The 144,179-nt window shown below is 44.3% G+C and overlaps 1 protein-coding gene across 2 annotated transcripts; it reads left to right on the forward strand.

The window, feature by feature from the left end:
• Nucleotides 1-28,301: 28,301 nt before the first annotated feature.
• Nucleotides 28,302-78,485, forward strand: KDR (kinase insert domain receptor). 2 transcript variants are annotated; one of them, XR_014011729.1, is made up of 31 exons: nucleotides 28,302-28,650; nucleotides 35,935-36,025; nucleotides 36,565-36,761; nucleotides 37,964-38,106; nucleotides 38,540-38,708; nucleotides 41,193-41,347; nucleotides 42,324-42,498; nucleotides 43,644-43,755; nucleotides 44,436-44,599; nucleotides 46,705-46,861; nucleotides 50,368-50,491; nucleotides 51,775-51,883; nucleotides 53,488-53,832; nucleotides 54,176-54,322; nucleotides 55,687-55,818; nucleotides 58,370-58,476; nucleotides 58,917-59,052; nucleotides 61,016-61,120; nucleotides 62,856-62,969; nucleotides 65,641-65,729; nucleotides 67,003-67,147; nucleotides 67,570-67,670; nucleotides 69,097-69,219; nucleotides 69,338-69,449; nucleotides 70,738-70,837; nucleotides 71,686-71,791; nucleotides 71,907-72,058; nucleotides 75,908-76,007; nucleotides 76,089-76,177; nucleotides 76,975-77,943; nucleotides 77,981-78,485. XR_014011729.1 is itself a non-coding variant. In XM_081208680.1 (30 exons), exons 1-30 carry the CDS (start codon nucleotides 28,578-28,580, stop codon nucleotides 77,186-77,188), a joined length of 4,086 nt encoding a protein of 1,361 aa, XP_081064806.1. In that variant the 5' UTR covers nucleotides 28,302-28,577; the 3' UTR covers nucleotides 77,189-78,485. The 2 variants fall into 2 exon arrangements, 1 of the variants encoding a protein (XP_081064806.1); XM_081208680.1 differs by having other exon boundaries at nucleotides 76,975-78,485.
• The last annotated feature ends 65,694 nt before the right edge of the window (nucleotides 78,486-144,179 follow it).

Here is a 144,179-nt window from a genome sequence, read left to right on the forward strand (position 1 = left end):
CATAATTCAAAACCTTTAATGTAGTGGTGTGGATATGTTTTAAGCCCAAGGGATACATTCCATTCTGGGCAGCCTCCCAAGGGCCACATTGTGGCTGGGGCCAGGGGCAACAGTGGCTGGATCAGCAAGTGTAAATTTCACCTTTGTACAGTGGGCTAGTTGCGTACCCAGATGCAGCAACCCTTTCCCTGGGAGCCAGGCCATTAAGGGTGACATGACGAGACAAGACAACATTCTTTGGGATTAAAATTGGCCACAACTTTAATGATCTCAGAAATAGGTGAACCTTGTCTATATGGGGGAACAGAAAACTGCCTGTTTTCCCATTGTCCTTACGGATATTTCTCCACTTCCGATGCACAGACACTCTTGGAAGCAGGAAGGTTATCTGCCTGAAACCTTGGGAGTGTTGCTTGCCAGTTCTGTGGTTAACCCCAAAATAGCTATTAGGGTAAATTAGGAAGAAGTGGCTGTGGAAGGGGTTGAAAATATCTACTCATCATCTAATAGTTTGCCACTGAATGTCATGATTCTTATAAGGAATAACCAAAGATTATCTAACAGTGTTGCTGCTTCCAGCATTTTATTATCTTTTCATGCAGGTCTGACTAATGGATACGCATTTCTTTTCTACAAATGGCCCCTTTGGAGGTAAACAGCAGCTGTGGTGTATTTTTGGCAGGAAAATGGCATGGGGGAGGAGAGAGTTAATCTTCTTGTCATGCATTGTAGTCCTGATCTGGATTAGGGCTGTGAGTTGTTGTTGTTGTTGTTGTTGTTTAGGTGCCAAGCATACTTTTCGTAGTGACCCTTAAAATTGATTATGGAGATGGAAATTGTTCCTTTCTCAGAAACAAGATGCTGTGAAGGAAAGCAATTACTCAGCATTCTGATTCCATGTACAGTGGTACCTTGGGTTAAGTACTTAATTCGTTCTGGAGGTCCGTTCTTAACCTGAAACTGTTCTTAACCTGAAGCACCACTTTAGCCAATGGGGCCTCCTGATGATGCTGCTGCGCCACTGGAGCGCGATTTCTGGAGTAAACCCCATGGAACTCAATAGTGGTTGAGTTTTGCTTGGGCTTTGAGATTTGCTTTTGGCCATACTAGTCATCCACTCACCCCAGAAAATAGGATTCCCCCCCCCCCGCCCTTTGCCTTGAAGACTTTGGCTTGCTTGCTTCAGCTTCCAGATAACTACATACAGTGGTACCTTGGGTTAAGTACTTAATTCGTTCCGGAGGTCTGTTCTTAACCTGAAACTGTTCTTAACCTGAAGCACCACTTTATCTAATGAGGCCTCCTGCTACCGCCACACGATTTCTGTTCTCATCCTGAAGCAAAGTTATTAAGCCGAGGTACTATATCTGGGTTAGCAGAGTCTGTAACCTGAAGCGTATGTAACCCGAGGTACCACTGTATATGTTCCTGGGTGTGCAACAAGAAGCTGTAGGTGTGTTAGGCAGAGCCAGTAAGGTGCAACGGATAGTGGGTTGCATCAAGGAGAACCCAAGTTCAGATCCTTGTTTACTTGCACGCTGTCAGCCTTAAACAATCTCACAGCAATATATCAGGGGGGGGGGGGGAATGAGTTCATGCATATTGCCACGATCAACTCTGAAGATGCTTGGGATGTATATCTTGGTGGTTGGAAAACTTCTTGTTGTGGTAGGCATTCACATTCTTTCTGCATCCTAGAAGTCTTCACAATATCAAAAGATGTGAGTGTAAATAAACAGTGTCCTGATTTCTGGTCCCAGAATAATGGAGTTTTGCATAATGGAAGGCCAGCTCTAGTGTGAACAAGAGCAGTTGGAAATGGAGGTTACACCATATGGCAGGAAGCCATTTATCTGGCTTTGTTGCTGGTGGGAGTGAAAACTTGACAGGACAATGCTATCTGCAGGGCTCACAGACAGCCAGTTCCTGCTCATCTCCCTCATGTGAGGACTTTCATTGATCTTACCGTGACAACTAACGTGGATAAGGTGAACGAGCTTTGTTCCTTTAATTATAAAGGTTCAGTAATTGGCTGTCCTGGTCAGATCTGTTTCACTGCAGACTGGAAGCCAGGGGATTTCATGGTATAATAACGAAATGCAGAAAAACCACCAGTGTCAAATTAAAAGAGAGAAAACAACTTTGTGTATGTTCTGCTAGATGCCCCCTTTCTGTAATCTCCATTCAAAGCAAGGTGTTTGAGTGAATTTTCTGAAGATGTTTAAGCATGAGACATAGCCAGCCTTCCCAAACACTCAGCTCACTTTGAAGCATCTTTCTCTTCAGCCCCACTGAGATGATCAACAGCATTTACTTCCATGTAAGAATGATTAAGATTGCACACATAATCTTTGCAGTGTAAGCAATGTTGACAGTGATCTTCACTCCCACCAACCTGGTGTGATAAATGCTGTTGCCTATTTGTTGTGGGAAATCCACATGTCCTACAGAACTTCTTGAGGGTACGTTCATATGTGGTGGACCTGTAAAAGGGTAAAAGAGTATTGGGAAATAATTCATAACGAATTGAAAAAAATGTTTAAAAGTACTTTCACCCAAAAAACCAGAGTCCTTTTTGTTGGGGATAACTCAGATGGAAATTCCCAGGTGTCAAAAAAGGTTATTTATGTATGCCACTACTGCGGCCTGTGTTCTGTTAGCCCCCAAATGGAAAACGAGTGAAGTCCCAATGAAAGAAGAAATGGCAACTTAAACTGATGGAATATGCGCAGCTTGCTGACCTAACATATAGAATAAGAGAACAAGAAGAACATATGTTTAAAGAAGGTTGGAAAATGTTTGCTGAATATATGGGGGAAATTGTGTACACTTGAAAACGCTGGCAGCATTAAGATAAATTCAACCGTGTAAACAAGTTTTGATGGATGTAATAATGGAATACTGAATGGTTTAGTCAATATAAAATATGCAGGGATTTATGTTATGCAAAATGAACCATGGAAAGAGAAGGAGGGGAGTCACTGACAGGTTGTTTAAATGGGTATTCTAAATTGTAAAACAGAACATTTAATAAAAATTCTACACACACACACACAAAAATAACTTCTGTTGTGGTGCTTTTGCATTTCTCCCAGGACCCTTAACTGTCATACAGAGAAATTGCCCTTCCCATAGTTGCTGCAATTGTAAATGACGTCTGGAATGAGGTTGCTTGCCGCTACTGCAGAGCTTTCCAAACCTTTCATGTTGGAGACACACTTTATAGACATGCATCATTTCACGACACAGTTATTCAGTTTTACTAGCAACCTGGAGGTTAAACTAACCCCTTTTCAGCCCCAGGAGGAGTGCAGGGAGCGTTTGTGTGACACACCTACACACTGCAGCCGACACACGAACATGTCATGACAGAGTTTGAAAATCCCTGCTCTATTGGATAGAGCTTATGAAATTACCATCAATATATCAAGGTCCCAGTTATGGAAGGAAGGATCTGCTGGTTTTTGTTTTTAAAAATCCTCTTTCGATGTCTCCAAGTTCTAGTACAGTGGTACCTCGGGTTAAGAACTTAATTCATTCTGGAGGTCCGTTCTTAACCTGAAGCACCACTTTAGCTAATGGGGCCTCCCGCTGCCGCCACTCCACCACTGCACGATTTCTGTTCTCATCCTGAAGCAAAGTTCTTAACCCAAGGTACTATTTCTGGGTTAGCGGAGTCTGTAACCTGAAGTGTCTGTAACCTGAAGCATATGTAACCCGAGGTACCACTGTATATGTTCCTGGGTGTGCAACAAGAAGCTGTAGGTGTGTTAGGCAGAATCAGTATGGTGCAATGGATAGTGGGTTGGATCGACGAGAACCCAAGTTCAGATCCCTGCTTACCTGCATGCTGTCAGCCTTAAACAATCTCACAGCAATATGATCCGGGGGGGGGGGGGTGAGTTCATGCATATTGCCACAATCAACTCTGAAGATGCTTGGGATGTATATCTTGGTGGTTTGAAAGCTTCTTGTTGCGGCAGGCATTCTCATTCTTTCTGCATCTTAGAAGTCTTCACAATATCAAAAGATGTGAGTGTAAATAAACAGTGTCCTGATTTCTGGTCCCAGAATAATGGAGTTTTGCATAATGTTCTTAACCCGAGGTAATATTTCTTGGTTAGCGGAGTCTGTATCCTGAAGCGCCTGTAACCTGAAGCGCCTGTAACCTGAAGCGTCTGTAACCTGAAGCGCCTGTAACCTGAAGCGTCTGTAACCCGAGGTACCACTGTATTATGAAAGAGGAAGGTCAACTTATCCTAATTCACTTTCTCCACTTTATACACTTTGATCATATAAAATATGAATCTTATATTTGGTTTACTTTCATCACAGTTAAGATATGATTTGCATTATTCTGAATTCATTCTTCCTGGTGACACCCAAGAATGATTTTAATGAGAAATTAAGGCAGTTATTGGCTTCCTGGTCCCACTCTGAGTTGCCATTGCTGTTTTAACAGGATAATTAATTTAAAAAGCTCACAATGGGTTCAGCTCTTTTTCCTTTAAGAACTGACATGATTAATTAAAGACAAGTGTATCTGAAGTGATGAGATATTTGCAGCATATTTTATTGTATTTTTATTACAACTCCATGCGCTTTGGGGTGAGGGAATCTATTGTTTTATGTTATCACAGAATTCAATAGGAATTCCCCAAAGAAATGTGTAATTGGTTGAAAACATTTTTCATGGTTTGCAAAGAAATAACTGTAGATGGGATAAGATTACGGGGTTAGGAGGAAACAATAAAAAGTTCAAATATTGTACCGGGCATGATTGGGTGGAATAATACCACTTTTCATTTCCTTTAAAAGTGTTCTTTTATATCATTATTTCAGGCTTCATATTTCTGCCAGACCTTGTAGTGTTGGTAAATGGTTTCCATGTATCATGTTACTATAAATTAGACATCTCACACTGAAAATTAACTTATAAAATGAAGTTGTTATACGTATTTATAACATTTATACCCCAGCTTTCTCTGAGGGTGGCATACATGATTACCCCCATTTGATCCCTACAGCAACCCTGTGAGGTACATTAGGCTGAGAAACTGTGGCTGAGCACAAATCCACCAGGCCATGCTGACTCTTTCATACTCTCGCCAGAGTGGTGCACGCTCTGGTTATCTCCCGCTTGGACTACTGCAATGTGCTCTACGTGGAGCTACTTTTGAAGGTGACCCAGAAACTACAATTAATCCAGAATGCGGCAGTTAGACTGGTGACTGGGAGCAGCCACCGAGATCATATAACATCGGTAGTGTAGGTTATGAAAGACCTACACGGGTTCCCAGTACATTTCCGAGGACAATTCTATTCAAAGTGTTGGCGCTGACCTTTAAAGCCCTAAACGGCCTCGGCCAAGTATACCTGAAGGAGCGCCTACACCCATATTATTCAGCTTGGACACTGAGGTCCAGCTCCAAGGGCCTTCTGGCGGTTCCCTCACTGCAAGAAGTGAGGTTACAGGGAACCAGGCAGAGGGTCTTCTTGGTAGTGGCACCCACCCTGTGGAACGCCCTCCCATCAGATGTCAAGGAATAAACAACTACCTGACTTTTAGAAGACATCTGAAGGCAGGCCTCTTTAGGGAAGTTTTTAATGTTTGATGTTTTATCGTGTTTTTAATAATCTGTTGGGAGCTGCCCAGAGTGGCTGAGGAAACCCAGCCAGGTGGGCAGAGTATAAATAAAAAAAAATATTACTGTTTCAATCCCCGGCATCTCCAGGCAGGACTGGTAGAGATCCCAGCGTGAAACCCTGGAGAGCCACTGCCACGGAGGCTGCATCTACACAGCTATTAAAAAAACGCTATAAAAATGCTTTGAAAAAAAACTGTTGTAAAGCTCACAATGGAAAATTTCAGAGTTCTGATTTCAGCTCTACAGCGCCTCCTGGTGTCACAGTGTTATAACGCATTTATAACGTTTTATTTTTACTAATGTAGCTGAGTCCCGAGTGTAGATTGAGCTAGAAAGTCAATGGCCAATAAGGCAACATCCTATGTTCTTATGATACAAACCATCTTGTACCAACCTGCTGGGTTTGAACTTTTACCACGGACACAGCCTTCTTGTAACATCAAAGAAGGATCTGTCAACTACAGGCAAATCTGCATGTGATCTGTGGCCATTTGAATCCACTTTTAAAGGCTTCAAAACTCTGAGTAGAATCGTACGGTTATTGATGCTGAAAGCAAAACTCCCTCTGACCTCGTTAAATCATGGCTTTTCCCTTTTTGGTGTAAATCACACTCCCCCTTTTTAGTCTTGGATCTGAAAAAGATCCTCCTTTTTTCCAAGATAGAAACAAAAATATCTTATTAGACCTTTAGTGCTGAACCTGTTTTCCCCTGGCCCCATTATAAAAGAAAGGAGGAGGTCAAAGGTCAGTTGTAAGCAACAGCTTCTTTAAAGTATGTTTTCTTTTTGGAAAGTGGAGTTTTGACTTGATCTCTAAGTTTCGTTTTGTTCATTGGCCCCTGAAGTGGCTTTAGTTTCAGGGTCAAAGGAGGTCTCCCTTGGAGAGGGCCATCAAAATAAGATAGGAAAATGATCAACAGTGCAGCATGTTTTGAAAGCCAGATGACAAAAGGAAACCAGATGACAATGGCCATTACAGGATCCACCCTCAATTCGTGTAAAAGTGTGACTGAGGTAAAATATTTTAACTACAACAACAACAGCAGCAGCAGGAACAGAAACTACTTTCATTGGATAGACTGAAGGACTTCACCTGTAATACTATCTTCTTCTCCCTCTGTTTGTGTAACTAACCATGTCCATATGAGCAAACATCCTGAGTGATACTCCCCTTTTAGGCTATCCCTCATTAAGATTTTCTCTTCTGTTGAATTACACAGGTTTAATGCTAATTGATTCCACCTTAGTTTTCACCAGGGCTTTTTTTCCCAGCTGCAACTTGCTGGAACTGAGTTCTCCAGTGGGCGCCATTGCCATTGCAAGAGAACATGAGAGGCGTTTGTGGTGAGTTCCGGCATCATTTTTTCTAGAAAAATAGCACTGGCTTCTGTCATCTTTTCTGAATCGTGTCCTTTCTGCTGGAAAAAGGCAGGTACATATTTTGGTACTGTCTGTCCTTGGGCCTACCATTTAATGTTCTGCTCTGTCTGGATGTTCAAAATGCTTGCACATGCATAGAGGCACTGTTGTTCATGAATATTTCACATATTCCAGGACCCGGCCTGGTATTGAAAACAGATCCAAGGGCTAAATTCTGGGGAACCCTGGCACAGATCACGTCTTCCTTGCAATGTCCTTTCCCCTGCATGCGCTCTCCCCCCCTCTCTCTCTGCAAATGTTTCTACAATAAACTACCTTAAAATTAGTTCTTTCCCTCTAGGCAGGTCACAGTATCTTCAAATGGTGAGGGCTGCTGGGCTGCACAGCTGGATGAAATTCTGCCCCGAGCAATGCACATTATTCTTGGGGATGTCCTAAAAACAGCATCCCAAAATGCTGCCATCTAGTGGCTCAGGAAAGGTGGGGAAAGTTTAGCTAGCCTGAGTCTCAATGCACAAGAAAGACACGCTTGTTCGTTGGGGACAAACATCTAAACAGGAACCATTCTTTGCAGGAACAGAACTTCCATATAATTGATTTAATTAGAATCATAGAATCATAGAATCATAGAGTTGGAAGAGACCACAAGGGCCATCGAGTCCAACCCCCTGCCAAGCAGGAAACACCATCAGAGCACTCCTGACATATGGTTGTCAAGCCTCTGCTTAAAGACCTCCAAAGTAGGAGACTCCACCACACTCCTTGGCAGCAAATTCCACTGTCGAACAGCTCTTACTGTCAGGAAGTTCTTCCTAATGTTTAGGTGGAATCTTCTTTCTTGTAGTTTGGATCCATTGCTCCATGTCCGCTTCTCTGGAGCAGCAGAAAACAACCTTTCTCCCTCCTCCATGTGACATCCTTTTATATATTTGAACATGGCTATCATATCACCCCTTAACCTCCTCTTCTCCAGGCTAAACATGCCCAGCTCCCTTAGTCGTTCCTCATAAGGCATCGTTTCCAGGCCTTTGACCATTTTGGTTGCCCTCCTCTGGACACGTTCCAGTTTGTCAGTGTCCTTCTTGAACTGTGGTGCCCAGAACTGGACACAGTACTCCAGGTGAGGTCTGACCAGAGCAGAATACAGTGGCACTATTACTTCCCTTGATCTAGATGCTATACTCCTATTGATGCAGCCCAGAATTGCATTGGCTTTTTTAGCTGCTGCGTCACACTGTTGGCTCATGTCAAGTTTGTGGTCAACCAAGACTCCTAGATCCTTTTCACATGTACTGCTCTCAAGCCAGGTGTCACCCATCTTGTATTTGTGCCTCTCATTTTTTTTGCCCAAGTGCAATACTTTACATTTCTCCCTGTTAAAATTCATCTTGTTTGTTTTTGCCCAGTTCTCTAATCTGTCAAGGTCGTTTTGAAGTGTGATCCTGTCCTCTGGGGTGTTAGCCACCCCTCCCAGTTTGGTGTCATCTGCAAATTTGATCAGGATGCCCTTGAGTCCATCATCCAAGTCGTTGATAAAGATGTTGAATAAGACTGGGCCCAAGACAGAACCCTGTGGCACCCCACTAGTCACTCTTCTCCAGGATGAAGAGGAACCATTGATGAGCACCCTTTGGGTTCGGTCAGTCAGCCAGTTACAAATCCACTGAGTGGTAGCATAGTCAATTGTTCAGTCCTACAGAGGTTTCTGCTGAGTTTCTTGGTCATTTAATCCAGGTGAGAAATTTATCAGGGTCTGCTTTTTTTGCTTTTAAAAATAGTTATAAAAGCCAATCACAAACAAACAATCACACCCTAGGCCAACCCCAACCTCTCTCACCACCAAAGAAACACAAGCGAATACTAAAGAGAACCTGCACAAGCGACACTGACACAAAACCCCACACATACATCAAGTAGAATAGAAACATTGCCACCCCACCCCACCCACCACTTCTTTCCCCCTTTTCTTCCTAATGTAACACTAATGTCTCAACAAATGAAACTGATCTGTAGAAAATGTAACTTGGAAAAAAAGAGACATCACACATACTTTTGTAAACCAAGAAATCTTTAATAAAAAACATGATTTTAAAAAACAAACTCATTAAAGCTTCAAATGCAAAAGAAGTAATAAATAAATGAAATACAGTGGTACCTCAGGTTACATATGCTTCAGGTTACAGACTCAGCTAACCCAGAAATGGTACCTCGGGTTAAGAACTTTGCTTCAGGATGAGAACAGAAATCGTGCTCCGTCAGCGCGGCAGCAGCAGGAGGCCCCATTAGCTAAAGTGGTGCTTCAGGTTAAGAACAGTTTCAGGTTAAGAACAGACCTCCGGAACGAATTAAGTACTTAACCTGAGGTACCACTGTAATTATAAACAACAGATCTGCAATGGAGAAAAAATGTGTTGGTCCATTTTGGGAAACTCAGGGAAGCGTCGTCATGAGCAGGAAGACATTTCGGAAGCAACATTCATAACTGTTGGCTCAGCTAGCATCCAGCTTTGTTTCTGACACGCAACACATAATCTGCCAAACAGAGCGCTGTGTCTCTTGTCAATAAGCAGCGTCTTATCCTAAATTTATCCTAAACTGTTTACCTAAGAAATAGAAATCATCATATACCAGCCAAAGTTAAAAGCTACCGTATACTCAGTCAGAATATGGGTCCAGTTAACCCAGCCTTGTGTACTCTGTGGTAGTCAACATGGTGCCCTCCAACCTGAACCGCCAACAACTCCAGCCATCATGACCAGGGATGATAAGAGTTGGAGTCCAATGACAACATCACATTTGCTTTCCCTGGTCTCCACTGACTGGTAGTGGCTCTTGGGTGTGTGGGTGTGTGTTTTATTGATTTATTGTGCTCAGGGCAACAGTGTTTTATAATCTACTTTAATCATGCAAAACCTAAATTCCCCACTATGCACTTCACTCCCTCCTACAAAATTTTGACAGCCTGGAGGCAACCTAAAACTGACAACTTTTGCTATCTTACAAACCTGATCAAAATCTCAGTCTCTTTCCCTCCATCTTGAAGAATGTGGCAATACAGTCAAATTAAACGAGGGGTGGGGAGAATCATGTGTGCCACTACCTTGAGCTCTTGGGAGAAAAATGTGGCATATGCCAAGCTTCGAATATATTGTGCCCTTACACCCGCTTACATCTTTTACTTGAATATTCTGCAAAACAAGAACAAAAATGGGCCAATCGTGTGTAGGAGGGCTGCTGATATAGAATCATAGCTGTCAACCTTTCCCTTTTCTTGCGAGGAATCCTATTCGGAATAAGGGAATTTCCCTTAAGAAAAGGGAAACGTTGACAGCTATGTGTAGAATGGCAGCCTGGGATTCCCACATGGGAAGGGAAAACAGGGTGGGAAATGAATCGTGACCTTTGTTTTTCATTTACTTTCTATTTTGAGATCTGTAGATGCAGCCAAGATAACTGATCCAAAATAGCAGACCCTTTTAATCTGGATTACATTTTCTTTTTTGTTTACACCTAGCAATTTTTAAAGCGTGAATAAATTGTGCCTGGAATGTATTAGAAATGTTTGGGATCATGACATCCTCAGGTGCTTAACTGGGAACAATAATTTTGAAAGGCCAGTGGAAAAAGATCTATATATATATTGCCATTTGCCTCTATATATTATTTTCTCATACATACATAGTACATGTATAGTGCAATCCTATACTTGCCTACTCAAAAGTAAGCCCCACCAATGCGACTTACTTCCAGGTAAGTGTTCATAGGATTGCAGCATTACTGACCTTTTTAAACTATTGAGTACCCTTAATTCTACCTGATGCCACTGAAAATTATAGGCACATTTTACTCTTGATCATGAAAACATTTGCATTTTACACCCAGATATACACATACCTTGATACAGCAAATTCAACAAATGTTGTGACTGGAGGGTTGGAGTTGAAAGCCTGTCCTTGACTCTGTTTCTTCCCTTTAATGTTCTGACTTTTGGTGGTGGTTTACTACAGGAAGTAATAGCCTAATCAGACTATAAAAGCAGCCAGAAGGAGACGGTGATTTCAGCCGCAGACTGTAGCCGATAAAGTCCTTTGCCTCACTCGACGTGAGAGATAAAAAGGCGGCATTTTCTTCCTCATTATTCAACCGTTCTTGAAAAGTGTTTGCCTCCACTTTCTTCTTCTCCTTCGCTCTGCTGAAGTTACATAAACAGTGTAAAGTGTCGTGACAAGATGGGGGATGCTGTCAAGGACAACCTATAACTAGAACATTTCCACACCTCAGTCCTAAAAAGGGGAGGGTGGGTGTCCTTATGCAACTGATCTGTCTTTATAAATCAGAGGATCAAGTCAGTTTCACCTGTCATGAGGGCAGGACTGCAGACACGAAAACAACAGAGGATGTGTTGATGTTTTCCATTGCTACGAAGACACTCTGCTTCATGTCTAATGTTGTCTCTGTGGCAGCTCCACTAGAGCAAAGGAGGCACTGCCCCAGTTCCCCACCAATATCAGTCTGCACTTAACCAGCCACACCTCCTTACCTTACAAGCAGTCCAGGTGGTGGCAGTGGCAGCCAGCTTCCTCTTCCTCAACGTTGCCCCATTGTAGAACTTAGCAGAGAGGAAGATGGGGTCCAAACCAGAATGAGTTGGCTCTGTGTGTCATTGGCTTTTGGATCTACCTGTTGCAGATTATTAATATTGCACAGTTTGAAGCAACTGGAAGCATATGAATGGACTCCTTTGGGAAGAAATCGTTGCCCAGGCCCATAAAAGTATTATTCAAACTTTTACCGGCTGAGCTCTTCAAAATAAAACAGAACACAGTAAACAATGCATCCAAAACATCCATACAATGTTCAGCACAGGCTTGGCATCTTAGAAAATATGAAATAATCCAAACAGACCTAGAAACAGAGGTCTGTCTCTCCCCACAACCTGCTTTCCAACCTCAGTTGGCCTTCGGTTGTTACTCTCCCTTCCGGAGAGCTTCCTTTGCATCCTTACTCCACGGAGTTTGAGAGACAAAGACTCAAAGGCAACTCTTCAAAATGGAATTTTGCAACTCAATACCTTCATCACATGATCAAAGGTTCGCTCTCAGCACAGAGTAGAAAACAATCGACAGTAATTCATTAACCCAGGATCCCTTAGAAAACTGGTTGGGGGCAGGGAAATCCACAGTGTTAGCAATACACATTGAGCCATTTCCCCCCTTTTAAACCTTCATTAATACACATACATTTCCCATTTCTCTGTCAATTAAATCAATATTCCTACTGCTGATCTCCCTGGCTGCTGCCCTGCCAGTCTGAAGAGGCACCAGCCACTCCCCTGTGGCAGATAAGACTATAAATGGCCCCAATGACTAACACAGTGTTTCCCAACCGGTGTTCCGCGGCACACTAGTGTGCCGCGAGAGATTGCCTGGTGTGCCATGGGAGGGAGGCGGGCGAGTCGGGCGGCGAGAGGCGGGGCGGCGGCGGCGAGGATCCGCGTTGAGCCGGGGGCGGCTCCGCGGTGGTGGTGCCGAGGTTTCTCTCTCCATTCTTCCCTCACACACACACACAGGAAATAACACAGGATCAGCTGACAGGACCCGGCCAATGGGGCGGCGGCGGGGCAGCGCGCGCAAAAGGGAGGAGCGCGAGACAGCGGACAAGGAGGAGGCCGGCATGTCCGGGCAGCAGCAGCAGCAACAGCAGCAGCAACTCCCGGCGACGGCTCCTCAAGCCCCGGGCAACCCTACTCCCTCACCGGCCTCGGCCGCCCTCCTGCTCCACCCGCCGCCGCCTCCCCCGCCGCCGCCGGCCACCTCGGCCCCGCCGCCGCCCCCTCCTCCGCCCGCTATCGCCGCCACCACCACAACAGCCGCCGCTGCCTCAGCTGGGCCCATGCCTGCCGGGAGCGGCGGCGGCAGCAGCAGCAGCGCCCCGGGTTAGCGGAGTCTGTAACCTGAAGCGTATGTAACCCGAGGTACCACTGTACTTCCAAGTCAGCGTGCAAGGGATTGCAGGACCGGCGGACTTGGCGGTGGGGGTGGTTGCTGGAGCCTTGTCTGTCCTTTCAGCCCCGCACCCACCACAGACCCCTTCCTATGCCACTGGTAGCTAGGCGAGGCGGGGGGCACTGGGCGCCACACCTCGGCGCCTGCAGCATGCCTGAGCCATGCGTCTGCGGGCGAACTGCCCGCAAGCTCCGCTCTGGCCTCTGCCCACCGCCTCAGCCTCCCTACAGCTGAGGGGGAGGCTGCAGCGAGGCTCCACGCAGCGCGCCCTGCCATGGCTCGCCCCCATGGCACTCACCCCTGGTTGCAGGACGCGTGCGCCGCTCCGGGCCCCTGAGCGGCTAGCTGCGCCGCTGCGCTGAGCGCAAGGAATACGTCTTCTCCGAGTTTGGCGTCCTCTTCGTGGGCAGCGCGAACCGCATCTCCAGCTTCGGGTGGAACTTTGGCCAGGTAGGGGGAAGCCTTTGGGCGGGGGGGGGGGGGCTGGAGACCGGGGTGGGGAGAGGTTAGGAGAGACGCTACCGGCGCTGTCCAGAAATGCCCAGAGCAACTGGAGCTCAGCTACGCGCACACATGCGCCCTCCAAATCCCGTTTCCCACCCCTTTCTCAAAAGAAGAGAGAAAAAATGGGTCCTGGGTGTGAAACCAAAGGACCTTTCCAGCTCCTCCTCAATTCCAGGTGTGGATGGCAATGCCTCGTGTCTCCTCCCCCGCGACCAGAGCACACTTCCTAGGCTGGTTGGACGGTCCCTGGGGGTCTTCGGGTTGCCATATTTTGAAGAGCAAAAAACAGGACACATTTGTCGACTTCTGCTTTTAGCTATGGATCAGTGGCCTAGCGTGGGGGGTGCAGGGGGGGGCCGGCCACACTGGGCGCAACATCTGGGGGTTAGTGTTAGGGGGCGCAAATCCACGGGTTAGGGGGCGCAAATTACTTGCATTGCCCCGGGTGCTGACAACCCACGCTACGCCACTGCGGCCCTGAACGAGCAGGAGAAGGAGCTCAAGTGACGCTGCGCGCTGACGTCACGGGGCTGTAATGGTGGTGTGCCTCAAGATTTTTTTCATCAAACAAGTGTGCCTTTGCCCCAAAAAGGTTGGGAAACACTGGACTAACAGACTATATCCTCCCTCCACTGAGAGAGACAATATGCCTTTGTATAACAGTTGGTGGGAATCAGAAGAGGGGACAGGGCTGTTTCTCTCAGGCCTTGCTTATGGACGTCCCAAAGGCATCTGCTTGGCTACTGTGAGAACTGGAGGTTGACCGAATCCCTAGGGGTTCCCATAGGTTCTTCCATACATGCATGATGTCGATGACTAGATGTCATGAACTGGCAAGACGACGGGGAGGAATAAGAGGAGGAAGAGGATCCCAGCGAGGGGAGTTGCCGGGACTGGGACACACCGAGGCAAGCAAGGGGTGGAGAAGGAAGTACTCGCAGGGTGACGGAGGATGGCGAGGGAATGGGGGGTCAGTGCACAGGACCCATCACCAGAGACAGAGGGGGCCCCTGTCTCCATGAACATGATGGCCTCTAAGGTATAGGGAACAGCAGAAGGCATGCTCTAGGAGGCTGAGGCAGGCAAGGGCCCACAGTCCAGCTCCCTGGTTGGGGATCGCTAGCTCTGGAAGGAGGTGTGTGATTCCTTAGCTGGAGTAGACTTAGAACAGGTGAGGGTCACATGACCCATTCAGCCCAGATGCTGCAATCAGCATGCAGAAGGGAAGCAGAGCTGAGGTGCCTTGTCTGCTCAGCTGCCCATGTTGATGGACATGGACTTGGTTGTTCCTAGATCTCTACAGGACTGTGCTTTGGGTTTTACTCTGGACTGACTGCCGGACTTGGCTACTGGAATTGATCTTGGAATGCGTTTCCTGAACTTTGGACTTTTCTTGTGTAGATTGACTTTGGGTTTGGCATAGTGACTTGCTGCCAGGTAGGCTAGGGCTTCAGAACACTATTCTTTGCCTACTCTTTAAGAAAGGTTGGCTGCTGCAAGTCTTAAGTTTCAGCTCATTTAACTCTCGCGCTGTTACAATAATAAATATGTGATTACAACATGGTGTACCTGGAGAACATCAACTTATTAAGTGACTAAGAAGGCTGTGTGAAATCTTTGTTTCCTTCTTTAGCTTGGGAACAGATATGGGCTGTAGTCTTTGGGTGGAGGAAATATTGGCTCTGTCTCGCTGAAAACATGAACTCCTTAAGGATGCAAGAACCCTTTCTAATTATGGAAGCCAGAAGCTGAGAGTCTGTGTTAAGTGGAAACGAGCATCTCAGACTTGGCACAAGTGATATGATTCAAAAGATACATGAAGAACTTTGTTGTTTAAATGGGGCTGGGGGAGTAAGGGGGCAGGAGGGGGAGACGGGAGAAGAGACCGTTTGAGGAATGTTGCATTGAGTAAATATAGGGAGACATTTTGAAGTAAATAATAATAATATAATAATAATAGTAATAATAATCATAATAATCATAATAATTATACCCTGCCCATCTGACTGGGTGTTCCCCAGTCACTCTTTAAAAACAAAATTTGGACATAGAAAGGGGAATAGAAAGTGACAATATATCAACTCTCCCCAAAAACACCACAACAAATTGTCTGCCCCAGTGTGGACAAGCCCCCAATTTATTTGGATTTATCCCATCCATTTCTATGCCCAAGCCTTGATTCATGACATCCACAGTCTCACCCACATCTGATGGAAAAGAGAGAGAGAGAGAGAGAGAGAGAGAGAGAGAGGAGAAGTAAGGTAAAGGTAAAGGAACCCCTGACCATTAGGTCCAGTCGTGACTGACTCTGGGCTTGTGGCGCTCATCTCGCTTTATTGGCCGAGGGAGCCGGAGTACAGCTTCCGGGTCATGTGGCCAGCATGACTAAGTTGCTTCTGGCGAACCAGAGCAGCGCACGGAAACACCAGTTACCTTCCTGCCGGAGTGGTACCTCTTTATCTACTTGCACTGCATGCTTTTGAACTTCTAGGTTGGCAGGAGCAGGGACTGAGCAATGGGAGCTCACCTCGTCGCAGGGATTCAAACCGCCAACCTTCTGATTGGCAAGTCCTAGGCTCTGTGGTTTAACCCACAGCACCACCCGCGGCGGAGAAGTACTAGGTGACAAAGGGAGAAGAGAAGCTGGCGAGAAGCATCTGAAAAGATACCCGAATAAGAAAATTAATTATTATAGCTGTTAATTAACTGATTGCATCAAGTGCCTTTATGGGTAATAAATCCTCCTACATATAACACAAAAGGGACTTGAGGATTAAGGTCTTGTGAACTGCTGAAGAAATTGTTACAAGTAGTTTACTATTGCTGCCATAATTTCCAATGGAAGGCATTCCATTTTCCGGTGTATCTCCCCTGATCCAATGCTTCTGCATACAGAAATATGTCACCCAAACCTTACAGGATATGAAGTAAGAGCTTTGGATGTTTCTCACACAAGCCCTAACTTCCTATATTGTATCCCTACGGCGGAAACTCACAAAGCAATAGTTAGTTCCTTCTCTAGTGCATTCATGTGACCAGGATAAGCAAATTTCTCAGCAACAAAAAATCCACTGTTTCATATTTCTTCTTAAAAATGGGAATATCTTGTGCTGAAGTATGAGTCTGGTCATAAAACTGTGATTATAAAAAGAGTACCAGCCCTAATGTACTTTGATTGGGAAGTCTAAATCCACTTTCCGTAGGTGCATCTCAGAAAGACCAGATTTCAAATAGTATTTCTCTGTGCAACTCTGCCTTGAGAGGCACATTTTAGACATTTTTTTTAAAAAAGATTGTCCTGAATTTTAACTGATTTTATATCTACTACTTTTTGAATTTTTTATGTTGCTATGATAATTGCTTTTGTTTCTCATGTTTTTGATCTGTTTTATATTTTTTTTTTGGTTCTCTTTTGTAGACTGCCTTGAAAATCTAGATTAATAAAATTATGTTCCAAAAACCAACAACAACCCATTTATCTAAATAGCCTCTGGCCAATCCACAGTTTGTCTCAAGACAAAAATGTCTCAAAATGATTGCTGTTCAATCTAACCTAACACAGGGGTTGAGCTACCTTGACTCACCTCCTTTCTGTTTTCCTTAACACACTGCTCTTTGCTGCAAGGCAGTAGGAAAAAGCTACTCTTGGTTGGATAGAAAAACAACAACACAGTTTATGATCTTCTGAAAGTTTTCATTGATACTGAGGTCCACACACACACAGAAAGATAGAGATTTGTGGAAGCATTCCATGTTATAGCAAACATCCCAGAGTCAACAAAAATTAACCATGCTGCTTTTGAACAACTGATATTCCAACCTTCAAGCGTTCATTGACGACAAAAGTTCTCTATGGGTTCTGAACATCCTAAAGTGGTTCTTTGATGTATTTTCATCCCTTAGTTCAACAGATCTATTTTTCCTCTCATGAAAGTAAACATAACCTTGTTTCCCTGCATTTGGAAAGTCAAGTCTTGTTTTTCTGTGAAGGAATCCTTTTAGAATACTAAAAGAATCAGAGTCACTAAATTCAAATGATAAATATAGGACTTCGTTTATAAGTTTCTTTCAGATGAACAAACGTTTACAATTTGGCAAATGATTTGTTGGTTGCAAACAGCTTTGGTGACCTTTCATTCACACAAAGCAAATACTTGTAGGCTACAGAGAACTACAAACAGAACATATATTATAAGTGGAAGAATGTGTTCTACCTTGCCACTTCAGGTTTGTTGTTGTTTTTAGCTGTAAAAATTTAGGCAGTTTTTTTCTTTCTTTCTTTTTGCTGGCCTCTGCTCCACTCCCCAATTTGCCAACAAAACGTGTGCCCCATTCCCAACTCCACCCTTTGATCTACTCCGGATCCCAGAATTTCTGGTTTTGTGATCTGGCAGCTGTAGGATCCACCTGGAAACAACAGTTCCACATCCTTAGCATGACACCATGTTGTACTTGGGGCGGTGGGGGAGTTTCATAGCAAAGTTTCCAGATTTTGTTGTGTCTGCAGGGACCTTTCGAAGTTTTACTGCTATGTTCTACTCACTGTTTTCAGCAGCCTACCTGTTAAAGTTACCCTGACTCAGACCGCTGGAGTTCAAAATGATTGTGGTCAAAGAGCATCACACAGCACAGGATGACACCTTTAGAGCCAGTTCTCCAGCTGTTGCCTTCCCTTAGAAAAAAAGGCCTCCATCAGCTCTTATAAACTTGCTGAGGTTGCCAAATTTTCACTCAACAGGACAGGAAACACCCATACCATCCCCTCCTCTTCCTGTGTTCAAATATCTATTCAAAGGCTTTGCTGTGGTTTGGGCAGCACTGGCTATTCTCAGTTTCTCAGGTTTCTCAGTTCTCCATATCTCCACATCGGTTTGCTTTTTTTAAAAAAAAAGTCCTCATGAATATTCATCAATATTTTAGTGTGTTCTGATTTTGTGTGTAATTTGCTCTAAAGCAACATACCCTAATACAGTGGATTTTTGTATGCTGCTTCCTCTCATATATGCATTTCTACACATAATTTACATGTATGCATTCTTGGAGAACTGTACTGCAAAATTCAGAGAAGTGTGAATTTTGAAGGATGCTTGTGCTTCAGTTCTGATACTGTTTTACAAAATGTAAAACAGGTGGATTTGCCTTTAAATGAGAACTGAATAATGTCCCCTGCCCCGGTTTTGTATATTGTATTTCAAATTTCACAGGCAATTTAAGTACATTCTGATTTTGTGAGTGTGAGAGAATGAGAGTAGCTTGCCAGGTTAAATCCTCATGTAACTTGTATTTGAGCTTTGTTGGGAAACAGAAATGTTCATTTGGGGGGTTATTCTTAAATACTGATCTACATTTTCTGCTCGGATTTTAGGAACATACAGATATACTTGCTCTAGCCACAATGATACTGTAGATTGCTTCATAGAGGTGCCTTTTAATGCAGCAGCTTTTATCACATTTGAGGTGGTCCCAAGTAAAATTGGGACGTGGGTGGAGCTGTGGGTTAAACCACAGAGCCTAGGACTTGCCAATCAGAAGGTCGGCAGTTCGAATCCCCATGACAAGGTGAGCTCCTGTTGCTCGGTCCCTGCTCCTGCCAACCTAGCAGTTAGAAAGCACATCAAAGTGTAAGTAGATAAATAGGTACTGCTCTGGCGGGAAGGTAAACGGCGTTTCGTGTGCCGCTCTGGTTCACCAGAAGCAGCTTAGTCATGCTGGCCACATGACCTGGAAGCTGTACGCCGGCTCCCTTGGCCAATAAAGCGAGATGAGCGCTGCAACCGCAGAGTCGGTCACGACTGGACCTAATGGTCAGGGGTCCCTTTACCTTTAGTCCCTTTACCTTCCGATTGGCAAGTCCTAGGCTCTGTGGTTTAACCCACAGCGCCACCCGCGTCCCTCCCTTTACCTTTACCTTACAGGTAAATTTATCTTAACTTGGCAATAGATAGGATAGATTTCTACCTTTATCTCAGTATGGAGAAGTTAAATCAAATATTGTTTCTTTAAAAGATTGAAGACAGAATGCAGTACAAAGTCTGCAGTCAATATGTTTGCAATTCTTCTCCCTGGGGTGAACAGCTAATAATGGTGTCCAAGAGAATGGGACTGGTTTTCTAATCAATGTTTTTGGTTTTGAAAAAGTACCCTTCCAACATTTCATTCAATATTAGTTGTTTTCAGTAGCTTCTCATTAAAGAGGAGGAGGAGAAGGGGAATCCAGGAAACAAAAGTGAAACAGAAATATCTTCAGATAAACAGAAGGATTTAAGACTCCTTTGTCACAGGGTTTCTTTTATGCCTTGTGATATATTTATTAGACCTTGCCTGCTCACTGTGTGAAGGAGCCATTTGAATTGGCGCTCCCTTTAGGGAAATGAGAAAGAGGAGGGAAAGTCGTGTTTACAGAGAAAATGGTGCTTAATCTCTAGGAATGACAGGGAAAGATTATGCAAGCTATAGATAACTCACCTTATCATAAAAAGTAAACATGCTGAACGTAATGTAAAATAAATACACATTTGTCAATTAAACACTTTCTGCATCAAAGTCCCTTGGAATCCCCAGCGACAGGCATACAATTTTAAAGTACATCCAAATTATTCTAGTCAAGGGGTGTGTGTGTGTGTCACTTACTCAATCAGGTGAATTTGTGTTTTCCTGGATTTTTTCCTGGTATTTTCAGTGTGGTTAAAGCAGAACCTTAAAGATCTCAATCTTCAAAATACTTTTGTGGATGTTTCTACAATGGAGTTGCGCACATGGGGCTGCCATGTGCAGTAAACTCTCATGCATTGGACAATGTTTGGATATGGTCTCCATACCCAGAGTTCAGCACATATAAGCCCGATCTTTGGAACTGTTGACTATAGTACAGACCCACACTACCATATCTACGTGCATATATATATATGTTTTTAAACAAATACAAGAATCATGAAACACCTATCCACCAGTACAGCTAATGGAGTTTGTCCTATTCATTGGCATTAGACATAAATTTGCATATTCAACGTTCAAACATATTACTTAATGTAACCTCTCCACTGAGAATATTGAGCGGTTGGTATAGCAAGGTCTTGATTTGTGTCATTAACATGGTTCAAGTGCGCTGGCTTGCCCCTATGATTCAGGGGCTGGGGGGTGTCTGGCGCTGTGCGACACGTGTGTGTAAATAGCGCCCCTGACATAGTTAAAGTAAGAGGTCTATGTTTCTTGGAAGTTGTCTCTATTTGTTATGGCTTTATTTGCCCTCTTGTGTCTGGTGAGAAGCTCAGACACTGCTGTATCCCAGATACAATTTTGCCATATGTTCATTTCCACACAACCACCCACTTCTTATAAAGTTCCAACTGGTATTCTTTCCTGCAGACATTGGCACATGAGGAAAGAACACTAATGGCTGTTCCACAATTATACAACTCTTCTCCTGGAGATTCCTGGGTTCATAAAGGTAAAGTGACCCCTGATCATTAGGTCCAGTCGTGACCGACTCTGGGGTTGTGGTGCTCATCTTGCTTTATTGGCCAAGGGAGCCGGCATACAGCTTCCGGGTCATGTGGCCAGCATGACTAAGCTGCTTCTGGTGAACCAGAGCAGCACACAGAAACGCCATTTACCTTCCCGCCAGAGCAATACCTCTTTATCTACTTACACTTTGACGTGCTTTCGAACTGCTAGGTTGGCAGGATCAGGGACCGAGCAACGGGAGCTCACCCCGTCACGGGGATTCAAACTGCTGACCTTCTGATTGGCAAGTCCTAGGCTCTGTGGTTTAACCCACAGCGCCACCCGCGTCCCTCATGGGTTCATACCTGACCATATATGCAGTAGCCGTCAGTGGGGCAGGGCAGGTGATACCTATATAAACTGGCTAACCTTTAGCACTACAGTGGTACCTCGGGTTAAGTACTTAATTCATTCCGGAGGTCCGTACTTAACCTGAAACTGTTCTTAACCTGAAGCATCACTTTAGCTAATGGGGCGTCCTCCTGCTGCTGCGCCGCCGGAGCACAATTTCTGTTCTCATCCTGAAGCAAAGTTCTTAACCTGAAGCACTATTTCTGGGTTAGCGGAGTCTGTAACCTGAAGCGTATGTAACATGAAGCGTATGTAACCCGACGTACCACTATATGCACCTTGTGTTTAGGGGTTGTTGCTGTTTTTGTTTTGAAGGAGGGGGATTCGTAGTTCAACAGAAGGCAAAAGAAAAAAGGGATGATTCTAAACATGTGCTAGATTTGCTGAGAGAAGATCATTTTGTTTCCAGGCCACTGAAAACCCTAACTGAACTACTGTATTTTTCACACCATAGGACGCACTTTTCCCCCTTCAAAAATGAAGGGGGAATGTGTGTGCGTCCTATGGAGCGAAGACAGCATAGCCCTGTGACCCTCTCGCAGCTGGAGAGGTGACACGCAGCTATTGCAGCAGCCTCTTTAGCTGCGCGCCATCTCTCCAGCCGGGAGAGCGCGCACGGGGCTAAAGAAGCCCCCCGCGACCCTCTCCCGGCAGGAGAGGTGACATGCGGCTATGGCAGGAGCCTCTATAGCCGCGTGCCTTTGCGCTGCTCCCCGACCTGCTCTTTGGGGCTGGTGGTGGGCTTCCCCCCGCCAGCCCCAAAGAGCAGGTCGAAAGGAACCTGAAGCCTGGAGAGTGAGAGGGGTCAGTGCGCACCGACCCTTCTCGCTCTCCAGGCTTCCAAGGTAGCCTCCTGAAGGCGGCTGAACGGCACCTTGTTTTAGAGGGGGGAAAACAAGAGGGGGGAAATTCTCCCCCTCTCTGCGCAGCGCCTCCTGCCACTTCGCTGAAGGGGCACTGGGCAGAGAGGGAGATAATTCCCCCCCCCCTTGTTCTCCCCCCTCTAAAACAAGGTGCGTCCTATTGTCCGGTGCGTCCTATGGTGTGAAAAATATGGTACTTTCGGTTTCTGGACCTTCCCCCCACTTTTTTTTCTGGCTGCTGACCTTCCTATTTTAAGGTGTTTTCCCCCATTTCAACCATGAAGGCTAAATGTCTGTTGCTTCTGGGGGAAAAAAATAAACTAAACCAAGGCACAAGATGCTGAAAAAGTCCACCAGATGCTGTGCTATAAAATGCAAGCGTATGATTTGTGACGTGCCCATAGACCTAGACCTGCAGATTACAGCTAATCCGCTATCTGGCTGTCTTATCTTAAACCTCTACTTTCTGCTACTGCTCTCCCTCTATGTAAACACAATTAGGGTTTTGCAGATTATATAGTTTTAAATAAATAAATAAATAAAGGGTTTGGTGTTTTTTTTACTGCAGAGCTGGTGCGCTCTTGACGTAGAGGACATCCTTGGACCATACGCCATGTCTGGCCAACCTAATCATAATGGGCTTCCACCTATCGAGTTGTGCACATTGTACTTGGAAAGCAATAAATCAGTGTCAGTCTTCAAACAGGGGGTTTATTACAATTTCAGGGGATTTGTCATTTGCAGGCTAAGGAGTCATGAGCATTAGGCTCTGCTGGGTGGCGGGAGACAGGCTTCTTACCAGATATGCATCCTCACCAAAGCTAGCAGGCAGCCGGCACCTTAGCGTCCGAGCTTTGTCTGAGATCCAGTTCTCACATACAATCGCTTGTATGATAACGGGTTTCCTTCTGCAATACAGTGGATGCTGGCCCGAACTGTGTCTCTGCACATGCAAAAGCGTTTGTGTGCAAGAAAGCACACAATTATAGCTCAGCCGTTGTGTGCCCAGATTTTACACTTATTAAAGGTTATGAGTATGAGCTTGCAGCTCGATTACGTGTGTGCACAGGTAAAGATCCCTCACAAAGTGGTTTGAGGAGGGTAGTGTAAAAAGGATGCCATGTGCCCTTTGACCCCAACCTTGCCCTCAATGGGCTGGGGTCAAAGGGCACATGGCTGTTGCGTGCTTCTCACACCACCCTCCACGAGCTGCTTTGCAAGGCTGGGATCGGATGAGATCCCCACCTCACAAAGCGGCAGCACCAAAGGCTGGGCTGTGTTCACCCTCTGCACCCGGCACCTTGCGCCCCCTCCGGTGCATGTGTGTGTGCCCCAGGCACTATGTAAACACACAGTGCTGCTGGTTTCACATCTTACGCCGGGGTGGAGAACCTCAGTCTGGGGTAGGGGGCTAATTCCTCTCTATCTGGCTCTCAGAAGTCTTCCCCTCTCGGTCCCTGCTTCACAGTCCAAGTGTTTTTACCTACCTGGAATATGTCCTTGAACTCTGACCCTGACCCTTGCTTCCCTGGATGGAGGACAGAGAGGGGTGTACAACTGTGTGTAGAAACTAAAACAGGGACGTGGGTGGCGCTGTGGTCTGAACCACTGAGGCTCTTGGGCTTGCCAATCGGAGGGTCAGTGGTTCGATCCCCGTGACGGAGTGAGCTCCCGTTGCTCTGTCCTAGCTCCTGCCAACCTAGCAATTTGAAAGCACACCAATGCAAGTAGATAAATAGGTACTGCCATGGCGGGAAGCGAAACGGAATTTCCGTGTGCTCTGGTTTCCGTCACAGTGTCCTGTTGCACCAGTAGTGGTTTAGTCATGCTGGCCACATGACCCGGAAAGCTGTCTGCAGACAAACTCTGGCACCCTCAGCCTGAAAGCGAGATGAGCGCTCAATGGCGTAGCGTGGGGGGTGCAGGGGGGGCCGGCCGCACCGGGCGCAACATCTGGGGGTTAGGGTTAGGGGGCGCAAATCCACGGGTTAGGGGGCACAAATTACTTGCCTTGCCCCGGGTGCTGACAACCCACGCTACGCCACTGTGAGCGCTTAACCCTCCAGGAGTTCTTCACCTTTTTACCTAGAAATTATGCTAATGCAGAAAGGTAAAATGCCCATTTTTTTTGCTCCTCCCCCCCTTTTTTCCTCTAGACTCACCCACCAATTGGAAGGCTGTCAAGAGGGGAATGTGGTCTTCTGGGTGGAAAAGGTCTCCCACCTCTGTGCTAATCCATTTGCATGAGAAGTTGCTTCGCAGGAAAAGTTTGCCATGTGAGACTGCCTTCTTTACAGTTCAGGTAGCTGCCACATCATTATTCACTTATGTGAACGGACCTTAACTTTTGCCTGAGCCATGTCCTGTTGGTGCCAATGTTACTAGTCAGTGTGCCAAAAATGATTATGCAAATCGAGCTCCAGAACTCAATTTCACAGGGGCAATGAAAATTTGCACATACGAATGGAGACTGAAATAAAAATGTCCCTGGATTGAAAAACAAGACCAGTCTGAAACTGCCGGATTCATTTTTTTATTCCTAAAACGTGAAAGCAAACTCATTTTTTGGCCTGGATATTTAGTCCGTTTGCATGGGAAGGGCACCACGAGCATCAAGCCCAAGGTGAAGGAACCAGAAATCCAATAAATGCCCGCCTGCTGAATAACTAGAGTAGTCCTGCGTGGTCATTTTTGTTGAAATAACAATTTCTGGACATGTGACAGGTACAGGACGTTGTAGTGTTGACAGATCTGAAGCGCAGGTGGCAAGCTTCCCTGCTGAAAAAGCCAACAGGTCAGGAAACATGTGGATCTGATGGGGAGGAAGTGAAAGGAGTGATTCCCAGCTCATTTTCCTGATGACAGGCCTGTTTAAAAAGAAGGCAAGGGGCATTGGAAAATGACTTTCACTGGTTCTGGATATTACACAGTCATGATGAAACTTTAGTTCATTCATGTCTTGGCAGCAGTGGTCTAACCTCAATTTTCTTCTGTGGTTTATTTCTTTCCTCTCCTTTCCTCTAGAAATCCCGCGAGCCACTGATACATGTTAAATTTACAAAGCAAGGGAGTATACTCATGATCGTTTAATTGTTAAAGCATAAGTAATCACTATTAAGTGATCCTATATAATCTTAAGAGTACATAAGCGGCAAGACGCTTGGGGAAATGGCTAAATTTACCTCATACAGTGTAATCCTATACATGTTTACTCAGATGTAAGTCTTACTGTATTGAAAGGGGCTTACATTCAGGTCAGTGCATATAGAATTGTAGCCCCAATTGCCCCATAGCAAACAAACTGCTATCACATCCGAAGGTTATTTGCTATTATGTGAAACCCACCTGCTATATTTCCATTTAATAAACCTGTTTATCCATAGCAGTACAGAAATAACATTCCCCACACCTTTTTTTAGGGCCCATTCCCTTGGGTTGCATAAATTCATTTTTATTTTTTGCACCATCCTCCAAAGTCAAAATATTTTTGCTGGTTGAACCAGGGGGAAAATAATTACATTATTTCCCTTGAATATTATCGCTGCAGGTTGCAAAGCAGCAGTGAAAATATGCATATCTATACTTTAACCTACGAGCAGCACAGATGTAAATCCAGGTGGAAGATATGTCAGCACCCGGATAGTGTATGAATCAAACATGTTTCATGTTCTTTTGCAACACCACTTCTCCCTATACAGTGGTACCTCGGGTTACATACGCTTCAGGTTACAGACTCTGCTAACCCAGAAATAGTACCTCGGGTTAAGAACTTTGCTTCAGGGTGAGAACAGAAATCGTGTGGCGGTAGTGGGAGGCCCCATTAGATAAAGTGATGCTTCAGGTTAAGAACAGTTTCAGGTTAAGAACAGACCTCCGGAACGAATTAAGTACTTAACCCAAGGTACCACTGTATGTAGTTATCTGGAAGCTGAAGCAAGCAAGCCGAAGTCTTCAAGGCAAAGGGAGGGGGGGGGAATCCTATTTTCTGGGGTGAGGGGATGACTAGTATGGCCAAAAGCAAATCTCAAAGCCCAAGCAAAACTCAAGCCCTATTGAGTTCCATGGGGTTTACTCCCAAGGAAATGTAATGTGCCAGCTTCAGTGGCTTTCACATTCCTTATGCCTCAACAGTTCTGTAACTTTATTAAGTAGGACAGTTATAAGCACAGTACAGTGGTACCTTGGGTTAAGTACTTAATTCATTCTGGAGGTCTGTACTTAACCTGAAACTGTACTTAACCTGAAGCACCACTTTAGCTAATGGGGCCTCCTGCTGCTGCCGCGCTGCCAGAGCACGATTTCTGTTCTCATCCTGAAGCAAAGTTCTTAACCAGAAACACTATTTCTGGGTTAGCAGAGTCTGTAACCTGAAGCGTCTGTAACCTGAAGCGTATGTAACCCGAGGTACCACTGTACAGAGGAAAGGGAATGGCTCTACCTTCTTTTCTGGGTTCAGAGGGCTAAACAGGAAGCTGTTCATGTTGCCCACAGATGCCAGAAATGATAACGCAGACGGCAAGCTAGGATCTTCTCCGCCTGGATCTCACTTCTGAACTTGTTGTTTTCAACAATCAAGGAAACAAAAGTCAGCTTGTTGTCCTGGGCTCCTGCTGCCTCCTGTCCTGTCCAGACTCCTTCAACCAGACCCTCCTGCCTGTCTGCACGAGGTGTTTGTGGCAGGTCTGAGGAAGAGAAATCGTGACTGATGCAGAGGAACAGCAGGAGCGGAAGAAGGGCACTGGGAATGGCTGGGAGGGGTCCGCTCTCCCCTCATTCCCTGCAGAGCCTTCAGAGCAGAGCTTTTGCAAGTTGCGTCTAATGAGATTTGGGCCACCAGAGTAGCAGAGATTGAGTTTCCAGTGTTAATGGGAGATGTGCAGGTCTTTCAATTCTTTTCTTTAAAACAGACTTAAGTCAAGCTAGAGATCTTGGAAATGAGTCTTACGTAACAAATCTTAACGCACAGGAAGTCACTCCTGATTCTGAGAGCAGGATTGAGATGGTCTCCTCATGCTCAACCAGAGTACAACACGTCATGCATTTGATGAGCTGGGCTCTAGTCCACAAAACATTATTTATTATTTTTATTTATTCATTAAAATATTTGTATGCCACTATTGCATTTAAAATATCAAAGCAGGTTACAAGAACCCATACATATATGCAATAAAAAGCAGGCAAAACATTTAAGCCAGATGTCATCCACTGACTAATGTGCCACAATAATTCTGTTGGGCTCCTCTAGATGAGGAATGTTTATTTAGCATTCATCCTAATTCCCTTGCATAAAATGTGCTGGTTAGACTATGTCCGGTCTATATGGAACATTTGTTTTGATTTGCTTGTGGGGTGTTTATACATCTTCCCATGAATTCATCCCGTACTTTTCAGAATGATTCCCCATCACTTTCTTAACTGCAAAGAGTCCTTTAAAAAATAATAATATGTGCACTTTATAGGGTTACCATATTTCAAAAGTGAATATCTGGACACACAAAAGTTGTTGCAGGTTCCACTTGTAGTCATTCATATATAGAAACATGCTTTTACTGAGACTAGTTTCAGTCTTACTCAGGAAGGTATCAAAACTGCCAGGGTACAACCTATCAACCAGACTTTGGCCACACAGTTGCTTGAAAACTTTTAAAATAGGTCAGTTTCACACCTCTCTATCCATCACAACGGGGAAGATGTTTGCAGAAACATGTGGTTGAACTGCAAGCCAGTAACTTTCGATTTAGTTAGAAAGCAGAACTTTGACACACGTGTAGTCCCAGTGGGAGCTAGAAAAGCGTGGAAATGAATCTCAGAAGTACACCTCCCAAATGATACAGGAATTGTTTTTATCCACCCCCCCCTTTTTTTTGCCTCTGGGTCTTGAGGCTGAAGCTCCGAGTACAATAATTCACCCCAGAAGAAGAGGGACGGCATTGGGGAGAAACATCAGGGTCGGAGGCGGGGCTAGCGAGTCAAGCCCCTCCTCCGAAGGAGCGCTGGGCCCGGGGATTGGTCGGCACGGATTTGCAAAACCCCGCCTGGCGGGGAAGACTCTTGCCAAGCTGCTGGGGCATCGGAGCGCCTCGAGGAGAATCCGCAGAAATATTGTTTCTCTGCCCCGCCTAAGGAAGTGCGCTTGTCGCGCCTGCTCCGCGGATCTTGTGGCTAGCTGAAGCGGTCGGATCGAAGGCAAAGCGGCTGAGGCTTTGGCCCCGCAGCTGATGTCTGGGCTATAATAGAGATCACCCGGGGTTGGGTAGCTTCCCCTGGACTTGACCTGCTCTGCCACCCGCGTTTTGTTGTGGTTCTTGTTGCTCCGAGGAGACATGGAGCTGGCGGCGGGACTGGGACTGATCCTGGCGCTGTGGGCTGCCGCGGAGCCCGGGCTGGTTGAGGCGGGTAAGAGAAGCGCACGAGTGTGTGTGTGGTGTTGTTGTTGTTGTTTATTATTGGGTTGGTTGGTGGATAACTTAGCCGATCTCCTAGGGGCTCCCCTTCCCCAGGATCCAGGGAATCAGCTCAGCCAAGCTAGATTGGCACAGATCACACTCACACACACCCCACCCGCCGCCTCCCCAGGTGCCGAGGAATTCCCTGGGTTGGGGGAAGAAATAGCCTGTCGAAGGATAGATGAATTTGGCGCGCGCGGGTGGGGTGTGGGGTGTGGGGCTTTTTGCACAAAGAAAGGTGGAAAGAACCAGCTGCAAGCGTAGCCCCTTTCACTGGAACGAAGCCCCACCGAATTCAGCTGCACTTACTTCCGAGTAGACGTGGCCGGGATTGCTCTACCGAGCGCCGATATTCCGCGTTGTCTTGCGCAGCGCCTGGCGCACGGAGCGAGCCGCATCCAAAATGCGCAGGTGATCTTGGCGACGCGCGACCCTTCCGCAACATGTTGGCTTCTCTGGTCATAGAATCATAGAATTGGAAGGGGTCTAGTCCAACCCCCTGTAATGCAGGGTATATGCCGCTGTCCCTGACGCGGGGATCGAACCTGCAAACTTGGCGTTGTCAGCACCGCGCTCTAGCCAGCGACGGCTAAGGCGGCGACGCCCGGTACCTGGGAATAAGCCCCATTGAATTCAGGACGAGTGATTTCCGAGCAGGCAAGGCTTAGCCTTGTGCCGTATGCACCGGGCTGATACAGCTGACCTGAAGCTACTTTGGTTATCTGGATGAGCTGGAGTGGCCCAGCCTTGGGGGCTTTCTCTGTCTCGTTCTCTCCCCGCTCCCCTCCGCATTTCAGCTGAGCAAGGATGTGGCTGGTTGAAGGGCTCAAACTTCTTGTTGGGTCTTTTTTAGCAGCAGGGAGAGAGGCTGAGGTTGGAGAGTAAGGAAGAGAGGATTTAGGGCCCTGGCTCCAAATCTCCTCCTGCCCCTCCAGAAGGATCACCACGGGTTCTCCAAGAAACCCACTTTCAGGTCCATTTCACACAAGTGCCCCCCCAATCCATTTTTGTGTAAGGGTTAAAAAAATTGTAATCGGTGCTTAGATTCTGTGAACCGCCCTGAGACGTGCAGGTATTGGTCAGTATATAAATCCAACAGATAAATAAATCTATTTTAATATTTTAAATAGATTTTAACTTTTCTGGGACAGGAGCCCGCCCTCTTTGTCCTCCCTAAAGTACCACTCACACTGATGCTGCAATATTGACTATGGCACTATGCCATCATTTGCAAATAATGTGCATGTCTGCACATGTTCGTGTTGGTATGTTAAAAAAAAAAATGGACCACAGGGAACCACTCTGTCAATTACAGGAGCAGGGATGGACATGCATGCAATCTTCACATCATCCTTAGTAATACTACTATTGATGTTATTATCACTGGGTTGCCATAGTTCAAAAAGTGAAAATCCAGACACAAAAGTTGTTGACCGTTTTTTGGCTAAGTTGGTGAGCTTTTTCTTTTTTTTAATAAATTTTTTTATTAGTTTTTCACAATTTATATAAACACAAACAATACACAATACAAACAAACAAACACATAAACAAACATGTATAATTTCAAATCCTTTTTTTCTTAAACCTTACTTCACCGACTTCCTCATACCTCCCCTTTCTGCATCCCAGTTTCCAAATTTGTTTCAGCAAATCCTCCCCCTTAAGTTTATCTAATTTTCCCTTGTTCTTTTCTTTAACTTAATCTTTTACAGCTGTAGTCCCCTTTTTTCTATAACTTCAACATTTTAGCACTCATTAATTTTACAATATTTCTTAAGATAAATTTTGAATTTCTTCCAATCTTCTTCCGCCGCCTCTTTCCCCTGGTCTCGGATTCTGCCAGTCATTTCAGCCAGTCCCATATAGTCTATCACCTTCATCTGCCATTCTAGTTGGTGAGCTTTTTCGGGGAGGAGGGGGCCAAAGTTGGTGAGCTTTATCGTTGTTGTTATTATTATCATCAGTGTGTATGATGTGCTGCTTTTTATACATCTTTTCCCTGGCTCAGAGGTGACATTCATTTTGTGAAATACCCCCTAAAATCCTTGCCAGTCTTGCTTTACCTAACCCTTTGGGATTATTAACCCATTGACACTGCAACCAGTGATACCAGTAGTGATACCACTGGGACCGGGGGTGGGGAGCGTGCAAAAGGCAGGGAGCTCATCTGTAGTAGAGTGAACGATGCAATGATAAATGGAGCCAGAACCAACGACAGGCTGAGACAATAAATTCTAGATTCACCACCATCCATCTCCCATCTTTAGTTCCACAAAGGGCATCACTGAGACTAAGGATGACAGCAACTGAAACTGATGGAATATGCAGAGATGGCGAAACTTGCTGGAGGAATAAGTGATCAAGTTGAGAAACTTTTTTAAAAAAACAGAAAATGTGTTGAATATATGAAGACAAATGGTAAACAATTAAAAGCATTAGCAGGATTGACATAAACCCAAGCAGTAAGAAATAACTTAAAGGAAGTACAAAGGATACATTTGTGAACAGGTTTGAATTGGTGATGCAGTAAAAAATAGGATATAAAATAAGAAACTGCAGAGAGGGAGGGAAGTCACAGAAAAGGTAAGGGAATAATTTCTATTGTTGAAACATTGTAAAATGCGAAAACGCAAAATAAAATTTAAGAAGAGACTTGAGGATGAGGATGCTGACAGGTTGTGCCAGTCTCTGGGCTGGTAAGAAGGCAGGCAGGTGGGGCAGGCTCAGGGCAGGCTGAGGTTTGCGGCACAACACCCCATTTGCCCTAATGGGCCAGTCTCCACTGAGCGCTACATCCTATAGCAGCAAAGTCCATAACAAAGGGCACGCATTTGCATGTTCTAAACCATTAGTGCCATGCACATGCAAAGGTGGCAATGGTGTGAGTTAAAAAACAAAAGAGAATGCAACAAGGGAAAAATCCAGCCAAACAGCAGTACACTATCTGGGATAGCTCAGTCGGCAGAGCATGAGACTCGTAATTTGAAGATCGTGGGTTCGAGCCCCATGTTGAGTGAAAGATTCCTGCTTTGCAAGGGGGGTTGACTATAGAAGACCCTTGTGGTCAGGGCTGGATTTAGGTTTGATGAGGCCCTAAGCTACTGAAAGTAATGGGGCCCTTTATATAGCAGGTGGGGCCCATTACTTACATCATAGGAGCCTACGCAATACAAAACACTGTTGCTGTATGTAGGTTTTATTTTATTTGTTTTTTATCTTTTTTTTGGAAATGTACATCCCTTTAAATTTGTTGGGGGCCCCCAAGAGAGTGGGGCCCTAAGCTATAGCTTGTTTAGCTTATATGTAAATCGGGCACTGCTTTTGGTCCCTTCCAATTCTACAATACCACTGACCAAATGCTAACCCAGCAAGTTGGGTTGGCGGAAGGAGATTCTTGGGAGATTTGAACTAATCATTCAAACTGCAACGTGGTTTGTACAACGACAAAGGAAAGCAGCAGCAAAACAGAAGGACTGTGATTATTTGAAGGAGGTCCCCAGGACACAGCTTCTGTGGCCATAGGTAGATTGAGGTCTACCAAGTGGCATCTAGTTTTATGTTGTTGGTGCTAATGATGAGGTGGTGAACATTGCAGTTAAGGAGCAAACCACTTGTGCTGCTAATGGTCTGAAGGGCTAAAGGCAGTGGCAGGCCTTGGCTCCTCCAATTTCAGTGACACTTTGTGCAACACCAAAATCTAGCACCCCTGCCTCCCACCTTCCTTAGGGTGTCATAGTTGCGGTGTCTGCTGCAAAGCCCCAAGAGTTCAACACTCGGTGCGAACCGACCAATCACGCTCCCCTTGATCTGCCTTTGCTAAAGGACTCTTTTGGCTTGCTTATGGTGCTTTCTTATTGAAAGCTGGATAACTAGAGTGTTATTGTTGCAGTGCTGTTCTATGTGCCGCATAAAGTATGGTATGTGCTGTGCATGAAATAGGTGCTTTCTCATATTGGTGAGCAAAGGATCAAGGCTCTGGGAATATCACCCCCCAATTTTCCCATTAAGCCTGCTTTAAGGAGTTAAGAAAAGACCTGCAGGATCATACCAAAGGTCTATCTCAGGCATAGGCAAACTCGGCCCTCCAGCTGTTTTGGGGCTACAATTCCCACCATCCCTGCCCACTGGTCCTGTTAGCTAGGGATCATGGGAATTGTAGTCCCAAAACAGCTGGAGGGCCGAGTTTGCCTATGCCTGGTCTATCTAGTCCAGGCTTCTGTTTCACACAGGAACCGATCAGATGCCTTTCAGAAGGCCACAGGCAAAACCATTCGGCTTCTCCTCATGGTTATTCACCAGTGACTGGTATTCAGAGTAAGATCAGAAAGGAAGAGCTAGACTTCTTGACTATTTTGAACAACTTTAGGTTTCATATAATTTACTTTTTCTTTTCAAAACCCCCCTCCTCCTCCTCCCACACCCATTATTGCTTGTTTGGCTTTCACTGGTGATACCCAACTGGGAAGATAAATCTATGCTTGGCACCATTCCTGTCTTCTCTGAGCTTCTGTGACCCACATAAATATGTGAATTTGGCAGGTTTGCTCCAAGGTTACCTGAGTTGAGGGATACACTTTGAGCACAATCTTAGCATATGTTTTGTGGAAATCAATGGCAGTTAGCAGTGCAGAGTCCTATGCCTGTTTACTCAGAAGTAAATCACAGTAAGTGGGCCTAGGGCTGCAGCTGTACAGTTCTTGCTGGATGGCTGTTGAGTTTTAGGGATCAGTGAAACAACAATTAAATAGATGTAGTGCCAGCAGTCACATGGCTTGGAGAAGAGAAATGCAAGCAGACTTCACCACAGAGCTGATAATTTAGAATGTTTATTAATATATTTACTTTAATGCTAGCAAAAAATAAGTTAATATGAGAGAACTAATTTCATATTAATAATAAATTTAGGATGAAAGGACAATGTGAGGTTGCAATTTTAGTCGTACACTTACCTGGGAGTAAGTCTTTCTGTGTAGACATGCTAACAATCCTATAGCTGTTTTCTAGCATTCATTTTCCCCTTTGAGCCAGTGGCTGCCAAAATGGATTGTAAAATCTGTCCGAGTGACATACATTCAGATGAAAAGCAACTCATGATTGAAATATTACTGCCATAGCCTAATAATTATAGAATAATGGTTTGCCAGTGGACCTTATGACATTCCATTTTGTCTTTGAATTAGTCTTTCATAGCAGCATATTTACATTGCATTTCCCCCTTCCTCTCCTTGTGTTTGAGTGTTTCTTTGGTATTGCTCATGGAACAGAGCTCCTGTTTCAAGTGACATCAGATATGAATTACTAAAAGCATCGTTTTGGAATCTCAAGCGTATTTAGAAACCAGGGCTTCAGTTCTGGAAAGCCGTATTCTCGACTTCCATATGTAAGAATGTGAGTTCCGTTATAGGAAGCTGTCTCATCCCTGAGTCAGAAAATTGGCCTGCCTAACTCAGTATTGTTTACAATGACTGGCAGTGCTCACCAGAGACTCAGGCAGGAGTCTTTCCTGGACCTACCTGGAGATGTTGAGGATTGAACTGGAGCAAATGAGGTCCTTGACCACTGAGCTATGGCCATCATTGAACTATGGATGCACTTTCATTCTTGTGGGGCACTAATCTGGCTTGCTGGACTTTGCCATTGCCATGAGAGCTGACTGCGTGCCCTAGAATGTGCCCAGTTATTTTCTACTTTATTGAATATTGTGGGAGAAGGATCAATAGTTGCCTTTTAAAAAAAGCTTGCCTGCCATTCCATTGAGGGGGCATCATTTGAAAACCACTTGTTATCTTAACCCACACAATTAGTGCAACGAATGCTTGGAACATCTTACCTAAACGCTTAGAACATCTTCCTTGAAATAGGTTTTATAGTAAGGTTGCCATATTTCCCGGACATAGCCGAAATACAGCATTCGGAACCAGTGACTGGGTGAAAATTGCTTCAATGTGTGGGGAAATCCAGACATATGGCAACACATGTTGGAAGTCTAGCTCAAAAAATGTCATTTGTTTTAGAGTTTTTGCAAAAAAAAAGGGAAAAAAAGCTCAACTTTTGTGTATGGATTTTCACTTTTTGAAAGATGGCAACCCTATTTTATAGGAACAGATGAATTTTAAGCTCTGTGTAATTCTCTTGGGTAGCAAAAGAAGCATCCTCTAAAAATCTGAGCAATAGGATTACGTTAACTTCGAGAGGAGTTACTACAGCTTCCATCAACTTCTGTTCTGGTCTGCAACCCCTACCAGTCCCCTGCCCATGCTAGCTGGGGCTGATAGGAGTTGCAATCCAAACCACATTCATATACAGTGGTACCTTGGGTTACATACACTTCAGGTTACATACGCTTCAGGTTACAGACTCCGCTAACCCAGAAATAGTGCTTCAGGCTAAGAACTTTGCTTCAGGATGAGAACAGAAATCATGCTCTGGCAGCGTGGCAGCAACAGGAGGCCCCATTAGCTAAAGTCGTGCTTCAGGTTAAGAACAGTTTCAGGTAAAGTACGGACCTCCGGAATGAATTAAGTACTTAACCTGAGGTACCACTGTATGTTCATCTTCACATACACAAACTTTGCTGTTAATAGGTGCAGTGGGATCAGTCAGCCATTTTGCACACCAGACTCCCAGTTTAAAGACCCCTTCTTTAAGTCAGTGGTCTAACGCTTATATTGATGTGTTCCTCAGAATAATGTCGAATGAGGCTAATTAATTGGAAGCACTGGCAAATGATGAATTTATAATTAATTGGTTGTTGTTGTTTTTTATTATTTAAAAAAGTAAGAAAAGAATTAAGTTGTTCCTGAGAGAATGAGATCATCATGTAGAGTCAAGTTCACTTTGTTTCAATGCCCCACATCCTTTAGTTAGACCTTGAAGTTAGCGGTGCAACAAAACAGGAACTCCACCCTTGCTGTATGAATTGCAGAGCTGAGTTGCTAGCCTCTGACCATCTGCCCATTCTTCCTGTTATGACAGAGCTCATGAATTTCTGTATGATGTGTGAAATCCTTCCTAATTTAACTCTTCAAATGCACAACCCCTATCCCATTGACCTGTGTGGATCAGGCATAGGCACAGAGTTTTCATACGAGTGAGTTATGTATGACACATATAATCACATTTTTGTTGAGTGTGTGTAATTTGGCATGTTCTTTGGTCTGGGACTGGGGCAACCCAGTCAGATGGGCAGGGTGCAAATAATAAAACTGTTACTTTTATTGTTGTTATTTTGCAGGCTCATCTGTTTCATTGGATCCACCATCCCTTAGCATCCAAAAATCTGTTATTACTGTGACAGCCAATGATACGCTACAAATTAATTGCAGGTAAGGCTGGGGCGTCACATTGATGGTTGTGTTTATAAAGTGTGTGTTTTTCTGAATCACTTTTTCCCCCTTTTTACTGTGACTTTCTTTGCTATCATTGCATAATAGATGATAACTGAAAGAGAAGGATGTAAACAAGGAACCAAGGGAAATTCAAGTGTATCTAAGCATTCCTGGTTCACCTGTTTAAAGCTTTAGGGCAGAGGTGGGGAACCAGAGGCCTGGGGGCTACATGTAGCCCTCTAGGCATTTCCTTGCAGGCTCTTGAGATTCTCACTTAGCCACACCCTTCCTTGGCCCTGATTTACCCCTTCCTTGAGCACTTTTGCGTGGCTGGAATGTGTCTTTTAACTGACAATGTCTCTTGCTGATGCCCATATTGAGTAGGTCAACACAGCTCCCTGCAGTTTGGGACTCTTTTTTAGGGTGCGTGACTATGGACTCCCCTTGGGGGCATTGCTATGGGGTCTGCTATGATAAACTCCTGCATCATGTCAGAGTTTGCCATTACTCATACCTCCCATTTTTTTCCACCTTAGTGGTGAAAGAACTTTGGAATGGCTTTGGCCTAACAACCAGACCAGTGCTGAAAACCGAGTGATGGTGACAGACTGTATAGACAATGTCTACTGTAAGATGCTCACTCTTACAAAAGTAACAGGCAATGACACGGGAGCCTACAAGTGCCTTTACCAAGACAACCATACAATGTCAAGTGTGTATGTTTATGTACAAGGTAGGTGCTGACTGTTTGGGAAATTGAAGATTAAAGCTGCAGTTCTATACCTTTGCTTGTCCTGTTGGAGAAATGGGACTTACATCTGAGTAAACATGTATAAAGTTTTAAGGGGCTTCATAGAGCCTCACATACCCACACTCTCTTGTGAGCAAAGAAACTTCTTTGTTGACCCTGGCATTTCCTATAGAGAGGACTACAGCTTCCATTCTCAAGGCAGATAATGGGTGCTTGGGGCTTTCTATATTTATGTTTATAATTGATGATCATAGAATTGTAGAGTTGGAAGGAGATCATCTAGTCCAATGCCCTGCAAGGCTTAAATAGGCAGCCATCCCATACAGGGACCAAACCTTGGTGGTCTCAGCACCACACTCTAACCAACTGAGCTATCGAGGCTAAAAGTTTCTATATATTAAAATAATACCAAGATGGTGTACAATAAAACCACTCAGTAGAAAGCAACAATTCAAAAACGATTCCATACCCAATAAAAACAGTTCAATAAAAGCTACATATCCCAATCGCAGGAATTATTCGGTATCAAAATAAATTGTTTCCTTGGTGCTTGTAATCACCAGTTAACACGGTAAACTGGAAGAGCGGCAGCCGACCAAAATACTGTAGTTGGGTTTAGCAGCAGTGGGTAAACATTCTGGACCTGAAGGCTGCACCGCCAGGTGGTAGATGTGACCAAACCCACAGCATGTGTGCTGCTGCAAAGGCCACACACATCACATGCACACACCAGAGCATGCAAACATGCTGGTGTCTGCATCAACCACACATGGACATAGGCCAGACACAAGACCTACCTAGGAGTTGGTGCAGGACCAGTGGGGCACAAAAATCACGCCTCTTCATTCTGTCTCAGCTCCTCTGGCAAGAGAGCAAGGACGCCTCTGGCCAGACAGGATGTAGATCACTCTTTCTCCCATCCTCAGATCAATCATCCGGTTAGCAGGGGAATGAGGTAATCTCAGTCCTAATCATTGTGTTCAGCCGGGCAGAGAGTGCTATGATCAGGATACAGATTTGTTGGGGGTTCCACCTGCCATTAGCTCCCCTGTATTAGAACTCCAACCTCCTAACGCGGAATCACTCCTTTACACTGTTGTATATCATTTTGCTTTTAAAATTAAGAAGTATTTGCAAACTGGTTGTACTGTATTTATTGAATCCCCACCCCCTACCCCCTGCAGATGTTACAGACCTTCCTGATGGCCGGTCTCCGTTTGTGACTTCCGTTAGTGATCAGATTGGTGTGGTATATTTAACTGGAAACAAAACTGTGGTGGTACCGTGCCTTGGCTCCACGTCAAATCTGAACGTATCTCTGTATGCGGTAAGACAAAGGAATTGCTGCCTTTTGTCCATTGTTTTAGTAGTTCTCACTCACGGCATCTTGAAGGGTACCAGAGCCATTACCATCCTCCCATTGATGCTGAGCTCATTGGAGTGGGGATGGAGTAGGGCAAGGAGGCAGTAGCCCCACATGTTCACATGCACTGTCACCCAAGAGCTTTCCTGACCTAACCCCTTCCTCCTTGACCGGTCCCATCCTTGTTCCAACAAATGCAGTGCTGCCACCGGAAAAGCACCTGCTGTCCCCATGACTAATTGCTGCTGACACCTTCACACTTTCTTTACATTTGGAGGAGGGGTTGATGGCAAGAGACTATGTTGGTGGGTGGGATGAGAATGTGGTGGACAACTTGGACATCCTTTCAATTCTCTGAGACAGTTTAACCGATTGATATATCCTGGTGTCCATGCAGAAGTACCCGGAGAAAATATTTGTCCCTGATGGCAAATCGATTACATGGGACAGTCAGAAAGGCTTTACTATTCCCACCAACTTGATCAACGATGTGAGCATGGTCTACTGCAAAGCAAAGATAGATGGCAAAAGTTACCAATCTGTGATGTACATTGTGGTAGTTGTAGGTACGTAAGCCATTCTGTGGCCATCTTATTTGTTATTTACATTTTGTTTAGCTTAATGGAAGGGGGTTCAGCAGAACAGCATGAAGTTGTGTTGCTTAACGTAACCATCATCTTTCTAAAACTAAAATGGTATGGATTTCAACTAATGTGGTTGTCCGATACTGTCTGGGTGAAAGTCAGACAAAGAAACATGTCAGGGTACTGTGCCATCGGAACAGGGTAGGGAAGCAGAGGGGCAGTTGGGTTACAGGGAACTTCTGAAAATCTTGCGAAGCAGTTCCTCTTCCTGTGGTGAGGAAAGCCACACCTCTAGTGGGGAAGAGGGGAAAGGGCCAGAGGATGCTGCTGGGAGCCTCAGCACTGCTCCTGGCCAAGCTGGCCAGGAAGGAAGCACGCCTCTTCCATTGCCCACCCTGCACAGAGGTGTAAAACGCAAAGAAGGAAGGAAAAGGCTGGGGGTGACGAAGCTCTTATGTTGGGGGAGATCCTGGAAACAACCACTCCTGGATTCTGCTGGCGATTGAGGCAGACATGAACTTGTGGCTCTGCACTGTAAATAGTTTTGCACCAAAATAAAACCTGTAAAAGACAGGTCTGAGTCCTGACAGATTACTCACGAGCAACCACCACTGCCATCTGACAAAACCCAACCAGTGGTGTGCAGTCAGTGGACTAGGCTAGTCCCCTAAATGTTCCTCTGGCACCTCATTCCCAAAACTTGGGAAGCTTCTGCCCGGCTTAGGGAGGGAGGTGCAATGCCCATCACCCTCTCAAGCTGGTGCCTCTAGCCCTAACTATTCCCCTATGAAAAATTTCACCGCATGCCACTGAACCCAATCACATTCCTTAAATTAATGCGAAAACCAGCAGAGGAGAATCTCTGGTCTGCCAGGCCTTCCGATTTGGCTGAGGCTGTTTTTTTTCCAAGCGATGACCACCTGCTGTACGCCTGAGGATCAGCTGGTTGTCAGGGCTTGCAAAGGCCTAGGCACTGTTTGAGTGCTTCACTTGTAGTTCTATAAATCATTTAATGTGCTAACACAAATAGAAGTTATTAATGTTGCAGTTGTTGTATAAGGGATTATGTATTATGTTGCATAAGGGAATGTAATTGAAATTAATAAGATTTTGGAACGCAGAAATAAAGAAAATATTCAAACCATCAATTTGGTATTTGAGTAATTGGTATTAGTAATTGCATTATAATTTGGTACTACAGTGGTACCTCGCAAGACGAATGCCTCGCAAGACAAAAAACTTGCTAGACGAAAGGTTTTTTCGTCCGCGATTTGCCTCGCAAGACGAATTTCCCTATGGGCTTGCTTCGCAAGACGAAAACGTCTTGCGACTTTGTTAAGCCGTTTAAACCGTGCTTCGCAAGACGAAAAATTCGCTAGACGGCAAAACTCACGGAACGAATTAATTTCGTCTTGCGAGGCACCACTGTATTATAATGAGGCTATTATTGGATGGTAATTGAAAATTAATAAACATTATTATCAAAGCAAAGGCCTATGCATTCTGCTTTGCAAGTGCTCTGTCAGGGCACATGGTTTTAAACCATGGAGGCAAAAATGAGTTCCTGGTGTAATTATGACACCAGGTGTGTGGCAGGTGGGCAGAGTGGTAGCTTTGGGAAGTGAGCCTTGACAGATTTTATTTTAATTTTTTTAAGAAATTTTTATTATTTTTCCAAAAACACCAAAAGAAAAAAGAAAAAAGAAAAAGAAAAACAATACAATACAATACAACACATCAAATTAACAAAACAAGACTAAGACAATAAAATAAATCATCCAATTTCATTATCCCTTCTTTCATTCACTTATTTCCACGACCTCCTCACACCTCCCTTTTTGTATTTCACTTCTGTTAATTATTTCAGCAATTCCTTTCCATCCTCCTCTGTTTTCTATCCTCTAATTATCTTAACTCATTCTAACCTTATTTTCCCCTTTAATATTATATTAACCTATCTGTATTTTAATTCCTTATAATATTTCTACTAAAACCATATAACTTCATTTCAACATTTTTCTAACATTCATTAATTTTACAATATTTCTGTAAATAATCTTTAAACTTTTTCCAGTCTTCTTCCACCAACTCCTCTCCCTGGTCTCAGATTCTGCCAGTCATTTCCACCAGTTCCATGTAGTCCATCAACTTCATCTGCCATTCTTCCCGGGTGGGGAGCCTTGACAGATTTTATGGCCAATTGGATTTGCTGGGTGATATCAAACTTACCATACTCAAAGAAGACCCACTGAAATCCACAAACTTAGTCAAGTGCATTTATTTCAGTGTGTCTTCTCTGAGTGTAACTGAAAATAATCAGCAGTAAGATCAATCCAGGCCCCACTTCCCAAACCCCCTCATTTATCTGAAATTTCACTGTTTTGGTTGCCTTCCAAAATGGAGACAGTTTTACAATGTGGCTTTGGTTCAACTTGTTATTCCTTCATTTTCCCCTTTTCTACTCAGGATATAAAATTCATGACCTTATTATGAGCCCTCCTCACCAGGTAGAGCTGGCTGCAGGGGAGAAGTTAATGCTAAACTGCACCGCAAGGACCGAGCTGAACGTGGCAATCGTGTTTGCATGGGCCTACCCATCAAGCAAGACGACAGCGAGCAAGGTAGCTTCCCTTTAAAGATAAAACTCATGGATTGAAGCCCAAAGGATTGCCGGTCCTTTGCGTTGTTGCTGCCTAGCTCTCAGAAATGCATGGATAACAATGATACGTTTGGGATCATTAGAGCTCCCAACTTTGGGATGATATTTGTGTAACTTAGCGGCAGTCACTGAAGCATTTTCTAGTAGGAATTGCCTTAGGATCATGGTGGGAGGAATGACTGCCCTCCTCAGTGGAAGCTGCGGAGCACCTCAGCCAGCCCCATGCAAGTGTGCAGTTGGTAACTGGCTAGCTGCTTTGTTGACATCATCAGCTGCTCTGTTGACATCATCAGTCTGTACCCATGCCAGAGACAGCTAGACAGTCGGCAGCCACCACACACTCATACAGGGATGGCTGATTCACGTCCTTCCTCCATTGCTGCCTTCTCAGCGGCACCAGTAATGCTTGGAATTCCTTTCCTTCCTGAGGGTAGACAATAATTCCTACCAACATAGTGTTCCATCATAGTGCTGGAGAAGATATATTCAGAAAAGCACATGGTGCTAAGAGTAAGGGCAACCAAATGCAAAAGAGGACATGTTTCATAGTTGTTTAATAGCTGTTGAGGCCATTTTCCCCCACAAGTGCAGATGTTCAAACATAGTACCTTCTGCAGAAATCTGATCTTCCTACACAGTTGTCAAATGGTGGTAGCAGTAAGTTCACAAAAGTTACTGGTGTTGCTATTCCACCTGGATATGCATTTCCAATATCAATCACGAGTAGCATGCCAACAGGAAACCCATTTTTATCCAGATTGCAAAAGCAATCTTTGTTCACCTGGGTGAGTAGCTGTTTACAGATCTGTCTATCTGTAGACACTGTCATCCACCCCGTCTGTTCAAAGTAGAAAAAAGTCCTCTACATTTTATGTTACATGGGTGAGAGGAAGCTAAAGAGGTGATGCTGAAATCAGTCCCTTTGAACTCCGTTACAGAAAAGCCATGTTGTAATCAGGGATGCAAAGACTTCATCTGGTAGCGAAGTGAAGAAGACGTTTGTGAGCACTCTCACCATAGACCATGTGACCGTAAATGATGGCGGTCAATACAGCTGCACCGCCTCCAGCAGCAGTATGACTAAGGAAAACAGTATTTATGTCATCGTCCATGGTAAGGCATCCCCCTGGATTTGATACTTGTGCAAAGAAGATTCTGAGGGAGAAGAGACTCTGATTTAAATAAACCACAGTAAAATCAAGACCAGTAAAAAACAACATGTTGGGGTGGCAACACTCGCCTGATCTCTAGCTGGCTGAGTCGCTGCTGGCAGGTAGAAGAGGAAGGGATGAGTTGACAGCAAGGTCGATGCGGTGCAAACACATTGGCAGGAGACCAGATTGGCTCTGCTGGCTGTTCGCGCTGTGCTGAACTTGCTAGCCTCCCCTTCTGCCTCTTGGTAAACAGTAGGTGACACAGCTGACCTGAGGTGAGCAGGACCACTATGCTGATTGAGACAGCTATTAAACCAAAGTCCAAGGATTTCCTCAATCTTTTATAATTACGCTGCTTTGTTTTTGGAGGAGAATGAGCTGGAAACAATGGAGATGTAAAGTACAATCCTATAGGCTCAGCATGGAGAACCCCTGTCCACTGGGTCAAGTTAGTCCATCAGACCATCCCACTGACAGTCATGCACACCTAATGTGTGTCAGGCAAGGCCATAGTTGTAAAGGAACAATCGGGGGTTGTTTTCCAATTGAAGCCAATCCCTGTTTATTCACCTTTACTCAGCCAACTATTGTTGTCACCGCTGCCATGCATGGTTGAAATGAACAGGAGAAGCAGACCCAAATTTCTGGACGATACTGAGGGTTGTATTTAATAAAGATCAGAATAGCTCCATTAAAATTAATGGACCTCAGTTAATTTAAGTGGACTTTCTTTGAGTAAGATTCTATTCTAAATGTTTAAATATCTTCAAAAACGCACAGTGGGATGATATGGAACCTTGCAAGATACACCTGGACAAATTCCTTAGTTCCTCCTTCTCTCCCCTGTGTAATGAATAAGGAAATGCATGCTGTGATGTCATGGCACTCCCCCATGGCTGCCAATGATGCAGAGCAGGTGTTGAGAAAGGCATATTAGGACAATTGTGTTGGGCTTCCAGAGTACAGAAGGTTCCTCTTGTTCAATAGAGGTTGCCATTAGTCTCAATTTTTTAAAAAATCTACGTATAGTCAGAAAACCTCTACTTCAGGAAAAGAAGAAATCTGCTATCTAAAAACTCTTGCTGCCTTCTTAAATTCCGACAGAAAAACCTTTCATCGTTACGGGCAGAATGCAATCTTTGGTGGAGACAAGACTGAACGAGCCGGCTAAGATTCCTGTGATATTCAAAGGGTACCCACCTCCAGATGCAAAATGGTAAGAATTGTAGCAGGTTTTTCTATAACAAGAGAGCCAAAATTGGATAATGCCTCTGGATATACATTGTCCAAGAGAAGACACTGCTTTGAAGGTTTTTTGTTCGTTTTTACAATCAAGCAGTATATAAATTTTATGGAATGAATGAACAAATGAATACATACATACATACATACATACATACATACATACATCTAAATGTAAAGCTTTCCAAATAGAGGACTGCCTTCTATAAAGTAGGACACATGGATGTGAGAATCCCCATTGAGCCATGATGAATAATCCTACCTTGCAGGACTACTATAAGAATAAAGAGTTTCTTTGATACTTTATCCCTGAGATCTCCTGAAAAAACGTAGGATATCAACAGAGGCTTTTAACCTGACCTTTGATAGTTAAGATATTTAGCTTTCTGGGATCCACCTCCTTTTGATGACTATACTGTTTGCTCATTATAATGGTTTTATGCAGCTTACTGGTTTTTATAATTGTAATTGTTTCGTATGTTTTTATAACTCTATTTAATGATGTTGTAACTCAACCTTATGAAAGGTGGGCAAGTATTCTTACAATGAAATAATTCAGTAAATCTATTCTGCCTAATTACATTCTATTTTTAAAGCCCGCCAAGCAAACACTTACGTCTTTGTTTGCTTGTTTGTTTGTTTGTTTGTTTGCAGGTATAAAAACGGAAAACCCATAGCTGCAAATCGAACACTTAAACTCGGTTACTCCTTGACAATCACCGAAGTGAGCGAGAGAGATGCTGGGAATTATACCATCATTCTGACCAATCCCATTAACAAAGAGCAAGAGAAGCACACCTTTCATCTGGTTGTGAATGGTAAATTCATCTCTCCTAAATCTTTGTTTTCTTCAGAGGGAAATTCTGCCTCCACTGAAGTCAGTGACAAGCTGCCAATGCGTGGGCTTGCTCTGTTTACATCAGGTGCTGTGGGGAGTGGCTTTTATGTGCATGTCTTGATAGGTCAAAAAGTTGGAATGGTGCCCCTCAGAATGCAGAGCTATGGCTGCCAATCATTATTACCCTAAGGCAGAGATGGATGCAGCTCTTAATTTTGATTTCTCTCTGTTTCTCTCCCCCCCGCAATCAATTGTTTGGCATGCATTTCTCTTAATATACAATTTTTGCATGCAATTTTGCCTAGTTCATTTTTTTCCTAAGCAATTTTCTCTAATGCAAAGAATTTTTGTATGCTATTTTCCCAAATATATGCATTTTTTGTGCATTAGTAATCCTAATAGGATTTTCCTACCTTTTGGGGGGGGGTGGAGAAATGTGAATTTCAAAGAATAGTGGTTCTTTGGTTCACACATTGTTTGGGTAAGCTTGAATTAGGTAGATTTGCATTAAAGTGCAGAGCGAACCAATTTTTCCCCCTCTTCCCCACCCGGGGTTTATTAAAATAACCATCCCATTAACACATTTTCTAGAGTGGTTCTAAACACAGCAATCCAGTTTCATTTATTTATTAAGCACATTTATAGCCCCACTTCACAGGCTAAAGCTACCAAAACAGGGTACATGGTGTACGGAACAGAATAAAAACACAGAAACTTAAACTCTAATCTGTTAAACTCTGAAAGCAACAAAACAATTTTGTCAGATATAAAATTGATCTTCTAAAAACTACACGGTTTGCACCTCAGAGAAAGCTCTTCTGAACAACAACAAAAAAAGTCATCAATTGGCTGTCTAAACATCATGCTGGGCACCAGTCTAATTTGGGCTGGTAACTGATTTGTGAGAGCTGGAACTGCTACACAAAACCCCAGTTTCTAGTACAAGCTAAAGCACACTTCTGGGGCATCTGGTACTCTCAGCAGTGCCCCATCTGATGAACACAGTTGCCAGAGATACAGTGGGCAAGTTGGGTTCCAAGTTGCTAAAAGCAGAACCTTAAACGGTGCCCAGTATCACATTGGCAGTAGTGTTGGGTGCCAGATCATTGACTCAGTAAGCCTTCTCTTATTCTATTTTTTCACCACACCTCTCTTTGTGTTGCCTCAGACGGGCAACAAAAGCTGTTGGTCTCTCAAACCCCAGGTGGGCTGCCATCCATTGCGCTTATTTTGCTTGACTCCAACATCCACCTCAGTTTATTTATTTGGAAGACTTTTGATTATCCAGTTGTTTCACAAAAAGATTATTTTTTCCATCGCACTCTGTGTGTGTATGTAGGAGTTGCCTTTGTGTCCTGCTCTTTTCCTGTCTTCATTGCTCTCCCTGACTTCCGCACATCGCGTGTCCTTCCCCTGCTGTCCTCCTGCGTCTCGCCCATCCTTCCTGACACCCCCCACCTGCGCCGTTCAGCCTCACCTCCTCAAATTCCCCCTTCATTTGGCTGCACAGGAAATATTTCTCCCTGCTGCATCAAAAGTATCCTTTTTTTTTTTTTAGCACAATAGTATCCCTTGGGTTATAGGGACACGGGTGGCGCTGTGGTCTAAACCACAGAGCCTAGGGCTTGCTGATCAAAGGTTGGTGGTTCGAATCCCCGCGATGGGGTGAGCTCCCTGCGCTCGGTCCCTGCTCCTGCCAACCTAGCAGTTCGAAAGCATGTCAAAGTGCAAGTAGATAAATAGGTACCGCTCCGGCGGGAAGGTAAACGGCGTTTCTGTGCGCTGCTCTGGTTCGCCAGAAGTGGCTTAGTCATGCTGGCCACATGACCCGGAAGCTGTACGCTGGCTCCCTCGGCCAATAAAGTGAGATGAGTGCTGCAACCCCCGAGTTGGTCACGACTGAACCTAATAGTCAGGGTTCCCTTTACCTTTACCTTTATCCCTTGGGTTACTGTCAAACAGTGATGGTAGTTTTGTGTCCTGTGTTTTGAAGAACACTCTTCCCTTCTTTTGTAACTGCTCGCTGCGAATCATTAGTGATTGCCAGAACCCACAAATGTAATTGTCTTTCTTTTCCTCCTGCAGTTCCACCTCAAATTGGGGAGAATGCCCTTCTAGCCCCTGTGGATTCATATAAGTATGGTTCCACCCAAGCCATAACATGTACGGTATACGCTGTTCCAGCCGTGGCCAGGATTCAGTGGTACTGGCAGTTTGAGGAAGAATGTACTTTCAACCCACAGTAAGTACAACACAACTTGCCATTGATTCAACCCCAAAGTTGGTATTGCTTGAATAAAAAGCAAAAGGGTCCGACTACTTTAGTATCTAAGGGTCGCGGGTGGTGCTGTGGGTTAAACCATAGAGCCTAGGATTTGCCGATCAGAAGGTTGGCGGTTCGAATCCCCGTGACGGGGTGAGCTCCTGTTGCTCGGTCCCTGCTCCTGCCAGTTTGAAAGCACGAAGTGCAAGTAGATAAATAGGTACCACTCTGGCGGGAAGGTAAACGGCGTTTCCATGCGCTGCTCTGGTTCACCAGAAGCGGTTTAGTCATGCTGGCCACATGACTCGGAAGCTGTATGCCAGCTCCCTCGGCCAATAAAGCAAGATGAGCGCCGCAACCCCAGAGTCAGCCATGACTGGGCCTAGTGGTCAGGGGTCCCTTTACCTTACTTTAGTATCTATTTTTCCTGGTTTGGATCTAGTGTGCCAAAGAGGCTGCCTTATCCCTTTATAACAATCCATAAGATCAGCTGAGAGTGCTCTCTCTTGTAATGCTCTCTGTATGCCAAATCAGAAATCTCTGAGAAGCGCTGGCAGTGTTATCATGTTACCCATCTCTGGCTTCCCAAATTTCATTGGGCATTATTACCTGCATCAGCGGCCTAATGCAGACATGAGAGGATATCATGGTTTCTAGCTAGGTAAGCAAGTCACAGTGAGTGTTGGGTTGGCGCATTCTTCATTCCTCTTCTTTAGCGAGCCTCTTCTTTATCTGCTTCAGGTTTCACCCTAACCACAGTGTCTGGTGAAATCCAAACTCTCACCTCCTTTTTATCCTCATCCCTAGAATGCACACAGCCCTGACTTCTGGCCAAAGATGTTTCTTTCAATTTATTTTGCTGTACCTTATTCACTGAAATAGCTCTTTGGTGCAGTGAAGTGGGAAAGTAAAACCTAACTTTGGGCTAGACTGGAGGAAGAGCAGAGGCTGTATAAAAATATTCATTTCCACCCCTTCCTGGCAGTCGACACAACTTCCTCCAGCTCCTTTATGACTCTGTGAATGTGAAGCACTTGGGAATTGGTTCCAGCAACACAGGCAGCTAAACACCCAAATATTTTCACTCTCAAGGGCAAAACATGCATCATAGGAGTCTCTAAATGAGTATCTATCTATCACATGCTTCTCTGTTAAGTTTGGGAAGTATTATTTTTAACTGATGGCTTAGTGCACTGTTAGGATTATTTGTCTGCTTGTTTTAAGGTGAGCTATATATATCCCAGCCTTCTGTACAAAGTTGCTCAAGATGGCTGACAGTATAAAACCCACAAAACAATTGTTTTAAAAAGATAAAAAGCTACTAAATATTTAGGAAAGTTGTTTGTTCCCTGTGTGTTTGGACACTTCTTACGATATCATAACCAAATTTTGCATGATGGTTCCTGAGATCAAGGCGTGGATTGTTGTCTGTTTGGATACAATGGAAAACCATTTTGAATCAAGTTGGCAGGCTGAACCTTTCAAAACTCTACTATTGTTAAGCATTTATTTCTAAACTACACTGATTTTTGTATGTGGCTTCTTAGAGTTCCTGAGCAATGCTGTTAGCATTTAATAAGCAGAACTCTTATGCTTTTACCCACAGTCCTCTTGGGCTACGGCAAACCCTCCAACATTTCTCTGATGAAAATAGGGTCGTCCCATTCCATAATGAAAATTTTACTATTTATACCCCACACTTCTTACTGGGTTGCCCCAGCCACTCTGAGCCGCTTCCAACATATATATAAACATTTAAAAAAACCTTCCCTATACTGGATTGCCTTCAGACGGCTCAGAGGTTGGATAACTCCATATCCTCCAACATTTCTCCAATGAAAATAGGGACATCTTAAGGAAAAGTGGGACATTCTGGGATCAAATCATAAACCGGGACGGCTTCTGTAAATCTGGGACATCCCTGGAAAATAGGGACACTTGGAGGGTCTGGCTACAGTAATGCATTCTATTTAATAGTGTAATCATATATATATATATGTACTCTGAAGTAATTACGCTCCCTGGGACTTAGTCCCAGGTAAATGTCTATAGGATTACTGTCAATTGTATTTATGCAGTATAGGATTTTAACTCTGGACAACAGCTAACTCGCAATTTTGTTGTTGTTGTTTGTACTCGTGACAAATCTGTCTGTTTTCTTTCTCTGATTTCCCTTATGGCGACCCTCTGCTGAATTTGACACTGTGCCTTATCTCTGTGAAAGGGCATCTGAGAGGAAGTGCCTTGATTGATGTTGGGGATGATAGAAAGAGCTTCTGACCAAGGGCCACTCCACTTCCCTTATCTGAGCTTCACACAAGGCCAGACTTCCTTTCGGATTATTATTATTTTTTCAAGAAAGAAAGAAAAAGGAGTCAGCTTTCCTGTTGTTGTTTTAAAAAACGACTTCCACTATCTTCTTCCTTTGGTGCTAGTTATTTCCTGCACAAGGCCCAGAATCCTAAAGAAATACTTTAAGGAATCCAGTAATTTCTCTGCTGCTCTCTGTCTGCCTTTAGAACAGAATCAACTCAAATTGTCAAAGTTATGAATCGACGTTTGTTTCCAGAATAGCTTCTTGCCGTCCCATCAGTATCCTGATTGAATTGACCTAGTTAGTGGTCTCATGTGGGACTTTACCTCTAGTCTAGGCCCTGGGAATTTCTATTCTTATACCAGCAGCAACATCTTGGGAGGTTGAGTATATAGTTTGAGATCTTCTTTATTACAAATAGGATCTGCAACAAAAAGTTGCAGTGTATCCTCTCCTCCTGAGTAGAAGAACTTCTGTTCAGGAGGCTGGCCAGTGAGCCTGGGCCCTCCTTCAAGACATTGTAAGCCAGGTATCTTCAACCTTTTAAGACCCAGGATGCACTTTTAACCCAAACATGCATTTGGGGACCCATTTCTTAATATTCTTCCATAGTAAACTAATGTTCCTGTAAACTAATGTTCCATAATAAACTAATGTTCCTGCATCAGGCTGTGACTGGTTAATGGGTCCCAACCCACCACTTGAAGCTAGATGGGAATCCCCCTTCCTCCAGTTTTTTTTTTGGGGGGGGGGTTCTTTTCAAATGGACACTCAACAGTCCATGGTCCTAGGAAGCCACTGGTCTAGCTAAGGCCTCAATTGGCTGTTCTTTTTGAGTATGGTACCCCCTTTGTTGCTTACTCCAGAGTTCACCTGACCATGCTGATCCACCCCTCTTATTTCTTATCAGCTCCGTTATGGCTCCGGTCTTGTTGACGCTCAGCCACCTGAGTTCAGTATAAGAGGTACTGGTGTTCATTTCTCACTCCTCCTTCACAGCTTTCATAGGGAGTCTAGTGGCCTGTAATCCAAGTCTGCAGTATCAGAAAGTTCTGTCCTGGTGCCCAATGTACCTGTCTCTACCTTATGGGCATACATCTTGGGTATTTGTTGATACGAGCAACCGGAAACTTGAAGGGTCATGTTTGTTTATGTGTTCTTTTCCACTCAGCCAAGCTGGACTGGGGAACAATCCTTACGCCTGTAAGAAGTGGAAAGACATAAATGACAGAAGAGGTGGAAATCGAATTGAAACAGAAAAAACACAGTTTGTCGCTATTGCTGGGAAAATGAAGGTGAGGCAGTCATTATCTAGCTCCTGTTTGAAACGCAGAATGTGAAGGAGTGTGGTCATGAAACTGAGAGCCGTGTGGTTCAGTGAGGGAGACTTGGACAATGGAGACTTGGTGTAAAGCCCAGCCCTGTTATATGTCAAGGTGACCTCAGGTTCTCTCTTTCAGCCTCAATTTTTCACCTGTAAAATGATAGTGGCATACCTCGTAATCTTGTGTCTATTTACGCCGAAGTACATCCCATTAAGTTCAGTGGAACTTGTTCGTAAATAAGCATGCACCTGTAATATTTTAATATAAATCCCTAAAATGTGTCGACACAGACACATGCTCTGAAATGCACAATAAAAATGAGCAAACAAATTGGGGGAAGACAAGGTAAATACAATTACGAATTAGAATTAGAATTGCAAATTATAAAAGCCTTCAGAGGTGGAAATGTTTAAATCATGGCAAGAGGGATTTCAAAGTGATTTAACTGCAGCTTACTGCATGTGGAACTATGATAAACGGCATTTGACCCTTCCTTGGAAGACTTAACAGTACAATCCTAGGCCTCTTCCCATTGACCAGGCTCACACATGTAATGCTAAGACGTAGTGTGAGAGTGGTGGTTCCTGAATAGGAGATTGCAGCTGCTTTGCTCCTTTTCTTTTCCTGCTCTGTCTGTGCTCCTGTGAGTGAATTAAGAACCCTCAAGGAACATAGGAAGCTGCCATATACTGAGTTGACCATTTGTCTATCTAGCACAGTATTGTCTACATTGATTGGCAGTGGCTCTCCAGGATTTCCCTGTCCTATCTGAAGATGCCGGGGATTCACCCTGGGACCTTTTGCATGCAAAGCAGATCCTCTACCAGTGAGCTTACAGACCTCCTCCTAAGTGTGTTTAGGGTTGACGTTTATGGCTGAAATCCTAAGCAGGCAGTACTTTCTGTTGAAGACTTTGGTATAAATAAGTTTAGTGATGACCATCATATTACAGAAAGAATGCTGGAGAAAGTTGTCTATTTTCAGTTTTTCTTGATTCAATAGCTGTACTGACAACAAGATCTGTGTTGGCCATTGTAGGAAGGTTAAACAGTTTCACTTTTGTTTGGCAAAATGGGTAACCAGCTGGGCAAGGAGGCTTCAGATACCTAAAACAATGGTTTGGCTGTGTTGCCTTGGGATTTATGATAGCCTATAGCTCCATGGTGATATATTCGGCTGACTTACTGTATGAGACTTAACCAAATCCTTTAGTGCCTGTGAGGTATGTAACCGCTCAACTTGTTCTCTTGTAGACTGTAAGCACCCTCACAATTCAAGCAGCAAATGTATCTGCTTTGTACAGATGTGTGGCTAGTAACAAAGTTGGAGAAGGCGAGAGGGTCATTTCCTTTCATGTTACCAGTAAGTATAGCTCAATGATTGTGTTGCTATTGGCAAAACGGATATGTGTTTCATTAATGCTGCCAGTATATAAAAATGTCTCCTAAATATATGTAAGACTGCTAGGATATGTGCAGGGAAGTTCAACGTTCGCACTAGATTTTCTTTTGAAACTTGTGCTATTTACCATTTCCTTTAAAAATAATGATATCCTAGAATGGTTCTGTGGAAGTCCTGTTTGTCTTTAGGATCATTTTTACTCTTTTAAGATGGAAACCGAACTTTGAGCACTCACTTCCTATTCTGATTGTGAAATGTGAAACGTCAACTAAAATTATGATTTTGATGTAGCAAAACAGAAAACGGCACTTCTATATGAGCCATCATGTTAAAGCTGGCGTAACCTCAGTGAGAATAATCCGGGATTGGAAACAGACTTTTACTCCTAAATTATCCATGGTACAGAAGCAGAGGTAGAGCAGGATTGGATCTGACCCAAGCAGTATGTCTGATATACTGCCAAGTCCAGGAATGCGATAGTCAGTGCTGACCATGGATCCAGTTGCCCCTTTCTCCCCAAAGAGGAAGTCAGTCACTGCCCACTTTGGACAGAATGATAAGTCATAGTTTATCGTTATGGAAACGATCAGCAGCAAAATTCATGCTCATGCCATCCCCTTCTCCCCTTTACTCCTCTGGCGTGTCCAGGAAGAGGAGTTTGGAAGCATTCACATCCGTTTTAAAACAGCCACAGTTAGGTATCATATCCTAACTCAGACAAACTGCAGTTAGTCTTAACTAACCATAGTTAAGGTTTAACACAGTTTAGAGTTCAGAGGTAGAGTGCTATTAACTGTGGTTCATTGAAATGGGAATCAAAAGCTTCACATCTCCTCATGGGTTAAAGGAGGAGAGCAGGGTGGACGATCCCCAGACATTGCTTATTGTTGCATTCATACCAGGCCTTTGTGTGAGGTAGGAAAGATCTAGTGATTGGAGTTACCAAGGGGTGGAGCCTGATTAGAAGTATGTGGTTGTCTGTCTTTACATGTAGTCTTCTCACAAACACTGTGGTGGAAGGGCAAATCCATTTCGACTGTTTTGGGTGCTACACTATTCATTAATGAGTACAGAGGGGAATGTTAGATTTCCTGAGCATTTGATTCAATCAATCAGTCTTTTCCGAATGACAATCAGTGGGCATTCTGTTAGCAGGTATTTTTTGTTTTGAGTTTGGATTGCTTTGTGTCAGCACCAATACAAACCGATCATATTAGGCAATTAATATTAGGCAGATTCATTAACTGTATTGTTTTGCCATTTTATTTTATTATGCATATTCTTTAAAAAACGGTTGATTTTACTTATATTTAGATTATTATTTTTTAGCTCAGCTTCTTTTTAGCATCTGATTTTATTGGTAGTTTAATGTCTATTTTATATTGCTTTAAGAAAACTGCTTAGAGGTTTGGATGATTAAGCAGTATAGACACAATTAAAATAAATATAGTAATAAGCTGAAAATTGAAGTTTAGCCACTTCCAGAATGAAAGTGTTAGCTGCACATCTCAATACAAAATGTATCTCAGCATGACTGATCCCAGTTCCTCCATTTGTGTTCGCAGGAGGACTTGAAATTAACCTTCAGCCTAAGAGTCAGCCAACTGAGAAGCACAATGTCTCCTTGCAGTGTATGGCAGACAAGTTCACTTTTGAAAACCTGACTTGGTTTAAGCTGAGTCCTCGCGCTTCCATGGTGCGGCTTGGCAGGCTGCCTTTGCCTGTTTGCAAGAACCTGGACGCTCTGCAGAAGCTGAATGCCACAGTTGCGAGAGCCAATGGAGAGAACATCACCATGGAACTCCTGCTCCGTAATGTTTCTCTCCAGGACAGCGGGGATTATGTGTGCATAGCCCAGGACAAAAAGACCAAGACACGGCACTGCCTTGTCAAACACCTCGCTATTCAAGGTAACCCATGGAAACTCTCTTGTGTCATGATTGTGACTAAACTCATAAAAACTCATTGTTATGAGTTTAGTCATAATAGCTCAATTCCAGATTAATCTATAGGTTTTGAAATCCGCATAAAAATGTCTGTTTAAACATTCAAATGTATTTCCTCCCCCTCAAAATAATTCATTTTAAAATGTATTTTGATAATAGTTGGGAAGTGCAAAAGTCCAATTTGCTATAGATGTTCATTTTGTAGCTCGTGCTCCAACAGCACCATGACTCACCAGCTGCTTCAGAATTGTAATTCATAAGTTGCATTTTAAAATCCTGAATTTTTTACCCCCCCCCACCGCAACAGAACCAGTGGCACCTGCAATCACCCGAAACCCTGAGAATCAAACAACAAATATTGGTGAAACTATAGAAGTATCTTGTGTAGCAAATGGAATTCCTTCTCCACTCATCACATGGTTTAAAAACAACGTAACCCTTGTTGAAGATTCAGGTGAGGCCGAGTGTTCTGTCCTGTGGCCAACCCTTGTTGCCTACTTTTACATTTCTCTATTGATTTTGTAATTCCTAATTTATTCCTTGACCAAGAAGTACATTTTGCATAATGTGCTTTCTGTGCTCCTGATATTTGGTGGGACACACTATTACTTTTGTCAGCCTCTATTTTTACCATACCTGTTGCTTTGGTGAATGAGCATTGGCGTGGCTTTAGGCTCTGCCCCCAATCTACACATATGCGCTGAATGCCTGGGCAAGATCTCCATGCATGCAGTTATGTGCACAGAGGGCTCTGTCTGTGTGCTCAGAGCCCAGCAGAGGAAGGGTTTCTGATTCTGCCAACAGACCCTTCAGTGTGTACAATGGAGGACCCTGTACATGCATTCAACTAACCTGCTTAGATTGGTTTTGAAACATCCTGCTTCAATCTGTGCACATTCGTTTCAATATTAGCCGCCCTGGCCCTATACTGTTTTGAGGATCAGATGCATCATGCCTCTGCATCCCAGAATAACAGTGGGAGAGGACCATTGCCATCCTATTCTGATTTTGGGTTTCCCATGGGCATTTGGTTGGCCATCATAAGAAACAGAGCTGGGTTTGGTAGGTCCAGCAAGGCTTTTCTTTGGTTCTTAGAGAGCTTTATAAGTGCACTGGATATGAGGAATTCTGCAGGTAGATCAGGGCTGGCACAATACATTTGGCTGCCTGAGGCAGCCACCCCATTTCAGCTGCCTGGACTGTCAGTGGGATAATGCAATGGCATAATGTCCTCCAGTGCACTTGAGGACAGCAGGCTACTTTAGGGGCTGAATGCCTCTGATCAGGGGAATTCGGGAAAGCGGGGAGCTGCCACTGCTGGCCCCCAGCATCTGTCACCTGATGCAGTTGTCTCACTGTCTAATGGTAGGGCCGGCCTTGATAATCAAATTCCATCCAGCCATTGTAAAATTAACCAAAGGGAATATATAGAGAGATAGCTTTTGCCTGTGTTGAAGACATGCCCTTTGATCTGAAAGCCCTTTCCTAATGCCAAATGTGTGGTTAGGCTTTCCTTGCTCACATTGTCAGAGGAACTCCCCTCTTTATCATTGGGGTGTTTGGCTAATCCTTATCACTGAAAGCAGGTTCTGGGGCTTAATCCTGGTGAGCTCTGGTTGAGATTAAACCAGGCTCATGGCTGGATGGAAGAGTCAAAGTGGGGGTTTGGAGTGTATAAAATACAGAGCCTCATGAAAGATAAGAAAACTCGTACAAAATTCCACATTTATCGACGTCTTTGTCTGAACAACAAAGACCAAGTCAAATTAACAAAGGCAATGAAAGAAACATTTGTATCTGTGTCTTTTTTTTTATAAGGTATTGTTTTGAAAGATGGGAACAGAACTCTCACTATACGGAGGGTGAGGAAGGAAGATGAAGGTCTCTACACTTGCCATGCTTGTAATATCCTGGGCTGTTCAAAAGCAGCTGCGTTTTTTGAAGTAGAAGGTTGGTATGAACCACGGGTCTCTGGGTTTTGCAAAGTGTTACTTTCTGCTCCATTTATATTTTATTCTCATAGAAGCATAAAATTTGATAGTACCTCAGAGATCATCTAGTTGATGCAGAAAATCAATTACTGCAGGGTCTCGATAGTCCTTTCCCTCCCGGTTTAAATGTAAATATATGTTGCAAGCTCTTCTTGCAGAAAACCATTGAGCTCACTGAGACCTACATGGTTTGTTGAGTGGAATCAGGGCTGAAGGGAAATAAGTTTGTAAGAACTGTAAACTAGTCAGGGAGACTAGAAACTGTGTGGTAGCCAAGAAACAAATAAGCTGAAGTGTCAAAATCCAAATAGAAAAGACTAGGAGGATGCTAGGTAGACTGAATGGACCGCAACAAGATATCTGAGTGGCTCCTTTGACTTCATTGAAGTAAATTGTGGGAGCAGTCATATGTGTAAGTGGTCCCCCTAAAATAAATATTTCCACTGAATCACATTCACTCGTCAAAGATCTCACCCTTCTGTTAAAATCTCTGATCAAATTTCTTGTTTTGCATATTAACAAGCCACCCCTAGACACATTTTTTTTTAAAAAAAGAGTTGTCACCTAGTGAAAGAAACCTTGCCCCAGCGTGATGACCTGCTGAGGGTTTTGTTTTTATTTTTATTTTAACCAAGCAATCCAAAGCTATATCCTGTTATTCTTACAGTCCGCAGCAGGATATTGAAGTGATGTGCCATGTGACATATTTTTTTTTTGTGGGATGGAAAGTGCCTGTAAATAGACCTCCATGTAAATACGTGCTTTCGGTTATCCAACAAACATGACTTGCTGGAGCGTAGCCTACTTTGGCTTGTAGAAATTGAAACGTGATTGTGAGAGAGTGATTCGAATGAGGGAATTTATCACCCGCCTCATCGCAGGCTGTCGATTGATGTTAAAACAATAAACCAACGTGAGGCACAGATTGCGTGATGGAAGAGCTGAAATATACAGCCATGGGGTGAAGAGTGAACTTCATGGTAAAATGAGTTCTTTTGATGTTGATTGCAGAACCATTTTGGTGCTGATAAGCTTAATCAGTGTTTGCCAGAGTAAACTTCTACCCCGTAAGAAGCTGACTTAAATAAGACTGCTAGGCCATGCCATCTAGCTTCGTTTTGTGTACATTGATAGGCACCAGTTTTTAAGTGTTGCAGGCAGGAATCTTCTCAGCTCTACCTGAAGATGGTGGGAATTGGACCTACATCACCTTCCCTGAGCTATAGCACCTTGTCTATAACAAAATCAAGTTTAGGCACTTTGGCATCCTAAGAAAATATTAAGATGGAGTCTCACACTATATCAGATACTGAAACTCTTGGGCCTTCTAATCTTTACACCTGGTCAAGTTCCTTTGTAATCTGTATAGAGCCTCCTACATCTGTTTCCTATGCTGGTGAGGTCACCCATCAACATTCTGGGATCTTGATTCATTTACTCCCAAGGAGCGCTGTCTTCCTCTAGCAATTGAGACCTCATTTAACAAAATCTCATGCCCAGCCGGGATTACCTTTCCCAATTGTTTCCACTGATCCCTTACTAGTAGGGATGGGAGATAAATTCACTTCAGTTTGCATTTAAAAAAGCAAACTTAGCCAATTTGCACTTTCCAAAACACAGCCGTCCTTCAATATTTGCATGTTTCTGAATTTTGCCATGCAGTTCTCCAGCCAAGTAATGGTGACAAAAACCACATGTATAAAGTGTACATTTAAATGCATGTGTTGGTGAAAGCAAATGCATTTTATTACAAGAGATTCCTTGCAGAAATGTGTGCATAATTGTCAAAAATGTGTTAGGAGAATTCACACTGAAATGTTGAGAAATTCATGGAGAATTTTTCAAAAAATAAAAAAGCAAATTGATGCAGAAGTGTGGAAAACTAAATTTTAAGATAATAAAAATGAGAAACTGAGAGACCTGAAACAAACAAATTTGTTCATCCCTGCTTATTAGTTACCCAACATTTCTTGATATAATACTGCTTGTTGGCTTCTATCCATTCAGAGCAGTATAAATACTGGAAATACTGGAAATTTTGGAAAATTTATCTGGAGACAAAAGGCACAATCCAACAAAATTAAAGCACTTTTAAAATCCCAGGGCTTTCTGCAGGAACATATGATTACACCTAAAAGTGCTTAACTTTGACTGGATCTGCTCAGTTCTTTACTCCCTGCTGGGAGACCAATATTACCACATACCAGTGTGCACAACTTGGTTTATTTCATAGAGTGAGGAGATGAATCAATCAATCAGAGAATGCCTTGACTGACCAGTATTATGGACTGCTCTTGGGTCAATTCACCTCGAGTTCCAGTGGAGGGATTTGTGCTGTGTACTGAAGTGTCCTACATACACTTTCCCTTTAACACATTTTTGTCTTCGTTGACTTGCTACGTGTTGGACTCCTAACATTTTTGTTCTCAGACAAGGAACCTCTTTCAGTACTTCAGCTGATGACCTGCTCTGGGCTACTATCAATGAACTGTTCGATTGTCTCTTCCCAGGCACTGATGAGAAAACGAACCTCGAGCTCATTATTCTGGTTGGAACGGCGGTAATTGCCATGTTCTTCTGGTTGCTCCTCGTAATCATTCTCCGGACCGTTAAGCGGGTAATGAAACCATTCTCCCACTGTCCCATCGGCATCAATCTTGCATGGCAAATGAAAACTGATGGGGACTCTTTTGTGTTGTTTCTTGCATTGTCTTTAAATCAACAGCCGCATTTTTTCCTCTTGGTACCATCACATTCTTTCCTGGAATTTGAGGGCACATAAATTGTGCTTTTTAATTGACCAGGCATTTGGTGGAGGGAAAAAGAAGAAGAAGACCTTTTCCAGAAATTAATAAAGCAAGTAATTAACAATGATTTATGGGCACATGCCCTGCGATGTTTCTGGGGGGAAACTGCATACTTGCATTCCTGTGGACAAAAAAACAAAAAAAAGTTCCAGACATCCATAATGCCAGTAAATGTGACCCACCGCTCATTGCCCAAGCAGTAAGGATAATTGTATTTAATTTGCACGACTACTGCTTTTATTTTTTTCAGGCCAATGGAGGAGAACTAAAGACTGGCTACCTATCTATCATCATGGATCCTGATGAAGTCCCTATGGATGAACAATGTGAACGTCTCCCTTACGATGCCAACACATGGGAATTCCCCAGAGATAGGCTAAAGCTAGGTGGGTCTCGTTACAAATGAGCAAGTGAAATGTCCCTCTAAACTTGAAATCAGAGGCTGCTTTAATTAAGTGCTGGTTTTGGAAATGTGTGATAGAATCATAGAATTTTTTAGGAAGAGACCCTGAGCATCATTTAGTCCAACCCCTTGCAATGCAGGCATACAGAACTTGTCCTATACGGGGATCGAACCTGCAACCTTGGCACCACACTCTACATCTGAGCTATCCTAATATCTAATATGGAGGTCATTGTGTGCTCTGATTGGAGCTTGGAACTCCTGGTTCACTATCCACTGGAGAGCACCATGTATGCGCTGAAACTTTCAGGTTTGCAAGAAATACCTAGAGTGGAGTTGGAATTTCCCAGGAGATTCATTATTTAATTTCATAACCAGACCTCAGCACTGGATTCCAACCAATCTTGGGAACACAAGATTTTTTGTAATTTTTTAAGAAGGAGTACAGTGGTGCCCCACAAGACGAATGCCTCGCAAGACAGAAAACTCGCTAGACGAAAGAGTTTTCCGTTTTGGAGGTGCTTCACAAAACGAATTTCCTATGGGCTTGCTTTGCAAGACGACAATGTCTTGCGAGTTCCTGCTGGTTTTTCCCCTCCCCCCCTTTTTCTAAGCCGCTAAGCCGCTTATCAGCTGATCCGATCAGCAGATAAGCCGCTAAAAGCCGCTAATAGCGCTAATCCGCTAATCTGTCAATGGGCTTGCTTCGCAAGACGAAGAAACCGCTAGACGAAGAGAATCACAGAACGGATTCTTTTCGTCTTGCGAGGCACCACTGTAATCATAAGTGTATGCAAAGTAACACTCCATTGTCACAGAGTGTCTACATCATAGTGGCACACTTCCTGGGCAATGAAGCAGTGCTTACAAATGAGAGGGCCTAGTTTCCCTGATTCTGTTGAACTGTGCTGCCTACTGTTCTCCAGTTCAACAGCCTAGAGACAAAATCACTTGAGCCCAGTGGTGCCCAAACCTTTTTTTTTTTATCATAGTCTTGGCAGACCACATAATGATTTTTCTGCCTTTTTGTAGCAGTTGCAATGCAATGCTGTTTGATTTTTAAAAAAAATGCATTCATATGGCTGCTTTTATGCACTGGGTGTTTTGTATTATAATTTGAATTCCATGGATTTCAAGTTGTATGCCTTAAAATTCAAGAAATAAAAGAAGTGATAAAAAGACAATTAAAAATCAATAGGAGCAGTGCTTCACCCCTAGGGGGCACTCAAGGGTACGCAGTCTTTCTTTTCGATTAAAAAGTGTGACATTTACTGTAACAACTTCACAGTGAGTACCGGCACTTCCTTTTGTAGGAAACAAAGCACTGAATATGAGCATTGAATTTACTAGGTGTGCCATCTTCTCTCTATAACCGCAAAGCCCTAGACAGGTCAAGGGCCACCTCTAAATGAAGCTTGCAGACCATTGGTGGTGTAGTGGTTAAGAGCGGTAGACTCGTAATCTGGTGAACCGAGTTCGATTCCCGCTCCTCCACATGCAGCTGCTGGGTGACCTTGGGCTAGCCACACTTCTCTGAAGTCTCTCAGCCTCACTCACCTCACAGAGTGTTTGTTGTGGGGGAGGAAGGGAAAGGAGAATGTTAGTCGCTTTGAGACTCTGGGTAGTGATAAAGTGGGATATCAAATCGAAACTCTTCTTGGTGGACCACAGACCACAATTAGGAACCCTGTGCTCTAGACTTCTTGTTTTGATGCCATTTCCAGAAACGTTGGTCGACACTGAGGTGTATGTTTTGCTGTAACACAACATGTGAGGAGGCAGGATTCTGCTTTTATGTTTGCTCCCTTTATAGCTGTGGTGCTCTCTGCCTTCATTGCGGCGCAATCCACCATCCTTGTTTGCTAAATACGTAGCCAGCTCCCTTCAATTGCTTGGACAGTAGAAATATTTAAAAAAAATATCTTTTTGTTTAATTTTGTCTCCAGGTAAGCCGCTTGGTCGGGGAGCCTTTGGCCAAGTGATTGAAGCAGATGCATTTGGAATCGATAAAATGACTACCTGCCGGACTGTTGCAGTCAAAATGCTTAAAGGTGAGGCTCGAGAACTAAAATTCACCTATGAAGGATGTTCCGGGCAATCAGCATTTGTTGATGACATTGTAAGACCTCAATTGGTTGTAGCTATTGGATATAGCTACAAGATATAAACTGGCCAATCTTTTCTCACTTAGCTCAACCTAGAGGGTGAGAAGCTTTCATAACAGTAATAGAATATTGGGAGAGTACAGTATATTTGTTTTTTATTGTATTAGTTGTTTCCATTAAGCAATGAGTTTCTTTTCCCAGTTTGTTAGATTGTTTTGAACTTGGTTAGATATTTTGAACTCCACACATGCTTTCTGCCCACTGTTTATGCCAGGCTTCCTCAGCCTCGGCCCTCCAGATGTTTTTGGCCTACAACTCCCATGATCCCTAGCTAGCAGGACCAGTGGTCAGAGATGATGGGAATTGTAGTCTCAAAACATCTGGAGGGCCGAGGTTGAGGAAGCCTGGCTTATGCCAATCTCTATTAAATTTTCATTAAGCACATTAAATGCACTATGCTTTCTTTGTTAAACTAAGATGAAATACCATCTTGCTCCCTCTTGTGGCTTCCTTCAAGCAAGGAGCCGACCCTCACAGTAGCTCTGTCGAAGAGCATCTGCTTTGCATTCAGAAACAGTGGCACAGCATGAGGGAGGGGCAGGGGGGGTCATGGGCCCGGGTGCAAATTTCTGAGGGGGTACAACCAGGTGCCCTCATGACAGGGTCCCTCACCGAGACTGGAACTGCCCAGAGGCAAGCTGTGCCTGAGCTGGGTCTTTGGAGCTGGGGTGTCTTCTCCTCCTCCTCCTCGTGGCCAGAAAAGGGATGCCTGCATGTGACCCACCCCATGGCTGGCTGAGAGGGAGTGAGGAAGGAAGAGGAAGGCGGGAAAGCACTGTCAGAGCCATGTGCATTGCCCAGAGCACCTTGTGGCAAGGGCAGGAGGGTAAGGCAACACAGCGGCGCTCTTGTTTTCGCATTTCTTTGCCTTATCTCTGCTCCAGGTTGGGGCTAGTTTGCAAGGAGAAGCGCACTTGATTAGATGCTGGCTGGCGAAGGGACTGGCCACTGCCTAGTCCACCAGGGGGTGCAACACTTGCCCTGCCCTGAGGCGCCGGTAACCCACGCTATGCCCCTGTTCAGGAAGTCCCAGGTGCCGTCCCCTACATCTCCAGGTTGGGCTTTGAAAGACTCCTCTCTAAAATTATAGAGCCATTGTTGTTGTTGTTGTTGTTTAGTCATTTAGTTGTGTCCGACTCTTCGTGACCCCATGGACCAGAGCACGCCAGGCCCTCCTGTCTTCCACTGTCTCCTGCAGTTTGGTCAGACTCATGCTGGTAGCTTCGAGAACACTGTCCAACCATCTCGACCTCTGTCGTCCCCTTCTCCTTGTGCCCTCCATCTTTCCCAACATCAGGGTCTTTTCCAGGGAAAAGAGGGAATAGAGCCACTATTTTCCAGGGAAATAGAGCCACTAGCAGTCAATATATAAACAACACGGAGCTACATGGACCAGTAGTCTGATTTGATATAAGGCACCTTCTTAGGTTCATAGAAACGCTTTAATGAACATAGGCTTTAAGTTTGATCACGCAAGATTTTGCTCACTTGTAATAAAGAAGCCACACGGACCTGTTGGATTGTGTGGTCCCTTCCCATCCTACTTGGAAGGAAGATGGCAAACGGACCTTTATTGCTACTCTATAGCAGGACAATATCTATCTTTCTTTTTCATTTATAGAGGGTGCAACACACAGTGAACATAGGGCACTGATGTCGGAGCTCAAAATCCTCATTCATATTGGGCATCATCTCAACGTGGTCAATTTACTTGGGGCCTGTACAAAGCCAGGAGGTAAGTGTAGCTTTTTGTTACTTTGTGGAGAGGGCATAGCTCAGTGGTGCTCACTGCTTTACCCTCCAGAGTCTGCCATTAATGGGTTTCAAGCAGCTAGGCCTGCAGAGACTTCTGTCTACAACACGGGTGTCAAACACAAGGCCCGCGGGCCAAATCCGGCCCGCCAGACCTCGTCATGTGGCCCATGTAGCCGCCGTTCTCGCTGCTGTTCTCGCCCGTCCAGTGCACCATCTCCTGGTTGTGCGCCGCGTCGCCTTTCAGCACGAAGGAGGTGGTGAGCAGAGAGGCCGCCTCCAGAGGTCCCCCGCCGGCGCAACCCCGCAGGCTGCCCGCCTCGTCCCACGGGCTGCCGCGTCTCTGGCGGTCGCTCCGGTCCGGCGGGTGCGCCACCCAGGAGGCGCCCAGCGCGAGCAGCAGCAGCAAGCGGAGCGGAGCGGAGCTGCCCGGCCGGACGCCCCTCCGCGCACCCCGGCAGCCGCTGCTGGCGCCATGCTCGGCCTCTGCTGCGCCGCCGCCGGGCAGGGATGCGAGTCTGGCAGGCGAGGCGCGGAGGCGAAGGACGGCAGGGAGTGAGCCGAGATGGAGGCGGGAGCATGGCGCGGACACTCGGCGTGGGAAACAACATGCCAGCAGGGCTTCCACGCCCAGGCGAGGCGCAGCGCTGCCCTCTGCCGGCGGGCCCCACCGAGCCCCGGAGCCCGGCCAGCCGCCTTTCCCGACGGCTGCTGGCAGCAGGGCTGCAGCGGGCGCGCCGGAGCAAGTGGACGGAGCCCGCGCCTGGGCAAGCGAACGTCCCCCTCAGCCTCGGCTTGCCACGGAGGGCAAGGGGAGGCGGCTGCCTCAGGCAGCAGGATCCACAGGGGCAGCTCGACCAGTCATTTGGGGTCGTGTGGGCGCCTCACCTGCCCCAAGCCAAGGGAGCACAAAATAATGATAACAATGCCTATTTATTCTATTGGGGGGCACCAAATTTTGTCCTCACTCAGGGTGGGTGCCATATTACCAAAGTCCGCCCCTGCCCCCCCAATGGGATTTGAAATCCAGGGATTTGAAATCTAATAAATTCCTAGGAGTGCCCCTGTCCGTACTGAGTAAGGCCCTCAGCCCCTAAAAGCAGACGATACCAACTTTTCAACATTGTGATAGTGATGTTGTGATACGGTAGCAATATACTGTATTCCAGTGTTGAAAAGCAGAGGGAGGAATAAGCAGCATTGGCCCCCATCAGAAACTGGGGTGCAACCGACACATCTCCCCCCCCCAGCGTCTGGCACAGGGAGGAGGCAGCAACAGGCGGAGAAGGAAGAGAAGGCGCAGACAAGCCCCAGCCACAAGACGCAGTCCAGTAAAGGTGCCCTCAGACTGGGCCTGCACAATTTTATGATACATCACCACAGGGGCAGAACTTTAGTAATCTTTCATAACAGGGGTGTCAGCCTGAATAAAATATTGAGGGGGGCACATCACCATCATCATCATCATCATCATTTATTACTGGTCGAAGACCAGCTCGAACCTCACATAATTTATCACATGCCACACACACCCCATTTAAATGTCAAAGCCCATCAACTTCGGGGGGCTCAGCCTGCTCAAGTATTTTAGGCCGATACAACCGGCCCTTTGAGGGTGACCAAACTGCTGATGTGGCCCCTGATGAATTTGAGTTTGACACCACTGGTCTACAATCTGGAGATCAGCAATCAAGAAACAAAAGCCACAAAAATAGGTGTAACAAAAATAGACACGGCGTTTCATAAAACAGCAATGCAAACAACAGCAAATCAGAGCTTTCCTTCCTTGGTTGCAATGTGTAGGTGGGGTAGTGTTCCTTTCTGTGCATCCTTAGATAGCCACTGCCGGCTGGGGGGAAAATGCATCCACCCTGCCCATTCCTGGTCTGTTTTACGGCAAAGCTAGGCCTTATTGCAGCAAATGCATGAACCCAGTTTCTCATTGGCTGAAATAATGGGGAAAAGTGGAAGCCAAGGTTCAGGTTCAGGAGGGGAAGTTTCACTAGGCAAAGAACCTATTGATTCTTTGTGCCTTTGAGGTATTTAACTTTAAAAAGAAGCTCTAGGTTGAGCAAGATACAATGGAGATTTATAGAATCCCGCAGAATTATGCTTGGTCTATTGATTTACCCTCCCATTTTAATGCTGAATATTTTGCTACTGGGTTGTTGTTTTTTTGCACTTTTATACCTTTTTCTCACTGTTTTATTATTATTATTAGTTTCTGGTAAGCTAATCAGTGTCTTTCCGGTGGGGATCAAATATTTAAAATACAAAAATGTTGCATGGGAAAGTGAGAGCAACTATATAATAAAACATGTACAGAGGAGGCCTGCACAATTTGACACCTACCAAACGAAACGAAAGGCAAGAACAGATATTTTCATTCATCCCTGGTGCGTTTTCAGTGATGGTAAGGAGGGCTGGACCACACATTTAACAGGTGTGATATGGAGCAGGGGTGAGGAACTCCAGATGTTGCAGGACTCCAACTCCTGTCTCTCTGAGCATTGACCATCCTGCTTGGAGCCAATGGGATTTAGAGTTCAGCAACATCTGGAGGGCCACAGGTTAACCACACCTGGTATAGGCAGTTGCTAGAGGAAAGGCTGTGAGAAAGTCCTCTAAATCTTGTTCTCATTTTGTTCCTTTAGGGCCACTCATGGTGATTGTTGAATACTGCAAGTTTGGAAATCTGTCGGTGTACTTGAGAAGCAAGCGGAGTGATTTTGTTCCATACAAGGTGAGGCCTGCATAAAATGTAGGGGGAAGGATGCTCTGCTTTTCAGTTTTAAGATCCTTTTGACTTCTCTACTGTGAGATCTTTTGGATGTGAATAGGAGTTAAATTAACTGGATAAATGCAATGATATTTGGAATGCAGTTATGAAAAGGCAGTTATAAAAATTATAATGTCTCATTAGTAATTTTTCAGTAGTTGGAAAAACTGTTACTTATATACCTATATTTTGTATTGTGTCACAATTTCAAGTATTCTTTTTGTTTGGTTTTGGTTTTTTGCTTTCATTTTTGTCTGTTGCTTTATTTTCTCATTGAAAAATTTCAATGAAATATAAATATTTTAAAAATAGGAGTTAAAATAACCATTTAACATTTCTAAGTGAAACCTACACTTCTGTAGGCTGTATCATGGCCAACATGGGTTTATACCTTCCTTAACACTTTACGTTTGCAATTACTGTGTGGACATTTCCATTATTCTCATGGTAGATTACTAAATTATACTAAATTATACTAAATTATATCATTAGGAAAGCCTGATGTATACTGTGTTCTAGGAGGCTTAGTTTGGTCAGAATCGAGTATACAGTTCCAGAGTTAACACTCAATACATTACTTCTGGTAAATGAGCTGCCATAGCTGCTAGAGGGCCTTGGAAATTTGTGCTTTGGGTTTTTAAGACTCGTCTACCCGTGTACTATCTGAAACCAAAGGGGCACGTTGGTTGCCAGGTGTGAAATATATTGGCATTATTTTCAGCTCTCCTACATCACTGCTCATCCATAAAAGATAAAGGGACCCCTGACCATTAGGTCCAGTCGTGGCCGACTCTGGGGTTGCGGCTCTCATCTCGCTTTATTGGCCGAGGGAGCTGGCCAGCATGACTAAGTCGCTTCTGGCAAACCAGAGCAGCGCACGGAAACACCTTTCCGCCGGAGCGGTTCCTATTTATCTACTTGCACTTTGACATGCTTTCGAACTGCTAGGTTGGCAGGAGCAGGGACTGAACAACGGGAGCTCACCCCGTCGCGGGGATTCGAACCGCCGACCTTCTGATCGGCAAGTCCTAGGCTCTGTGGTTTAACTCACAGAGCCACCCACGTCCCTTCTGCTCATCCATATTCCCTTTCTAATAAGGTGTGAGTTTTCACCCCTTTATTTTCTGTCATGATAGAATAATGCAAGTTCTGTTATCTCCCTCCTTTCTTCTTTCTTTCTTTCTTTCTTTCTTTCTTTCTTTCTTTCTTTCTTTCTTTCTTTCTTTCAACTTTGTAGGCCGATCATGCTTGGTACAGGCAGGGAAATGGTGAAGTCTCTGCAGACCCAAAGAAACGTCTGGACAGCATTGCAAGCAGCCAGAGCTCAGCCAGTTCCGGCTTTGGAGAGGAGCGATCTCTCTGCGATTTAGAAGAGGGGGATGGTGGGTTTTCGTCTTACGTCATTATCCATGGCTTTAGAATATTGAGATCAAAGTGTGTTTCCTTGGCTTCCCCATTCTTATAGGATTAGGTGTTCCTGTACCATTCACTGATAATTCGCTGACAATTTATGAATGTATTTTAAAATAAAATATGTATTTTGTATCTAAAATACACATGTTATATCCTTCATTGTGCAGCTGTTGGTGCAGTATGGAAGTTTCCTTTAACAATATGACATTCTAACTTGCTTTTCCATGCTGAATCACTGAGGGTAACTCCCACTGCACAGCTCCAAGCATCCCTATACCTGGAAGCCAGAAATGAAGGAAGGATGGGGTTTCTGTATACTAAGTGTTACCTAGTGCTAATCAGGATGTGCAGTGTATGATGCATTTATATACATTGACCTTTCTCTTTGCAGCAACATCTGAAGATCCTTGCAAGAACCCACTAAGCCTGGAGGACCTCATCTGCTATAGCTTCCAGGTGGCCCGGGGGATGGAATTCCTGGCCTCGCGGAAAGTAAGGCATTCCTCTTGGGGGGAAATGACATTTGTCGGATGACTGCATGGCACTGGAAACGATTGTGATAAGGATAGTGCCAGAGTTCACTCAACGTTGCTATACACTCTGATTTAAAGCAGTTGCTATTGCAAAGTTCTTTGGTAAAGATGTCAGCACTTGTAAATTCACCTGTCACCAGGCATACACTGGCTTTTAATTCATTTTAATGCACATTTCCCTTTTTGACTAGAGTTTTTAAAGTGGCTTACAACAGGGATTTCCAAACTGTTGTCTGAGGACGTGGTCCATGAGCTTCATCCATCAGCTCTGCAGCATGTCTGTGGATTTATGGTTAAAGATGGGGAGATGGCAAATCTCTCGCTTCAAATACTCATATTGATTTTTGTTGTTGCTGCTGCTTTTATTTCTTTATGTTTTATTGTATTCTGGTTTGAACCCTACGGAATTCAAATTGAAATACAATAAAATACAGTATATAAGAAATAAAAGAAGCTATAAAATTCAGTTTTAAAAAAATCGTACAGCATCTAATGCAGAACATTACAATTGCTAAAACAGTCAGAAAAATCATTAAGTTGGACCACCAAGACTCTCAACAGTTTTCAAGTGGTCAGTGGGGTGGGGTGATGTAAGCCATGGTTCTCAAACACACATCATCTGTAAAATACAGTGGCACCTTGGTTTAAGAACAGCTTAGTTTATGAACAACTTGGATGAAGAATGCTGCAAACCCAGAAGTAGGTGTTTTGGTTTGTGAACTTTGCCTTGGAAGCAGAACATGTTCTGCTTCCTGTTGAGTGTAAACTGAGTTCCCTCTACTATGGGAAAGCACGCCTTGGTTTAAGAACGCTTTGGTTTAAGAACGGACTTCCAGAATGGATTAAGTTCGCAAATCAAGGTACCACTGTATACTGGATTCACCAAGAAACACACCTTCAAAACAAAACGATTGGCCCCACTGCAGCGAGAGCCAGCATCTAATGTTCTACTCCACAGAGCAGTTGTTGGTAGATGTCTCTGTATGTGTGAAGAAGGGAGAGTCCAGGTGGAGCAGGCTCTGAAGTCTTCTTGGTCTGTCTCTCTTGCCATGCCTACCCCATAATTTCGACCTGCTTGTGTTGCATGCACTATACCTCCACAGTTGGTACTGCTTGTTTGAAAGCGTTCTCATGTCAAGTCTTCCCACACATGGAAGGTCTATGGATGTGTTTTCAAATATTTATCTTCTCTCATTTATCTTCTAAGGCAGTGCAAAAGACTGTGTCTCAGCATGAACTCTGAGTTTCATTTAAGCCTTATTGGGACATTCATTTTAATAACCCACAAAGTGCTGAGCCTTGCAAGGAAGATACCAATTAAGACAAGGTTAACAAAGCTCTTTGGAACAACCCAAATAACAGGCCCATTGTTCCTCTCCTTGCAGTGTATCCACAGAGATCTGGCAGCTCGCAATATCCTCTTATCGGAGAACAACGTGGTCAAAATTTGTGATTTTGGATTGGCCCGAGATATCTACAAAGATCCAGATTATGTCAGGAAGGGAGATGTAAGTTTCCGAAGTCTCCGAAATAGTGGGACGTTTACTTGGAAAAGATATTAACAGTGACATTGAGGCATATATTTAATGCTTCCTTTTGTCTATTGCTTTGCTAATAAACATTTAGGCTAGACTACCCCTAAAGTGGATGGCACCGGAAACCATTTTTGACAGAGTATACACCATTCAAAGTGATGTTTGGTCCTTTGGTGTACTGCTGTGGGAGATATTTTCCTTAGGTAAGTCACATTACTTTGGGTACTCAGGGTGAAATCCCATGGGCCTTGGGAGGGCATCTCACGGGCCATAGGATGTCCCCAACATCAGAGGCAGAACCCTGACTTCTGAGAGGGAGATCCTGCAAACCAGGTGTCAGAACTCCAGTGTCAGAAGTGCCAAAAAATGTTTGTTGAGGTGGTTCAGGGTCATTCGAAGGAGAGCACATGAAAATGCTTGGATTCAGAGCCATTTCAGTTCCCCAAAGGCCAGGGAGACATTTAAACCAGCTTAGCAGCTAAGTCTTTTCTGGTAATTTCTCTACCATTGTTCCCAGTGGGAGAGAAACTGCTCAAAGAAAAACAAAGCAAAAACAGAGCAACGTTGGCAAGGCTTTAGATGGCTGGTTAAACTACCTTTGCATCCCTTCCCTCCTTTCCCATAGGATTTCATGGTATACTTCTCACATTTTGATAACAGAGTTAATGAATGCAATCTCCTTTAGATGCCTATCCATGTCTCCATAACTTGCAGGAAAACTAGTTCATGTTTTTCAGCTACAGAATAGAAAATGTATTTGTAGTCTGCACTCTGTTAGTCCTCAGTGAGAAAGCAAGATGGGGATATAGAGTGGGCTTTAAATGAGCTTTACCAATATTCCATATTCTTTTTAATCAAGATAAATAATTGCTTATAATCTTGCTCTAATAAAACATAAATGTATTCTCTATGGATAAGCAGTTGTATAATTTTCTTGATGTGCCCAATCTATCTCAAGGAGACTTTGCCACTGCAGTTCTCAACATTTCTCACTTCTGGCAATAAGCATCCTTTTCCTGGTTGGAAATTGGATAGTTTTCATTGATGGTGATTTACTGTTGTTATTAGTAATATGATGAGGATGATGATTGGTTGAATTTATATACCACTCTATATCCGGAGGTCTCAGGACGGTTCTCTGTTTGATGATGATAAGGATGGTGACACTCCTCAAATTTTACTTAATCTCACCCCCTTCTTTTCCTTGCAAATTAAAATTTACAAATTAATAATAATAATAATGAAAAATGAGAGCTTGGCAATATGAAACTCAGATCAAATATCTGCACATCTCAGGAACATTCTATGACTGTTGTTCATGCAAAAAGTCATTTTATTTCCCTGTCCAATGTAAGTGAGTCTCTCTAGATCCAGTCTAATTGAGCTTCTATCATTTTAGTTAGCTCTTATTTCAGTGAATTGACATATATTCCGCTGAAAATCAACAGCAGCATCTTAAGCACCTTACTAAAAGGAAATCTGTCATTTCAGGAGCCTCGCCATACCCTGGTGTCAAGATTGATGAGGAGTTCTGCAGAAGACTGAAAGAGGGAACAAGGATGAGGGCGCCAGACTATACAACACCTGAAATGTAAGAATTTTTACTGGTGCAAACATGCCTTGTCTCAGAAATGGATAATTTACTTAGGAGAGGGTCAGAAAAAAAAATCTCATTCTAATTCAGCCACTAGTGGCCAGTGGACTCTTTTACTAATGGCAGGGAGGAAGCGCAATAAGTCAAATATTTGGTCACAGTCAGCTCATACATTTAAAGAACATTCAGGGCATATTTATAGCACATGTCTTTGCCCAAAGCATCCTGGGAACTGCAGTTTACTCCTCACAGACCTACAATTCCTAGCATCCTCAACAAACTACAGTTCCCAGGATTCTTTGCGGGAGGCCGTGTCCTTTAAATGTGCTTTAATAGTGTAAATGTGACTTTTCTCTTGTTCTGGCAGTACAGTATTGACCAGCTTGTTGCTCTTAGCTATTACCTACCACTATGGGACGCAGGTGGCACTGTGGGTTAAACCACAGAGCCTAGGACTTGCCAATCAGAAGGTCGGCGGTTCGAATCCCCGCAACAGGGTGAGCTCCTGTTGCTCGGTCCCTGCTCCTGCCAACCTAGCACTTCGAAATCACGTCAAAGTGCAAGTAGATAAATAGGTACTGCTCCAGGGGGAAAGTAAACGGCATTTCCGTGTGCTGCTCTGGTTCGCCAGAAGTGGCTTAGTTATGCTGGCCACATGACCCGGAAGCTGTACGCTGGCTCCCTCGGCCAATAAAGCGAGATGAGCACCACAACCCCAGAGTTGGTCATGACTGGACCTAATGGTCAGGGGTCCCTTTACCTTTACCACTAAGAAGCAGAATATGATCTTGTCCTGGGGCATATTTTGCTTTGTAACACTGCTACCGTTCTCTTATATCTCTCAGGTATCAGACAATGTTGGACTGCTGGCATGGGGAACCCAAACAAAGGCCCACCTTTTCAGATTTGGTGGAACATCTGGGAAATGTATTGCAAGCAAATGTCCGCCAGGTAAAGTCATGCTCCAAAAACTACTGTAAACTCCCTGGGGGGGGGGACATGCCTCCAGCCGCAAATCCTATATATATCTTTAAAAACCCTATTTTTGTCTGTCTTTCTACATCAGGATGGTAAGGACTATATTGTCCTCCCGCAAACTCCCCTGCTGAACATAGAAGAGGATTCTGGGCTGTCCCTGCCAACCTCACCTGTTTCCTGCAGGGAAGAAGAGGAAGTGTGCGATTCTCAATTCCATTATGACAGCACGTTAGAACTGAGGTTTGTAGCCTAATGAGCATCCCATAGGGACTGCTAGGCATTTCCCTCTCTGCCAGATTTTTCTTTGAAAGTGGGGATCGTGGTGAGAAAGAGGAAGGAGTTTGTGCTGCTGTGTCTTTATATTTAGCCACGTTCACTAGGCTGCAATATTTGTAGAGCAATTCCATACTCTGATTTCGCTGGGACCAGAGGGGTGTGTTGCCGCTACGCCAACGCGGGATGGTCACTGCATCCGGCTTAGGAGGTGAGGAAGGAAGCACCCAAATTGAAAATGTAAAAATGACAGGCATCCACAGAAATGCTGCCCGTAGCTCACCAATCCGGAAATGTGCTCGTGAGGCCACTCGCATGTCACTAACACAGAGAAGTCAAGAAGTCAAGGAGAGCCCTGTGGTTAGTTTTGGACTAGTACCCCTTCATTGCCAGCCGGCAATGATCCCAGGCAGAGGTTTAGATCCCTTAATGCCTCTCACAAGGAAAGCTTTTGGAGCAAAACTAGGAAGGAAGAAGGGATACAACAAGGCAGCCATATAGCTCCCCGAGTCTTGCAGCCTCCACAGGCAGTCATCATGCTCAGCGTGGTAGGTGTCTGGAAGAGTATATGTTCTACAAAATGGACGCCCCTGGCTCAAACCCCATACTAGAAAAAAGGGGAAGTTCTGCACCTGTGTACCATGCACAGCCTGAGCTAATCAGGATGAGTGCTGCATGGACCTGGTGCTTGTACTGAGCAATCAGATCTTTGGGTCCATCTTCTTGCCCTCATGTGGGATCTAGGGTGGGCCAGCCCCCTGATGATGATGATGATGATTAACAATTATGCAAAAATAGCATCAATATTTATTATTACGGCTAAACAACCAGCATACAAAAACCAGAATTTCAGCGTAATTTTCACATAAACATTAAAACGGCCAATGTGGAATTTAACAATCAATATACTAATTCAATAGACTTAAAATATATATCCAAGGAAATGTAAACTTCATTAAAAGTTTTCAGAAATGAAAGAATTTGACCCTGCTGCATAAGATCCCAGCAAGCCAAAATAGTCCCCTTAAACAAACAAACAAACAAACAAACAAACAAACAAACAAACAAGGAACTTCAGGATGCCTTTTTTATTCATGTGAGAGAAATAATCAGTAAGCATTTGCTAGACTTACTATTCATCTGTAAAGCACCAAAAATTGGCCACACGCTGGACCAACTATTGCCTTAAGTGATGTCCGGTAGAGTATATGAACCATCCTTACTTTTGAAGGCATTTATTCCCCCCACCCTGCCATCAAGGCCCCAAAATAATATTTTAGCAACGTAAATATGCCATTTGTTCATATGTTCTGCCTCCTAGAAAGAGCTTTTCTGGTTTATCTGTCAGAGGTGCCATTCTCAGATCACCACCAAATCTGCCGTGGGCAACTTCCATTTTAGGCTACCTATCAGCGTTCAATTTCAGTGCCTTACTTTGGCGATGGAGGTAGCTGTTGGGGCCTCTGCAAGGAGAATATGGAGCGCTGATTGTCAGAGCATTGGGAAGGCTTCCAGCTCAGATGGTTTTCTTTGGCGAAGGGGAGTTGTGGAATGTTCGGTGCCAACTTCAACAATTCGCTTGGAGGGCGGAGGGTGTGTGCGTGAGTTTGCTGAGTAAGCTGCTGCTGCCGTCTCCAGCAGAGTCAGTCCAAATGAAAAGAATTATGAGCGTGACCCAGACTTCTTTGTTAGTTTGCATCTTAAAAGAGAGAAAAGATGCTGAAAAACAGTAAGCCACTGAAGTTTATTTATTTATTTTTAGATAAGATTGTCTCTTGGGTTTTCTTCAGAAGAACTGCTTTCAGAATCAAAAGTAAAAAAAGAGGCTGTTTCATATAGACACTTTGTCCTGTAATCAGCCATGGTCCCGTCCCCCCCTCCCCCGGCCTGGATTTGCACATGATTGTGGCAGATGGATCACCTGAAATTATTACAGTGGTACCTCTGGTTATGAATGCTTATGGTTACGAACTCCGCTAACCTGGAATTAGCTGTTCCTGGTTGCGAACTTTGTCCCAGGATGTGAATGGAAATCGTGCGCCAGAGGCTAACGTGCAGCGGGAGGCCCCATTAGCGAAAGCGCGCCTCAGGATAAGAATGGTTTCAGCTTAAGAACGGACCTCCGGCATGAATTAAGTTTGTAACCAGTGGTACCACTGTATGATTATGTTTAGGGAAACTTTTAATGTTTGATGTATTATAGTATTTTAATATTTTTTTGGAAGCCGCCCAGAGTGGCTGGGGAAGCCCAGCCAGATGGGCAGGGTATAAATAATAAATTATTATTATTATTATTAAGTGTCTGCCATAAACACAAGCCAGAAGCCTGCCAGCCTCTGCTCAAACCTTACTTACAGACTTGAAGTGGGATGAAAAAAGTTTGAGTTTCTATTCACTACAAATGACTCAAGATCAGTTCAAGTTACCAAAAGCATGGTCAAAGCCATGGGTTGGAGAGAAATACCTCATCAGAACCAAATGCATAGTGCTTTCCCTGAACTCATGGATACAGTATTTGGGAGTTCAGGACAACGGCCATTTGTGATCCACTAAATAAAACTGGGACACAAATTGTTGCCTCACTACTCTCTATCTTTGCATCCTGGGCAGGTAGGCAGGTAGCTGCTGGTGAGCTGCATTTGGCTCAGTGGGTCACAGGTTGTGCTGCCCTGATCTTGGATTATGATACTGAAAAGCTTGAGCAGAGCACTCTTATCAGCTATATCAAGGGTCACCACCATGGTGCCCACAGGCACCAGTGTACCCCACCAATACCTTCTATGGTGCCTGTTATGTATTCAGTGGTTTGTGTTTGCCTGAGCTTGAGTCTGGACTAAGGATTCTGAGCCCCTGTGTTCTGATTCGATACATGATATCCAATCACAGAACATTTCAGAATTTGGCCCTCTGCCATTGGCCCTTAAACACTGAGTCATGATTCGCTGCTTGGAAGTTGAGACAGCCAATAGCGTTGGGAGTGGGAGTGGCCCAGACCTTCAGAAATCTATATAAGCTGTGGCTTTGCCCCTGTTGTCCAGTTCTGTTAGTTCAATAAAGGTTCTTGCTGTTATCACTGTGTCTTGCCTCGTGGGAACCCACCTACACTTCAGTGCCTGCAAGGGTCTCAGTAAAGTCTCAGTAAATAACCCCTTAGAATCCACAATGTGTGAGATATTGTTTGCTCTTCCTCCTCACTTCCTGTTTGCATTGGTTGGGCCTATGCTCCACCGAACACCCCTTCTTAAACATGCCCACATTTCATTAGATTGCAGGAATTGGCACCCTCCCTTCTATTTTGAACAGAACAGAGGTGCCAAGAGTTGCTTCCTGGGAATGAATGTGATGGTGGCTGATGTCAGTGCCTTTTTCCTGTTGATGGGCAAGTGGGGAGGGATGTCTCCCTCATTTTGTGATTGGTGGAGGTTGGTTGGTCTACTTGGGTGAATGGGGTACTGCCCCACCAACTTCAGTCTGCCCTCAGTTGGCCTCCAACTTACCGCCATCTTCTTTACAGCAACTCAGGGGATGACTCTGCCTATTATTGACTCTGGCTCCACCTGATACTGATCTCCCTGCCTTCCACTCTACCAGGGCCTTTGGCCACCAGCCAACACTGTTTGTGATACTCTTAGGCATGGCCGCCATTTTGTGTTACTTCATGCCCCATGGCAGCTGTTCCATTATGCCACTCCACCATGGCAGCCATTTTGTAATATGCTCTCATAATTACAAAAAGTGCCCATTGGCGCCCCCCTAAACATTAGCAACCCCTGAACTTACAGGAACACTGACAAAGGCAATATATTTGTTTTCCAGTCAGCACCGCAAAGGAAGTAAAAGAAAAAGCCGTCCTGTGAGCGTAAAGACCTTTGAAGACGTTCCTGTAGAACCAACAGTAACAACAGTGGTTCATGACGTAAGTCTTTGATTTTGCTTGTGCTCTTCAGTCCTCATTGCACTTTGCCATTGATTGATCAATTTGACACATGTCTTTCAGGATAATCAGACAGACAGTGGGATGATTCTTGCCTCGGAAGAGCTAAAGGCACTAGAAGATAAATCTAAACAGCTGATGTTGCCCTTTAGGTAAGAAGGGGCAAGTGAGCAATATGTGTTTGTTTCAAAATGGTTTAGAACAGGAGTGGCCACTTGAAGATTTTATTTTTTTAAAGACTGAAGACAGTACCTACCCACAGACTTACAATCCAAAAGACATGGCCCAGAAGGAAAGAGGGATGGATAGGGAGGAGGTAAACAAGGGAACTCAGGCACCCATACTTAAAAGTTACCTATAGTGACAAACTTCATGTCGGGGAGAAGAGGAGCCAACTGGGAACAGGTATCTCAGCAGGGTCAATGGAGCCTCCCACCCCTCCCAGTGCCTGATGCAATGGTGGTGGGACGTGGGTGGCGCTGTGGTCTAAACCACTAAGCCTCTTGAGCTTGCCAATCAGAAGGTCGGCGGTTCGAATCCCCTCGACGGGGTGAGCTCCCGTTGCTCTGTCCCAGCTCCTGCCAACCTAGCAGTTTGAAAGCACACCAGTGCAAGTAGAGAAATAGGTATCACTGTGGCGGGAAGGTAAACGGTGTTTCCGTGTGCTCTAGCTTCCGTCACAGTGTTCCACTGCGCCAGAAGTGGTTTAATCATGCTGGCCACATGACCCAGAAAGCTGTTTGTGGACAAACGCCGGCTACCTTGGCCTGAAAGCGAGATGAGCGCCGCAACCCCATAGTCGCCTTTGTCTGGATTTAACCGTCCAGGGGTCTTTTACCATTACCATTGGTGGTATATGCTTATCTGCAAAACAAAACAAAAATCGAACTGGGGGGGGGGATTGCAGAGCGTGTTGTGCAATTTCTAATTCTGTATTTTTATTTTGCAGTGGCCTGGTCTCCAGTAAAAGTAACGAGTCTGTTATGTCTGAAGCTTCAGATCCAACAAGTGGCTACCAGTCAGGATATCATTCAGACGATACAGACACCACGGCGTACTGTGGTGAAGAAACAGAACTTTTAACTCTCAGGAAAGATGCTTCTCAGACTTGCAGTGCACTGGCCTATGGCGCTGGGATGCCTCTTAGCTCACCTCCCGCTTAAGAAACTCTCCAAAAGAAGGAATAACTGGAACTTGCACCAAACACGGCCTTTTTCTTGAGCCAGTGGCATGTGATGCCCAAAACATCTACATTCACCGGACTGGAAAGTGTATGTGTTCTTTTACTGCATCTTATTTGATGAGAAGGACCCAAAGTGCTCTGTGGAATACTGGATCCAAACTCATTCTTCAAGAAGCCTATCAGTCACCACCAAGCACTGCCAGGGCTATGCCTGTTTTAGAGTGCCTGGTTACAGTGTTGTGAACTGTGAGGTGTACATGAAGTGGAATATTGATACACTGCATTTCTATGCAGTGATATGAATATGGAATAGTGGTCGGCCAGAACCATTTGGATTTTCCATTTCGCCAGTGCCTTTCTTGTCTTTGGGCATCTGTCTTGCAGGAAGGTGCTATTGCCACTTTGCTGGGCTCGTTGAACTATTTCCATTTATTTCTCTTCAATTAAAGGGGCCTTCAGTCTAAATCTTCCTGGTGGATCCTGGCAAAAAGCAGAGGGACTATCCCTCTTACTGAAAGAGGTCCTGTTTTGCTGTGTGGTCCTTGATCAGCTGAGGTTCTATCAGTGAATGGTTCACACTGAAACAGACAATTCTGTCTTGGCTTGGTCAGTACATATAGGCTCAGCTAACTGACCCTGGAGTTTCACCTTATGTTTTTGTGATCCTTGTTTATTTGGTCGCTCTTGATTTACAGAACTGTGATTCTTGCTGGGGAGAGGGGAAATCCTGATGTAGTGCCAATGTAGCCCAGCAAATAGCATTATCAGTAAGCTCACATGTATCACAGACATGTTGCATAACTAGCTGCTCAGATTTTGACTACTGCTTTTCAACCTAGGAGCTGTTAGAAAGTTTTCTGTGTGTTTGTATGCCAGAGTTTTTAACACGTGCTGTAAATTACAATATTCCCTTTTTTTTTAAAAAAAGACATTGTGAAACTATTTTGATTGCTCTTACCTTTTGTATTTTTTTAATTCAATACTTGTATAAAATTTCAAAACTTGGGAAGCTATGAGTTATCAGAAGTGGCACATAGAGTATTTATAGCCTGGTTGCGTAGAAAGAAATGTAATATATTGTTGAAATAAATATATGTTATATATAATGAAAAATGTGCTGTTGGCTTCAAGCATATTCTGAAAACTTGTTGTGAATATATAAGTGTTAGTGCTGATTCCCAGGTTTCTGTTTGTCTTGCCTCATCTTCTTGGTAAATGCTGTAAAATTTGAGAAGACCTGAATTAAAATGCGTGAGAGGCTCACTTTTACATCAGAATCATGGCTGCCTCCAGTGGAGGATAACCATAGAAATATAGAGTTATATTTATTTATACAGTTATATAACCTTATACAGAGTTAGAATATTGGTCCATCTTGCTCTCTACAATGACTGGCATTGACTCTTCAGGGTTTCAAGATGGAGACATCTACCTGGAGACGCCAGGAAATGAAACAAAGACCTTCTACATGCAAACAAGTGTTCTACCACTGAGTTATAGTCCTTCTGCAAGTTTGGGTGTGTGCCAAGCCTCCCAGAAAAAGAGAGGGCCCACTGCTGTAACGGTGCTGTCATTCTCATTTTGGGCAGAGTATTCAGTAAGATTAAGGGATACGGGTGGCACTGTGGGTTGAACCACAGAGCCTAGGACTTGCTGAACCGAAGATTGGCGGTTCGAATCCCCGTTGCTCGGTCCCTGCTCCTGCCAACTTAGCAGTTCGAAAGCATGTCAAAGTGCAAGTAGATAAATAGGTACCGCTCCGGCGGGAAGGTAAACGGCGTTTCCGTGCACTGCTCTGGTTCGCCAGAAGTGGCTTAGTCATGCTGGCCACATGACCCGGAAGCTGTATGCCGACTTCCTCGGTCAGTAAAGCGAGATGAGTGTCGCAACCCCAGAGTCGGTCACGACTGGACCTAATGGTCAGGGCTCCCTTTACCTTTATTCAGTAAGATTAGATACAGCCTGAGGATTCTCAGTTTGATCGTCCATCTTCTTCCACTGAAGGTGCTGTAGCTGAGAATCAGCACTGAAATAACCTAACACCTGGTTTTGAAAGGAAGTTGGTCTTACTTCCGGTCTGACATGTAATCCACATCAGGAACAAGTCAGAAAATGTGTTGATCTATTTAGCACTCATCTGCAGTTCTTTTCTTAGGCATTTTCATGGAAAGGCACCTGGCCTTTGAATAAAAACATATATATTCTCAATGCAATATTTTTGGCAAAGCATCTGTTGGGGCACATCTGGCTCAGCAGATGTCAGATTATACAATATTTTATTATGAAATGTAAAGCAACTTCAACTCAGTCCAAAGAATTTTGACTCATGATAGACTAGCCCTCTGTCACATAATTTAAACATTTAACTATGGGGATTTAGGTCATATGATACACTCTTTTAGAGCTTTGGGAGGGGAGGATTGTTGACTCTCACAGCTCCAGTTTACGTATGTTTACTTAGGTGTGTAATATGATATAATCAGTTCGAAATATGCCTCGGCAACCATAGCTTGGGAAATCGAAGTGTGCATCATGTGGTACTATAGTTATGCACACACATTTACATTTGTGTGCATTATAGACAAAATGCAGATACTCACACCTAGTTAGAGATTTCACTTCTAGAGCAGGGGTAACTAATGTGGTAGCCTCCAGATGTGTTGGGCCACAACCACTGTTATCCCTGACAATTGGTCATGGTTGTAGGAGTTGGTAAGAGTTGTAGACTAATGTCAACAGGAGGGGACCATGGTATTTACTCCTGTTCTAGATCGGCACATAAGAACATAGGAAGGTGTCTCATATGGAGTCCATGTAACCCAGTATTAATACAGGCAAGAACCGATTTATGCGTGTCCAATAGATACGCAATCATGCACTTGCGCACAGTGCCAGACCCAGATGTGACCTCAAAACATCACCAAATCATCACTAAAAGGGTGAAATAGGGGCTGCCCTAGTTATTTGTTCTATTGTTACCTGATGTATTGCATTCATCAGCCTGCTAATGACTGTTATTGACTAAAAAATGACAAATACCTCTACTGCTGAGGACATTTTTATTCTTCTGTATCTAGATATTATTCTTGACAATAAATAAAAATATACAAAAAGAAAAAAACAGCCCCCTCCCCCAACAACTTAAACAAAGTGCTGAACACGGAAACTTTGCCCAGTTGGTTAGAGAAAACCTCTGACAAAACACCCTCATAATATTATTCTGAGTTTTAGGCCTGGGTTTTTGCTGGGCTGGGAACTGTGATTTAAATCTCACAGCATCCAGCATCTTAGACTGACTGAGTCCTGGGAATACCTCCATGGGGTCATTTTGGAAACTAGCAGGAGCTCTTTAACAAATGGCTCTGATAAACATCTCAGCATCTCTGAGATAAGAAGTTGTTTAATGGGATTATGGGAAGTTTGGCTTTTGTAACCACAAAGCTGTGCAGTGTAAAGCATAATCCTCACATAGATGTAATGAGCTGTTAACCCTGTCAGGATCACGATGAGATATATTCTGCTAACTCACAAGTTACAGGTCAGACGGGCCCCAAACTTAAATGATTACAACCTAGAATCTTATTTAGGCAGTCATGTGACACACAATGCAAAGTGGAATACTTGAAAATGTTTTGTTTGCTTTTAAAAATATTCTTTTATTGAGTTTTACATTGCAAATTTGAATTCAAACATTAATCCTCTAGGATTCTCTGAACCCTTTGACTCCCCCCCACCCTTCCATGGTTACCATTTTTAATCTTTTTCAACTGCTTCACTTATTTTCTCTATTTTTCTTAAATAATCCATTTCCCCCCTTTATTTTTAGTACATTACAAGCGTTACTCAAATCCTGCCAAAGTTTTTAGTTGTTTACAGTGTTCTCTTAAATACATTGTAAATTTTCCCCATTCCTTGTTAAAGTTCCTGGTTTCTGATTTTCCCAGTCAATTTTGCCATTTCGGCATAGTCCATCATCTTCATCAGCCATTTGTCTCTGGGCGGGTCTTTATCTTCTTTCCATCTCTGGGCCAGTAGTATCCGCGCTGCTGTCGTTGCACACATAAATAACACTGGGCAACAATTTTTTACTTTTTGAATGTTGTCTAGATTTCTACAATTGATTTAGGGTATTTTTGCACTGCTGAATCAGGAAATGGCATCCGTTTCTCTCCATCAGGTCAGGTTTTTGTGCTATGTTGATTTGAAAAAAATCAGATCTTGTGACAAAATCGATTACATTTTTGTGGCATTATCAGCTGATTTTTGTCAACACATATCATCCTAAATACGTTTTTAAGAGAAAAAAATGTTTTTCCAACAACATATATTGATTACCTGATAGAAACATCAATTACTGTAAACTGAATGGTGGGCATTGATAAATGTAAGTACACGTAAATTGCATGTTGCTTCACCATTTTTCAAACTTCAGGGCTTGAACTTCCGTTTCTTGGAACTCCTGGAATGCTCAGTGGCAGGGAGGTCTCTCTTCAGAGTCCAACAGTAGTCAGCCATCATGACTACGTCCCAGCGACCCTGATACCTGGTCTCCATCTCTTTCATGTCCTGATGGAATCTCTCCCCCTGCTCATCACTCATTGAACCCAGGTTCTCAGGAAACCGGTCCATATGTGAAAATAGGTAGTGCATCTTGACGCTCATGTTGCAGCCCAGGTTTCTGAAAGCAGTCAGCATGTTGTTGACAAGTTCTGCGTAGTTTCTGGCCTTATTGTTGCCCAGAAAGTTCTTCACTACCAGAACAAATGCCTTCCACGCTTCCTGTTCCACTTCGTTCATTGAGTTTCCGAACTCTGGATCTCTGATGAGCTGATGAATCTGAGGACCGCCAAAGATGCCATCTTTCAACTTCTCCATGGTCAATCCTGGAAAAGCCTGGCACAAGTAAGTGAAGCAGTCACTATCCTTGTCCAGAGCCTTGGTGAACTGCTTGATTAAGCCAAGCTTGATGTGCAGCGGTGGGAAGAGTATTCTGTCTCTGTCCACCAGAGGGTCATTGATGACGTTCCTTTCTTTGCAAGGCACCAATTCCTCCCACACAGGCCAGTCCTTCTTCGTGTAATGCTGAGCACGGTCCCTACTATCCCACATGCACAGAAAACATGGGTACTTGGTGAACCCAGACTGTTGTCCCAACAAAAAGTTCACCATCTTCAGGTCAACACAAATAAACCACTTATGCTGATCATAACCAATTTTCTCCAGCACATACTTCACCGCTTCATAGTTCTCCTTCAGTGTAGTTGAGTGATCCAGGGGTATAGAGGCAAACTGGTTGCCGTTGTGTAGCAGAACACATTTCAGTGATCACTTGCTGCTGTCAATGAACAGTCTCCAATCTTTGGGTTCGTACTGTGGCACTCCAAGCTTGAGCAGAAGCTGCACAATATCTGCACAGTACACCAAGTCCTTCTCTTCCGAGAAAAAACGGAGGTACTCTTGATGCCTGTTGCGGAAGAAGCTGATGCGAGCACTGTCAGAGAGGAGGTTTTTTTCCTTCAATCTGGATGCCAACAGTTCGGCAGAGTCCTTTGACAAGCTGAGGTCGCAAAGTAGATCATTCAACTCCTTTTGGGAAAATGGATGCGGAGCATCATCTTCAAGAACCACTTCTTCTTCTTCATGTCCTTCAACACTGGAGGCATCTTCGTCACTAATGTCAGAAAGTTCTCCGAAGATAGGCACTGGAATTTCATCACAATGAGCTACAGGACGACGTGCTGATTGAAGATCAGGATACTTAATAATAATAATAATAATAATAATAAATTTTATTTATATCCCGCCCTCCCCAGCCGAAGCCGGGCTCAGGGCGGCTAACAACAATAAAACAGTACAAAAGTACAACATAAACAACATTCTAAAATCATTCATTATAAAAATTAATTAATTCAAGCCACTGGCAACCATTGGGCCAGAGCTCTGCGAAGATTGCCGAGGGAGGGAGTCAGGCTGTGCCCTGGCCAAAGGCCTGGTGGAACAGCTCTGTCTTGCAGGCCCTGCGGAAAGATGTCAAGTCCCGCAAGGCCCTGGTCTCTTGTGACAGAGCGTTCCACCAGATCGGAGCCACAGCTGAAAAAGCCCTGGCTCTAGTTGAGGCCAGCCTAACCTCTCTGAGGCCTGGGACCTTCAAGATGTTTTTATTTGAAGACCGTAGGTTTCTCTGTGGGGCATACCAGGAGAGGCGGTCCCGTAGGTACGAGGGTCCTAGGCTATATAGGGCTTTAAAGGTTAAAACCAGCACCTTAAACCTGATCCTGTACTCCACCGGGAGCCAGTGCAGCTGGTATAGCACCGGGTGAATGTGATCTCGCAGCGAAGACCTCGTAAGGACTCTCGCTGCAGCATTCTGCACCCGCTGGAGTTTCTGGGTCAGTCTCAAGGGCAGCCCCACGTAGAGCGAGTTACAATAATCCAGTCTGGAGGTGACCGTCGCGTGGATCACAGTGGCTAGGTCAGGGCGAGAGAGGTAAGGAGCCAACTGCTTAGCTTGGCGGAGATGGAAAAATGCCGCCTTTGTTATAGCTGCAATCTGCGCCTCCATGGAAAGGGAGGTGTCGAAGATTACACCCAAACTCTTAACGGACGGTGCTGGCACTAATTGCGCCCCCGCAAGAGATGGGAGTTGCCCCCCCAATCCCATATCGCCCCGTCCCAGCCACAGGACCTCTGTCTTCGAAGGATTTAGCTTCAACCGGCTCCCACGTAACCATCCAGCCACAGCTTCCAAACATCTGGTCAGTGTGTCTGGGGCCGAGTCAGGATGGCCATCCATCAACAGATAGAGTTGGGTGTCATCGGCATACTGATGACAACCCAGCCCAAAACTCCGAACAAGCTGGGCGAGGGGGCGCATAAAGATGTTGAAAAGCATCGGGGAGAGTATCGCACCCTGAGGTACTCCACACACCAAGGAGTGGCGCGATGACAATTCCCCCCCAAGCGCCACCCTCTGTCCCCGACCAGAGAGAAACGAGCGCAGCCATTGAAGGACTGTGCCCTGGATCCCCACGTCAGCAAGGCGGTGGTCCAGACGTTCGTGATCGACCATGTCGAAAGCTGCTGATAGATCTAGAAGAATCAGCAGCCCCGACCCGCCTTGATCCAGCTGTCTACGAAGGTCATCTGTTAGGGCGACCAGAGCCGTCTCGGTCCCATGACCAGCGCGGAAGCCCGACTGGAATGGATCCAGAGCCGATGTTTCATCCAGAAACCCACCAAGCTGTTCAGCAACCGCTCTCTCAATCACCTTACCCAGGAACGGAAGATTCGAAACCGGGCGGTAATTGGATAGATCTAAAGGATCTAATGATGTTTTCTTTAAGAGCGGGCGCACCACTGCCTCCTTCAGTTCCCCTGGGAATTTCCCCGTGCCAAGGGACAAATTGATGATATCCCCCAGGAGGGCCCGCACCTCGTCTGGACACGCTCTAATCAGCCAAGACGGGCACGGGTCGAGAGGACAGGTGGTGGGCTTTCCAGCTCGGAGGAGTCTGTCCACATCGGCTGGGGATATCTGGTCGAAGTGGTCCAATACTGGACCCGAGGACAGTCGAGGGGCCTCCAGTTCCTTTATTGTATCCAAATTGGCAGGGAGGTCATGGCGGAGCGACAAGACCTTCTCCGCAAAAAAGCTCGCAAATGCCTCACAGCCGTGTGTCAATTTGTTATTTAAATTTGGCTGTCCCTCAAGGGACGTTAAAGACCTGATTATACTAAATAATTGCGCTGGGCGAGAGCTAGCGGATGCAATGGAGGCCGAGAAGTATGACTTCTTAGCAGCCTTCACCGCCATCTCGTAGGTTTTCATAAAAGCCCTATAAGATGTTCTTGAGGCTCCGTCACGGGCACCCCGCCATACTCGCTCTAGCCGTCTGAGGTCCCGCTTCATTTTCCGGAGCTCCTCGGTAAACCAGGGAGCCCGGTTTCTGCGGGGTCGCAGAGGGCGCTTAGGTGCGATCTCATCGATGGCTGCCAGGAGCTGGGCATTCCAGCCCTCAACAAGCTCAGTCAATGAGTCACCAGGGGGAGCAAGGTCCCGCAAGGCTTGGCGGAATCTCTCAGGGTCCATCAGCCTCCGCGGGCGAGCCCAAATTGGCTCGCCACCTAAGCAGGGTGGGGGTGGAAAGTCAATCCTGGCTTTCAGAGCGTAGTGATCAGACCATGGCACCTTAATCAAAGGAGACATGATCACATCTATACCGACGCCAAAGATCAAATCCAGCGTGTGGTCTGCTTGATGTGTGGGGCCCGAAACAAACTGGGAGAGCCCTAGTGTCGCCATGGAAGACACCAGGTCCAGAGCCTGTGAGGAGGGAGTGGCATCAGCATGGATGTTGAAGTCCCCCAATACCAATAGGTTAGGGAACTCCAAGGCCCAGCCGGCCACCGCCTCCAATAGGCCTGACAGGGTGGCTGCTGGTGCGCTAGGTGGCCGGTACACCAGCCAGACAGCCAAGCTCTCCTCGGAGCCCCACACTAGGCCAACACATTCGATGCCGGGGATCGATGGCGATGGTAGAGCCCTGAAAGGACAATCTTCCCGGATTAATAATGCCACCCCTCCCCCCCGGCCCACAGTCCGCGACTGGTGGAGGATAGAGAAACCCGGGGGCGCCATCTCTCGTAAGGTAACTGTTGCCCCTTCGCGCACCCAGGTCTCCGTCACACAAGCCAGGTCGACCCCCTGCGAGATAAAGAAATCTCGCAGGGTGGCGGTTTTATTGCCTATAGACCTGGCATTGCACAGCACCAGTGACGGAGGTGAGTAATCCTTGCTCACCCTACCCTCGTCCCTCGGGATGGGGCGCAGATTGGAAAGGGTACGAGCGTATCCATATCTCGATCCCCTTCGCTTGTAACATCTGCCCCCACCGCCATACCTCCCTCGCCCCTCCACGGTAGCAATCCCAGGCCTCATAGTGGCCTCCATTGATGGCAATTAATATTATTCTTTCACAGCCTAGAACAATAAAACCTTAAAACAATAAAAACAAAAAACAAAAACAACCCAGAAAACAATAAAACAATACAAACAAAAACTGCAAAAATTACAAATTCATCAAAATCTAACAAATTCCCCAGCCCACCCAAACATCCATCCCACCCCCATATATAGAATCGAAAGGGAAAGGGAAATATTAAAAAACAAAAACAAAACAAAACATGTTAAAAAGAGCTCTGCACTCCTCCGGGTCCTCCTGGGCAGTAGCAGCATCAATGGCAACAACCATCCTTGTGAGGCCCCACCCTGGGCCAGATAGTAAGTGGCAGGAGCAGTCCTTGTGAGGCCTGTCAGGCCCTCCCTAGGCCAGGTGGTAAGTGGCAAGAAGGAGCAGGGCCCTCAGGCACTCACGCAGGAGAGTCTTCCTGGGCAGCAGAGCAGTCCTTGTGAGGCCCCAGGCCCCGCCCCAAGCCAGATGGCTGCTCCGGTTCTTTCTGTTGACCCCAGTCATATCAACAGCGCATAAGTAGCAGTCAGTGACATGGTTTGTCGGCTCCCTCCAAACCATGGTAATTCCAAAGTTCAGACTCCCCTTGCCATTGGTCCACCCACGTAGAGTCTCGGTGCATGCCTTGCACACCATGTGTGGCGCCCAAGCTTTATCCTGGTCACCAAGTTTAGTACCAAAATAAGCATGGTAAGCAACTTTATGCTTTGCAGACCAATTTATGGAAGATTTCAAGGTTTTATGACTTCAAACTGATCCCTTTTCGACATAATCACCCAGAACTATCGGACCTGAATACTTCTTGTCATTAAAATAATCATTTCCAATCAAAACAATTATTCGACATGGCATTTTACCCCCACCAACCTCTTCTAAAATGCTCCACACAAGCGTACATGTGAACAAAAACGTAAAAAAATGACATGTGGCCATAGCTCAAAAACTTGACCCGATTGAGCAAAACCAATGTGATTTTTGGATTCAGCGCATCAGATTCATCCTAAATCAACTGAAAAAACGCAGACAACAAATTTGTTGTTGACCAGTGTAATCGTTTCTGCTCCTTTGGTATCTCTGCACCTAAAATTCCCAATTAAAAAGCCTCTGGTTTTTCCACAAACAATATTTTAAACATTTTTTCCAACTCATTATATATCATTTCCCAGAATGCTTTTGTTATCTTGCACGTCCACCACATGTGGTAGAACGTGCCTTACTACTCCTTACATTCCCATTTGAAGCAGTTCTATACATCTTTGCTAAGGTGTTAAATACCTTTGATACATCATTTTCATACTTGAAAATGTTTTGAACCATGAACATTGACTCATGAGTGTGTGTGTGTCAGTGCTTCCCCCAGTTGATGCACCAGACGTCCCCAGTTCCCCCTCGACAGTGGCGGCAGCGGCAGTCTCAGCAGCCTGGAGCCAGCCTAGTAGCACAGCTGGCTCTGGCTGGCTTCAGGAGCTGCTCGCTGCTGTGATGCCCACCATTTTGCCTTGCTGGAAGTGCCCATATGATGTGTTCTGCGCCGTTGAACCAATCATGCAACATTCATTCCTTACTAATAAATCTACATCACTTAAAATATAAATCCGGGGACATTAAATGAAATCCGGGGACATTCCCGGGACGGATTTTGTCCAGAGACAAATTTGTAAATCCGGGGACTGCCCCCAGGAAACGGGGACGTCTGGTAACCACACACTAGGTAGCACTGGACTTGTGTCTGGGTGGAGCCAGGAGTCTTCTGTCACTCTTCAGTACTTGTTTCAAGAGAGACAATAAAAGTTCTTCTCTGGTTTCCTGACTGGTGAGTCGTTTCAGCATTCCATGATAATAGGATAAAGCACAAACCACCCGAATGCTAGCAGGCCTTGATAAATCCCCACCTTACGATGGGCCAAAGTGGGAAGCACAAACCATTAGGATGGGGAAATGCAGCTATTAGTCTGCACTAAAGCTTGTTCAATGAGCTTTGCTTTGCGGCATAAAACTTAATGCACTGGCTACATGGGAGCCTTCAGGAGATAATTTTACAATAACAGCTCTTGGGGAGCACTTAAATGTTTAGTTTTAAATTACAGTCGCCAAGATTCCTATACATTTTCTGATAAAACTATTAAACTGCCAGTGACTGTTTAGTGTCACAGCTTGGTTAAGTACTAAACCAGCATGGCATATGCAGATAAGGCAAATGCAATTATAAACACAAAGACCGGTCATATTATTAAATCAATGGCCTTTCCAACCACCTCCTCACATTAACTCTGCTATTTCCTTGATGAAGATAATTAGGTGTTATTAGCAATTTGCAGCTCACATTAATTTTATGGATATTGCAGATAGTGCATCTGTATAATAACGTTGATTTGCCACAATGATTATAACCTGGCTGACGCCATCTTAAACGTGAAGATTTACGCTGAGAAATATTGATGCTCTAGAAGAGAAGAGGTGGAACTGCAGGCTGAATAGCCGTCTCAAAAAGTTATGGATCACTTCAAAAATAGATGCTCCCTCTCAATTTCCTTTCATGCCATCATGTTGTGATGCTCTGCTGCACTTCATAGCGTGATGTACTTAATGATATGTACAATGTTATGTTATGTACTTAACTGATAGACATGAAGGGCCATTGCTCAGTGGCAGGGCAGCTGCCTTTAATGCAAAAGGTCCCAACTTCAATTCCCAGCATCTCAAAGTAGGGCTGGGAATATCCCTGCCTGAAACCCTGAAGACCGGCTTCTAGTCAGTGTTGACATTGCTGAGCTAGAAGGACCAACAGTCTGACTCAGTTTTGGGAAGCCTCTTCTGTTCCTATAATAATAATTTATTATTTATACCCTGCCCATCTGGCTGGGTTTCCCTATGAACTGGTTCAGATACCCAGCCCTGCCTGTAGAAGTTGGACTGGAAGTTTAATCTGACTTCAACACTGGAAGCAACCTGCTTCCAATAAACCTGAAGGAGCATCTCCACCCCCATCGTTCTGCCTGGACACTGAGGTCCAGCTCCGAGGGCCTTCTGGCGGTTCCCTCACTGTGAGAAGTGAGGTTACAAGGAACCAGGCAGAGGGCCTTCTTGATAGTGGCACCCACCCTGTGGAACGTCCTCCCATCAGATGTCAAGGAAATCAACAACTATCTGACTTTTAGAAGACATCTGAAGGCAGCCCTGTTTAGAGAAGTTTTTAATATTTAATGCTGTATTGTTTTTAACACTTGATTGGGAGCCGCCCAGAGTGGCTGGGGAAACCCAACCAGATGGGCAGAGTATAAATAATAAATTATTATTATTATTGCTTCTGTGTCTGAGGTCAATAGGCTTGTTTAGAGGGTGCAGAAAGGCCATGTGGGGACCCACAGCTCTTTTCCTTAGTGCCTGGCACCAGTAGTCACTCAAATCAATGGCCAATATATATTCATATTACATGAGCAGAGCAATGAATGCACACAAACAATGCTTCCTGGAGTGTGCTACATGGACTGGCTGTGTCTCCCTGCTCATCCTGTCTTCGCTCACCCAGTCTTTAATATGCTATGATAAAATAGCCAAGGGCAGTAAAAAGCAACCACTGCTGCAGTGTCTCAAAGGATGTGAACAATCTCCTCAAAGGGAACCACCATGACTGTCAGTCACCATCAAGCACCCGAGGCAGCTGCCACATTCTGCCTAATGGTAGGGCTGTCTCTGTTCTTTACATATTATGGAAGACAGGATCAGCAGAACCTGCAGAACTACGTGGCAGGGAGTCACAGCTAACCCCTACTCTCAGCTAAATGATGTTCCGGGTGTGGAGTCTGCTTGCCACATACAGTGCCTTGTCATTTTAGAGGCCTTTGCTGCTGGTGGAGACAGCAGTATGAAGAAAACAAACTGTAGTAAAAGGGTAAAAGAAAATGGGGAAATAATCCATAATGGATTGAAAAAAATGTTTAAAAGTACTTTTCCAAAAAACCAACCAGAGTCTTTTTTGTTGGTGATAATTCAGATGGAAATTCTCAGGTGTCAAAAAGGATTATTTATGTATGCCACTATTGCGGCCCACGTTTCGTTTGCCCAAAAATGGAAAACGAGTGAGGTCCCAACTAAAGAAGAATGACAACTTAAGCTGACAGAATATGCGCGGCTTGCAGACTTAACATATAGAATAAGAGAACAAGAAGAACACACATTTAGAGAAGAGTGGGAAACGTTTATTGAATATATGGGGGGAAATTGTGTACATTTGAAAATGTTGGCAGCATTAAGACAAATTCAGCAGTGTAAATAGATTTTGATGGATGTAATAATGGAATGCTGAATGGTTTAGTTTTTGTAAAATATGCAGGGCTTTATGATATGCAAAACGAACCATGGAAAGAGAAGAAGGGAAGCCATTGATATTTTAAGGATGTAAAAATGAGTATTCTAAAATGTAAAACAGAAAACCTTGGAACTGGACACAGAAATGAAAAAATGTCTACAAGATTCCATTAGGTGGCTACCAAGTACCCAATGATATCTTTCTCTTTCTTTGACTGGGGTGTATCTAGTACATCTGGAAAAGAATTTAGCCCATGGTTTTCAATCTTTTATTTGTGAATGAACAATGCATTCTTAACATTTCAGAGATATGGCAAGGACATCAGGACATCAACAACCTTCAACAACTGATGTAAAAGGAAACCTACTACAGATACAGGAACCACTAAGTTTCCCATGCATTCTAAACAGAGCGGGAAGAAAGCAATTGTTCTAACTATAGATATCCTGTAAATTTCTACTGTCTTGGCAATGCTATTATATATATAGATATATATATTAAAAGGTTGGAGAGGGAGCAACAAAACCATTATTTAATGAATTTGGTAGACAAATTGCTCTGCTACTCATTCCACATTTTCATTTGTTGATTTTAAACACCAGAAATATTGGCACAATTCTTTGTGTGAAGTACAGTATTGCTAGAAAATGTACAATTCTGTTGCATGACATAAAATTCCACTTCCCCAAACGTGAATGACACAGATGCATTCTAACTCCAGCAAACTCCCATTTCTTTCAAAGAGTCTCATTCCTTGCAACTAATTAATATAAGAATTAGCATTTATAAAATGTTTTTCCTGGGTGCTCAAGATTACCCAAGTGCACTTACCTCAATAAGCCTATAATGCAGCCTGTATCATCATAATCTCCATATTAAATATGAAAAGATGAGGCTCAGATCTAACAGCCTTCCTAAGACCAATCAGTCACTTCACAGCTGAGTAAAAAGTTAAGCCAGGGAGCTCAAAACTCACGTTTTTAATCAATAAGCTTATTTATAATGTCAATTCTCCTCATTTCCAGGTATTTTCTTTCCAATAATATCTAATTTAGGTCTTCTGTAAGCAGGAGTTTTTCTCCCCCCCCCCATTTCTACTCAGCGCTCGAGGTTAAATTCTAAGAGAGTGTGGGACACCCCTAACCAAACATTTCACCTTGGAGCCCATCCTAGGCTCACCATTTCCCCCATCTGCTCTGTAGCAGGGCTGGCTAGCAACCTGTTCAGGTCCTGACAGTGATGAGAACACTAAGGATCAAAATTGCCCAGAATGAGCAAACAAAATGCCCCAAAGAAAGTCTTATGCTCAGGGGCGAATGAAGGCTAACTGACATCCAGGGCAGGGCAAACCACCTGCTGTGCAGACGTTGCGCCACTATGTATGATGCATGCGCAGCGTTGCTACGTACGATGCATGCATGGCATCGCTAAGTAAGGTGCATGTGCGGTGTCAGTACGTACAGCGCATGCGTGCAACACCGCGCATGCGTTGTAAGTAGTGGTTTACCGCCAGCGCCATCCAAGCATTGTGCGGAAGGTGGCAGGATCCTCTGCTTGCAGCTGCATTGGCAAACGGAGGAGAATCCTTCACATGTGGCCATGGCGGTGCGATGGCTGCTTGCACCGCCGTTCCCGGAGGCGACTGGGAGAGCACCCCATGGGGTGCCTTCTTGTCACCCCCCCCCAGACATGGCATCCAGGGCGCACCGCCCACCCCCCCTTGTGATGCCACTGCTTATGCTTTCATGTCCCACAGAGCAGTTCACACATGCACATGATCAAGTCAATGACTTGTGTGCAAAACACCATCACAGATTAAACACCAGTTCCCTTCAGCTGTAACACCGTTCAATGGAAGTAGTTGACACATTCAGCAATCGGTGGTGAGATATGGAGTCTTGCATATATGCCAATGCACCAGTGCTGGCTCCTGCCCATTGGGACTGGTAGGGCAGCAGGCAGAGAAGTCAACAGGAGGTGGAGCCTGGGGCAATGACAGGCAGAGCCACCTGACTCTAGTTTTGCCGCCATCCTCCTCCCTGCAACCTTGAGGCTAAGGGGCAACCTTGAGACTTAGAAGGAGAAAGCTGATGAGCGCTCACTGCCATCCCTTGGGCTAGATGGGAGGAAGAAAGCAGGCAAGTGAGGCTAGCTGAGGTTCGTGGAGCAGTGCCTCATCCATCCTCATGGACCAGCCTCCACTGCAATGCTTATTGGTGGTGGTGGGCAACCATAGAGAACAGGCTTCATGTGCAGAAGGTCCCAGGTGTTGACAGCTCCAGTTTAAAAGGGCCAGGTGATGAGAAAGCTCTGTGTCAGAGACGTTGCCAATCAGAGCATCCGGTGCTAGGCTGGATGGACCAATAGTCCGGCTTCATATTCCTTGGAGTTATTCATTCCGATGAAGGTCAATTGTGGCATATTTTTATCTGTCAGATGTGGAAAAATTCCCCGCCTTGAAATTTTCCCTACTGGGTTATTGGGTAGAGTTGTTTTCTTTTTGTTTGCAGCGGAATCCCACTGGGGATCTTCAGTGGAAAAAACAACAATGTGGGCTGGAAAACAATACACTAAGTGCTCTTGCTCCCAAACAGCCCTGCACTTCCCTATCTAGTTAAAGGAAGCAACACAAACAAGACGACGAAGGTGAACTAAGGAACTAGAGGAAAAGGCTCCTGGTATTTATAAAAGGCTGAGGTTCACACGGAAACCAAATTACAACATTGAACCACCCAAGTCTATTTGAGGATGCAGAGCAGCTTGCTGGTTTTCACGTAGCAGTTCCTGAGGCAGTTTTATAATATCTCTGCTTTCTCGTCATTTAGTTTTTTTAAAAAATGGTCATCAATAACCTCTTTATTGCTTTCTATAGTAAATAGCTAAGGGGTTTACTAAATGGGAAAAGTGTATGGAGCTGGAATTTTACACATGCACATAGAAAAGCAGATATAAATCTCATATAAGTTGCCAACTCACAACTTCCTGAAGAGAGTGGTTGCTTAACATTTTCAGTTTAAGCCTGAGAAAACAACCACTGAGAAGTTTTGGAGTGGTCTTCAAGTTGGAAGGATTTGCCCCACCGAAAGGCTTTGTTTTTGAGCCTGCTGTTAGTGGCTGCACCCCCTTTGTCATTTTCTGAAATAAGAGCATCACAGCCCCCTTTGCAGTTTGTTTGGTTTATTTGTTGGACATTTAGCCTCTGTACTGCACAAGTCTCAAGAGACTTATTCCCCCCCCCCCTTCAGAAACCCAATTCGTGGCCTCTGATTGTTTGTTTTGAAAACAAAACTGTCAGTTCAGTCCTCCAATGACAGAGCAGTGCATTTTAATTGGGTTGTTGCAGTGCTCTTACTCAATATCACGGCCAAAATGAGCGTGCTTATCGGTGTTAATTGAGGTTGGCTTTAAATGTACCTTAATGGCGTCTGGGTGCTACCATTACAACCATTCGTACTACCAGAGCAGAGCAAAGTTGTTACGTTTGCCACAGTAGCTGTGCCTTTCAGCAGAATTGTAATAAGCTGGTGTTAGCAAGTGGAAAGTCCATATCTCCTTTAAAGAGCCGTGTAATAGATGCAAAATAAGCAGGTGGGTTATTTGATTATTTTCACAGCAAGTCAAGCAGGCAAGGCTCTTTTCTTCTGGACAGCTGTCAACCCTGTTGGCTATCTATTTTGCTGTAGCCAGAAGTGGACAATGTGGTAATGTGTGCTGCACACCTGATCTCTGGCTGGCTGAGCCTCTGAAGCATACCAAGATGGAGAGAAGGTCAACACAGTACAGAGGCGCCAGCAAAAGTGCTGGGCTGGCTCTGCCGGCGTGTTTGCACCACACTGACCTTACCATTACTGTACTCCTCCTTCTCCCAGTGTGCCACAGCCAGACAGAGGCCAGTTGAGCAGCACCGCTTTGCCATTCCTTCACTGCTTCCTGGAACCTTCTCAAATTTTACTCCACTCTCCATTATGACAATGGGCGATCTACCATCTTGTTTTCTCCTATGGCCTTTGTCTTTTTACCCAAACTGCAGATGTGAATTAGCTTACCAAGATGCTGACATTGTCATCAACGCTGCTTCGCGAAGGCTCGCTGTAATGGTTTTATAAACATTTAAGCTTTAAATCACCGCAGTTTGTTTGCATTTCCTTTCCTTCTGACCTCATTGGCTTACGTTTTTCTGCCTCTGCACCCAAGTGCCAACTGAGGGCAACACTTCTGGCAAAATGAACTCTAGCGCATGAAAACCTAGGCCATAATAAATGCATTAGTCTCTAGGTGCCGCAAGACCCTTGGTTGACCCTTGGTTGCAGAATTCCACACATTTTCCTAAGGAGATGCACAATATAATTTTGTTCTTGCTGCTGCGTAATTCTTACATCTAGCCTTGAATCTGGAAATGGCACCCTACTATCTCATTCTTCTTCTTTGTCCTAAATCCCCAATGACACAAGCCTAGGATCCTGTTTGCTAGGATCCCGTAATTCACTGGTGAAGATAATACAGACTTGTCCACACTGGAATTTAATGTGGACTTGAAGTTGGTTATCTCTCTAGATTTATTTTTGCGGCATCCATACAAGCTCCATTCAAGTGGCAGCCCACACTTTCCCCTGGCTAAATTAAGATTTTTCCATTCTGTCAATAATCCAATAAGGGAAGAAGATCCAGTATAAAACTGCTTGTTACCTGACTGCAGAAATACAGATGCACATTGTTTGGGCAGGGTTCCTTTCACCAAGTGTCATCTATTGCCAAACCCCTGACTTCCATTTTGTTTTCAACAACCCAAAGGAAAAGATGCAGCCTGCCTTCTTTGACTAGTTGTTGCTGAAGGCACACTCATGAGATTTTTATTTTGAAAACAGCGCTTTTGTGCAGAGTGGCTTTTACACAAAATAGCTGTATTAAAAGTAAAAGTAAAAATTGCCCTTGCAGGTACAGGAGGCAGGAAAGAATAAAGAAAGGAACAGAAACAGCAGACTTTCATGTGCCCAGTTTGGAATGATGCAGTTTTGGGTTGTTGTTGTGTGTTGTGTTTGTTTTACTGTTCCTTTGTGCAAATCTGGTATTTTGAAAAACTAGACCTTCATTTTTTAAAAAGGGGCACATGAACAGGTAAGCAAATACCCTGTGCAAGCCCATAATAGACCTCCAGCATCTGGAGGGGAACCACCCATGCTTTATGGGGCAAAGCACTCAAAATAATCTGGGGCAAAGCACTCAAAATAATCTTGCTAAACCTCCACCTTAGATGAAAGTCAGAGAAGGGCCTTTCTTTCTAATTTTAGGGAATGGGTAGGATGGTATCAGAGGCAGTCATCCCTTATGTGTCCCAGACCTCTGTATCACAGAATTCTAGAGTTGGAAGGGACCCCAAGGTTCACCTAATTCAACCCTCTGCAATGCAAAAACCACATCTAAAGAATCCTTGACAGGTGGTCATCCAACCCCTGTTTCAAAACCTCCAATGAAGGAGAGCCCACCACCTTCTGAGGTGGTCCTTTCCACTGTTGAACAGCTCTTTCTGTCAGAAAGTTCTTGCTACTGCTTAGTTAGAATCTCCTTTCTTGTAATTTGAGTCCATTGCTTTGGGTCCTACCCTTTGCACTTAGCTTTGTTAAAGAATAATTTCATAAACTGGGTGCAGCCTTTGGGAAGGTCTTCTCTCTCATCCCTCTCAAATATCCACCTCAGATACGTTACAGATAAAGGCCTGGACCAAAGCTGTTCAGGGCTTCAAAGGTTATCACAAACATTCTGAATTGTGCCTGGAAGCAAATGAATCTTCCTGTTCACATGAATCTCAAGACACTTTAAAAGTAACTTTAGATGCAAACTGCATGCTGAATCGAAGCCCTGGATGTTTTAAACCATTTTTTATTGTGTACATACTTAAGGAAAATAACAGATTGAGCTCTGACATCTGCTCGGTGTGACTGATAATATTTTCTGAGAAAATATTTTGACTCGGGAAAGGTTGCAACTAATGGCAGCAGACCAATGACTCTTTTACAAAATTAAGCTTCAAACTTTCCAGAGCAATTCCTTTAACCTCTGCTTGTTGAAGGACCCTTGGGGGGGCGGGGGGGGGAGAGCACTATGTGTCTTCAAAGTTGTGTTCCTATGGACTGGAGTTACTTTAAAGATCATCTTTCTGTAGGTAAACAAGCTTAGCTTATGAACCACTTTAGCCAGTGTTTATCCAAACTAAAGTGTGAAGACCACAATTTAGGTAAAAGAGCATCAGTCGATTTCATGGGATATTAGCCTGTAGTTCCATAAACCAACAAAGTAGTAAGTCCTGAGTACTTCAAGCTGCCACAGGATAGTAAGAAGAGTTAGAGGGTGCAAGAATAACAAAATAATATTTGTGAAATATACTCGGAGTCGAGAGTGGATTTCATGCTCTTTATTCAGCTCATAGTGGTGAGGAGGAATGGAAGTTCCCCCAGAATGTCTGCTTTATACACATTATTTACAAAATGGGCCCCACATGATTGGCTAATTCCAGGATTCTCCTGTAGGCCAGTCAGGTTGCGGATTTCCTTCCACCTGGAGCTGGATTGGGTGGCTCCTGTGGACCAATCAGACTGCTGCAGTCTGGATCCTATTGTTCTAGGACCAATCAGACTGCTGCCTTTTGGATCCTATTCAACTCAGTACATAACAATTTGCTTTAGTTTTTCTAGACAATTAAAAATCAGTTGAATATTAGAACCCTGATGCAATCTTCGGTATCTATATTTTAGCTTTCTACTTGTCCAGATACTGGATAAACATACTGGATAAGCAGAAATCTCACCATAACATGAAAGACTCGTCAGACTACCTGTGTGCTTGCTCAATCTGCTCTCTGGGTGTTGGCTGTTCATTGGCAATGTCAAGAAGCAGTCTGTTCTTGTGGTTCTTAATCTACAAATTGGTCTTGGGCTCTCCAGCTAAGGGGCTGACCTCTGCAAACATGGCCATCCGATCAACAGATGGCATGACAATACATTCTGTGACCTCCTTTACGCATTGGACTGAGCACAGGTACAAGACACCGATGACACATCTACAGGTGTTTGTGTGAAAGTGTATTAACTTGCTGATATACTGACCAATTCCCATGATGCGTCCAATACCGATACCCATTGGGATAAATCTTTCCCCCGAAAAGGCTTGTTGCCTTATAGCTCAACTACCACGTACACAGACTATGCACTTCTTGAACATGACATGTGCAGTGTACAGCTCAAGTATTTGTGTACATACATAAGGCGTCCAGATTGTACGCTCGTTGGATGCAACACTTCTCTTGTCTGAGCAGACAACGCTGCAACCAAATCAGATTTCAGATGTAATTCACTTCAGTTTTTTCTCCAGCAGCTTAGTGACCTGTTACCACCCAGTTACCAGGGTTCCCCCCTCCTTTCATAACCACAGCAGGGCTAAGAGAATGCAGTGTGTGTGTGTGGGGGGGTCAGGTTTACAAACGTGTTCCCTTTCCCCGTTGTTTGTCTTTCCCATTTTAACGTATATATATTTTCAAATGGTGCTTGACGTTTCAATAATTTTGAATGAAACTGGCTTTGCAAGGTATGCCAGGAGAATGTTATATAAATAAATAAATATCAGGATGCGCTGCCTCATAGCAGGACCATAGCAGTATGAACTCTCTTGCCAGAGCCCCATTTTGTTGTACTTTTGCCATCCTGTGTTCTTTGTAAATCAGTTCCTTAAGCGCTTCGGTTATTAAAAAGAAACAAAAAACCCACCCACACAAAACAAACCTTGGCTACTTTCACACCATCAACTACCAACCGTGCCGGCTGCCTATTGCTTTGTCATAAGCACCTGCTTTTAATTGCATTCTTCTACCTCATTTCACTCTGATGCACAGCATCAAAGCTATTTTTAATTAAACTTCTCCTACTTACGCCTAAGAGGCAGCTGAACTAAAGCGAAAGGCAACTGTGCCTGGGCACCGTTTTTGACAGTAATTAATTGCATGTATCATAACTGGAATATTTTCCCATTCACCAAGCTCGTGGTCATGGGAAGTGAGCAACCGCGGCTGGTGAGAAATAAATGTATAGAGCAGTTACAAACCATTGTTTCAGAGTAAAGCTATCGCTCCTGCAGGAAATATTTGCATTCTCAACTGTGGAATCTGCTTCCTCTAGGGATGGCGATAGCCACCAGGTTAGGCTATTTTAAAAGGAAACCCACAGAGGACAAGGCTCCTAGTCATAATGGCTAGTCAGGACCAGAGGCACCATATGTCTGAATGCCAGTTGCTCATGAACAACAGCAATTGGACAAACCCTTCCACAATCAGTGTTCATCTGCCCACAGATGAATATCAGTAAAGGCCATAGATAAAGTCAATGTTCCATCAGGTTCCATCAGCTGAGTAAATAGGTCTTTGCCAGGGTTGTCTATTTCTAATTGTTTTGATTTTGTTTTGAACGTATCAGCAGTTCTTTGTATTTTAGTAGGGTTTTGTGTTTTGTTTTGCTGTTTTGCTTGCACACCGCCTTGAGGTGATCATGCAGAAGGTGTTTCATACTAATATGGTTAAAAGCAAAATGGAGTAAGACACAAGAGATGATGTAAGGATGTTGGAAGGAGACAAAATAGTGAAGCAATAGGAGAGGGTGCTTTGGGTAGCTGGGTAAGGAGAAGGACAGCTTAGGCCATGTTGCAACTGGCGTCAGAACCACAATTTAGGCTAGGGTGACTGATGTTAATGGTTAATGTGGAAGAGAGTCAATTTAGAATCAGATGTGGAAGTGTTATCCCATTTCAGTTGCTAGAAGAAGAAGAGGAAGAAGAAAACTACGGGAGGTTTCTGTTTTTCTGATCCTACATGTTTACACAGAGGTAAGACCAATTCAAGGGGAGTTATGAGAAATTAAGTATGTGGAGGTTTGCCACTTGAGGAGACAAAAGCTAACTCTGTGGTTATGGAGACACCTAGTGTTTGAGATGAAAATTTAGTTCGATTCCACAGCATGAAAGATCCACGCCTCCAGTTTTACAAACATATCCATTGCTAATGAGAGCTATGAACTCTTAACATGTATTTTCTGCTTTACAACCATGTTTTTAACTGTCCAGGAATCCTTTACATCTTTACTTATCACTTTCTGTACAATAGATGTGGCTGACAGCCTGACCACTGACTATTAAAGAATTTCAAGCACTTATTCAGTCCCCTGAAGCTCTGTTGCTCCCCAGCAAACCAACATGATACTGTGGTCTAAGAAGTTTGTAGTAAGAACACTGAAATCTTTGGCTTTCAATGTCAACAGCTAATGCATATGAATCAAGCCGGTAATAATTCCAACCCAAATGGTAAAGGAGAGTTCATTCATTTTACTACACCAGAGTGCTCTGATTGTTTCAAAATAAGTAGGAGCAATCAAGACCTTGCATCATCCTGAATTAATAGAGGTGATCATCGGCTGAGAGCTTCTCTTCTGAAATAGTGTAGTTTGCTTCTTGTGGAAAACAGTTCAGAATCTGGCCTGTTTTTAAATAGAGTGATCTTGCCTTAACTCGATTCTTCAGAGTCCATGCACAGACAAATTCGCCTGCTGATATCTGCAAATCAAGCTGCCGTTAACAACCGTGTGGATGTGTTTCCTACCTGGAAACTGTAAAATTTAGAACAGGAACCCTACTCAAGGGGATAACTACCATGGAAATGTTATTTTCCCCCACCCCATACAATACATAACTACAATATTCATCACTGTGCTTTGCCACTTCCTCCTTGGCTGCTGGGTACCTTTCCCCCATGACATCCAAGCAAATAATAAAGTGAGTGTTTTCTAAAGATTTGATTCAGTTCATATTAACGGGCAAATTTGAACTTCCAGAAATAATACCTGAACCAAAACGGAGCCATCTTTTAGGATTCGCTCACAGATATCTGAATTTTGTGATGCAGTTGTCCAACCAAACAATGTTTACAAAAATGTATATTTTAAAGGGAATTGGGCATCAAAAAGAACATACAAAAATACATTACATTAGGGGGGAAATATGGGTTCAGCTACATTCGTAAAGATAAAGCAGTTATAACACTGTGGCACCAGTTGGCGCTGTGGAGTCCCGTCTTTCGCCAATGGGATTTCCCTGTATGAAGTTTAACTGAATCACTTCTTTGATGTGTCTAGATCCAGCCTATATTAGTTTAATCTGCATGTAAAATGTGTTTATGAGGAGAAGTTCATGCTAAAATGCTGATGAATTTTTATCACACACACACACACACACACACACACACAAATATCACAAACCAGTGCAGAAATGTGGAAAACCAAATTTAAGATTGGAAAAAATGAGAAACAGAGAACTGAAACACACAGATCCTTCCATCTCTAATATCCACAAACATAAGCAGAGTACAGTGGACCCTCGGGTTATGTTTCCCTCACTGCGAGAGGCCAAGTTACAGGGAACCAGGCAGAGGGCCTTCTCGGTAGTGGCGCCTGCCCTGTGGAACGCCCTCCCATCAGATGTCAAAGCGATAAACAACTACCTGACATTCAGAAGACACCTGAAGGCAGCCCTGGTCAGGGAAGTTTTTAATATGTGACATTTTAGTGTGTTTTTCATCTTTGTTGGAAGCCGCCCAGAGTGGCTGGGGAAACCCAGCCAGATGGGCGGGGTACAAATAATAAATTATTATTATTATTATTATTATTATTATTATTATTATTATTATTATTATGTTACCTTCGGGTAATGTAAATTTCGGGTTGTGAACGTGGCAAACCCGGAAGTGTATTCTTCCGGGTTCCGCCACATGCGCATGCGCAGAAGTGTTCTATTGTGCAGTGCATGTGCGCAGAAGCGGCGCCTCTACTCGCAGATTTTTAGGGGTACATATGGACCCCTGGAATGAAATACATTTGTATCCAGAGGGTCTACTGTATTCTTCTCACGAGTGAGGAAACCAGAATTTGCTCATACTGATCTGAGATTAGGAAAGAGATCTTCTGGATAATATAAATTCCCAAACGTGTTAGAACCTTAAAAAAAAAACCCACAAAACTAATTAAGCACCATGTGAGATGAGACAGAAGGCTTGCTAGTGACTAGATAACCAATTAGCTAATCAAAGCCATTAAGGAGTTCAGTTGTATGTTGTTGTTTACCAAGACTTTGGCTTCAAGTGCACGTGCATATAATTATATCTATTTATATTCTGCTGCTTCCTTTTAGTGCTCTTTGGGGGATATTAATAAATGGCATAGACTCTTTGCCACCCCACTCTGCCACTAGGTTGCTACCTTTTAATGGGCAGTGATTGTGTGCCTTTTAATAGCCAAACAACAAGCTGAACGCAACAGATAAAGGCTTTGTCTAGTAGAGCACTTTCTTAGGCCAGGAAAGCTTCACCTGTTGAATATCTGTTTGCAATATAGTTGTTAAAGACGCAAGAGCCCTGCTGAAACAGAGGCAGCAATACGATTCTGATTCACAGAATACACAGCATATATTAAAAAAGTCGTAGTCTTCATTTGCTGGTAACATAATTGAGTTTTAAAAGGTCTAGAGAAATTAATTAAGGGCAGGACTATGGTAGATATTATTATCTTCCAGTGAAGGTAGCTGGGAGATGAATACATACACACATGGAAGAAATTAAAAAGAAATTAAAAATATATTATCCCCCAGAGCAGGAATCCATCAGATTCCATCAGCCTCTGAGGGCAGACCAACTCAATGGGTCCTCTACCTTTGCAGAGTAGAGTAGTTGCATTCAGCCCATATCTTAGCAGGGAATGGCATATCCATGACAATGGACTCAAAGCAAGCTCCCCAATCAATGGAGCATTTCCCCTCTTTTGTAGTGGCCACCCTAGGACAAATATCTGAATTCTGGATTAAATTTTCTAAATGAGGGGTAGCTCAAATTGAGTCATTATGAGGCTATGCTGAATGTACCTGAGTATAATATGAATAATGATGCTCATGTTGGTGAGGCTGTCTCCAAACTTGAAAAAAGAAACAAAAAGGAACTTCTGTCAACAGCTTTGTTTAGCATATGCTTTAGGCTGAAATCCTAAACACACTTAAAGTAGTTCCTCTAAATACAAGGGAACTTGACTCTGACTAAGCCTGCATAGGATTGGGCTTAAAGCAGAAAGGTGGGAATATAATATTTTTCGCTCCATAAGATGCACCTGACGATAAGACGTACCTAGATTTTAGAGGAGGAAAACAAGAAAAAAAATATTCTGAACGAAACAGTGGAAGTATGGTTTTTGTGGTTCATGCTGTGGCCACAGACATGATATGTGATTTGACAGTGAATTTGGGGTAGGCCAATGCAAAAATCCTGAGAATCCATGTGGATCCAGCTTTGTAACCACGTTTTTGCGCCATTGTGGCCCCACGAAACAGTGGATGTGTGATTTTCTTGGTGCAGGCTGTAGCATGGACATGCTATGTGATCTGACGGTGAATTTGGGGTGACCCAACGCAAAAATCCTGAGGATTGATGTGCTTTTAACTCCCCGCTCCCAGGCAGCCTCCTTTATCTCTAGAGTCCCTTATGTCCCTCCCGATCCCTTGCCGATCAGCTGCTTAGCAGCTTTGTTTCAACACCCCTTCCCTCTTTCTAAAAATAAAAAGCACAACCTGCTTTTTGCCCCTGGGCAATTCGGCTCCAGGGACGACACATTCACTCCATAAGACGCACAGACATTTCCTTTTACTTTTTAGGAGGAAAAAAGTGTGTCTTATGGAGCTAAAAATATGGTACATTGGCAAATATGTAAAGAAATATAACAATCAGATGAACTTCTAAGTAGGGTTAGATATATGATTAGCAGTTAAAAATTACACTGCAAACCCAGAAGTATGTCTTCCGGTGTGCAAACTTTTCCAGAAGCCGAATGTGCTCCGTTCTGAGTGCCACACTTCCGTTTTGAGTGTTACGTTGAGGTCTGTCTGTTTTTGTTATTTTGCGTTTTTGCAGCTCTTTTTTGTTTCTTTTTGTGACTGTGCAGAACCCAGTTCAGCTACTGATTGTGTGACTGCAGTACATTGTTTATTGCTTTCAGTTTATGGATCAATGGTCTCATTAGATAGTAAAATCCATGTTAAATTGCTGTTTTAGGGGTTGTTTCTAAAAGTCTGGAATGGACTGATACGTTTTGCATTACTTTCTATGGGATAGCGCACCTTGGTTTTGGAACGCTTTGGTTTTGGAATGGACTTCTGGACCGAATTAAGTTTGAGAACCAAGGTACCACTAAGATATGTAAAATGCATAAATATGTACATTTTTTTTTAAAAAAGGATTGGGCTTAAAGTATTCTGATCTCACAAGAGAGCATCGTGTGGTCCCATCCAACTCTACAATTCTATGAGTCTATGGAGATTTAAAGTGCATACCTGTGTCTAGAAACACAGTACAGTGGTACCTCGGGTTAAGTACTTAATTTGTTCCGGAGGTCCGTACTTAACCTGAAACTGTTCTTAACCTGAAGCACCACTTTAGCTAATGGGGCCTCGCGCTGCTGCTGCGCCGCTGGAGCACGATTTCTGTTCTCATCCTTAAGCAAAGTTCTTAACCTGAAGCACTATTTCTGGGTTAGCGGAGTCTGTAACCTGAAGCGTATGTAACCTGAAGCGTATGTACCACTGTAGAAAAACTAGTATGGAAGAGCCCAGAGTCAATGGGGTTTTGTGTTCTTAACTCGGTATTGAATTTTGACTCTCTATGCCCATGTGCTATGATTTGGAATGGACTCATAACATAGGTAGTAGATGTTTAAGTGCTTGCGATATATATTGGCGACATCAGTTAAGGGTCACTGTTGAAGTGCTTGCTGTCACATTGATTTCAGCTGTGCCTGTATTTATTTGCTATTCAAAGAAAGGTACTTATTCGTTCAATAGCACCTAACTCCATATGCATTGATCCTAGAATGAGCAGAAGGATCAAAGGGTCCCTAAGAGCATTTTCTTGACTTTACCGTATGTCTTAGATAAGATCCTGCCACAAGGAGGCAGTCTCTACCAGTGTGAAGTGGTAGCAACCGAGAGCCTTGGAAGAAACACATCTAGGAGAAATTCCACGGCTGGTGAAACAAACTCCATGTGGTTTGTTTAAGCAAATGTTTTGGAAGCATCTGTATTTATTTATTTAGATTTATAAACCTGCCTTTCGTCAAACAGATCATAATACACAATCAAGTTGCCCAGATGTCATAGGGAAATCAGCATTCCCACACCTCGCCCCTGGTTATATTTATTTGGAAATAAATTCCATTTATTGCCATGAAACTTCCAGGTATGCTCTTTGAGATTACTTTGGATCCAAAATGGGAGGTGGTCTTTGTGGACATTTTCTCTCTCCCCCACCCCTTAGACACCCACATTTGCCAAGTTTTCAGGGGCATTAATATGGGCAAACCCCTTCACTGCTTTCTCCCCCAAACTTATATGTAAAAAAATCTGTTTGCAGCCCTAATTAATTGCTGCATCAAAACCATTAAAAAGGATCTTCCGTGGAAACACGAGAACAGGTCTTCTCTGCAGTGGCTCCCCGCCTGCGCAATGCTCTCCCCAGGGAAGTTCACCTTGCGCCTTCATTATACACCTTTAGGTGCCAGGCAAAAACATTCCTTTTTAACCAGGCCTTTGGTAGATCCAATTTAAATCCTATGCCCTTTTAAAATGGTGTGGGGTTTTTGGTGGGGGGGCTATTGGGTTGTTGTTTTTATTCTTACTGGGTATTTTGTGGTTTTATATCTTGATTTTATTCTGTGAACCGCCCTGAGACCCCTAAGTATAGGGCGGTATATAAATTCAATAAATAATAATAATCTTCCTTCAAATCCTATAGTGATCATATAGCCAATCAGATCCACTAAACTGGACTAGACGCCAGTGTCCCAACGCATCTTAACACATCTAGCCAAATGTATGACATCTAAACTGCACACAGTTCTATTTGTAAACTGTTTTTCTTGTTTCTCAGCAGTTCCTGTTTATCCATGATCTTGCCTAAATCTTGCCTGAAGCCGATAATATTCTTTGTTTGGGGGGGGGGAGGAATAACTTTTGTGTGTCAAGACATGACAACTCTTGCAACCCAGGAACAGATCGCCTTCACACGAGGATTATGCATGGACAAATTTAATGTATTTGTCAAAACCAAAATGACACCTGGATTAGCATATACTTGAGGGAAACAATAAGTTTATCCATCTACATATACTTTTGTAGCCTTCATTATTGCTGTTTTCCTCTGCTTCTCAAAACAATAATAATTATCTCTTCTCTTCCCCCCCTTTCCTATTCTTTCATTTCTCTTCTTTCTTCTTTACTTTAATTTACTATAATAATCTCAATAGCATTATTTTTTTAAAGACTGTTAATGCGTTAAATAGCAATCTTGACTAACAGAAATTGAATAACTGCTAGGTTTCACTTGAGGTACACCGGATGACAGATATTATAATTTAGTGAAGAATGTTTATCAGGGACGTTATAAGAATGAATAGCGAATCTCCTTGCACTGGGGGGGAAATACATTTTTTGCTCATATTAATATAAAAATGTTATTGGAGAGTGGGATGGTATTTATTCAATGACCCACCTGAAAAGCAATGCATCTGATGCAACAACAAAACCATATTACCTCTATACAGGCACTTCCGTCATTCAGAATGTCTTCCTTTCCCATCCAGCCAAGGCAGGAAAAGCTATCCTAGTTGTCTGAAGATAAAACCCTTGAACCTAAAGGAATTATTTTGCATGTCAAAGGTGACTCCACAACATGATCGGTCTGACTGCATGTAAACACAGCCAGGCCAGAAGTGATGTGGGATCAAGACTTCAGCATCTCAAAATTGCACTAACCACTACGAAAGCCATTGCTGCAGCAAGGATGGAGAACAGTGAGGACAGGAGCAGGCAACCAGAGCTCTTAGGACATCAGATATGATGGATGGCGACAGAAGCTCCCAGCACTGTCTCTATGGTCCAGAGATCACAAGGAGATGCAGAGATAGAGATACCCAAATCCACATGTTGCTCCCAGGTTTTAGCTAGCATCAGCCTAGTCTCATTATGTTAGTGCAGGCTTCCTCAACCTCGGCCCTTCAGATGTTTTTGGCCTACAACTCCCATGATCCCTAGCTAGCAGGACCAGTGGTCAGGGATGATGGGAATTGTAGTCTCAAAACATCTAGAGGGCCGAGGTTGAGGAAGCCTGTGTTAGTGCATAAAATTGCTACATCGACAGTTACTGAAACAGCAGGGATGCGGGTGGCACTATGGTCTAAACCACTGAGCCTCTTGGGCTTGCTGATTGGAAGGTCAGCAGTTCGAATCTGTGCGATGGCGTGAGCTTCCATTGCTCTGTCCCAGCTCCTGCCAAGCTAGCAGTTCGAAAGCACGCCAGTGCAAGTAGATAAATAGGTACCGCTGTGGCAGGAAGGTAAATGGCATTTCTGTGCACTCTGGTTTCCGTCACGGTGCCTCGTTGTGCCAGAAGCAGTTTAGTCATGCTGGCCACATGACCCAGAAAGCTGTCTGTGGACAAACGCCGGCTCCACTGGCCTGAAAGTGAGATGAGTGCCACAACCCCATAGTCACCTTTGACTGGACTTAACTGTCCAGGGGTCCTTTACCTTTTTCTGAAGTAGTCTCTTTTCAGAAGCTCATCCTCACCTTTTGAGTAAAACTGTCAAGTACAATGTATGAATCAATATATCCTGAGATGGGTTCTAAAATTATCCTGGCCCCATGACTATTGGCTTTCCTGTTGGTAGAAAACCCAAATTGATACATTTTTTGGTAAAATGTTAAAAAGTTGGATTTTAGGGAGGAAAATACATACAGTGGTACCTCGGGTTACATACGCTTCAGGTTACAGACTCCGCTGACCCAGAAATAGTGCTTCCAGTTAAGAACTTTGCTTCAGGATAAGAACAGAAATCGGGCTCCGGTGGCGCGGTTCAGGTTAAGAACAGTTTCAGGTTAAGAACGCACTCCTGGAATGAATTAAGTACTTAACCTGAGGTACCACTGTACCTCCTTGCCAGGGCCTCCTCCAGCACTGGCCTTGATGAGGGATAATATTGATTTGGCCGTGACCTGTAATCTAATTATCCTTTCATTTCTTAAACGAAACCTACAATAGCACCCCTTTTGTCTGCTGGATTTAGATGGAGGCATCATTGTGTAATTTTGTAGAAAGAAAAGCTCTTTCCCACCTGGCCATCTTGTTCTTAAAAGATCTTCCTTGATTGAGGGCTCTCAGAACTACGCATTCACATACGGTAATATTATGATGGGTGCTGGGAGAAAATCATTGAAAGGCTTTCCAGTAGAATCTCGAAAAATTTTCTTAGACACAACAGGCTAGGAAATTACATGTTTTATTTATTCAAACCTTCACAATAGAACAAAGAAATTTGTAAGCTTAGTATCTCAATATAACAACCCCCATTTCTCTGTTTTTCTGAATATATTTTCTCAATGGAAGTTAAGCTCAGGAAGGTCACCTGCTGATGGATAAGGCAGGAATGGGGAACCTTTGGGCCTCAGATGTTCCTGAACTACAACTCCCATCAGCCCCTTGTAGCATAGTCAATGACCAGTAACATCTGGAGGGCCTGTGGTTTCCCATGCACCTGTTAAGGGGCATTTGACAACTTAAGGGAATTGTTCATAATGGACAATATATTTATGTAAACTAGGGGTGCTTTTTGCACTGTAGTTTCAACTACAATGTCTAGGGGGAATGTTTCCCACTTCTGGTTTATGTCAACTCTAAACAGGATATGTATAAAAGGCTTGCTAAACTCCACTTAATAATATAGATAGTGATTTTTAGTATATTATGGGTTATACTTTCAGTGAAGTAGATCTGTGCTGAATCTGAAAAGCAAACATACAAGTAAAAAATCAGTGGTTATGTTGGAAGCGAGTGCTTAACGTAATTCTGTGTAAATAAAAAAACCTTCAAATAAAGTTGTTAACTGTAAATGCTTATTTTGTAAATAAGAACTGAGAAGTCCTTATAAAACCACATATTTGTCGGTTCTTGATGTCTCTTCGATAGGTAGTAGAATTCAAAATACTAGCTCACATAGAAGGAATAATTAACCACTCACTCCTCTTTGCTAGCAGCGAATAATTCATATATTTATTTCTTAAATTTTATCCTTCCCTTCCTCCCATAGATTCAGAAATGACCCTAAAGACATGAACAGAGACTTGGAAGTTTATGTCTGCATTTAAGAACTCTTCAATTCATTCCAGTTCAGCAGGACACCACTGTAAACCCCATTGAACTCACTGAGACTTACTTCTGAGCAGACATGTCTCAGATTGCGCTGTGTTTCTCCATCCATTGGTTAGGTACTTGTGTGACATAGAACTGGAACGTATAAAACTGGAGATCGTGCCTGGTTCACAGCAATGAGAGATGCTCTCCTCATCCCATTGCTCAATCAACTGCTCCCTTCATTTGCCCTCTTCCTCTACCTGATGCAACAAACAGGGTCATGGTCTTGCCAGAGATGATAAAAGGAATAGCGGTAAAGTGGTAACACTGCCTTATACTGAGCCAGACCAATATTCTGTATAGCTCCTTTACTGTCTACTCTGACTGGCAGAGGCCTTCCATAGTTTTGGATTTTCCCAGCTACTCTGGAGATGCTAGGAACTGAACTGAGGACCTTTTCTTGCAGACAAGACACTGTACCACTGAGCTTTAAGTGCCAGAAGATAAGCAGTTGCACCAAATAATAATAATAATAATAATAATAATAATAATAATAATAATAATAAATTTTATTTATACCCCGCCCTCCCCGGCCAGAGCCGGGCTCAGGGCGGCTAACACCAGTAAAATTACAATAAAAACATAATGGGGGGTGGGAACCAATTTAAAATACAGGTTAAAATGCAATTTAAAATGCACCCTCATTTTAAAAGTAGCCCATGGATCAAAACCGTAAGGAGAGGGAAAACATAAGGGTCAGACTGAGTCCAAACCAAAGGCCAGGCGGAACAGCTCTGTCTTGCAGGCCCTGAGGAAAGATGTCAAGTCCTGCAGGGCCTTAGTCTCTTGTGACAGCGTGTTCCACCAAGTTGGGGCGAGTACTGAAAAGGCCCTGAACCTAGTTGAGACCAATCTAACCACCTTGCAACTTGGGACCTCCAAAGTGTTGTCGTTTGTGGACCTTAAGGTCCTCTGTGGGACATACCAGGAGAGGCAGTCCTGTAGGTACGTGGGTCCTAGGCTGCGTAGGGCTTTAAACATCAAAACCAGCACCTTAAACCTGACCCTGTACTCCACCGGGAGCCAGCGCAGTTGGTAAAGCACTGGATGAATGTGTTCCCATGGCAAGGACCCCGTAAGGAGCCTTGCCGCTGCCTTCTGCACCTGCTGGTGTATCTCTCTCTCTCTCTGTCTCTCTCTCACTGTTTTGGACCTTTTAGAAGGACAGCTTTATTATCTGGGCTGACAAACACACAACCCTGTCCTCTCCTATGCACTTTTTAGCTTCCTTTCTCCAACCATTTAAGTGTTTCTCAATTTGTCCAGCAAAGAAGCTTTGCATCCCCCACCACAAACTCATGCTTGCCATTTCCTACATGTTCTCAATCAAGGGCAGCTTTGGGCTGAGATATACTGAATCCCTTGGTACCTACTAAGAAACTGTGGCAGGAGAAAGCAAGGATGGCCAGCTGTTTACTTATGGACCAGACACAACCTGGAAAGTGAATGAGTTTGGTCCTGTGCCCCCGTCCAAGTTTTAGTTGAGATGTGGTCTGAATTATGCCCAAGGTTTCAGTCCTAAGGAAAAGAGAAAGTTGTCAGATAGGATTATTACATACTTATAGAATCATAGAGCTGGAATGGACTCCAAGAGTCATCTAGTCCCTGGCAATGCAGGAATCTCAACTAAAGCATCCATGACAGGTGGCCATCCAACCTCTGCTTAAAAACCTCCAAGGAAGGAGAGTCCTCTACCTCCTGAGGGAGTCCATTCCACTGTAAAACAGCTCTTACTGTCAGAAAGTTCTTCCTGATGTTTAGTTGGAATCTCCTTTCTTGTAGCTGGAATCCATTGGTTCAGATCCTACCATCCAGAGCAGGAGAAAACAAGCTGGCTCCATCTTCCATGTGCAATCCTTTAGATATTTGAAGATGACCATGATATCTTCTGTTTTCCAGGATAAACTTACCCAACTCCCTCAACCATTCCTCATAAGGCTTCTAATGTTGCATCTGTTTTTGAGGTGTCTATGTAATGCCCCAGCCAATAACTGCCAGAAGACTTTATTACAGAGCTGGATCACCCAGGACAGGGGGTGGGAAGCTGTTTTATACAGCTTATATCATGGGGTGCCAACTTGAATAAAATATTGGAGAGGCCCTAGTAAGCCCCAGACCGCTAATCAATCACCATTTGAATGCCAATGCTCATCAACTTGGGGGGCAGGCCCCCTCAAATATTTTATTGGGGGGAGATGAACACCCCTCGGCCCCTAGGAGTTGGCTCCTATGATTGGACCACCTAGCTCAGTATAGTCTCCACCTCCATTGTTCAGCCCAGACACTGAGGTCCAGCGCCAAGGGCCTTCTGGCAGTTCCCTCCCTGTGAGAAGTGAGGTTATAGGGAACCAGGCAGAGGGCCTTCTCGGTGGAATGCCCTCCTGTCAGATGTCAAGGAAATCAGCAACTATCTGACTTTTAGAAGACATCTGAAGGCAGCCCTGTTTAGGGAAGTTTTTAATGTTTGATTTTTGATGGTGTTTTTAATATTCTGTTGGGAGCCACCCAGAGTGGCTGGGGAAACCCAGCCAGATGGGTGGGGTATAAATAATAAATTACAAAGATGATGATTATGATGACTGACTGGCTGGCAGATGATGACTACACTGACTGGCAGTGGCTCTCTAGTGTTTCTGGCCAAGAATTCTACCTGGACATGAGGACTTCTGCATGTAAACCACATGCTCTATGGCTGAGCTGAAGAAGAAGAAGAAGAAGAAGAAGAAGAAGAAGAAGAAGAAGAAGAAGAAGAAGAAGAAGAAGAATAGTAGTAGTAGTAGTAGTAGTAGTAGTAGTAGTAGTAGTAGTAGTTTGGATTTGATATCCTGCCTTTCACTCCCTTTAAGGGGTCTCAAAGCGGCTAACATTCTCCTTTCCCTTCCTCCCCCATAACAAACACTCTGTGAGGTGAGTGGGGCTGAGAGACTTCAAAGAAGTGTGACTGGCCCAAGGTCACCCAGCAGCTGCATGTGGAGGAGCGGAGACGCGAACCCAGTTCCCCAGATTACGTGACTACCGCTCTTCCCAGGTGTCTTATTAGTGAAAATGCACTTCCAGTGTTTATCCATGTGTGTTCTCTAGGCCAGGGGTTTTGGACTACAACTCCCATCAGCCGCAGTCAGTGCCTTAGAATCCAGAAGCTGATCGTCCTTCATGTAGATGTTTCTCATGGTTGGCTTAAGTACTAAAAATCAGGGCCTGCATTTTATTTTTATTTTTAAATCTAAACTCAGGAAGAATAACATAATGCTTTTTGTTCTTACTGATATTGTTTAATGATTAAGCATATGGAGTCATCCTCTTTTTAATTTTAAGGGAACTCAGTTTCATTCATAAGGGGGGGGGGAGGGTGGTAGCTTTAGATTTCCACCTGCAAAGCAAGGATGTCCCCCCCCCCCCATGCATATAATGTTACCAATTAGGTTCATTCATTGTTTCAGAATGAACAAGGAACAGTCAGAACGCTGATGCCCACTGATTAAAAAAAAAAGCTAGGTAAATAAATCCACATACAAATTATCCCTCTCAGCAAACACCAGCTGCACAGGAAAAGGAAAACTGTTAGCCATCTCTCTCGCTGATGTGTTGTGCGGATCCAGTCGATGCCTCTTAAGTAACCAGATCACAGTTGTGAGCTACGCTATCCGACCCTCTACAGGAAAAGACCAGGCAGGAAAACAGAGCCGGTGAAACAATGGTGTGAATTGAACCCCCTCTTCTTCGTTCTGGCAACATCTGGTCTCTCCAAGTTTCATTCATGCTCTTATTTATTTATTTGCCTCGAAAACCTGCCAATAGGTCACCGAGCTGCCAAAATTTTATTAATGGGGGGAGGATGTTGTGGAATTCAACTATTCTGCTGCTTTTTAAATTAAGTTGCTGGGGAGGCAGGCAGGGAGTGAATGTGTCGGTGGGATTGCACATTTTAACAAACCGGGTGGGGGGGGGAACCATCCTTGGTTTGTCCTCTGCCTTTAGGGGCAGTGAAGTCTGCAAAAACCACCAGGTGATGCTTTCACAATATAGAGATAAGCGTTATCAGCTGGTAGCGTTCCCCGCCTCCATCCTCTGTGTACATAGTTATATGAGTTAGACTCAGTTCATTCATTGGGGGGTGGGAAGCAAGGAACAGTTAGCACACTCGTAGCTCTTTTCTCTCAGAGGGGCAATGGGCGGTCTAAAGCAGTGTTTGGAAAGAGTGGAATGAGAGAAAGTGGATGCCTGGGACTGGCTGAATGAAGAGGAGTGGTGGGAGGCACCGGCTGGGGAACCCCCAGAAGAGGAAGTCTCAGAGCCAGGGGTTTGGTGGTGGGACACTGAGGGAGAAGATTGGGAGGAGGGGCTGGATGCTGAAGGGGCAACAGGGTTTAGTGAGCAGGAAGAGCCTGTGAGAGGGAGCAGTTCAGACTCTGAGGCTGAAGCTGAAGCAGAGGAGCGGGGATGGGTGGGTCTAGAGGCTGCTCAAGAATCCAGGGACTCTCCTCCTGCTGTGACAAGCTACCCTCCGCCGCAAGGATAATGAAGAGGGCAGACCAGAGGGGTGCAGGTGAAGTTTGAGAAACTGCTTGAGAAACGTCAAGGAGAGGATGAGCCTTAGAAAGGGTGGAAGGCAGCAACCTTCAGTCCTGGCAACTGCTCTATAGGGTTAAGACCTACTGGAAAAGGTTGCTGGGTTGTATGTCATTTCCTTGAATAAGGAGATAACTTTGCTAACAACTGACTCTGCCACTTGGTGCTGACCTGCATCTGACTCCAGCCCTGACAGTGGACAAATTGCTGTTAATTCTAAACACTAGGGATGTACAATAGTACCTCGGGTTACAGATGCTTCAGGTTACAAGACGCTTCAGGTTACAGACTCTGCTAACCCAGAAATAGTACCTGAGGTTAAGAACTTTGCTTCAGGGTGAGAACAGAAATCGTGCGGCAGCGGCCGTGGCGGTAGTGGGAGGCCCCATTAGCTAAAGTGGCACCTCAGGTTAAGAACAGTTTCATGTTAAGAACAGACCTCCAGAACAAATTAAGTTCTTAAGCCGAGGTACCACTGTACTATTGGTTGGGGATTTTGATGACCTAAGAGTAGCTCTTCATCCTTTTTTTCGGGGGGGGGGGGGATAACACTGCTGGCAGAAGCAAATAGACACTGTCTTGTTGCCTTGGGAAGAGGTAGGCCTCAAAAAGGTAGAGGTTCTCAATAGCCCTGTCTGCCTCTGGCTCAGGACATCAGCATGCTGGGTTAATAGGATGTTAACGTCGTTAATAGGAGTGATGTTAACCTGCCTAACGAAAAACTTTTGTGTACTTTGAAAACTGTCCATCATCCATCATCAGAAGCCATTGCTGTAAAATAAATCACCTTACTCATCATATGAATCTCATACCTTTAGAGTCAAATAAATAGAGCACCAATTTCTTTTACAGACCCACTCTATTCCCAAGGCATTTTCAACTTTGGACTTCAACAAAAGTGGGAGAATTTGGGAGACGGGATCATTCAGAATACTCTGAGCTTATCTGTGCCTCAAATGTATGTCCATTTCACAGCAGTTGGACTTCCCTGGTTCTCCTCGAACAATCTAGGGAATTGTAGTAAAATGGCTGAGAGTTCTCTGGTGAGAGCCTCACGCCCTTTTTACACAGGGGAGGGAACATGTTCTTGTTCAACTACAGTTCCCATCAGCCCCCACCAGCATGGCCAATGGACAGGGATGATGGGAATTGGAGTCCAACAAAGATCTGGAGTGTTGCAGGTTCCCCAATTCCCAGGGTGTCTGGGGGTGTGTGTGAAGAAAATAGTGTAAAACCTGTTTTTAAGTCTCTAGTAAAGATACACTGTTCTTATCTCAAGGTTGTGAGGAATGAGAAATACTGAAAATGTCTGCAGAGCTTTGTGAAGCTGGGCATCCTTCCTAGGAATGTGTTCTTGCTGACAGACAGATGCAAAAAGCTTTCTTTGCCAGAGGGTTAATCAGCTGACTTCCCTGAGAAAGACTGGTTCGTTTTGTGTAGATAACATAACAAAGCCTGGAAATGCAACCATATTCGGATAATAATAATAAAAATGACTTTGCCTCAAAACTTTTCTGAAAGCTATTACGTTACTGAGGCTTAAGAAAAGCCTGTGCTGTGTATTATAAAGTGTTTATCGCCGCAGATGTCAATGAATAGCCGGCAAGTTTATTTTAAAGATTCCGGACTGCGCATTTTCCCAGTTGCTGCTTGTCCTGCTCAGTTGCTTCCTCTTTGCAAAGGAAAGGGATTACAGCGATGCATTTTGGAGCATGCAGCAGGTCAACCCTGGTCAACGGTGGTTGGGAAACCGATACTGGCCTGCAGAAATTAATTTGACAGCCCATAAATATCAGAGCCAATTGGCTGACATTGTACTCCACTTTATTTGGCTTTAACGTGCCGTCTGGGTTTAGTAGGCAAGTGAAACAGTGTTGAATTTCAGAGTGCTTTTTATAAAGATTAGCTGTTTGTTTGCAGAGTCCCTCAAGCTTAATCGCATCTTCGATCCAATTGAACTGTAGCTGAAACCATTGTTTTCCCCCTGCAAAATGCTATAACAGAGACATTTGACAGGGCTGCAAAACATGATTAGGCAATTCTGATCGATAGTTTTGTGTTTTTATGTTGTGAACCACCCAGTGATCTTTTGAATGGAGGGTGGTATACAAATTCATTTAATAATAATAATAATAATAATAATAATAATAATAATAATAATAATAAATGGTGTGGCTATGGATGCGGCCTTTGAGAAACAAATAACACTAGCACTAGGCCCCAATACTGCCTGTTGGGCCCAGTAACTGCCCCCACCCACCTTGCTGCCTCCTAGTACAGTGGTACCTCAGGTTACATACGCTTCAGGTTATAGACTCCATTAACCCAGAAATATTACCTCAGGTTAAGAACTTTGCTTCAGGATGAGAACAGAAATCATGCTCTGGTGGCGTGGCAGCAGCAGGAGGCCCCATTAGCTAAAGTGGTGCTTCAGGTTAAGAACAGTTTCAGGTTAAGAACAGACCTCTGGAAGGAATGAAGTTCTTAACCTGAGGTACCACTGTACTAGTCATGTAAAAACCAACACTCTGACAACATCTGTAGTAGCTTTCGATGAACATGTTTCAATAATCAGAAAGGTCCTTTTCACCTGGCTTGAGAGCAGTACATGTGAAAAGGATCTAGGAGTCTTGGTTGACCACAAATTTGACATGAGCCAACAGTGTGACGCGGCAGCTAAAAAAGCCAATGCAATTCTGGGCTGCATCAATAGGAGTATAGCATCTAGATCAAGGGAAGTAATAGTGCCACTGTATTCTGCTCTGGTCAGACCTCACCTGGAGTACTGTGTCCAGTTCTGGGCACCACAATTCAAGAAGGACACTGACAAACTGGAACGTGTCCAGAGGAGGGCAACCAAAATGGTCAAAGGCCTGGAAACGATGCCTTATGAGGAACGGCTAAGGGAGCTGGGCATGTTCAGCCTGGAGAAGAGGAGGTTAAGGGGTGATATGATAGCCATGTTCAAATATATAAAAGGATGTCACATAGAGGAGGGAGAAAGGTTGTTTTCTGCTGCTCCAGAGAAGCGGACACGGAGCAATGGATCCAAACTACAAGAAGGAAGATTCCACCTAAACATTAGGAAGAACTTCCTGACAGTAAGAGCTGTTCGACAGTGGAATTTGCTGCCAAGGAGTGTGGTGGAGTCTCCTACTTTGGAGGTCTTTAAGCAGAGGCTTGACAACCATATGTCAGGAGTGCTCTGATGGTGTTTCCTGCTTGGCAGGGGGTTGGACTCGATGGCCCTTGTGGTCTCTTCCAACTCTATGATTCTATGATTCCCCTGCAAAGTACCGAACAATTTCTGGCAATACAGAGAGCTGACGCAACTCTCACTAAAGCCATTTGGAGGCTTTCCAAGACATTCAGTAGGACTTGGACTGGACCTAAGTGAGCGATTATCGCTGGGCACCAAAGAGGGTGTTGTGTGCCAAGCCTAGACAGGGCTAGGCAACAAATACCTGATGTCAGTCTTGGAGTACAGTTCTGCTGTAATGCATATCCCTCAAGGAATAGCCTCTTTCCATAGTTTGTAAGTGAATGCCGGTGCACTTAAGAGTATGGCATTACATTGATGTTCAGACATGAAAGTGAACTGCAGCGGCCTGCCACCGTGAACTGAAGTGGTGCAACAAAAGGGATTAGCTGCCAGATGTTGTTTCATCACAACTGAATAGTGATAGGGATGGGAGTTCTCAACAGCAGAAACAAGTGACATAAAAGTACACTGTCCTTTGTACCACTGAGTGTGGCAATTGCAGGTATTTCTCAGCACACTTCCTCAGGAAGCCAATACTGTTTTCGGAATGAAGCCAGTTTCTCAAAAAGAGCTTTTGATGGGGACAAACAATATGTAGGGGGAAAGTACTCTGTCTTCCTTGATTCTAGCATAAAATGCAGTGTGTACACAGCCGAAGAAATGCCCTCCGTAGCAAATTATACAAGAAGTCATAAAAAGCACATGGCCAGCATGACTCCACTGACATTTTGATTATTTGATTTCTATAGCACTTAATATATTAACAATATATCTTTTAAAAAAACAGAAGCAACAACAGACAACTTAAACAAAAGACCACAAAAACACACAGTTACATGTAAAAATTTTACCTCCTTACGAAGTTACTAATATTCACAAATCAATATCAATTGGTTTTCCTTCTGAAGCATTTTGTAAGTTAGCTAGCTGCATTTGGACTTGAATAGTGACAAGCCTTCTTTCGAAATATGCAACAGTTTCAAAGAAAGAGACCCAGGGGATTCTTCAAGGCCAGCAAGCAGGAAGCGCCATGCATAATATCCCAGACAAAGAGAATACATGCTTCTCTTTCCATATTGAAAAGTATTACAGGATTTTCCTGCCTGACAGTACAAGGTAGTCTGAAGTTTCCTTATCATCTGAAGCCACAGAAAAGGTTTTTGACAGGGTCATACAAATAGCCTGGAGAGAGGGAGCAGAGAAAGGGAGAAGCACTGATGATGTCTGCAGGAGAATAGCAGAGTCAAAACCAAGAGTGGTTTTCAATGAAGCAGGTATTTTTGGATGCACAATAAAAAAGAGCGAATATGCATTTCATTTTCTGCATCTTTCTGTAGGGACAAACTTGAAAATATAAGCAGCCTGCTTTGTCATAATCTGTGTCACTTGAACAATTAGTGCCTTGCATACACAATCCTGAGTATACAACTAGGGTGCTGGTTCGAAGACCAAATTTTAAATCTGTCTTTTTAGGAAAAAGTTTTAGGGGGGGGGGGACAACTCCCTTGTGGATTTGCCAGCTCGATTTTGCATGATGTGATCATTGCCCAGTTTAAGTAATTAGTTGAAGAATGTCCCATGTTTCTTAAGTTATCATGCTGAAAACTATTTCTAGACAATGCTTTGGAAGTTCTGCCTGTCAATGCTGCTGCTGCTCTGCCTGTGAGTATTGGGGAGGACTGCTCCCCCTTGAAGCCCATTTTCCACCTTGGGCCTGGGGGCGGGCCCCATACTCACAACCACAGCTTGTAAGGCTCTAATAATAACGACCAATGCTATCAAAGGAAGCAAGCATGGGGCTAGGAATTACTGCTGTGGAAGGGCAAGGGAGGTAGGGCGGTGGGGGCAGATCTTATAGGCGAAGGGGTATGAGATATATGCTTGTATCCCTTCCAATCTGACCCCATCTCGAGGGACAAAGGTAGGGTGAGCAAGGACTACCCACCTCTGTCACTGGTGCTGTGCACTGCCAGGTCTATAGGCAACAAAACCGCCACCCTGAGGGATTTCTTTACCTTGCAGGGGGTTGACCTGGCTTGCGTGATGGAGAGCTGGGTGCATGAAGGGGAAACAGTTACCTTACGAGAGATGGCACCCCCCGTTTCTCCATCCTCCACCAGTCACGGACCATGGGGGAGGGGTGGCATTGTTAAACTGGGAAGATTGTTCTTTCAGGGCTCTGCCATTGCCGTCAATCCCTGGCATTGTATGTGTCAGCCTGGTGTAGGTTTCTGAGGAGAGCTTGGCTGTCTGACTGGCGTACTAGTGCACCAGCAGCCACCCTGTCAGACCTGCAGGAGGTGGTGACTGGCTGGGCCTTGGAGTTCCCCAATCTATTGGTATGCCTCTCCTTTTAAAAGTCAACCACATCCTGGCCTTATTTAAAGAACAAACCTAGTACACAAACCAGGGACAAGCAAGCTACACAAAGTCACAGATGCATTTGTTTCCACACTCATTAGTGATTTGTAAGTTTAGTCAGGCAGGAGTCATGCCACAGTCTGGGCCTCTCAGTCTGAAGCTCATATAATTAGCTTGTGATCGCTCATGACATTCTGACCCTTAAGCATAATAAGACAAAATAATAACCTTTCTTCTCATCTGTGGCGGGCGAATGGATGCATACATGTGACAGGGGCTTCATGCAGCCGCTAGAATGTGTTTGAATGGCTCCCCACAAGGGAATGTTTGACACACTTCATGCAGTGAAGCAGCAGGGATGTTCGCACCCCTCATAATGTGGGGTGAAGTGATTCATGCAGTGGTCCAGCATCTGAAGGCCCAGTTTGTGTGTCCTCTCCCAAAAAAACGAGGGTAGGGAAAACCATACAAGAGGGTTTATGAATGTACAAAACTCTCTGTAAAACATTTGTCTCACATGAAGCTTCAGGGGTAGAGTGGTAGAACATCTGTTTTGCATGCAGAAGATCCCTGGATCACTGCCTGGCATCTCTAGGTCGGGCTAGAACACAACCTCAAACCTGGGAAAACCACTGCTGATCAGAGTAGAAAATACTGTGATAAGGATTTTTGGAGAGGGTTAGAGTTAATCAAGGGTTTGATCAAACTGTGCCAAACATGGATTCAGTTTCTGCTAAGGAGCCAGGCTAGCTTTGCAGAGCCAGCTGGATGGGGGTCGCTGGAAGAACCATTAAGAAGGTCATTGACAAATATTTCCTGGGCTGACAGAAAATGGGGAAAGCCCTTCTCTGAGGGGAAGAGATACATACCCAAAACCTGGACATGAGTCTTCCCAACTGTGCTCCCTTGTGACCTGTGTGAAATCACAGAGCCCCCAAAATGTGCTTTTTTGGGGGGAAGCATTTTCTTCCAGGGTGACACCATGGCACAAAATCGCACGAGATCACGGCACCCAAAATGGCCGCCATGCTCTCATGTGAGATATGGGATTCCCATTTTTTTCTGCGACATTTGTAGGGTATGTAGTTAGCAGAGACAAAAAAGCAATCCCAGTGTTGGGAGGGGGGAAGTTTCCAGACTTGCATTGGGCAGTGAGGTAAGCGAACAGGAAAAAAGTGCCCTTTTTGCAAGCTGGGCAAGTTTAAAGCTGCAGAGAGGGCAGACATGATGTTCGGAGTCTCTTGGAATCCAAGGCTGCAGCAATGGGAGAAACAGGACCCTCTTGGGATGTGACAGACAGCTTGGCTGTACTCAGAGCAGACCTACTGGAATTAGTCACACCTGTTATTTTCAGTGGGTCTTCTCTGAGTAAAGCTTAGTTGAATGCAACCCTAGGGCTTTCCCCCTCTAGTTTCTGTCAAAGTCTCCCTCCTCAAACTTCTTTTCTTCCTTCCCCCAATGCATGAAAGAGCAGCTTTCTTTCTCTGTGTGTCTGATTGTCACCTAAAGAATATTTTCTTATTAAGTGACTCGTTAATTTAATGAAAAAGATAAATAAATTGTATTTTAATATTCTGTTGGAAGCCGCCCAGAGTGGCTGGGGAAACCCAGCCAGATGGGCAGGGTATAAATAATTATTAATAATAATAATAATAATAATAATAATAATAATAATAATAATAAGTAGCAGCTGGCCAGAGGAATCTTAACCCTCTTCATGCTCATAGTCCTTCCTCTTAAACATGCAGCTTGCTGAGGTCATTTTTGGTGAAAAGCAATGTGGAGGAAAGCATCATAGACCAGTGTTTCCCAACCACTGTTCCGCGGCACATGTTGCCTGGTGTGCCGCGGGAAAAATTAAAAAATTCGAAAGATTTTTTTTTTAAAAGTCAAATTTTCGATTGGGGCGCCGTCACTAGATGACCCCTGGGGTTCCCTCCCTCCCGCTCTGCGCCTCCCTCCTCCTCCTCCTCCGGGGAGGCCCTTCCTGGCTCTCGGCCAAGGCTTGGCGGCTGCCACTCACTCACTCGCTCGCCCACCCGTCCCTCCATCCCTGCACCCGGCCTCTCCCCCTCCGTCCCCAGCGCGGGGGCTGCCGGGATCCGTAGTCCCCTCGCCCTTGGGCTCTGCGCCCGCGCGGGGTGCGCGAACTACGTTTCCCAGCGTGGCCTGGCGGGCCGGGTGTTTGAAGCGCTCTTCTCCCGGCCATGGAATGAGCGCAGCGGCGGCGGCCGGGCGGGCAGGGGCAGGGGCTCTTCCGCGCAGACCCCGCGCAGCCTGCCTGCGCCCCCGCGGAGATCGGGCGGCAGGATGGAGCCCGGGGATCCCCGCGGAGGTGGAGCGGCGGAGGCGGAGGCTGCCCCCCAGGTAGGGCTGCGTCGGGGTTTTTTTATTTTTGCAATGCTGCATCCGCGCCGGAGGGGACGCATCGGACCGCGGGGAGACCCCTTGGCGGGCGTGCAAGGCAATGCATGTGTGCAGGCGTTTCATGGAGTGCAGTGCAATGCAATGGCAACGCGGCGCCCTGCTTGCATGCATGCAACTTCCACCGTCGCTCCGGACTTGGCAGGTGAGGGGGGTCCCCAGTGGGCGGCAGAGAGAGCCGGGAGGGTGAAGGGGAGCCGGGGGGAGCAGCGCTGCTCCCCGAGCCGAGCCCGGGGGGGAAACTTCGGCGTCGTTGCGCCGGGTGTTGGAAGCGGAGGCTGGCGGGGGCCCCTCACCTGCAAAACCTGGTCGCCTCTCATATATTTCGTGCATTGCATTCATCGCCCGCTTTCTCCTCCAAGGAGGTCCCGGGGGCGCGCGTGGTTCTCCCCGTGTTATCCTCGCAACAACAGCCCTGCGAGGTGGGTCAGGCGAGTGGCCCAAGGGAGCACCCAGGGATTGTCCTGGCCAGGTGGGGTGATTTGAACCCTGCTCTCTGCCCGGTCTTCGTCCTCATTTAGCCCCCACATGTGCATGACTGTGCATGACTGAGGTTTTCCCCCCTCGTCTTGGCTATGGTGTGAGTCTGTCCTGTTAATTAATGGGGTTCTGCCTTCGGAGAAGATGAGCCAGCCCTCAAGGAGGTGATTATGTAATTTGCTAGCAATTCATGTCCCTCCCGGCGTGACGCTGCGCGCTGACGTCACGGGGCTGTAATGGTGGTGTGCCTCGAGATTTTTTTCATGAAACAAGTGTGCCTTTGCCCAAAAAAGGTTGGGAAACACTGTCATAGACCATCTCTGTGTAACATCTAGTTTGGTCCTTCGTAATCTCCACAATTCCACCATAAGCTACAAAGCTGCTTTTAAGTTATGCTTGAGAAGGCTCAAACTATTTCTTTTTGACTCATAGAGAGGTTTAGAATGACACAGTTTAAGAATCTCCGGTTTAAAGGAATGATACCAGAAAACTACACCATCCCACAGGGAAAAAGTTTTAATGGGGGGTCCTCCATTTGTTTGACACAAGTGCAAACTTTGCTGTAAGTTCTCCGGAAGAAAGCAACAACTTTTGATGTTAATAAACCAGCAATTTTAAAACCAGCTTCCCCATTTGCTTGTTCAACCATGCTGTATGAGGACAAAGGGCCCATTTGCTCGCCCATCAGTCTGGAAAGCCTGACATGCCACTCCTCACCACATCAAATGAGGCCCCTTACTCCCATTTTGCTCACCGATCAAGGCGGCTCTCATTCCTTCCCAGCCCCCCCCCCCCGCCTCATCCCACAGCAGGGGAGTGGAAGCGAGTCACTGAGTGAGAAGATGGAGAGAGCTACACAAGAGCTTACCCTGGAGATTTTAGAGGCATTGTTTACGCACAATTGAAACTGGTGTACATGAGTGCATACCCTCCAACATTTCTCTGATGAAGAACGTCCCATTCCATAATGATAATCTTATACCCCACACATCTTACTGGGTTTCCCCAGCTACTCCGGGTGGCTTCCAACATACAGTGGTACCTCTGGTTAAGAACTTAATTTGTTCCAGAGGTCCGTTCTTAACCTGAAACTGTTCTTAACCTGAGGTACCACTTTAGCTAATGGGGCCTCCCGTTGCCGCCACACAATTTCTGTTCTCATCCTGAAGCAAAGTTCTTAACCCAAGGTACTATTTATGGGTTAGCGGAGTCTGTATCCTGAAGCGTTTGTAACCCGAGGTACCACTGTATATATAAAAATAAGAAAACATTAAACATTAAAAAAAAAACCCTTCCCTATACAGGATCGCCTTCAGGCGGCTCGAGGGTCAGATAACTCAATACCCTCCAACATTTCTCCAATGAAAATAGGGACGTCCTAAGGAAAAGTGGGATATTCCAGGATCAAATCAGAAACCAAGACGGCTTCTGTAAATCTGGGATGTCCCTGGAAAATTAGGGTTCTTGGAGGGTCTGCAAGTGCACTGGAAGTGAAGAGCTGGCCAGGTGAAGAGCAGTGCATGACAAACTTAGGAGCATCTTCCCATTTGGCCCCCTCGCCTCCCTCTGCTTTGCCAAGTCAAAAGAATAAACAGGCCTCTTTTGAGCCTGCTCGCTTGGCCACTGTCTGACTTGACAAGCGCTGCAATGGAGGTGAGAGGTCTGACTTGGCAAGGAGTTTGCTTTTCTGGAAGCATCTACACCCATCTCTATAACTGGTGTGCGTCAATCTGTTTTCTCTTAGGCATGCAGATTTACTGAGGCAGGCGTTGATGGAGTTTTTGCATGCCGAAACTGAACATACAAGAAGCTATCCAGCATCCTGATGGGGGAAGGCTGGTAGCTCACTTGCTTTGCCTCAAGAAATCCCCATAATGCCTTTCTTCACACTCACATCCCTTTCCACCATCCATCCAGGAAAGCAAGAGGTATCAGAGTTCAAGGACACATTCCAGCCTGGCAAAACCACTCATGGAGGGTGCAAAGCAGGACTGGCGAGAGGCATTGCCTGGGAAGAGAGTGGGTGGCCAGGGAGGTGGTGTGGCCTGGAGGGAGACCTGAGGCCTGGCTGGATGCTGAGGAGTGGTGGGAGGCGCCAGCTATGGAGCCCCCAAGGGAAGAAGCCAAGGGGTTGATTGGTGGTGGGATGACAATGAGTAGTCAGAAGGAGAAGGAGCACTTTTCAGGTGATATATTGCTGGCTGGATCCTGACAAGGAGGATAGGATTTGGCCTTTGGGTCTTACGTTCCCCATTCCTGCTCTATGGTCAGGTCTCTGAAAGACAACCACATTTGAGGACTTCCACCACTGCTGCAATCCTATGCACACATACCTGGGGCATAGTCCCAGTCAACTCACTGGGATTTGCTTCTGAGTAGACATGCACTGTGAACAACTGGCGGTCTTTTGGATTTGCCAGTGAGAGGAATTGAAATCCCCTATTGACATTTGGAGTCCCGTCCTCCCTTTAAGGGCAGGGTATTACTGTCTAAAATAAACAAATAAGTTCCCGTGAATTGCAGCTAGAGCAATATTTTAAGGTGAATTTGACTCAGGTGAAGCATCTGAGGGATCTCAAGGGATGGAAGCGCAGCTTACACAGGTCTACAGTGGTACCTCGGGTTACATATGCTTCAGGTTACAGACTCCACTAACCCAGAAATATTACCTCAGGTTAAGAACTTTGCTTCAGGATGAGAACAGAAATCGTGCTTCGGCGGCAGCGGGAGGCCCCATTAGCTAAAGTGGTCCTTCAGGTTTAAAACAGTTTCAGGTTAAGAACAGACCTCCAGAATGAATTAAGTTCTTAACCCGAGGTACCACTGTATTGATATTTCTGATTTAGGGCACTCCCTAAATTGTTGCTGAGGTTTGCTGAGTAGGGCAAGGATGTTCCTGCACAGAGGGCTTCTGAGGGAAGCAAAAAGAGCTTTGATTAGCCATGTTAAATTTGTCAGGAGGGAAATTTTCAGAGAGCAGAGCGTCCAGACTAATCTGAATGAAAATACAGAATGATATACAGCTGAGAAATGAAAGAGAAATGAATTGACCACAAAAAGGGTGCAGCTAGATATTACAGGGAACATGTGCCTCCCACTAATGCCTACTAAAAGAAGTCTGATATGATGCCGTTGAATTTGTGGTTTGCCCGCCCCCTTCGGAGAGCAACCAATCAACTGAACTGGGCTGACTCCAGGTTGGAGGAAACCCTTGGCAAGGTGCCTTCTGATAGGCCTCCTTGGCTGTCGGTGGGCCCCGCTGAGAGCCAGTGTGGTGTAGTGGTTAAGAGCGGTAGTCACGTAATCTGGGTAACCGGGTTTGTGTCTTCGCTCCTCCACATGCAGCTGCTGGGTGACCTTGGGCCAGTCACACTTCTCTGAAGTCTCTCAGCCCCACTCACCTCACAGAGTGTTTGTTGTGGGGGAGGAAGGGAAAGGAGATTGTTAGCCGCTTTGAGACTCCTGAAGGGGAGTGAAAGGCGGGATATCAAATCCAAACTCTTCTTCTTCTTCTTCTACCTGGTCGCAGCAATGCAGCAAGTAGCACGGGGTTGGCTGAGCGTTGTCATGTTAATTTCCCACAATGCCCCAGAGTGATGCTACATTTAGGGGTATTGTGGGAAAGGAAAATGTCCTCTAGACCCAACTGCTTAGAGCATCAGTCCCTAGAGAAAAGAATCGCAAAGGAGCCCTGGAATCTGCCCAAGAATCCCAGGTGCTGGAACTGGAGCAGGAACAGGGAGATGCTGGATGCAATGACATCATCTCACCACATGCTTCTTTTCCTAGACACTACCAAGGGAGACAAATAGGTTGAAGGCAGCAGCCACGTGCCCCACACAATGTCTCCTTAGGACACCGTTTCCCCCCATTTGCTTCCTAGCAACACGTAAATGAATGCTGCTTGTCGAAACCGAGAACGTGGCTTAGGACGTGCACTTCCGTTTTGTGAGAGGCAGATCACGTGGGGGCCTATTTGGCTGGGGAATGATGCCGAGCGATGTGGCAGAAAACTGACATGTGACACGGCTTTCCGCAAAATTGGCAGGCCCGCCATATGCTGTGAAATCTGGGGCTTTCGGCACAAACAGTACCGTTTCAAAAAGACAAGGTTTTGGCAATTAGCAATTTCTCTCACTGATGGTGACGTTTGTCACTCTAGAAATCATTCCTTTCAGATGTGAGCTTGGGCATCGACAGAAAATTGGGGAAAGCTGATCAGAAGGAAGCGGCTTCTGCTAAATGAAAAGAAGGGCACACAAGGCAAACTACAGTTTGGAATATTGAGATGGGAAATTAAGCAATTTTGCTTTCCCACTAGTATAAAACAATTACTATTACTGGAGAAGCATTGGGACTAATATTTGAGCTGTGATTATGAGCTATATACCTTAGAAAAAAACAGACATCACATCTGATCAATGAACCTTTCCCAAGTAGTTTCTAAAACTGTGTATCAAAAGCTCTCTTGAGCTTTCGTATCTGGTGACACCTGACACATATCTCTTAACTACACATGGCTCTTAAGGCCTTATCATAATTTAAACTATCACTATGGTACTTCTTTTTCTTTCTTGGGGAAAAAATGTTTCTAGCCCTCATTATTGCAAAGAGAAAATTGTGAAATTGTAGAATTATCAGAAAAAGATGTAGAACACGAAGAGTCCAGATATATTTGTGGGGTTTTTTTTGCATCTATCTATCATCTATCTATATCTATCTATCTATCTATCTATCTATCTATCTATCTATCTATCTATCTATCTATCATCTATCTATCTCTAGCTATCTATCATCTATCTATCTCTATCTATCTATCTATCTATCTATCTATCTATCATCTATCTATCTATCTATCATCTATATCTATCTATCTATCATCTATCTATCTATCTATCTATCTATCTATCTATCTATCTATCTATCTATCATCTATCTATCATCTATCTATCTATCTATCTATCTATCTATCTATCTATCTATCATCTATCATCTATCATCTATCTATCATCTATCATTTATCTATCATCTATCTATCTATCTATCTATCTATCTATCTATCTATCTATCATCTATCTATCTATCTAATCAGGGATGGAGAGACCTGTGGTCCTCCTCATGTTATTGGACTTAATCTTCCATCATCCTTTAGTGTTGTCCATGCTGATTGGGGCAATGAGAGTTGCAGTCCAAAAACATCTGAAGCCACATGTTTCCTACTGCTGCCTTAGACATTCATAGAATTTTTCTTCCGGTACGATAGATATCTGAAGAGCAAAACTTTTCTATGAGGACATGACTCTTATGCACTGTCTCAAAAGAGTTATCTTGTTTTCTATATGGTTTTTTAAAAGGATGATCGGGCCTTCCCTAAGTGGTCAGAAATAATAAGATACAAAACAAAGAAGCAGTCCGCCTTAGTTTGCACCCAGTAGTGTTCATTATACTAGAAAGTAATTAGAATGAGATGTGATTTCAAAACCTCCCCCCCTACAATTTTCTAAGAGCTGGATACTCTAACTAGACCCAAATTTCCTGCGTGTCAGAGAATCAGAATTCCAGGCCCTATTAAATTAGTGCTAAAATTAGTGTCGAGAGAGATGGCAGTGAAAGCAGGACACTTTCAATAGAAACAGAAGGAACTGTGTCATCGTCTCCAAAAGGCAATTTGTAAAGTCCAGCACTGTGGCTCTGCGACTTTCTCTCAGGGAATGTACGTGCTGCATCCCATGCTGTGCAACTTCACAGTGCAGCTGTTTAAAATCAAATTAGGATCTTTGCCATCTACCCTAAAGTCTCAGATCAGGGTCAACAGAGGAAGGCTAAAAGCATTATCCTGTGGCAGGTTTCTTTCCTGCATCAATGCAATGCCATGGGAATCTGCACCAATCTCCAAGAGAGAACTGCTAAATGTCCGTGGTTTGCATGTACCCATGGATCATGTTGGGAAAGGTAACTGTGAAACAGAAGGTGTTCGTGAAGGTGTTTGTCAACCATTTCCAGGATTGCAGCTGCTGAAAAATTGGCAGCCGTGATCCTGGAATTGGAGAGACTATTTCCAGAGGTTAGGAAGATTGTGTATTTCAAAGGAGTCCAAAAGTGGCACCATCAGGTTGCAAAAGGCAAAATGGAGGTGTGAGAGAATGCTTGGTTTGGTGTGCTCTATGTCTTCTGAGTTAAAACTGCACCTCTCTAGACTGTCGGCGCTTACCATTCTGCAGAGTTTGCTTAGGCGAAATTCCAAAATACCCTCTCAAATGTACTAGTGGCTGCCACAGGCCAGTGACAAGTGCCAATAGCTGTGTGCCAGCTCTGCTTTGCCACCTCAAAGGACAAAACACCTGTATCAAAACTCCCGTCTCAGCTGCTCCTCGTAACAGGAATGGGTTTGATTTGTCCCATTGACCAGGTCTATGCCATTTTATGGTGGCCAACCACAGCTTTTGCAACAGCCTCTGCCGAGCCACTTGGTATTGGTTAAGGGAGAGCAAGGTTGACAACCAGAGACCACAATCATAGGTTCTCCAGGCATGGGGGGTGGGGGTGACGACAGAAATAAGTGGAGGCTTTTGACAGCATTCATGCTTACTAGCTAGGGACGCGGGTGGCGCTGTGGGTTAAACCACAGAGCCTAGGGCTTGCTGATCAGAAGGTTGGCGGTTCGAATCCCCGTGACGGGGTGAGCTCCCATTGCTCGGTCCCAGCTCTTGCCAACCTAGCAGTTCAAAAGCACTTCAAAGTGCAAGTAGATAAATAGGTACCACTCTGGCGGGAAGGTAAATGGTGTTTCCATGCACTGCTCTGGTTTGCCAGAAGTGGCTTAGTCATGCTGGCCACATGACCCGGAAGCTGTACGCCGGCTCCCTCGGCCAATAAAGCGAGATGAGTGCTGCAACCCCAGAGTCGGCCACAACTGGACCTAATGGTCAGGGGTCCCTTTACCTTTACCTTATGCTTACTAGCCAGGCTATCATTGCTGATTGCTGAGTGGAAGAGAACCAGAAGTATGAAACAAGTCATGTGCTTCCTATTTCTCTCTTTGCAGAGAGACTTTGAAATCTACCATTTATACATGGAGAGAACTAGCCTCCTGAGGTAGCCATATTTGACTGTGTGTGGACTGCCTATAGGGCTGTCACTGCACATAGATGGCAGAACTGAGACCTTGTCATGCCCATTTCTGATCCTGTTGGTGCCTCCTGCTGTTCTTCTTGTTGGTGATCAGATTTGCTGCAGGCAAACTTCACCTTAGCAGCCTACTTCACCTTTCCAATAAGGCTTTGGATCAGCAATCCCAGACTCTTAGGAGTTCTGTGGTTATTAGACCCCCCAGGCTGCTTGTGTTTCTTTGGCTCTCCACCTTGTCTTGATTCCTCATCTGATGTCTGCCTGCCTGCATTTCCTGTCTGGCTGTTTGTCTGAGCTAGTTGACTGCACTATGTTTTCTTATCTGTTTCCTGGTCTGTTGATCTGAAAGGTAGGAATGAGGTTCAACTGGTTTTTCTGTTCCTGGATTGACAAACTGGGCTTTATCCTGCAAAGGCTGTTGTTCGAGTGGCCATGTGTCCTACTTTGCAAAGGACAGACCTCTATTTCACACACATTATTGGACTGATGTCTCATTTCACAGAAGGATTTAGTACTGGATCTTGACCTTTCAACTGATTCCACTAGATGTGGAGTCCAGGTGAGCATTACATGTTTTTTTTAAAGTGGAGCATCACACTTCCATCGCACATGAAAGCTTATTAGCCACAAATGATACATAATGTCAGAATCAATTACCAAGAGATCAATGATGAAATGGCAGTGAGCATCTGATTTCAGAGGGGTTTAAAAGCTTTCCTAATACGCCTATAATTAAAGCCATCAAGCTTCTCTATGAAGTTGTGTATGACTATCTGCAAAGGTTTGCCAAATATATCATTTTTTTTTTCTTGGCAGCTGCCACAAGCTCCCTCTTGTCATCTAACATTTTCTACTCTTACGGATGCGAAATTCTTGGGTAGTGACTGAACTCATACTTAGCTTTGAGAATGCACACAGGAGTCCTATGAATGGTACCCAAGTGAAGGCCTGGAGCCTTTAGTGAGTGATGCTTAACACAGTGTTCCCTGAGGAATAATTTTGGCAGCTAACTTAAATGCATATTTGGTACCCATGCCAGGAGTTTTCAAAAAAGGCCCTGTCTTCTAGACTGGAGACAGATGCACTATTATAAGAGTGGTGAAGGTGATTTGCTAGCACCATCACTGTCTCCAGATGTCTTCTGACCCCTTACTCCATCTCCCAGAAACTCTGCTGAAACAAGTTCGGCAGGTTTTCACCAAGGTTCACAGGAAAAACATTCCCTACTATCATGGGGAGGTAGCTCTCTCAACTATGGTGCATACAGCTGTTTGGGATGCCTTCTTCCTAGCGCTCACAATACCACTAGAGCCATGATACCATCAAGGTAGCTCTCTCCTGCTACAATGGCTAAGAGTACCTACTAGGTGACACACCTTTGTCACATTGAGTTTCCCTGTCCCCATTCCATGTCCTTTGCCGTCAAAAGTATCTGGCCCCAGCCCTACCATTAGACAGTGTGAGACATTTCAGTTTTGTGTATTGTTTCAGCTGGTATAAATTAGGTGGACCTCACTGAGTCCTGCCTGCTAGGTCCGAACCAGCAGTGTTTTGCATCTGGACGCAGACTGTGTGCCAAAATGCACTTTTATTTTTAGTCATTTATTTTTGCAAGTAGAACTTCTGGTATTCTTCTGTTCTTTCTTGGTAGTTATTCTGTAAAAGAACTTTAGGATCAAAAGCAGAATGCTTACAAGTATGAAAGCAAATCTTCTGGAATATGTTGAATACTCTTTTGCATTTTTGGATTGCATAAAAAGTTTGCTTTCAAAGAACAATATCTTATGAATGGCTATGCAATGCAGAACTACCAATTAAGTCAAACAACTGCTAAAAATAGACGATTGACCAGGACATGACTATTTTTGGTCTCAGATAATTAGAGTTCTGAGTTGTTGTTTTTCTGAGAGGGAGGTGTTATCTGTGAATATGTTAAGCAGGATTTTAAAATCAGTCATGGACCATGTAAGGAACAAATCTCTCTCCCCACCCCCACCCCCAGTTCCCCTCATTTAAAAACTGTTTACAATAGTAAACAGTTAGACTTCTCTAAATGTGCCTTTCAGATGGAGTGGCAGTTATGTACTGTTAATTATTTTATCCTTTCTTAAGATCCTCTGAGGTAAGTGGTTTGTTATGCAACAAAGAGTCAAATTGCCACATGTCACATGAGAGGACGAGGAAACCAGGCAAAGCCTTAGATAAACTGGGATTCTGCTGGGTTACAGTTGTTGTTGTTGGGCACAGAAGCAGTGAGTGAACTCACCCTCCTTTTGGAGAGGACAATATATTAGCTCAGAAGTTCCCTATAAGTAACCCACACGAGTGCCACATTTCCTGAGCATCTGTGCTTCATGACACCTTCAGGCCTCCTAGATTTCCTCGTGGAGGCCTCCAGCTTCCTCTCTTGTCAACTCAGAACATAGAAAACTACCTACAATGTTGCTGCAAGATTGCAGAAGCCCATGTGAAATGGAATGGTAGCTTCAGTTGGGCCACATTTCACTTTGCAACGTTCAAAATGCCATAGAAGCCTGATGATGCTGAACCACAAGATTGAACAGTCACTGGTCCAGCAGTTTGACCACTCAAGTATGTTGGTTCTCATGCCATGTGATCATACAACCGTGGGATCAGTTCATGTGACTTGGGGAAGATGATATTTTAATTAAGATGTCCTCAACTACATCATGTGTTTCATTCATGAGTTTGGTTGGCGGAATATTAGCTATTATTTGTATAACCAGTGCTTTTTATTCTGCTGAAGCGTGAGGAAGCATAGTTCTGGTCTGGCTCCTCTCAGGTGGCCACCATTCTGGGCCGGCACTCTGCCTTCCTCCTTCTTGCCTTTACATACTTCTGAGAAGTGGTAAATGAGCATTTCAAGTCAAAACAGAAGCTGGCCAGCGTGTGTGAGTCTTGCAGGAGAAATGGGACAGAAGCTGGCATCCAATCCATGGGCTGCCACTTCCTACCCCTTATTCAAACATTTGGCTCCAGTTGGTGGATCTCGGGGATCTAATAAAAACAAAAAACCCCAAAACAAAATATATCTCATAAGACAGAAGTCTTGCCACTCCTAATACAGTGGTACCTCAGGTTAAGAACTTAATTTGTTCTGGAGGTCCATTCTCAACCTGAAACTGTTCTTAACCTGAGGTACTACTTTAGCTAATGGGGCCTCCCGCTGCCGCCACGCCGCCGGAGCACGATTTCTGTTCTCATCCTGAAGCAAAGTTCTTAACCCAAGGTACTATTTCTGGGTTAGCGGAGTCTGTAACCTGAAGCATCTGTAACCTGAAGCATCTGTAACCTGAGGTACCACTGTGTGTGTGTGTGTGTGTGTGTGTGTGTGTGTGTATATATATATATATATATATATATATATATATATATATATATATAATATACAAATTATTTCACCAGCTACTCAGATAATGTGCACAAATTACATTATCTGCTACTCACACGGAACAGATAAGATCTCTTTTTGTTAAGGAAAGCCCATTTAGGATTCATCGACGAACCAACCACGCAGCATCTTCAGTTCCCTAAGAGAGAAGGAAAACCAAGACTCCTAATTTATTACGAAACCACTTGCATCTTGAATGCAGGACTTCAAAGTCAAGCAGCATGGCAAAGTCCATTTGCCTTTGAAGTCTTTGAAGTCTTCAAAGCAGCCGCTTCTCAGATATCAGAAACCGGTGATTTGCGGCAATATACAGCCCAGCGACAGACAGGCAGAGGGATGCTTTTGTGGCTGCTTTTTTGGAGACAAGTCTCATCTTGTCAGGTAGGAGGAAAGCCCCAGCAGGTAGTTGAAATAATGGAGATGAAGGTGGTGCAAGGAGATTGTACAGATAGGCGGAGCATAGGATGAGGGCCAGAGCAGGACATTTTGCTGCCTGAGGCAAAGATCAAGATGACATCTCCATCTCCCCATTTGATGTACAGAAGTCAACCAGACTTGCCGTTGACTTAAATTATTTAATTTAAATGTTTACAATCCACTCTTTGATAAGTGTGGCTTACAACACGCAAAACAGAATATAAACCAGTCCATAAATATCCATAAAGCATAAAATTGAAAACATCAGTAGGTAAGGTAAAGGTAAAGGGACCCCTGACCATTAGGTTCAGTCGTGGATGACTCTGGGGTTGTGGCGCTCATCTCGCTTTACTGGCCGAGGGAGCCAGCATACAGCTTCCAGGACATGTGGCCAGCATGACTAAGCTGCTTCTGGCGAACCAGAGCAGCACACGGAAACGCCGTTTACCTTCCCGCCGGAGTGGTACCTATTTATCTACTTGCACTTTGACGTGCTTTCGAACTGCTAGGTTGGCAGGAGCAGGGACCGAGCAACAGGAGCTCACCCAGTCACGGGGATTCAAACTGCCGACCTTCTGATCGGCAAGTCCTAGGCTCTGTGGTTTAACCCACAGTGCCACCAGTGTCCGGACATCAGTAGGTACAGGTTGGTTAAAAGGAGAAATTCATATTGGCTGTTTGCAGCCATGCACCATATTGGCTGTTTCGTGAAGCCGCACTGCATTTTGGCTGCATGCTCCTGTTCTCAGCAAGGGAACACACATATGCTTTCAAACAGAGCAGGATTGCAGGGTCTGGGAAAGCAGAGCCTAGCAGAATGGAATCCTCTGCTCACCAGCTGGTTAGCAGAGGTTTCAGTCCTGCTGGCTGCAGGTAACTCTCTGGTAAAGCAGTAGCCAGCATGGCTGAAGTCTTGTCTTCTCTGCAGTGTGCAGGAGGTGGCAGAAGCAGAAACATGCTCTCCTTCCTTTCCTATTCCTGTCCTGACCGTATGTTCAATTAGGCGTAAAAATAGAAAATTTCATCCCACCCTGAATTGATTTGGGGCTGTAACTGGGCTGGTTACTTGGGCTGGCGGGAGGAAACAAACATGTAGAGGGCCTTCTCGGTAGTAGCGCCCTCCCTGAGGAACACCCTCCCTTCAGATGTCTAGGAGATAAAGAATTACACTTGACATTTCAAGTTCAACAAGAAAACTTTGAACCTATAGATATAGATAGATAGATAGTCTATCAAAGATAGCATTCATGTGCAAGATGCTTCAAGTATCATCATAATGGGCCACTAAAAGAAAAATGCTTTCCTCCTAGTGAGGGCCTCTTTTAGAGTTTCTTTGGTAACCTACATATATCCATATATGACTGTCATTCTGTTTGGGATGACAGTTTGACATTCATATATGGATATGTAGGTTACAAAAGAAACTCTTAAAAAAACCCACATTATTCAATGAATGACCCTCTTTATACTGGTCAAGTAACTTGACATTTCAAGTTCAACAAGAAGACTTTGAAACTATATATATATATATTTAAATATATATGTAGTCTATCAAAGGTAGCATTCATGCGCAAGATGCTTCAGGCATCATCATCATGGGCCACTGAAAGAAAAACGCTTTCCTCCTAGAGGACCTCTTTTTCATTAACTCATCAGCAAAGCTCCTGCTATGCTCAGTAGAATAACAGTTCTACCACGACTTTGTTTGCTTAACAGTATGTGGTAAAAACACTGTTCTGGCAATACGATTTAATGGACGGTGGGGAACCTTTATTCTTGCTCATTCATAAATACCTTGAGTCATTGGAAAGCCAGGTTACCAGAGAAGGGTGACTCCATTAGCATCCAAAAGCCCAGGAAGTGCATTGCCACAAAAAAGAGCAGCTTTGCATAAAATCTGCATATGCAAATATGTGGAGGCTCCCTGTGCAGCTTAGAACCCTGAATGAGCATAGGATAGACACCAATGTAGTAGCCTGGTCCACAGAACTGCATTTTCCCAACAATAAAATCCTGTCAAGTTAGGTGCTGGTGTGCAATATTCTTGGGGAGGCTTGTTTGTTTGTGTGTGCGTGTGTTTGTTTGTTTGTTTGTTTGTTTGTTTGTTATAAAATTTGTATACAGCCCTTCACCTGTAGATCCCATGGCAGTTCACAGCATAAAAATACAAGATAAAAACACAAAATTCCTAATAAAAGCAAGAACAGAACAGAACAATAACACCCTCTCTCACAAACACATTTAAAAGGATATGTTACTCAAAAGCCTGGTAGAAGAGGAACATTTTTGCCCGGCACCTAAAAGTGTATATTGAAGGCGCTGGAAAATACTCGCTTGGATCCTCTGCAGTTATCACGCAGCTGTAGCATGATAAAATGGTCGATTGGAAAAGGCATGTGCATGATCAATCCAGATCTATTCTCCCCTCCCTTCCCATCAAATCCAATGGAATTTTAAAACTGAATATGGCAAGATTTCTTCCTCATGAGCCTTCACCTTTGAGGCTGGGCTATCACACATGCCAGAAAAGATGCTTTTACAGAAACATGCCCCCTCCCCCCACTGAATACGTATTAATAATGTATAACCATAATTTGAAGATAATGCAATAATTGCTTGCTTGATTATGTAGCCAAAAGAATCATTTCTGAGACGTTTGATTTCTACATGGTGACTGCATTTTGTATAATTTGGTGTGTCTGAAGGGCTGGGAAGTGGGGTGGAGGAGGGTAAAAAAAAAGCAGATGCTCATCTATTTGTAATGGTCCAGAAAGCAGCGCTAAATTGAACTAGAATTACTTTCAACCTTTCCAAGCACCTAATTTGACTTTAAAAATAATCACAGCATAAATGGTCTTATATCACTTGGAGAAAATCTATGTACCATTTATGGATGAAGAGAACAATTTCCTCTGCTTAATAATCACTGAGTAATGTGGACCAAAAAATAAAATAAAAATCCCATAAATCATAAAGCACCTCATTTCTTCCCACTCCTGCTTTTTACCCTCTCCTCTGAGGACCATGTTTATGTATGCATTTCAGTGCAAGGAAGTCCAATTAAACTCACTGAAACTTCCTTCTGAGTAAACATGCACAAGACTGCAGTATATCCCACCCATTTCAGCTAAGGAGGATGAACTATGCTTAACTCTACCATGAAACCAATGGGATTTTAAAGTCCTTAACTCTGACAGGATTTCTCCCTGTACTTGAATACATATGCGTTGGGCAGGGAGTTCAAACATGCTAGGGGTATGTTTATTTGGTAACTCCCATTTTGGATTGCAACTCAGTTGTCTGTTTCCTCCCAAGCAGATCTACTTAATAATAATAATAATAATAATAATAATAATAATAATAATAATAATAATAATAATTTATTTATAGCCCACCCATCTGGCTGAGTTTCCCCAGCCACTCTGGGCAGCTCCCAATCGAGTGTTAAAAACAATACAGCATTAAATATTAAAAACCTCCCTAAACAGGGCTGCCTTCAAATGTCTTCTAAATGTCGGGTAGTTGTTTATCTCTTTGATATCTGATGGGAGGGCATTCCACAGGGCAGGCACCGCTACAGAGAAGGCCCTCTGTCTGGTTCCCTGTAACCTCACTTCTCGCAGTGAGGGAACCGTCAGAAGGCCCTTGGTGCTAGACCTCAGTGTCTGGGCTGAACGATGGGGGTAGAGACACTCCTTCAGGTATACTGGGCCGAGGCCGTTTAGAGCTTTAAAGGTCAGCACCAACACTTTGAATTGTGCTCGGAAATGTACTAAGAGCCAATGCAGATCTCTCAAGACCGGTCTTATATGATCCTGGGGGCCACTCGCAGTCACCAGTCTAGCTGCCGCATTTTGGATTAGCAGTCACCTTCAAAGGTAGCCCCACGTAGAGTGCATTGCAGTAGTCCAAGTGGGAGATAACTAGAGCATGCACCATTCTGGTGAGACAATCTGCAGGCAGGTAGGGTTTCAGCTTGCGTACGAGATGGAGCTGGTAGACAGCCACCCTGGACACAGAATTGACCTGCGCCTCCATGGACAGCTGTGAGTCCAAAATGACTCCCAGGCTGCATACCTGGTCCTTCAGGGGCACAGTTACCCCTTTCAGGACCTGGGAGTCCCTTTACATAGGACAAACTATTTAAAAGGCTGTCAGAGACCAGCCCTGTCTTCGAAGGGTTCCTGTTTTGAAGGCCACCCTGTTAAAGGTCTGATTTAAAGATTAAAAAAGAAAAAGAGAAGAAAGGAGAGCAGGAACCTTGTAGGTGCCCATCAACTGTTAGCACCTGGAGAGCAGAATAAGCAGGTGCACAGGTCCCCTGGTCATAGTCTTCCCCACCATGGTGAGATTTCTAAATTTGCACCTGCACTTATAAGTCAATATGTGAGGATTTTATGATGGCCCCTCCTGTCAACTTTGATGGTTCTTCATCTTTAAACTGGACTTGGGCTAGAGGTTCTTCAAATGGGGAGTATCTTCTCCAAAGTATGACATGTGGCCATCTCGTGCCTCACTTCTTCTGCTTCCCCAGCATTTTGAACACTAAATTGGGTCACGTCTGCCTGGCACCTAGTTGAGTTGTGGTCACTTCTGATCACTGAGGAAAGGGAATAGGGAAGATGAGGTCATTAATACCAGTTTGTATACACAAAGACTGTTTGGTTGCGGAAACCTCCTGATCCTTCAAGCACACATTGGAAGAAGCATTTAAAAGGCCAAAGCTTAGAAGAAGAATTAAGAATACATCAAAGCCCTGTAGTAATTAAAGTCAGAAATGAGCTTTTGTGGTCTAAAGGGAAAATGCTGGGTCCAGGAAGTGGTCAATTTGGTTTCATGAAGGATAGTTCTAAGCCTGTTGCTAAAAAGGAACTTGCTCTGGCCATGTAAATGTGTGAAGCAGAAAAACAAGCAATGAATTATGGTCAGGCTAAAGATAACGTCAAAAACGAGAAATAATGCATCACAACTGAAGGGAAACAAGTGTTTCTGGTTGAGAAAGGACGGCTGTCTGGGACGTTTTTTTGAGGGCTTCTGATTCTTGCAGGTCTCTCCCCACTCGGATGTATTTAAAGGAAGGTAGCATATAAACTTAACAGTTTGGACAAAATCCGCACAACGTTGCTGTTTTGTAATGGTGGGGTAATGCACTACCACCGCCCTCCACATGCTGGAGGGAAAGCCAGAAGTAGCTGTACATATGTGGCCTCATTGCACTATGTAGAACCCTGCATCATTCATTGATTTTCTATCCCACCTTCCTCCTGAAGGAGCCCAGGGCAGAACTTTCCATGTCAGAACATTCCCTGCCAATGGCCACCAAAGCAGTCATGAAGGAGGAATGAAGCCAGGGAGTGTGGTCGCTGTTGTCTCCTTCACGTGACAGCAATCTCACACATGATGACACCTAAATATGGTCAGTGCTGTTTTTCTAGAAAAAGAGGTGCCGGAACTCACCACAAATACCTCCCTCATTCTCTTACAATGGCAATGGTGCCCACCTGAGAGGTGCCAGAACAGAGTTCCGACAAGTTCTGGCTGAAAAAAACCCCAACCTGGTTATGGTTGCTATAATTCATTCCCAGGTTCTCTTGGTGGTGACTGGCGCCTGTTGGGAAAGGTAGGGCAGAAGGCAAGGAGGCCAACAGTAGGTGGAGCCAGAGGAAATGACAGGCAGGGACAACGAGTACTAACTTCATCCCCATCCTCCTCCCTGCTGAGCCCTACAAGGGCAACACTGAGACTAAGATGGAGGAAGCTGACAGGCAGTTGGCAAACCCTGGGCTGGTTATAAGTAAGAAGGCAGACAGGAGGGGGCTGGCTGAAGCTGGTGGGGCAGCGCCCCATTTGCCCTAATAGACTAGCTTTCACTGGTTTCTCTCTTCTCTATAGAGCCAAGCCCGAGTCATACAAGACATTTGTTTGATGCAGCCATTGTGGATCTGTTGATGGTGGCTTCTTAATTCATACAACCTCCTGAATCGGCTATGCGGGCACATAAGACTTGCACACAGCTGGATTGCACCACAAGTCTATCTCCATCTTGTGTTCAGTTTCCAGCAGAGGCCAGCCAAACACAGGTTAATGGCTCCAGTGCAACACCCCAATCTTCCAAGTTGCCACGACACAGCAGTTTTTTTGTCTTCCTCCCTAAACAACTATTTGCTGGTCCAGCAGCTCATAGAATTGGAATGCCAGCTAATGGAATTAATTGATTGAGCAAGAATGGTGAGAAGCACATTAGTACAAAAATTACAAAAAAAAAAAAAAGCAATTAGAATGCTGGTTTCAGAAGAGAGAGACAAAAAAATAAAAAATCTTTCAGATAATTATTTTCCACTCACCTGTTAAAGTTGGCTTCACTGCCTAATAAAATGACAGAACAAATATTAAAAGAAAAAAAAGAATATCAATAAGCGCACAGAGGGGAACAAAATATTGACTCAGAAGCAAGTGTTGGACAGAAAGTGAAAGGCATGTGATGACTCCAATGAATCGTGAACTCCGTGGAGGTTTTATACATCAGGACAACCAGAATTCTTGTTAGTAGGCTTGCTGTGGCGTTAGCTGAAGGCAAAGGCCTCATATATACACAGACCAATGTCTGCATTATTACTGCCTTAAGTGTTTGGTCATGTAAAGTGCAGTCTGAGCTGTTGTTGTTTGGGTAAATAAAAATAAAATACACCCTAGTTAATTATGGAGGGCATACACACCACAGTAATAAATACCGAGAGGCTCCCATTGGTTGCATTTTCTGTAGAATGTCCAGAGTGGACTTACCACTTGGTAATGTTGTCATGGTGAGAGGGGAGACTCAGAGCATCCCTAAATTGTCACAATTTTGCATGAGGGAGTCAAGTGCATACGGAGAAATTTAAGTTTGCACAGCTCCAATTAGATTAAAGCACTCTGTCCTCCTTGCAAAACAAATCCCCCCCCAAAAAACAGATTTTTCCGGTTAGGAAAGTGACAACAAAATGCATGGAAAGTGTGGAATGAGCAAGTGATTAACAGGAAACAAAGCAAGCAAATCAAGATAAATGCAGGGTGACTGTTCATTGTCACATAACTTTTCCACAAGCAAATACTCAATAAAGAAAAGACCAGGTGTAATCTAACCTTTGCATAAGGTTAGTACAAGCACATCAGAATGTAGCCCTCCGAGTATATAACATACAGTACATTGAAAGCAACCACCCCAAAGAATCTGTAGTTTACCCCTCACCAGAGCTACAATTCCAAGTTTCTCAGTAAGAAGCTGAAGAAGGGTGGACAGGCTCCCTTGAGAGACAACTTGCTCACTGCCACTCTTTCCCAGCAATCTAAAATACTGTTATGAGATTGTGGGTGCCAGACCCCTCTAAATCCCTGGATCCAGCAAGACTTAAAATTTAAAATGCCAGGTTATCTTCGTGATAAGGTAATTACCTGGGTGACAAACACAGTGCCAGATGCCAAATGGGTGGGATCCCTTCTTCAACTCTTGGATAGTTAACAGGACAAAGCCTGAGTTTTAGAACAGAGTTTGCTGTTATGTGGAAGAGAAGCTACAGGATGGAAAGGCAGAGAGAGAGAGAGAGAGAGAGAGAGAGAGAGAGAGAGAGAGAGAGAGGAGGCTGATTTCTCCTGGAACCCAAGCCTGCAGCTATGGGAGAAGGAAGACCCTCTTGGGGGTGTTAATGCTACGAACCCCTCCATTAAAGGCTCATCGTATTTATTTTATGTAAACAAAACCGTATATCATAAAGACACCGCAGTCTCCACTGTGCCTCATTTCCAAAAGGAAGCACATGTTTTGAACTCCTGGAATCTTGCAGTGATCAGCGATGGGGGTACACAATAATACATTCTTACTTGATATGTCTAGATGGCAGGCTGGCGAAAAAGGTGCCCCACATTAGCTGAGTAGTACATACAATTGAACCCCTACCCCTGAGTTCGCCTGCTGTGTTCAGGGGAAAGTTCATAGAATCATAGAGTTTGAAGGGACCACAGGGACCATCTAGTCCAGCCCCTTGCAATGCAAGAATCTTTTGCCCAACATGGGGCTTCAATCCATGACTTGAGATTAAGAGTCTCATTTCTCTACCGTCTGAGAAGAAGAAGAAGAAGAAGAAGAAGAAGAAGAAGAAGAAGAAGAAGAAGAAGAAGAAGAAGAAGAAGAAGAAGAAGAGTAGTAGTAGTAGTAGTAGTAGTAGTAGTAGTTTGGACTTGATATCCCGCCTTTCACTCCCGTTAAGGAGTCTCAAAGAGGCTAACAATCTCCTTTCCCTCCCTCATAACAAACACTCTGTGAGGTGAGTGAGGCTGAGAGATTTCAGAGAAGTGTGACAAGCCCAAGGTCACCCAGCAGCTGCATGTGGAGGAGCAGAGACGCGAACCCGGTTCACCAGATTACGAGTCCATCGCTCTTAACCACTATACCACGCTGGCTCCAGCTCCTGTGGCAGATATGCAAGTGTTCCTCAGCAGACCAACTGATGTGGGAAAAGTTTGTGAAGACCTCTGCCAGAGTCAGCTAAAGCAAGGGAAAGGGGATTCCTGAAGTATTGGGAGGATTGGACAGGAAGTCATAAAAGCATGACTCTTAGTTTAGGGATAGATGGGCAAACAATATAAGCTGTGTGAGAGAGGCCGAATTTTCTGGTAACTATGGAGTGGTGAGCACTGAGAAGTCTAGAAGCATCAACAAGAAGTGACGATCTGAGATGGCTGTGGGTCCAGTTAGGTTTTAGAAAATTCATCTCTGTCAGTAAAAACGTCTAATTGTCTAAGCTTGCTAGAAGCTTCTAAAGAAAATAAGGATGCTCCAGGGAAAATTTGCCTAGGAACCTGTTTTCATTCGCCCCTCGTGACTGTGTTTACTGTTGCCTGCCACTTTGTATCCAAAACTCATATTTAATTGCTCATGCGTCTTTTAAATTCTCAAGGCTTTCTCGCTGAGGGCGATTTGCGGTACAATCGAAGCAAAGCCAATAAAAGGCTGTTTTTGATCATGAGGGAAACAAAGAAGCCCCTTTTTTCTCCTTCTGATTTAAAACCGCAGCTAACTGCTTCTTTGGAACAAGATGGTGGGAGACAAGCAGATCAAGTTTGACAAGGGAAGAGGCTGACTGGAGGAAAAGCAGCTACAATCATTTTGTAGGATTGGGCTCGTTGTATGGCCTAGTTTAGAGGAAGCCAGTGTGATGATTTCCATGTGAGGTGAGAGACCAACTTCTACCAGGCACAGCCAGCAGGGCCAATTGTGAGGCATGTCCAACAACATCGCGAGGGCATAAAATCATAGAATTGTAGATCTGGAAAGGGACCCAAGTGTCATCTAGTCCAACCCCCTGCAATGCAGGAAGCTCAGCTAAAGCATCCATGACAGATGACCATCCAACCTCTGCTTAAAGACCTACAAGGGTCCACAACTTCCCAAGGGAGGCTTTCCCACTGTCAAACAACTCTTACTGTCAGAAATTTCTTTCTGATGTTTAGTCAGAATCCCCTTTCTTGTAACTTGAAGCCATTGGTTTGTGTCCTACCCTCCTGAGCAGGAGGAAACAAGCTTCTTCCCTCTTCCATGTGACAGCCCTTGAGATATTTGCAGATGGCTATCATGTTGTCTCAGTCTCCTTTTTTCCAGGCTAAACATATCACAAGGCTTGTTGTTTAGTCGTTTAGTCGTGTCTGACTCTTCGTGACCCCATGGACCAGAGCACGCCAGGCACTCCTGTCTTCCATTGCCTCCTGCAGCTTGGTCAAACTCATCTTCGTATCTTCAAGAACACTGTCCAAGCATCTCGTCCTCTGTCGTCCCCTTCTCCTTGTGCCCTCCATCTTTCCCAACATCAGGGTCTTTTCCAGGGAGTCTTCTCTTCTCACGAGGTGGCCAAAGTATTGGAGCCTCAGCTTCACGATCTGTCCTTCCAGTGAGCACTCAGGGCTGATTTCCTTCAGAATGGATACGTTTGATCTTCTTGCAGTCCATGGGACTCTCAAGAGTCTCCTCCAGCACCATAATTCAAAAGCATCAATTCTTCGGCGCAAGGCTTGTTCCACATGTCAAATGACATTGGGAAGACACCACACTGGCAACTGCTGACCTAGTTAAACCCTTCTGGCTAAATAATGTGTATGTGAAAACCCATAAACTCCAAATGCTATACAGTGGTACCTTGGGTTAAGTATTTAATTCATTCCGGAGGTCCGTTCTTAACCTGAAACTGTTCTTAACCTGAAGCACCACTTTAGCTAATGGGGTCTCCCGCTGCCGCCACACCGCCAGAGCACGATTTCTGTTCTCATTCTGAAGCAAAGTTCTTAACCTGAGGTACTATTTCTGGGTTAGCGGAGTCTGTAACCTGAAGTGTATGTAACCTGAAGCATATGTAACCCGAGGTACCACTGTAGTCCTGTACATACATGTTTAAATGCTAACTGGGGTGGGGTGGGGACTGCACATGCCGAACCTACTGCCATTCCCATGTTCCCATGTGGGCTGAATGTGCCTACCGTCCTTCCTTCAGTTGGCAATCTGAATTTCCCTGCCCTGGGGAGGTTATAACCATGTTCAGCTGCATGTGCTTACAACTCCCCCTTTGGAAACATCCCACACAAGGTGAGGAGGTCAGATGTGGAAGAGGAGGTATGTGCAGCACTGTGCCTTCTCCACTGACAGAATTTAAGAAACCTGAATAGGTCGTGACAGGTTAAAAAAGAAATATAGAGAGAGTTCTGGTTGGACCTCTGGTCATGTTTACAAGCCTCCACAAATGAAGGCTGGAATTGGAGAGCATCCTCTCTTTGTCAAGAAGAAGAGGAATTTGGATTTGATATCCCGCTTTATCACTACCTGAAGGAGTCTCAAAGTGGCTAACATTCTCCTTTCCCTTCCTCCCCCACAACAAACACTCTGTGAGGTGAGTGGGGCTGAGAGACTTCAGAGAAGTGTGACTAGCCCAAGGTCACCCAGCAGCTGCAGGTGGAGGAGCGGAGACGCGAACCCGGTTCACCAGATTACGAGTCCACCGCTCTTAACCTCTACACCACACTGGCTTTCCACACAATTTAGACTCTTGAGTGTGCACAGTTCTGCATCGGGCAAAGAGTTTCCACTAAGTCGAGGAAGATCCCCACTTCAGATCTTTACCCTCAAACTCATGGAGGGATGTAAATGGTATTCAGGTGATGCATCATATAGGGTCAGGAGGGGTCCTTATCCGTGGGTCTCTGCCTCCCACTCCTGTGTTTATAAAGATGGAGAAGAAATTCAATTTGGTTTGCATTTTAATGAGAATCTATCTAATTCACGCTTCTCGGAGCAATGCACAAACCAAAATACA

Source organism: Podarcis bocagei (assembly GCF_964188305.1).
Source record: "Podarcis bocagei genome assembly, chromosome: 9".
NCBI classification, from domain to species: domain Eukaryota; kingdom Metazoa; phylum Chordata; class Lepidosauria; order Squamata; family Lacertidae; genus Podarcis; species Podarcis bocagei.

Coding starts and splice junctions, on each gene's coding strand:
- KDR (XM_081208680.1), top strand. CDS start 28,578: ATGGAGCTGGCGGCGGGACTGGGACTGATCCTGGCGCTGTGGGCTGCC. Junction 51,884..53,487: donor CATTTCCTTTCATGTTACCA/GTAAGTATAGCT, acceptor TTGTGTTCGCAG/GAGGACTTGAAATTAACCTT. Junction 76,008..76,088: donor TAACAACAGTGGTTCATGAC/GTAAGTCTTTGA, acceptor CATGTCTTTCAG/GATAATCAGACAGACAGTGG.